At 45.1% G+C, this 125616-nt stretch overlaps 2 protein-coding genes across 4 annotated transcripts; one reads left to right on the top strand and one right to left on the bottom strand.

Annotated features, from left to right (window-relative positions):
- Positions 1–22848: 22848 nt before the first annotated feature.
- MGLL (monoglyceride lipase) lies at positions 22849–85842 on the top strand. 2 transcript variants are annotated; one of them, XM_086619046.1, is made up of 8 exons: positions 22849–22924; positions 23500–23638; positions 44059–44165; positions 70540–70676; positions 72219–72329; positions 78543–78632; positions 84496–84711; positions 85687–85842. In XM_086619046.1, the coding sequence occupies exons 1-8, from the start codon at positions 22915–22917 to the stop codon at positions 85810–85812; spliced, it is 936 nt and encodes a 311-aa protein (XP_086475172.1). In that variant the 5' UTR covers positions 22849–22914; the 3' UTR covers positions 85813–85842. The 2 variants fall into 2 exon arrangements, with proteins under 2 accessions (XP_086475172.1, XP_086475174.1); XM_086619048.1 differs by lacking the exon at positions 78543–78632.
- An 11820-nt stretch (positions 85843–97662) lies between these two features.
- On the bottom strand, positions 97663–123700 carry ABTB1 (ankyrin repeat and BTB domain containing 1). Of its 2 annotated transcripts, none has more exons than XM_086618858.1 (12): positions 123570–123700; positions 121603–121665; positions 120428–120483; positions 119275–119419; positions 117179–117338; positions 116200–116245; positions 115076–115192; positions 110639–110802; positions 105127–105225; positions 104371–104538; positions 100980–101180; positions 97663–99182 (listed from the first exon to the last, which is right to left on the bottom strand). In XM_086618858.1, the coding sequence occupies exons 1-12, from the start codon at positions 123623–123625 to the stop codon at positions 98976–98978; spliced, it is 1482 nt and encodes a 493-aa protein (XP_086474984.1). In that variant the 5' UTR covers positions 123626–123700; the 3' UTR covers positions 97663–98975. The 2 variants fall into 2 exon arrangements, with proteins under 2 accessions (XP_086474984.1, XP_086474985.1); XM_086618859.1 differs by having other exon boundaries at positions 110687–110802.
- Between the last annotated feature and the right edge of the window lie 1916 nt (positions 123701–125616).

Below are 125616 nucleotides of genomic sequence, written 5' to 3'. Positions count from 1 at the left end.
AGTCTTAGCTTCATAGAAATAGGTATCAGCATAAAAAACGAGCATATGAAATTCTTTGAAATTCACCTAAAGATATTTTCACAAACAGTTCAGATTTCTCAGTTCTGGATAGACGGATTTTTAAAAAATATCACAGTATTTCCCAGGTGAAAAAGAAATCTACAGCTGTATCATCGATCTCAGACCTACTCTTTTAGCCTCTCAGTTGTTTTTGAAAGTAGTCATCATTCCATTTTAGCAAATTGTATTGATTCCTCAGTTTAAGCGCTAAATTAAAAGCCAGGCATGCTTGAAGACTAGCATTTCCTTGATTTTATCATTTTTTCCCATATTCCAAATCTGATACTAGAAGCAACACATCTGAGAAATGAATCTGGGTTATTACCAGCTTTTAAAAATTGATTTGGAAGACAAAACATTAATATCACAGTCTGAATGTGGGCCAAGCTCTGAGCTCTTATTATGGTACTTTTTAAAATCAATCAAAGGCAGTAAGTTTAGTACAAAAAATAAAGCGATGGTATTTCCAAAATCCAGAACTTTTTTTGCTGGCTACATTGAAATGACATAATGCATTTGAGAAAACATAGGTCTTAATCTTGCATCATCTGCCTCCGGAGCAGTCTTTAAAGCCAGTAGAAGCCTTTTATGAGATAGAATATTTTCTTTTTTTTTTAATCCTACATGATAATTAAATGGTCAGTATATTGTTTTCCCCTCATGGTATTTTATCACCTTGTAACATTTGAGCTTTGCTGCGTTTTGGTAAAGGAACCACACCCTATCTCAAATATCCTGCATTATAGGCACACATATCTCAAGTAGATGAGCTGTAGTGTATTTAACCAGGCTGTTCACTCTCTACCTGGATGAAAGTGTTAATAACTACCCGTAAGACCCTGATCCTGCTCAGCAATCTGACTAAGCAGGGTTTTTCCTCCAAAATGATCATCTTCTCTCCTTTCTCTTTTGTGATGTCAGAGCTTCACACATCCTCTGGCTTCTCCATAATGGACAAAATGTGCATTTCTAATGTGAAGAACAAGTGAGATGATTAATCATCATCATCCTTCGCAGACTTTTGTACAGATCAGGAAGAAGCAGCATGCAGAACTGAGTTATGATTTCACTTCCTTTGCTGGTCACCTTTAAGTTTTCTTTCACTGTTAATTTAGCTTTCTTAAGAGCAACACTTTGTCTTTGATTACACTGTTCAGCAGATATGCGAATTTTATGTGTTCAGTTAGCAGTGATTAGGATATCTGGCGCAACATGCTCACAGCCATTTTCTCCTCTCTTTCATCATTAAGACATTAGCAATACGAATCTTAAAGCACAGTGCAGCTCATGCTGTTTATGTACTATTTTAGGTACAAATTACCTGATGGATAAATCCTATACCCACCACCCAGATGATGAAGGGCACTGCCCATCTGCACCCACTGCGGGGTGGTCTCCTCTGCCGCCCACCGCGCTGGTGGGTGGCTCTGGGCATCCTCCCCAGGAGCAGCATCGCATCTACACACAGCCTGGGAGCGATAGATGGGGTGGCCTCATCCTTGGCCAACCGTCACCTCATCCTTGGGCTGAATTGTGCAAGCAGTCTCCACCTTGTGCTCAGGATCACCTGCAATCCTCCAGCCTCCTCTTCGCCCATCTCGTTGAGCTCTGCAGAGCAACGCTGCTTCCCCAGCCAGAGCTATAGGCAGAGCTTTGTTACCTTATGCTTTCAAGAAGACAGTATTTGCCTTTCCTCTTAAGAACACGCCTTCTTCATCTCCTTGCTTTGACAGCACACCAAGCTCCTGACTGAGCTGTACTCAATAAAATGGTGCTATTGAGTTGTATGTAAGTCTACTTTCTCCATCCTACATCCTGAGGAAACTGAAGCTAAAAGGTTAAAAAGAAAATGGGATTAAAACCCAGGGGTGAAATCCTTTCATTAATTTCAGAAATTCATCTTTGTGCATTAGCTACAAACTTGTCACTCCCCTCCTGGCTTTTAGCAGTGTTTAGGTGAGGTATTAATATTCTGCTTTATATCACCGGAAAGACTATTAAAGGGTAATAATGAAACGATGCTGCTTTGCTTTTCCCTCTGGGTTACAGAAGAAAAAAGATGGTACATTGATATTGAAAGAAAGGATAAATGTGATACAAATATAATTTGCAGTGAGACACTATACTGAGACTGTGCCAGAGGCTGGGCTGTCATTAGAAAACCTCCAGTGCAAGGCTCGAATCCTTTGTAATGTCACCAGGAGCTGAAATCAGAGTTATTGCCTTATTCAGAATTTTTGGATATTTTTTTCTTCTATTGTGGAAAAACTAATTCAGGTGCAAATCTTCATTTGATGTTACTTTGTTTCAGAGCTGGGCTGTTAATTTTCCTCCAGTTCTGACTGCTACTTTTATTTTTACATCAGCTGTTTTGTTAGTCTAATTTGTCTTTTTTTTTTTTTTTTCCTTTTTCTCATGAACCTTATGAAGAGTCATACATAATTTTATGCAGGAGCTACAGCATACGTTCTGCAAGGCAGTGGGGTGCTGCATGAGCAGTTCAAAACATAAATAAGCGCACTGCTGTGAGCTCAGCTCTACAGCTTTTATGAGGCTATCAAACTATAAATAAATGCTGTCCTCGATTCTCAGTCACACTGTAGCCTCTTTGAACTGCCCCAGCGCAAAGGAACTGTAAACCAGATGGAAGTATCTCATCAGGAATTTCACTTAACCTCTGGGGGGAAAAAAAGCCACCTTGTAATTCGAGGCATTATTTTGTCTGTAATTTTGTCTGGGACATAGATTTTTCTTATCTTTTCCCCCTGTCCCAAGGAATCTCCCCCTTTCCTGCGCCATGGCAGGAGGGTGGGAGCTGCAGGACCTGGCCCAGAAGAGGTCACAGGACCCAGCACGAGGGCACCTCCTGCACCCTCCTCTTCCTCCTCTGCTTTTTTTCTTCTTTGCCTTAATGAGGCTGCTCTGTCCTCAGCCTGCCTCCCTTCAGGTGCTGAAAGGATCAGAGTTCAGTCACATCAAAGGACCAGTGCCTTTGCCTATGAATTATTGGTGCTTCCTTTGTTACCAGTAAGCTGGGAAGCGAATCTGTTAATTGTATGCATCATGACATTTGGCTGACAGCCACGGTGAGGCAGAAGTCAGTACCCAGATGATAATAATGTTATAATCTCAGGGTTTAATTATGAAGGCTGTGCTGGTATTTAAGATCAAGATTTTAAATCGTGCAAAAGAATCCTCAGTGCTTGAGAAGGGCAAATAATAATGCTAATCTTGATATAAGGGAAAGATATAGTAAGAACAAGATATAGAAAGGAAGCTTCCAGGGAATTATAGATGTTCCTGTGTCTATAGGCTAATAGGAACTATTCTCTTAATTCTGATACCTGGAAAGATGCCGGAAGAAATTATTACGTGATTCAATTATAAGAATGTAGAGAGTAATAAGGTGATAAAAGCAGCTCTAGCACCTATTTATCAAGAACAAATTGTGTCAATCCAATCTAATTTTCTTCATTTTTTTCAAGGATAATAAGGGATAAATTAGATACTTTGTCTTGAGTGAGGTTACTGATATGGTCCTACATGATATTATTAGAAACAAATTGTGATGAAATTAACTTACTAAATCAACGTAAGTTAGATGCCCAACTGGCTGAAAAAGCAGATTCAAAGAATAGTTATTGGTGGTCAGACTGGGAAGCATTTCTAGTTCGTGGCTAGAGTTCTGTGCTGGAAAGGTCACCTACAACTTCAGGGAACACTTACTTTCTTGCTTCGACTTAGATATTATTTCTTGAATTAATTTCATCTATTCTGTCCAGACAAAATGTACAAATTTGTGGCAGAGCATTAAGTGGGAGAACATCCAATTCTTTTCAGGAAATTTATGCCTATACGGTTTGAGAGGGCACACAGGTAAGTGTCTCTAATAAATGGTTCTGTGACAATTAGACATTTAGCATTTGGATGTGTCTCGAGTATCACCATACCTACTAGCAGCCAGGGTACCTTTTCTGAGGCTTTCTGTATTCGGTCAGTTGCTAGCTACTTAGAGATTCAGGATTTTCAGGTTTTCAAAGGCATCTAATTGATGTAAAACTCCAAGTCCTACTTAAGCTCACTGTGCAATTCAGGAACTGAAGGGTCAGCATCACTTTTGAAAGTAAAACTTCAGCCTTAAATTGCTTAGCCAGTTAAAAGATTTGCCAGATGATGTGACTTCCTTCCCATTAAAGTCAGAGAAAGAATCCTTCTTGCTCAGCCCTATGGACCTCGCAGGATCAGCCCCACAGCAGGTACGTTTCCAGTGATCTGAGTTGATTTATTGCTGCAGGGAGGGAGGACTTTTAAGGTTTTGAAACTGTGAACACTACGAATCAAATTATGTCATTGGCCTATATAAGATAAAGTATGACAATCCTTCTGAGAGAGATTTTAACTATTTTTTATTTTTCTGCCTTAGACCCTGTGGCACCTTGTTTTTTTTCACATGCTATCTGATACTGAGGGACCTGAGTCAAGGCAGTCTGAGGTCTCACGGTATCCAAGCATGGGCCAGCTCCTGCTGGGACATATGCTGCTAGGCATGGTCGTGGGAGCTTTCTTAACATGTTACAGTCTGCAAGTGGTGTTGAAGGAGGCTCTCAGGCAGGCTGCTGACCTACAAGCTGCCACTGTAGATGTAGACAGTTGTGACAGTCTTGTGTTCCCCTGTGTGCATCCCTGCATCCCTGCTGCTGTACGCATCCCACTGCCAGAAGAGACTGCACTCAGCTGCGCTCAAACTGCTACAGACACGGCCTGTCCTTTCTGCAGTAGCTTATTTAATCTCTTTCTCATTTCGTTGCTCTTAATTAAAAATAAAGTGAGACTTAACAAGGGTCTTTGGGCTAGGAGAAGCTTGACACCTAACTGTGGGATTATAAGCAGCCTGATAAACTTCAGAAACTGTGTTTGGGAGCACATTTGACCATCGGAGACCTGAAGATGCTTTGATCAGTTTTCAAAGCCTTTGGGTAGTTTATGATTCTGGAAAGATTTAACAGTTTGAGGTCCGTTTACTGCCAAGACAGAGGCCTAGATGTGGGATTGGATTAATATTGATCTTATCTCAGCAAATACCAGGCCTATTTTTTTTCTTTAAACTGTTATAGATTCATGAAAAAAATCAAAGTAGCTGAAAATGAAAGACCCTGTGGGCCATCTTTTCAAATATTCCTTCACCTGACCTTAATCTCACTCTGATTCAAAGCTCAATGAAGTCAGTGAAAAGAATCCCATGATTTGAGTGGAAAATGGTTGTGGCTCAGTTCACAAACAAATGCCTATAAACAAATCCCAGTCCGAGTCGATTACGTGCCTTAATTGCACAAGAAGAATAGAAGCTAAATTTATACATACAGAGTCCATTTCTTTTACAGTTCATATGTGCAGATCATTTTTCTTACTTATCAAAACTAATTGAAATGGCAAAGTGCTCACTCACAGAAGGAGGATGCACAAGTTTTTTACATATCCCATGACAGATGCCAGCAGAAGGAAAATGTATTTCTAAAATGTATCAGTAGCTCTTTAAGCAGCCTGGCAAAGGTCTTAGAGATTTCTCCTTTTGCATTTATCTGAACATACTGGTGAGTATAGGAAAGGCTTACTTTCTGGAACAGTTATATCATGCAGTGTAAACTGGACTGTATCACAAATAAAAGAAATGTAATTTAATAATTCGGTGCAAACTAGGCTCTATTTGCATTGTTACAACAGAAAAAATTGTGAACTCTAATTGCTAATACTTGCATAAAACTCTGAAGTACGCACCCATTTGGTGAGCAAATGCTAATATGTAAAAGCTTTAATATCCCTGTCACTCAGTAGTGAAATTAAAATAAATTGCAAGTTGTAAACCCTTATAACTTGATGTCAGCATTCCATTAGTTACTGTTCAAATCCAGCCTTCCCCATAAATTTCTCTAGTTTCAATTTCAATCACTACCAATATGTCTGGGTATGTCCATACCCACAGCAAACAAAATTCATAGCAGCCCATGGCAACAACACAGCACCACCTCCAGAATGGCCCCTGCACTGGCACACATGTTCGATACCTACTGAATCTGCAATCCCCGCTGAACCCTCAGATTAAAAATGTTCAGCCTCTTGATGGTAAGGATCAGTCCCAGGCACACATTGACACCTCGACAGGAGAAGCAAGAGTTTCTCTGAGCTTCCTCACTGGAAGCAGGTCCGTTTGCAGGTTTGTGGAGTATGCAAAGCCACCCTCATGAACACATCTCAGACGCTGAAATTTCTGCACCCGCAGGCTGACCCTATTTCCACACTGCTGGCAAACCCCATACAGCTGCAAACAGACCCCAAGTGTGATACTGTTTGGGAGTTCCCATCCTAACTTTGTAATTAATCTCTTACATTTCCTTTATGACCTGGACAGCAGGCACTGTAAAAACTGAGAGGGCTTCAATTTTGGCACTGACAGATATTAAGCAAGGGTCCTACAGCCTCCCCGCCGTGCAGCTGCCTTGCAGCAGGCCCTGCATCACTATCTATAGGCCCCCTCTGCAGCGTCTTTAAAGATTCCCCAGGATATACATTCAAGTACCCCTGCCCACAAATTTCCCACGCACCCAGCAGCCCAAAGCAGCCTGGCCCTGGCCTTTCCATGTTGCCCATCCATCTCAGCAACCAACTCCCTTCTCTGTCCTGCACCGAGTGGGGAAAGGATTTCATAGGTACCTTTCTGACGCCAGGAGCGGCAGGTGCCTGTGAGAATGCGTGGGAGAGGGAAACAGAGCTCTCGTACAGCAGCACAGAGCTGCTGCTGAGCAGCGAGGTGCCAGGGCTATAAATAGCCCACGCTGGGCTCCTGGCTGGGACGAGGAGCAGCTTTAATGTCATGTACCGGGGCACATTAGGACTCAGCCGACTGGCAACAGACTGCTGTCCTTCCCCCTGCCCGTATGCTGCCTGGCTCACAGCTGCCAGACTCGGTGCAAAAAAGCAGTGGGCTCCTCCGTGGGATGGCACAGCCACCGCTTGCATCGGTGTCCCCTGCCCAAGACCTTGCCATGGGCACATCACCCGTGTTTCTGGGCGGGTGGAGTGGTTCCAGCATAGGCGATGACCAGACTGGCTCCCACCTGGCACTGAGGTCCAGATACCACACCAGAGGAGATGCTGTCACTCATTGACCTACTCAAGTCACGCTCAAAACTGAGGCCACAGCCTCTACAGCTGAAAGGAATTGCCTCAAACTGTTTCGCCTGCCCTTGCTAGATCACCGAGGGCTGAAGTTGTGCATAAAACAAGGATTCCTGACTCAACCGGAGTGTTACCTGTGTATTTTAATCAGACAGAAGGCTGGACTATTTTCTTGTTCATGCTGATGAAAATCAGAAACAGATCCACTAAATTGGTCCAGAGTAGCGGGGCCGCACTGATTTACATCAGCTGCAGGTCTTGCACTCTGTAAATTAAAGGGGAATAGAGAGGGCCATAATACACTATTTATATCTCCATACGCTTAAGCGAAGATGGAAAAAAGATTAAGCAAAAATTAGGGTTCTAAAATTGATTAATGTCGAGCCTGTACTTCTAGTTGAGAAAGACATTAAGGGGTTTTCAGAATGTTCTTCTTTAAATGGCATTAATTTATTTATTCCCTGTACTAATTGGTCGATTGATCATAACAGCTTCTGAGAAAATTGAAAATAAAATGTATTTCCTTATCTAGATTTTTAGTCTGATGGTTTTATTACAGAGTTTTTCCAAAAGCCATGGAGGGAGTGTTCAGGAATGTATTCAACTGTTAACAGCAGTTTGTTATTTTTAGGGGAAAAATTTTTAAAAGTATATTTCATATCATTTGTGAACGAAACTAGAAAAAAAGATCAAAGTGATTGAAGTTTACTCATGTCAGAAAATTTGATAGATAAGATTACAAAGATATATATTGTCTAAACTCCCAGATTGTTCTTACTAAAAGTTCAGCATTATCTTAGAAACAAAAATATCCAATCTGATACTACAGTTTTCACAGAAGCCAAGACGGAACAGTGAACTGATGAAATGCCGCAGATGTGATAAAAATGGACCATACCCCTAAATTGCCTTGTTCTCCTGTTACGTGGAACAATTTACAGTATCATGATGGTTAACACGGAGTGTTTATATAATACATTTTATTTATATGAAACCACTTCACTACCATGATAATAATCACGTTTCATTCATGGGTGTGTTTCTTCAGCTAATTTCTATAATGAGGCTATTTCACAAAAACACTAATGCTTTTAAGACAAATTCCTTTTTATTGCTCATGAAATTCTGAATATTTCTCTTGCACTTCCCTGAATTAACTGGGACGCCCCGTCTTGCAGCAGGGTGGCTGCTGGGCGTCTCTCAGCAGCACTTCCTAATTACACAAACGGAGTAACACCGCAGTGAATCAGGCCCCCGATATTTTTGTTAGAATTAAAAGCTTTCTGTGCTGTAAGCCAAGCCGGTTTTCACCTTCTTTGTGTAATTAAGTCGTAATCCTTTCGTTCTGATATCATTATCTGTTGTCATGGTGATCTTAATTATAAAAATGAATGGCTGAGAAGTGGGCGAAGGCAAAACTTTTCGATGAACTTCGTTCAGTTCATGGCAAAGGGAAGAATATCCGTGGTAATATAACAAATGGGTGATCTTTTAACACAGTGTATTTTAAAACAATGAAGTAGGTGTCAGAGACAGAAGAGACACGTTTGATGCAAATATATCAGAGTTTAGGAAATACGTGTTGAATTTAATGTTTTAAACCAGTTTTTGCACGGCACCGGTCACACAATACCTTCTGGCGCTGCGTGAACAAAGACATTCCCTTCTAAGTCTCAACTGCTAGTCATTCGCCTATTGGAAAAGCACCCTCTTTTCAGGAGAAAGTCTGACCAGTTTCCAAGAGTGTGTTTTTCTGAGCACAGACTTTGGGAACAGCTACGCAACATTACAGTTCACTCGAAAGGAGAAAAGCTGTTTTGACAGGTGGGTGCAATGCAAATTGTCTGTAGGTGAAGCTACACCATGGTTTGCAACAAGTGAACCCAAAGCTACAGCTGAACTTTAGAAGAGAACTACATCAGCTCAGCTAAACTCTGGGTGGTATCAGGATGTGGTTTTTCTTTGCTGCCACTGAAACATTGCAAACAATGTGCTGAACTAAACTCACCTCTGTCGCTCTTGCTGTGGTTTGGCAGTTTTGCTCTGGCTCATTCTCCGCTGACAAATACATAGTTTTACACAGACATGTCATTAAACAGTGGCCCAACATCACGGCTTGGAAGAGAACTTCTCATCTCCATGCCCATAGATGACTCCTGCATGTGGCCACTGCTTTTCACCCCCCCCCAGCTCGGAAATTTTCCAGGGCTCCTCAGCCTCCTTTCCTGGAGAGTGAGGCAGCCTCTGATTCGTGGACTGGTATCTCATATTTGCTTTCCTGCCCACATGGAGCAGTTCTGGGATGTCCCTTCATCCACTTGATGCCAGCCATGGGTGGAAGCACCTCCTGGCCAGTGGCCATGGTGATGGCACCAGCACCGCTGGCTGCCGCAGCTGTTCCCTCTTCCTGGCATGATGCAGCTTTGGCATCCTCCTGCTTGGGTAGAGAGCTGGAGAGCATTCAGGTCCTGGTGGTGGGTTTGGACCACAGTATGCTAGGTGCTCTACAAACAGCGATTATTCTATTTGTATTATGTTAGGTCCAGTAATGATACTTCTATTATCATAACCGTGTGTACGGGGCCAGTTTGGATACATACAGGGAGAAAAAACAGAAACAGAGATTTCCAGTTTAATCCTATTATCTATTCTTTTAGTCCAAATACAACATTGACTAATTTTTTTTCCTTAGGGTAAATGTCAACCTTTAGAGCAGACCAAGGGCAATCTTGAGCTCGCCTGTGCCCACCGGTCCAGGGGGCAGCACCCCTGCAGTCCCTCTGAATTGAAATCTCTTTCTGGCTCTGTCAACCTGATTCCCAGGTTGCCTGACAGATAATGTGGCATGCCAGCCACCCGCTGCTTTTTCATTTAAATAAATGAGAAAGTTGTGGCTAAATTAACACTCCAGCAGAGGTAATAAGGACCAACTCAGCAGCTGCCATGATGTATGCAAATTGCAGTTTCACACATTAGGAGCTAGATGTTGCTTAATTTGTAGGTCTTTCTGCCTTTTAAATGAAAGAGCCTCCCTCAAATTCAGGCAATCTTAAAAAAAAAAAAGGTAAAAGAAAACCCCCCAACTCAACTGCTCACCAGTGTTCTAACTGCACCTACAGTCTTTCTTCTGGGGTTTCCCTCCTGATCCCCTGATGAGCAGTTATTACTGTGTTATACTGCACCACCGGATGCTTTTACACAAAATATCTGCTGATTTCCAATGAACAGACAGAGTGATTAAGGAGGTACTGCTGGCCCTTTGGTATAAACAGAAACCTGATTTCTTTTGCCATGGTGCCACAATCCAGGAGCTCAACATCCATCATTTTTTTTTTCTCTGGAAATGAAACTGTAATAGCAAGAAGGAAGACCCATGATAGCTGCCAGTTAATCAGACAGAAGGAATGGGCTGATAGGAGAGCATTCTTTTTTCCTTTTAGATCAGTAGAGATGGGAATGGAGATGCAAAGAAGCATGTAACTGGATGGGGCTTGTGGAAAGGCTGTCCTGTACATTAGTTTTAGTGGTTTTTAATCTCTCTAAGGAAATTACGGATATAACTGTGTTAGGGTGAAAAAGATTTCTAAATGGACACCAAAACTGAAACTCAGGAAGGGAAGTGCATACTCAGAATTAGCAGAACTTGGGGCCATTACGGCTACAGAAAGTAGAAATAACTCTCATGTTTCTCAGGTTTTGTGAGAAGTAGTGAAATATTAAAAACATTCTAAATCAGATTTTAGGTGGCTCAGAAATGCTGCAGCCACAGGATATAGGGCCAAAAAAATGCACAAAACTCACTCGATCTTTTCCAGGTTTTATTCAGAAAGGCAGAGGTTTCATTCTAAAATAAATCTTATTCAAATGATTTGGTCTCCTGAGTTACATGGTCAGTCCTCAAGAGCTATTGCCACAGGCCTTTGAATGCCTTTGAGGGGAGATGCTCTTTCCTCCGCTCTGGTCACCAATTCCTCCATGCTCGATTCCAGTTCCTGGATGTAACTTCTTAGCCTTCACTTATCCCTTTCAGAATCTAGAGATACCCTAGTGACCCCTGGCATACCATTAGCAAAGAAAGAACAGGAACTTGCCCTGTTTAGTCATTGTTTGGCTGCATGCATCAAAACAAACTGTCACATGAAAACACAAGATAAAAAGCTGCAATGAATTTGTGGGCAAGAAACACTCAGGCTATAACCAAAACGCAGACTCTGAGAGTGCTTCCCAATTCCCAGAAGTGAATGCATACCTGGGCTGCTTTCCAGCTCCCTGCTGAAGGCAGAGCTGACATACTTCTCCTCATCGGTCTCACTCCTTCTCAAGGAAAGGAAACCTGAGCACTTGGGAGGGACGAGAGCTGCAGCCTGCCCAGAGCTGAGTTATTTGGAACAGCGATTGAGGGAAAAGCCCCAAAATGCCTCCATCCTCCTGTTCAGATGGAGTCTTGGCAAACTTGGGTGATTTACTATTCAGGACACCAAAACCAACTGTAATTCTGTGTTGCTCACCAGCCTGGGCTGCAGCTCCAAGGATGCCATTGCATTTTGCACAGCCAGGAAGAAATGGCCCACCTTTTGTAGGCAGGGTCTAAACCTTAGTTAATTACTCAATTCAAGCCAGCTGGGTAATGATAATTGGATGCCATAATTCCCCCTTTTGTTTTACAATTTTTTGTTTTCAAAGGTGTTTTCAAGCAGGCTTTGCAGTGAGCAGAGACCCAGTCCATTCATTCCAACTCCAGCACACTTTCCTCCTGCAAATATGACATCAGGGCTTGCAGCTTTACCTTCTTCACCAAAGGACTCTCGCTCCAGCTCTCGGTCCTCAGGGTCTCTTGGATGTATCACGTCAGGATCACCAGGTGTTGCTCACCAGCCTGGGCTGCAGCTCCAAAGATGCCATTGCATCTTCCACAGCCAGGAGGAAATGGCCCACCTTTTGTAGGCCGGGTCTAAACCTTAGTTAATTAGTTAATTACTCAATTCAAGACAGCTGGGTAATAATAATTGGATGCCACAATTCTGGCTGCTGTGACTTTATCTGTCACTCAGTACAAGTCCCTGCATCTCTGTCTTTGGTTGTTATCCCTCGTTGCTAAACCAGGATGATGATGCGTTCCTGCCAGTCGGAGAGATTAATTAGTATTCACTAAGCTTCAGGGCCCATGTGCCAATTGTGCAAATTAAGAAGGATATCCAGGTTTGTGTATTCCAATAAATTCTGCATTTGCTGCAGCCCCTCAATCTGGTGCACAACTGTGCCATGAAAAATGTATTGAAATACCCATTCTTATGCAGTAGTTATGATGAATGAATTATCAAATATGAAGCAAACTATGCATTGCTTTTCTGACAATAACTGAGAGGCATGGACTTCCCCCATCATGGGCAAGAGGCATCTGTCCTTAAAGTAGTGTGAAGACGATGCTGGTTCGTACATGTCCAGTCCTGAGCATTGAGCTGGAGGTGGCTCCTCTCTCCCATACCATGCTGCCCCAAACATGGCTGGCATTTGTAACATAGTGCTGGAGCTCCAACCCACATGATGAAATTATGTCCCAGAGGCATACAAACAACCTGAACTGTCTGTCCATCCATGGGTGTCAAGATGATGGCGAGACAGATGGTCATGGGAAGCAAGGATGGACCACCTACCAGAGCCTTATCCTCAAAGAACCTGGTAAATGGCACACATCCTGGCTCAGACCAGGCACCAAATATCCTCTTTCATCCCATGATCTGAGTCACCAGATTGTAGCTTTGTGAATTCACCTGCAAGAGATCTCATGAATTAGGTGGTAAAAACTTGGAAAGATCTGCAATACTGTCACCCTTTTAATTACCCATCTACAGTTGCCCATAAACATGCACTGATTTTGCTCAAACCTTGCAACTGAGCATAATGGTTTATTCTAGAGCAGCAGTACATCATAGAAAAGGAAATGGGAATTAGGATCCTTCAAAAAAGTAAAATTTCTTCTACTTCTGTCCACAAAAAAAGGATGAAGAAATGTAGCATCTTCCAAGTTACACCCCATGTGGCAATCTTCCAAACCTCTTTCCATATGTTCCTAAGTGTCGAAAGCCCAAATGTTCCGTATCTTGCTGCCAAATTCTCTGGCTCAATCCCAACAGCTCTTACAAGACAGTTGGGTATTGTCTAGCAAAAAGAAAAAAAAAAAACCACACCTCAGATTGATAATTAAAAATATATTTGATCATCAGACATATATGAATGGCCAAGGGGTGCTGTGCTGAATGAAACATTCACTCTTACATACTTCCCAGCCTTACTGAAGTTGTCCCAGAAATCCTTCTTTGTTGGAGAACGTATTGCTGAAGAAATTTGAAAATGAGGACAGAGATGGAGAGAGATGAGCCATGGCAGAGACCTATACTGCTGGGGTGCAGCCTGGGGTACGTGTCTGAACTGGACCACAGAGGGAAGTTTTGGACTCAGGCAGACATTGCTGGATTGGTTTCACCCCTTCCTCATTTCAGACTGAGCCTCACAACATCAACGGCTAGGAGTTTGTCCTTGTTTTAAACCAAATCACACCCCTGCAGATGTTGAGGCGCTGGGCACGGAGCTCGGGATGGGGCTGAGGACACGTGTCAGTATGTCTCACACACATTTCACAGCACAGGAGAGGAAGAGATGCTTCGTGCTCTCTGGCTCAGTTGCTGAACGTTGCTGCCTTCCCTCTGCTGTCCTCTTCCTCAAAACCTCCCAAGGTTTGGGAATGATGGAGTTTCATGAACCTACCTATATCCAGGAGCTGAGTGTTTCCTCTTGTAGCATCTCCAAACCTTAGATTTTCAGTTAAAAAGTTACTGTAACTTCAGAGAAGATTCAGTAATGTACTAGGAAAAGTCAAAGAGTAAAAATAATAAGCGCACGCTGGTATGAAAGCAGAGTACTGTGAACTGGAAGGTTCCTATGTGCAGTTGTCCAGGAAGCCCTACCAGCAGGTCTGTAACAGGAATCTGAACTGACATCACCAGCCCACAGCAACCGCAGATGCTCGTGGCTCCAGAGCACAAACAAAACCACTAATACCTTTGCTACTTGACAATCAGGGACTGTAGCCAAGATATAATAGATATCTTGTGTTGGAGGAAATAGGATGAGGGTTGGGGAGCTGAATTCTTAGATACCGTAACTTTTGATGTTATTAACAGCACATGCTGCTAATTTACAATAAGAACAAATACAAAGGGTGTTAAAGGCCTTGAGGACTGAAGAAGTCCATCTCTAGAGCATATGAGGCTCTGGTAACAATCCTTTGTTGTCCTGAGATACAGCATTGTCACCTTACATGGGAAATACTTTGCCTATGGATGTTCTGTCCCCTTTTTCACTGCAATGCTTCTCTAAGTGTACTTCTGGCTTAATTATTACATGCATTAATCCAGCCTAGGAGGAAAACCAGTAAGTGTGTTTTCCTGCACTACAAGATATAAAGTAAATTGTAGCAGATCCTGTAAAAATTAAATAACTGGGAACAATTACAAATTAGATGCAAACAGTAACGCATGTGGAGCTTAGTACAGAGTAAGTCTCATCTGAATTCATGGTATTAGGATGCAACACTGAGCACAAAAGGGCCTTAATTTCGTTGGCCACTTGGTGCTACCACAGTATATACACAGGAGAACACTCCCAGGGGTGCAGTGTGTTTGCTACAAGGTTTCTGTAAGACACAAAGATACTGCCTAACACCTATACCGGGATGGCAGAGTATCTGCTAAAATTCTCTTGCTGTTCCATACTATAATGGTTACTTTTTCTCCAATATGCATTTTGCACTAGGGATATTCTTTATTTTCTCTAGTACTACTCCCGATTTACATCAGCGTGAGCAAGAGCAGAATCAGGCCTCCAGTTAAATAACTAATGCAGCTGTTTTGCTGAACCAGCTTCCTGGCTGGGAATGAATCCAGTCAGCTGTGGATAACAAGCTCCAGTAATAGAGATTTCAAAGATTTCATTCATTAATTTTTTTCTTAATATTTGCAGAGTTACTTTTCTACAAAATCTGTGAGGCAGATGTTAGGAAGTAATTACTGTACATGAATCAGAAAGAAAATGCACGTCTTACATGAACATGTGTGAGTGGACTGAGTAAAGAAACCAGAGATAAATGAGAAAAAAAGATAAAATATATCTGAGCAGAATATGCCAGAATTTGCCATGGAGTTACAAGGAAGAAACAGCAAGCTCTTCTCATGAGCTGTACGTTCATTGTATATCCAAAACAACAAGCCTGCTACCTTTTCTAGCAACAGCAGAATTATACTCACCGTTCATGGACAGAAGATGAAGTCAGCCCTGGCTGGGCAAGTACAGTTTCCATTAACATCTAAGAGCTTTTCAGGTTAATTACGTCAGTAACCATTACGGTGGACAGTGCTAAAACACTGCTACATACATTTTCATGATCAAACATCCCAAGGTATCCTTAGATCATGGCACATATGGATATTAACAGGCTTGATCATATTAAGCAAAACTCTTGCCTCCGTGTACAGTATTACTGTAATTTTTATGCCTGAAATATAAGCAAGCTTCAAATGATGGTGGCAACAGTAATAACATCCAGGAGATTAGCACAGAAAGCAAAACTGTAGGGAAATTTTTGCCCTGGAGGATGTAGTTACCCAGGCTGTGGGTTTGTCCAGGACACAATATTCCATACACCTGCAAATCTGGGTAATCTTTAATGACTGCAAAAGTTACTGCTTCAGTTGTTCACAGTGCTCTGATGGATGGATTTTGAGATGAGACGGGAGTTTGTAACAGTATAACTAGGTAAATAAAATCAGGAGCATTAAGCACAGATTCTTCCCTCAGCTTGCCTCCAGTATTGAGCCCTACTTTTCTCTGCCCTGATTTCTCTCCTGTAAAACAAAAATTTTATCCTTCCTTTCCAAAGTACTTTGAAATCTCAGGTTCAAAGTACTAAATTAGAGTTAAATAAAATATCTGAATACATAATAATAAAGATACTGCGTGTCTTGTATGGCATTTTCCATCACTAGCAGTTAATGCACTTCATAGTTCGGGTTGGTATAATTACCTTTATGTTGCAGTGTGGCTGAACCAACTGAGGCCAAGTAAGGAAATGATTCACCTGTACCATGAGAGCTCCCTTAAGATGCCTTTTAGGGCCATAAAGTAGACCTCCAGATTGTGCTGATTTTCACACACAAAATCAATTTAGTTCAAAAAATAAATTGCACATCAGTAACTATGGCCTTCTAAAATTCCATCTCAGTGTTTATGAACCTATAAACACTATAAAAAGAAATGTTACAGAAGAAGCCTTTAAAATTACAAACCAGCCAGGATGTTTAATATTTCAAATCTAAATTACAATATAAAACCTCATTCTGAGAAATGCTATGAAAGCATCGGGGTTGGGTGCATTTTAGAACAGCACTTGTCATAAAAAAGAGCTTGAACATTTGGGTTGCCAAGGCAGAAACAAGCACCACAGACACATTTTACCCTTATGGGGATTCATCAAGGTTGTGCAGTGCAGCTGTTGTCTTAGTAAAAGAAAGTATCGGCCCCTGGCTGGAAGAAACAGAAACATAATTATGTTATGATGAGCTGGAAAACATGCAAAGAAAAATTGGAAGGCAAAGCATGATAAATGATGCTTTGTCAATTGCAAAGCAGCAAGAAAACCAGGCGGCGCAATAATAACTCTGCTCCAGTCAACGCTTCCAGTTTGGCTACCGAAATAAAGCATCACGAACCACGACAGAATAGCTGTATCTTTTGGCTCTGTGATTTAGTCCTGATTCAATGATGCTGGGTTTCCAAAGTGGATTATGCAGTCATCCTTAGTAACAGAAATGAGAAAAGAAATGATCAGGTACTTGTCAAAATTGAGGCCATAATTCCAGCTGGAGAAAATTTATAATGTTGTCTTATTCTGATTTTTATGCATATTAAAATTCAAAGCTTAGAACGTTTTCCTCTAAGATGACTTTTAATTACACTTTCTGCCATAAAGTCCCTGTTTCTACTGAGGTGACCAACATTTTCCCAGTAGTAACATGGCCACATGCAGTCATATCGCAGTAAAATAGGAAATGCCGTCCCGTAACAGACTCATTAATCTGTCTGTCCTCACAGTGACAAGGACAGGATTTCCCTTCAAGTGCTGCAGCAATGTGCTTGTCCAGAGTATAAACCACTGAAGTGGTTTATAGAAATGGGCTAATTATATACCCCACAGGAAACTTTTATTTAGAAACCAATACTGGGCCACAGAGATAAAAAGGGACAAATGTTTAAAGAAAACCTTCTTTTGATAAAGGGGAAAATGGTTTAAACAAAAATAAATAAACCAGGAGGAAGGGGTATTTTGTAGGGCTAACACATCCCCAGGGCACAGGAAAGTTGTGGCTGCGCCTCTACTGTCCGAGACCTGCAATACTCACTGCAGACTCTCAGATCCAGGGGCTCGGGCACTCAAGAAAATCCACCAGTGAGCTGTTTTCTGCAGCATCCAGTGCGGATCAGCTCCCTTGCTGGGACACTGCGAAGGTTACGCAGTTCCAGACTTTTATAAAAGCAATATTTATTCCCAAGGCAGAGTTATTCTCAAGTGAGAGAGTTGCTAGAATAACTCTATAAACTTCCCCTCTATAGACAAAACTTTATGGCAGAATTTCCACCTTTCATTTTGAATTTCCTACCTTTGGAAGATGCCTTTTATATATTTCATACTAAGAACACCTCAGAATCTGGTATTAATATTCTTGTGGTGTTTTGAATTAAAAACCCAAATGAACTGCCAAACAAAATGTGTATTGCTTCTGTAATTAAAAACAACCAGCTCTCAAATTAGCATCTATGTAGGATAGGTCATCTTCCATACATCAGTTTAAAGGACTGAAACCTATATTCAAAGAGTGCATTTTCAAGTGTGTATTTTTGGTCCTGTCAAATAAGAAGCACAGGCAAGATACCAATCACTTCACTCACACAGCTACTGTTTGCAGCCACAGCTTTGTAAGCGACTTCTAATGATAGCATGATTTGCAAAAAAAATAGGACTATTTTTACCACTAATTATTTTCATTTGCATGGTAAAAATACTTTATTGACTGTAGTTTGCATCTAAGGGTAGTAAACCACTTGTAGCTTAATCTAATCATTCTATTCTCACTGATTAGGGAAAGTGAAATCAGTGATGGGCAACAAATCAGTGGAAGCCTGCAAACAATTTCTGTGATACTCAGATATCTCTGCACCAACCTTCAACCTTTCTCCATTTCACTTGGCACTAATTTGTGAAGAGGTACACGACACTGCAGAACTGCAGGCCAACACAAAGCTGGTTATCATTGTCAAGCTTCACCTGATCAACCAAATATTATCCTTTAACATTTTCTTCCTCAATCCGGTTTGCCTGACACCAAGTTTTATTTTTTGGCAACAAGGCATTAACACAGTTATGTTACAGGAAAACTAAGGCAGTTTATCCCAGCCTCCACTTCTGTCTCATCCCGATACACGTCTTATTCAGGAATACCAACAGGCAAGCAAGGGTAGATTACAAAAACCGGTAAAGCTGAATGCCTGGACTCTGGCTAGTGATAAATAAATTAAAAAAAAAAAAAACGGCCAAAGAGAAGGGCAAATCCAAAACAATGACTCTCAACTGACAGCTTTAGTGGCATTGGCTTCTTTGCTTTTCACTGGATTTTAATTTTTCCTCTTCATGCTTCATCTCCCGTTGTTTCCCAAGTGCTCTCTTGCTTGTGCTGTCTGTTGCTCTCTCCAGCTACTCCCTGACTACTGTAACTTCCAGCATTTTTCTGTAACCACATAGTTCTGAGTGGTTCTTCCATAACCACATACTTCTGAGATATTTTATTATTGTGTCCTCCTCCTCTATTGGTTTTTTTCCTCCTTCTTGTCAGCAAAAGTTCTCTTTGTGGTCCTGGTGAGCAGAATCCCAAATGGCTTAGCACCCACATCCCATCAAATCTGCTTCTCAAACAAAAATGTTCCTTTGCAATTTAAGAGTGGTATTGTCAACCAGAGCAGAAGGATCTCATATAGTCTATTGATCTCTACACGCTAATAGGATATGATCCTATAAAAATTCATTTTATGAATGAAAGCCTAACAACAAAGAAAATCCTATATCATTCCCTTACTCCACCATCAGAACTACACGCCAGCCCGCCATGCTGTCTCTCATCCCTCCTACTCCCTTGTCTTCTCTCTAGCCTGTTCTCTCTCTCCTCTTGTTCTCTCTCTCCTCTTGCTGTGATAACAAGTTTTCATTATATGTGTTCTCTCTGTCATTCCAGCAATTGATTCTCTTCCTAAAATTTGCCTTATTTGAGGGCATAATCCTTTTCTCTCTGCTCCTGTGGGTACCTCGTGAGTCAATGGAGATGCTTACACCAAGCACGGCTCAGCCTTTAATAAACCAAACACCTTTCCCTACAAGGCTTAAGCAATTACTGAGTTAGTGTGAAGATTCACCAAGTGTATTTCTATTTTTTAATAAGAAGTTGATTTAGCTTAAACTGTATTTCCAAATCGTATTTCACTCCACTGAGACAAGAGAAGACGTTACAGTCTCATAAACACTGTGTGCTCAGACATCCCTTAGATTTCTCACAGGGAGCTAGTACGCAACAGTTGCTCTGCTAAAGCCCTGTGTATTGTCTGGATATCAGCTAGGTGAATTCTTCAGACCCAATCCAGTTTTCTCAGCTGGCCTTTCATTCATGGTTTAAACTCCATAAAATAATAAGGTAACTAGTCAGCAGTTGCTTCTCGTTCATTTTTGTGCTGTTACCATGAGATGGAGGAGGGTGTGCTACCTATGAGAAGGAATGTCCTCAAATTCCTGGGGGCTCAGGGAAGTTGGGGAGAAGGGAAGGAGGGCTTGGCTGATCCTCCACTCCTGTGCAATGGTGAGAATCTGGGCCTGGCAGAGAGCACAGGTTGGACCACAGTCCTGCTGCCTGGAACATTAGCTACACAGAGGTTAACGGGGTATCAAGGGAATTGCGGATCTGGACTGATGAGGGCAAGCTCTCAAAGACAGGATCTCGTCCTTGTGTCCCAACCAAGGTCATACTCTTTGAGATGTTATTTTTATCCTGAATCTCAGAAGATTCTTCCTTGTCTCCTCCCACCTCTCTGTGGCCCTGGGAACTCGGATATTCCCAGCAGCACAGTGGGAGAGGAGCCTGCTCCTGGCATCAGGTTTCAAGGATGGCTGTAGGGAAGCAGTAAAGTGTTCCTGGCAGATGAACTGTGAGAGCAGGGGAAGAGGCTTCTTTCCTTCTTTCTATTCTTCTTAATCTGATTATTATCTGATCTATATCCTTTAAACAAATATATTTGCCCTTGCTTCTTCCAGCTCTGGAGCTGGCTTGTGATAGCTCTTTAATCCCACACATCCATGCTTGGACAGTAGCTGGCCCAGCAAATTGTACACCTCCAAGTTCAGCTCCCAGGGCTCCCCATCTGACCTAAATCTTACTCATTATAAACAATCATAAATGTTGTGTTGTTGTTGTTGTTGTTTTTCCCAAACAATAGCAGTTACAGGAATATGTAATTCTGCTTTTGCAGTTTATAACTAAAACCCCCTCTAGGGCATTTAATATAAATGATACTGAAAGAGGAAAGAGTCTGCTTTTGATTTCCTTTTTGTTTTTACATGGGTCATCTCTGAGGTTTTGCCTTTATTGTTATTATTGTTAGTATACATTTCTTTCCTTTCCTCAGCCTTTGTTCCCAGGTTTGGGTTCAGTGAGCACATTGCCTAGCTTTAAAAAATATTGTAATAACTGTCTCTTCTTAAAAAGGCCTGAGATGTCTAAGTATATGTAGGCATATAAAAATTAAAGTTTATAATATTATCCTGATGAAATGTAAAAGGCCTGAATCTGTGCCTTTAATATAAAAAATTTAAAAGGGTTCAATGAATGCTAAGTACTTACCAGTATTAGATGACAAAACTCAGTAAGGGGATGCCTTAAGGCTGGGAAGCTATTTTAACTTTGGGGAACCTTGCTGTGACAGTTTTAATAAGCAAGTGTCATATACCATCAAACAGATCTCAAATTACGCCGTTGCAACTATGTATTGCACATAATCTATGGTGCTTGGCTGCATGATTAGCTCACGTGTGCATAAATTACATCCTGTATTTATAAACTGCCTTTACCACGAACGAGGGTGCAAAGCAAGGGGCTTGGGTGTTCCTCTGAACCAGTACCTGAAGGACTCAGTCTTCCCGACGCGGCTTCAAAGTCTGAAGAGCCGCGTACAGTTCGGATTCGGGACTACAAAGAGCGGTTCAAACGGGGGAAGCCCTGAAGGCACCACGGCTTCCTAGTCTCCCCCTCTGAATTCAGCGGATAAAAGCCGTCCACGCTGCCCGGGGGGGTCCCTGGTGGCCCCGCCAGCCCGGCGGCAGGCAGCTGAGCGCCACTCCTATGGCAAGAGCCCGGGATTTTGGGGTTGCCAGCCGGCACGGGCTGCGGGCAGCTCTGCGGCTGCCTGCCCGCCCCCCGCCCCGCCACCGGCAGCCATGTGAAGCCAGCGGGGAGGCAGACGGCGGCTGAGCCGGTGAGGACCCACCCGCGGGCCGGGCAGCCCCGCGGGCCGCTCCCCGCCCCTCCCCAGCCCCGCACCGCGGCGGTCCGCCGTTCTCCCCGCTCCCCGCTCCCGCCGGGCACCGCTGCTCGGTCGGCGCCCAGCTCAGCCCAGCCGAGGCGGCAGCAGCGACCGCGTCCCGGGCGCGGCACCGCCCGCCCGCCGCCGCCTGCGGGAGCAGCCGGTGCACAGCGGGCGGTGCAGCCGCCCGGCTCCGGCTCCGGCTCCGCCGGGGGAAGCGGGGAGGCTGACGGTCTCGCCGCGGCGGGAGGATGCGTGTGCGGGGCTTGCGACCTGGGATCGCGTCGGTGCTCGGATTCCTCCTCCTCCTCCGCCTCCTCCTCCTCCTCCTCCTCCTCCTCGTCCCCTCCCTCCCGCTCCCCGCCTGGCAGCGCGGGGCCGGGGAAGTTGCGCTTACACGCGAGATGGCTTCGCAGCGGGGATCGCTTTGAGAACAAGGTCTCCCCCTCCCTCGCCTCCCCCCGTCGCCGTGGCCTCCGAACAGTAAGTGGCAGGAAGGAAGTAAAGTTGCAAACAACCTGCAGCGGCAGGAACTTTCTGAGCTGCTCCAGCTGCATGTGTTCAAGGTGCCTTTGATGTGCGTGCAGCAGCTTCTGGAAAGTGGACTGCAGTTTTCCCACTCGTCAAGCCCTCCCTCTCTCCCACCCCTCCCAACCTCCCCTCCCACCACCGCCACTTGAGCCCACACACGCAATTTGTTTGAGAAGAGAAAAAAAAAAAAAAAAAGGAAAGAAAAAAAGAAAAAAAAAAGTGATGAAATGAACAAGAAGTGGTGAATTACCCAAGCGACTTTCTTCAAAGAGCGAGCCAGCCGGGAAGAGGAGCTGCGCCGAACCCCGCGCAGCCCGCCCGGCGCACCGGAGCTGCCCGGGAGGGACCCGCCGGGGACCGCGGGGGCTGCGCGGCTGGCGGAGTGTGAACGCGTCTCCGCAGCGAGATGCGAAAAGCCTCATCTGCTTGCGTTTGACTTGCGATGCCGGCTCCTCACTAGAATGCAAACCCTTGCACAGGATGAAAACAGGTTTGTTGCGAATTCTCCTGGAAATGATTTGTTCCTCGCCGCCGCCACGTTCCTGGTGGAGATGTCAAGAGGAGATCTTCATGATGACACGGTGGCAGATACCTCTGCTGCGTACCCTCCGCTGTTCTTTGGAAATGTTAAGGCAGAGATAAATCTTTTATGCAGCTGTCTTTTCCTATCTGGAGCGGTTGCTGCACAGTCTGCACTTGATTGCAGCTAAAATACTCTTTTTAGGATCCGTTTCACAAAACGATGCAAAATAAACACAGATGGAGAAGTGGGGGAGAGGAAGCTGTAATGAAGTAGTGATGGTGGATTGATCTTCCCTCCTTTCCCTCTCTCCAATGCCCTCCCCTGAGATATGAGCTTTTTTTGTACACAAAATGCTACATTTCTGGTTTAAAGCAGTAAAGATTTTGGGGGGTCTTTGGCTGGGGTTTTGGAGGGAGACTCCCATCAGTGGTGCTTGCCTTACTGACTGACTTTCTTGAATGTCTGTGGCTGCCAAGCCTATCAGCATCTGTCTTGTCTTCACCTGTTCTAAAGTATGTCTTGTTTCTTCCAACACCTTGCAGTTCAGTCCTCCAGAATGCCAGAGGAAAGTTCGCCAAAGCGGAGTCCTCAAAACATCCCATACAAGGACCTGCCCCATATCATCAATGCTGATGGGCAGTATCTCTTCTGCAGGTATTGGAAGCCAGCAGCAACTCCCAGGTGAGCACTTTCAAGCAAATGTCCTTTTTTGCTATCAGTAAATACGACTCTGTTCATGTAATTACTATTTATAGCTTGACTGGCATTACAGGGCTGTGTGTGTGGAGCTCTACAGAGCCACTAAGAGAGATTTCTCTCATCTGAGAGAGCCCTGCTGTAAAGACTATATGCTCCAAACCTTTACTCACTCAAGTCAGCCTTACAGATGTAAAACACAGAGTTACTTGCATTTCAGGCACAGCTGGCTTGGTTGGCAGTTCCGTGGCACATGCAGGTGGCTGATGCCTATCAACAATAAACAACTATCTTCAAACTAGTAGCACAGGCAATCAGGGAGGGATGGGATACAGGCTTAGGGATGTCTACTTTTGCTAATTTTCTTAGCGTCAACAGATTAAATGCCAGCATCTGACTTCAGTTTGAACAGTAGTAGCTGAAATCTCAGGGCAACAGGCAGAATATGGTTTGACTGCATTGCTTTTTGACTGTTGTTTGGGTTTTTAAATTATTTATAGTTAGTAAATGATTCAGGGAGCGCTTTCATTGTAAACTGCGATTTCAAACCTGACCTGAGTAGTAAAGATGGAGAAGGAATCAGATAGACAAATGTAAATAATGCTTGTTTTCATAATTTAAATAATCCCTTTACGGTAATGGCTTTCTATGCTGATTGTGTGCTGATTATGATCTGCTATAGAAAGCTATCTCTGTTCCTCCCATAGTTATGATCTTTCTTCTTCCTCCCAGTATCTGCTGGCTTGGCATGTATTCATGCTACCACTGGTAATATCTAGTAATATAGGTAGCAACTTCATAAAAATCTGGATATTGTTTTCTTTTGTCTGCAAGCCAACAGAAAAAGCTGTGTTGATTTTATACGGCTAGAAACAGTCACAGGAAAAAGTTGTTCAAGCTCTAGTAAGGAGTTAAACTTTTTCCTCGACCACCCAACAGGTTACACATCATCCCATGTCCCAGTCAGCCTGCAGCTATACTGAGAGATGAGTACGGGTTCAAGTTATCTGGCCTTGGGTTTTATGCCTGCCAATCTAAGTGGCGATGGGAATAACATAGAGCTGGGAGGTGGGCAAGCACCTACGCTGTTCCCAGAGAGGGGAACTCTGCAGCCACCCCACTGTAGCTCCATCGCACTGCTTGGGCTGTAGAACATGAGTCTTGACGTAAGATCACCTGGTCCACAGAGCATTTCGTAGTTACTTCTACCCGCTGCCTTTCAGAAATACGGAGGAAAGTTTTTGGCACTGATGCTTTACATAGTCTTTGCTCCAACCTGAAGATTTCCTCTACAGAACAAGAAATGCTATTGAAACAAGCTACTACTGTGAAACCAGCCTGTCTTGTATTATAATACTAATTAATCATTAACTGCCAACAACGTTCTTCACCCAGTTGTGGAAATTGCTTTCTTTTTTCATGTTTAATTTCTTAGCAAATTAGTAGTGAGTGGATGGGTCTTTGATCTAGAAATGGAAGGATGATAAAGAGCTGAGAGTTAAAACTTGGTGTCTAAGTCCTCTGGGTAGTAATTTTTTTTTAGAGCTCTGTGCACCAGTGGTTAATTGAGAGCGAGCTTGCCCTAGTTTTGTGACAGCAAAAGTAGATGGGATCAGTGTTGCTCATTTAAAAGTGGTTCCTAAGTGCGTGTGTGTGTGCGTGTGCGTGTGTGTTTGCATTTGCGTTATTTGTGTATAAGGAGGGGGCGTGCTGTTTATTATTAGCTCTTTTTGCATTGTTACGTATGAGAGAGATGGGTAAGTGACTGAAAAACAAGTTAGTGCCTGGATCTACAGTCAAGAATGCTCTTGAAGTGCTTGATAGGCAAACCAAAAATACATATTTTTTTTCACCTCACTTTTCATAAGTAGCTCAGCTTTTTCAGCTTCATATGTAGAAGACTCAGCAACTTTCATCTAATTTAAATGTTCAGCAAAGTGATCCATATATATATGTATAGGGAGAGAAAGAGAGACACCTCAGGGGACTTTTACAGACCTGTTACAATTTATTCTATTCCAAATACTGAAGGTGACTCTTTCAGTCTTCTAACTCAATTGTTGATTCAGCTTGAAATCTTAACGCTAATGAATGACGCTATAACCATCAAATGGTGGGATCTTTTCATTGATCCATTATGCATCTAGCCCTAGCTAGGGCAGTAGAAATACCTTTTCACTGCACATGCCCAAAGGTTATCATTGACTTGGCTCCTATTAGAATAGAACTTACCATCCTTGATCCGCCCCCAGGGAGGGGAAAAAACTGGGATATCTGCCAAAGGAAAAATTGAAAAGTAGCCCTAGCCCGGGGTTGAAGAGCCAACAATAGCTAAGTGGTGTCTGAGAGTGAGGCCGACTGACAGACATTGCCCCTCAGAGCTGGTGCTTCCCTTTTATCTCCTCGAACAGACCACAAAGGTGGATAATAGGCTGTGGCAGGCTAATGTGCTGTAGCATATTTTTTAAAAAAACCCAAACAACTATTTGTCAGGAAGATGGGGATATTTTGTAAGGCTCTTTTGCTTCGTACTCACAAATATCCAGGCTTTGATCCCGTGTGGTGTTGATCTGACTGATCAGCCCATACTGGTGCACATATGGAAGCTTTGTTGTAAGTGCCGCCGAGGCCAAGGTTGTCGTGTGAGTGAAAGGCACCTATTGTGAGTTTCCTCAGCAGGGTCTGCTTTGTCTGGAAGGGGGATTTAGGTGCTTACTTCACAGGAAGCTGACACACAAAGGCACTCAGATGTCATAATGATTAGATGGGGTAGATAGAGTAGGTAGTAATGGGACTGAGGAAGGACGTGCGCAGTGTTTTCCACGTGTTTTTCCGGTGGGAAGTCACTCTTAAGAGGAGGGCTGGGGGACTGGGTGTCGTCTTCTATTGCTGTCTGCTGGCAGCAATGCAGGTGCGACTTCCCCAGCCAGCAGCCCTGCAAGCTGCCCAACTTGTTGAGCCAGTTCATCTTAAGATGTAATTAAGTGGTCTTGTGGAATGCAGCAGGGAGGAAAAAGCGGTATGTTCTGGTGTCGTTTTTCATGTATCGTGCCAACAGCAGGATTTGTGGAGCATGAAGACAGGTAACTCTTTGGCACTGAGTGCAAAGCTTAAGATCTGAGCAAGGCAGAGTGTTTTCAGGACCATGTAATGTTCTTGGAGAAAGTAAATCGTAGGTACCAACCGGATTGATCGCGTGCCTATGGGGTGTCCTAATAGCTGAAGAAATCCTACTTAATGGGAAAGCAGTCTTTGTGTAAATAAAATCAACAGCTCCATGCAAGGTTAAAACCTCTGCCACCACCCTGAGTGGTCTGAGTCAAAATATGAGGTAACAGGAGGTGAGGAATTCAGAAACCATGCTCTGTTCCCAGCTCTCAGACAAAGCTTCTAAGAATAGAGGTGGGATGAGGAAGGGGAAGGAAAGTTGGGAGGAGAAGTCAAGACGTTTCCTTTGAGGCCCCTAAACGGCCTGGAGAAGTTCAAAGATGACCTTCTTTTCCTCTCCATTCTGGATGCTTCAGCTGTTCCTGTCACTGCCTAGATAAGCACAAACAATTTGTTCTAGGGCACTTTTTCCCCTCTGCTTGACCTCAAATAAACCTTATGAGATTATTGACCCAGCGTAGTTTTTCAAAGGTGCTGATAGCCTGCAGCCACCATTGACTTCAGGTAGAGAAAGTGGTACTCAATTCTCCCCTCTCTAGGTCACCCACGTTAAGCTGGACACCTGAAGCTTGAGACACTTCTAGTTGAGGATACTTTTGAAAATGTGAGTTCCAGACATTCTTGTATCTGAGCTTCCTCATCTATCAAACATAAATCATTGTCTGGTTAATTAGTGTGATGCTTGTGTGTCTGTCCACGTAGTGGTCTCTAGGTGCACTTAGATGATTGCCAGCAACTGAAGTGGTCTGCCGGAGGAGGCTGCCTGAAGCTGAGACACGTGTGGGTCACAGATGTGTTCCCAGTCAATCGTTAATGTACACTAAAATGGGTTGGCTCAACTTTAGACATTCTGACCATGGTTTAAGTGAACAGAGTGGCAATTGTCTGAGTAAACAGTGTCTTTGTAGGAGTTCTTTCAGTTCTACACCTGACAAGTGTGATTAAAAATATGAAATTAAACAAACAAAAAGCACCTACTTTTCTATTTACTTTTAAAATTTATTTTACTCTTTGAAAAATACCTGTCATTCATTCTGACTTGCTAGCAATGAAAGGCTGAGCCAATAAGGAGAAAATAGATTTCTCTCTTCCCCAAGGATTTTGCAGCAGTGCCTGTGGTGCAGAAATACAAACTGCCTTTATATTTGAACTGGCCCTTAAATGGTGGATATGCTTGCTGATTTTGGCACCTCATTACCAGCATTACCATGGCATTTCCAGAAGAACAGCACAGCTCCCAGCATGAGCAGATGACAAAGCTGAATTTGACTTTCAGACCCTTCCAAAACGAATAAATAAATAAATAAACCAAAGTGAAGTCGAAGCAAGGGAATCAAGTCACTTATTATAATGTCGTTAATTATAGTGTGGTGTTAGTCTCTAGAAATACTCAAAGGAATTTCTAATTCAGTGTCACTCTTGAAGAACACTTTTGTTTGTACTAATGAGGTCAACTTCAAACTAACGCACAAGGGCCAAATTTGTACGGTGCGAAGTGACTTATGTCAGCACAGTTTGTCGTAGGATGAATTCAGCTCCCTCTGTGTCTGATCACATCGTACACAGTGCACGGGGGAAAAAACAATTATCATCGTCGAATCAACATTCCAGACTTTGCCTGCTGTATTGCTATTGCCCGGGTTTCTAAAGGCTCCCTTCTATTCATCAGCCGTGTCTGTGTTCCTTTAATGCCTATGTTCTCTTTGCTCCATGTGACTGTCTTATTCACTGTGAATGGGGGCACCCTTTTATGATTTCTTACCCATTTCCAGAGGATGGGCAAATTAGCAAACCAGCTTCATGTAAGAGGGACTCTGACAGACAGGAGAGCAGCTTTGATTCTTGCTGTAGATATTTCCAACAGGCTTTTTTAGTAGGATAATTTTTTTCAATCCCCACAGGAATGTTCAACAGAAGCAAATCCACCTTTTATTCCACAGAACCCAAGGAAAAAGGCAAATAACAAAGGGAAAAAACATTGTAATTAAACTGTCCCTTTTGCTCATCGCACTGTTAGGATCGGCTTCTGAGCACAAGTGTGCAAATTTGTGACATCGGTATGTGGGAACAAGGTGGCTTTAGGAGTTCCCTGTTATGCATCTCAAAGCAATAAAATTTCATCCTGGTCCTGAGACGGCCGCAAAGAAAGCAAAAATCAATGTTGGTTCTTAGCACGCCACCTGATGAAACTCTTGGAAACAGTGCTGTCCAACCCAGTGAATATCAGAGGTAGAAATAGGAGGAAAAGAAGAAAAACAGTCTTGAGATTGTGTTGTAAAACTCAATTTCTGCTCATGATTCTGCAAGAGCCTGACAGCTAAGCAAACCTGGCTTCTCTCATGCAGATAGTTCATTTCCTTTTAATGGGATTACAAGTGTGATGATCAGTACTGGCTTTGTACCATGACCCTGATCGATCCCTGAGCTGGTCACTCAGCAGTTAGAGCCTTGTCCCTCCAGGTCTCTTTATCCTGAGCAGACCCTGCACTGGCTCTCCTCTCAGATTCTGGTGCATAACTTTTCTTGAGCTTATCAAACTGGGAGCACTCTAAACCAGTGTTTGTTGACAGCAACACAATAGTTTGAAGCAGACAAACTCATCCACTTTATCAGGGTTCCAGATGCAAGAGCACTTCACTAGCGCAAGAAATGTGTGGGTTTAGACAAAATAATAAAACCAGCTGCATGCAGTTCCTTGCCTCAATTTCTTCAGCACTCTTGAACATCCCTTGGGAACACACAGCAGCTCTTTAAGATCACCATGAATACATCTACAAGAAGAGCTGGCTGGTATAGTTGTACTGGCTAGAAGAGGGTATTTTTTCTAGATGCCTGTTGCAGAGGAGTTGGTTGGCCTGTGTGTCCTTGCAAGTTCCCTTCGAGCTGCTGTGGCTTTGTGCTTTTCAGAGCCAGGGCGAACATCTCATCTCTTTGTTCTTCTAGGGAAATTGCTTTGTTCTAAGAGCTGTCCCTGCAGACCATTTGGCTGAGCTGCCTTCCCTAGGTTCAGGCGTGCCACTTGAATGGAAGCCATCAGTGTTTAACAACCTTCTATTGTCCCTTATCCAAGAGATGTGACACAGCCTTGATAGCAAATGACTGATTCTCCTAAGTGTCCAAGGAGATAGAGTTGCATCCTACCCGTGAGATTCCTTATGATATGCTTAGACAGGTCTCTTACCTCATCACACCCCAGTTATACCTTAACTATACCCAGACATCCCTGCCCTGACTTCGCCAGTACAGACATTCTGACACCGTATCGGTATGGCTTATTATGCTATCAGAAGGAAATTATCAGCGCCAGAGTAAAGTCTTTCACCATCATTAAAACTATATCTCTCCTAGGGTTTCTTCTTGAAGACCAATCAATCTCACTGATGTTAACTGTAAGAGAAATACTGGTACAGCAGTCCTAAATACCAACCGTGGGCAAGTCCTGACCACAAACACCTTCTAAAGCAACCAGACCTGGAGCAATTACTGAATGGTGGTGTCAGGAAAGTGTCTCAAAGCTTACCAGCCTCACTGTCCAGACAGTGTCCCAAAGTGTGGCCTTGGGGACAGGCAGGGAGCGGCCAGCAGAAGGAGTCCCGGTGGCCAGAGCACTCCAGCCAGATTTGTCTGCCTCCAAGGACCCTCCTACCGGCTGTCCTCAAACAGCTAGGAACAGGAGAGGTGATGGGCCTTGGAGCATGCTCTACTTGGAGATGTGTTTCTCCTAGACAGATGCAGTATGTTTGTGACCAAACGGATTAATTATTTTGCAGTAGCAGCCATGTAGCCATTTTCAATGTCCCAAGATCTTCAGTAACACCAAACTTCATGAGTACTTCCACTGGCAGGAAAGAGAGTTCCCTTCTGCATGACAGACACTTGCTCTGCAGCCAGGAGCTGTCTTCATCTCTTCTTGGCAGGCACTTACTTGACGATGAGAGCCTCTGAATCCTCCCGTACTAAGCGATGTCAAAGGCAGCTTGCTAGACCTAGAAAATTTAGTGTCAGAAAACAAAATAAAGAAGTCAATGAAGAGCAGAGAACAGGCCAAACACATGGTCAAGACAGTCATTAGGCAGTGACACAATGACCAGTGATTTACAGAATCAGACCCTTAATTGCTCTGTGCTTTTATTTCCTCATCTAGAATTGGGTGTAATCGTCCAGGCAAGTGATATAAATTGGGTCCTAGATGAAAGTTGCCAGAGAAAGTAAGTTATTCCTTGAGGTTTGGTGGTTGAATAGTGCTTGATGTTTGAAGAGAGATTTTTTAAAATCTACTAAGTGATGCATTGGTTGTTCTCTGCTGTTCAGCTACCAGTAAATTGTCCTCAGCAGTGATCTGTTAGAAGAAAGAAAAGAGAGAGAGAAAAAAAGGAAGCAAAATATTGACAACTGGGCTAAAGCCAAACACTCAGTGGTAATAGCGCAGTAATCGTTTGGTCCAGTGTTGTGTATAGATGGGTAAGGAGAAAATGTACAAACTACTATAGATTTGGTAGGCAAGAAGGATTACTGATCTTTTTTCAGCCATCTATCTGACCTATGATAAAAAGGGCTTGCTCTCTGTGTTTTCTTTCTTCCTTGATCAAGACCGAAGCTTGCAGAGCGAGGGAATAAAACTTCAGTCTTTGGCCTTTTTTTAGAACAGAAAGTTGTTTAATTTGCAGTAGATGTCAGCACATTAGCTGGTTCACCAGCTGGCAAGATTAGCTTATTTTTATAATTTTTTCAACATATTTTTACTTTATTTTTCAAAACTATCTCAGTGAGGTTTCAAATTCAACTGTCAAATTCCAGAAATCTGCAGTGGCTTAATTTGCTGGGCTAACGGCATGAGGAGTGATGAGGAAGCAGTAAGTAATTAAATTGCTGTAGAGATAACATCTAGCTGACTTAATGGTTAAGCTTTTTCTTCATGTTTTCAGTTTTGTGTGAGAGGTAGTCTAAAATATTTGGAGTATTAAAAACTGTATTCTGAGCAGCATTCGTAATCTCATTTTATTAAAAGGATGTTCAGGTGATCGGTGTTCAGTCATCCTCTGCCCCTCTGCAAATGATTTTAGCACAGAGCACCAAGCATCTCAACCCAAGTTGTCCTGAAAATGCACAAATCACCTCTCTGACATTATTAGCTGCCCACAAGTTCATTTGGACAGAAAGCTTTTTAAAAATTGACTTTTTCTTTCCAGGTTCGCTGTGGCCCCATGCGTGTAGCACAGGGCTGGAGCTCAGGGAACCCACAGTGACATTTTGACTCTGCTGTTAGACTCTTGCAGATTGCTGTAGGGTCAGGTTTTGCACCACGCTGCGTGTCCATCCTTGCCCCTGGCGTGCTGTGTTGCCATGGACAAGGCTTTTACCTCTTGTGCTTCAGTTTACATGGCAGTGGGAGGAAGGGTTGGTCCTTGCTTGGGACAGGGTAATGGATCAGAGGACCTCTTGAGGTCCTACTCATCTCTGCATTATGTGACTCTACAACAAGCCTAGTTATGCCCTTTGTAAAGTGTTTTGGTTTTTGTGAATGAAGAGTGTTGTACAAAAGCCAGCTGTTGTTATTATTTATGCTGTTTATTTACTGGTCACATTTCTCGAGCTGGGGAATGGAAAAAAGCAAAACAATCAGCAGATTCGCTTTGTTTGTATTTAATTTCACTTTCAGTCTTTGGGAAATATTGATTTGTTAAACACTACTCCTTCCTCTAAAACCCCTGTACACAGTCGGTGGAAACATTCTCTCATTCTTACACATAGGTGTACATTTCTCTTTTGAAGCATCATTTAAGGGTTCTGACCCTCAAAGGTTTACTTTCTGCTGTGCGTGTTCTCCTACAGCTTTAGGAGAGATGGTCAGATCCCTCAGCACAGCTAAATGTACCATCAAGGCTTGTTTACATTTTGCTAAGCCCAGGACATCTTCAGGCATGTCCGTGCTCAAACCGCCCCGCAGCTCTGCGGGCAGTGAGCAAACCTCTGCTGCCCTGCACACCCCGGCCAGCACTCGGGCACCCCACAAGGCACGGCCATGGGGCTCCAGCCCTCCTGAGCCCCATCCCTATTCACAACCACAGCACTGAGGTTTCTCTTCCTCCCCATGTCCCACACGCCACATGGAATGTTTCAACCCTCATCTAGGAGCTCTGCGTCTCCAATGCGTGAGCGGCCCCGGTGTTGGGTGTAGGGATGGTGTAGGGATGCAGCTGATGAAACTCTTCCCATTGCTGGCGGTGACAGATGCACCCCTCGCATGTGATCCAACAAACAGTGTCTTTTAATGTGGTGGAAGAGAAACTCAGGAGGGAAGGCAAAGCATCTTCCCTGCTGCTAGCTCACACAGCAGCTCTGACTCTTTCTTTGACGGCAATTGGAGAAGTCAGAGCCGGCCTGGCAGTGGCAGGGTTAATAACTGTGGTATTGAAAGTATTTGCTCTTGATATTGCTGAGATTTTTTTAAAATGGTCAGAATCTGTGGTACTTCTCAGTTGCTGGGGAAGCGCTCCACATAAAACACAGCGTTCCTGCAGCAGAATACAGCTTGTGGTTTAAATAAATGTTGTTATTTCTGCTCTGCTGTAGGTGTACATGTATGTTTTGGTTCAGTGACTGCCAGATACTGTAAATGAGTATTGATTTCCTTTTCTATTTTAAGCTTTTCTGCAGAAAAGGCATCCCACATGCCCTAGCTTTCTTTGCCTGTACTTAAAGTGATTGCAGCCAAGGATTTATCTAACTAAATACTCTTTTATTTTATTGTTACCACTCATCCTTATTTTAGTAGTTGCACCCCAAGTCGGTCAGGTCCCCGTCCACCTTTTGGAGTTTAAAGCTGGTACATCCAGCTCTTTTTGAGAGCAATTCAACAAGACAGTGTTTAAAAACTCATGGCAAGTAGCTCCTGATTTACATTAGCGTGGCAGTTCTCTCTGCCATAGGTGAAGCTGCCTTGGTGCTAAAAATGAAAGAACATTTCGGGAAGCAAGCCTGCCGTAGCTAAAGTCTCGGACAGCCAGATTAGCTCAGTGTGGCCAAGAAATAACACAGACCTGGATTTGGCAACCGTAGGCAGAAGTCTTTATCCATTTGCTAAGTATTAAATCATCTGTAGGTAAACCAGTGCGCCTCAGCTATGGTTCAAGTTTACTTCGGTCCAAAAGGCAAATGAACATTTCAGCCTTTAAAGCACATGTTGCAGTGACCACTTTCTTAGCAGGATTTCCGTGTCTCACGTTTAATTGCTTATGTTCAACTTTCTCTCCTACCTCAGGTCTACAGCAAATGTGAATAGTGAATTAATTGGAACATGCTCAAAGCCTTGGCAAACGCTTTGCCTGTGACATTACTGATTTCCCAGAGGAATAGCTGCTGATATTGATTTGACAGAGCCTGTAAAGCCTCTCTCTGCAAAGGTTCCTCTCATAGCTGGGGAGGGCTGAAGTGCAGCTCTGGGATGTGTCGAGATAGGATTATCATTGGAAATTAACATGCTTAATCTCAAAGTATGTTAAAATATACATAAATGCTTATGATTAAGAAATCAATCCTTGAGTTCTGTCTCTAAGTTTTATGGGGTAATTCCACCCCGGCTTTTGGAAAATCACACAGAAGAAGATTGGCTGTTTGGGGACTCATGTTATCTATGACATCTGAACTTTTGATGAGTTCGTCAGTGTGTTACGTATAACCAATTAAGATCTCTGCCAATATAGAGGGCCACAGACAAAATTGATGAGAAAGGTAAAAGTTAGGACGGGTAATTGACTCGGTGCAGGCAGTAATCAAGAGTTCCACGTTATGGGTGGAATTGTCTGGTTACAAACCATACTATCAGGTCTAAGTATTTCAGGGAATTGAAGTTTTATGTTTTGCTTTAAACCACTGCCATACAATTGGGAATTGCACAGTCAGTGCTTTATTAAAAAGTAATAATATCATACTATCTCGAGTTCATGGAACAGGTTAAAATGTCATCCCCTTTCTTGCTCCTTACTTATTCACAGCTCTCTTTCAAGCTAGTGGAGATTTGCCCATGTAAGCCCAAAATGCCTGATCAAGTGCTTCAGTTGTGCAGTTTTTATTACAAGAAACAGCTTGGAAATGCTCTGAACCCCTTGTGCCAAGTGTGTACTTTTCAGCTTCTTTCTCGCACAGGTGCTAGGGTGGTGAGCTGAGTTCTTCCTTTAATAACTTTTTTGATATTGCTTGTCATAAGTTGTCTGTACCATCACTCCCAGCTTGAGACTGGAGGTGATGAGAGCCGTGGCTAGAGTCTAAAATGTGGACAATCCCACTTTTAAGAACCTTTCATTTTGTGGGGAGACTGACCATGAAGAACCCCTGGTGATCCTAGGCTTGGACCACTAGTGATGTCTGACTCCTGCATTAAAAATACCTTGTGAAAAAAGGGAGGTCAGAAAAAGTCTGTGGGCTTGTCTTAGAGGACTTTAGGAAACACTGCTTAACATTTAGATGTAGTGTCCTCTGCACCACTTTATGATTTGTCTCAAACTATAAGCACTTCTCAGCAAACATTTGAAAATAACTGAACAAGCAAGCATGTTACTAAGTACTTAAAAGTCACCAAGTACTTGTGTGGACCTAACCAGAGGGATGGCTTTACTAAGTAAAGTAATTTCCATCATTTGAAACCTACAGAGGCTCAACTAGAACTCCTCACCTCGATACAGGGATACTGCTGTCCAATTCCAACTTCTGTGCTATGCAGAAAGGTAAGATTAAATGGTCAAAATGGGGCTAGGATGCTATGTAGGGAGCATTCTTGCATAGCTGGAGATGATCCCTTAATCAATCTTGCCTTGTTCCTTTCTAGGAAGCCTGCTTGGTCTTTTAGGGTTGAGTTGGGTTTGTCAAGCTATGAACTTAGTGCAGCAGCAAGCAGTGACTTATCACTGGAACAGGTACCAGTGCTCTGGATATGCTGAGTCTGCGAGTGAACTTAGTAAGGAGGAACCGTTTTTGCACAGCTACTTTGAAACAGAGACGTACTTTTCTATAAAAAACCCTTCTTTGTTCAGAGAATGAGGTTTAGTCCTGGACTAGTGAGTAGTGCTGAGTTTTAGTGGCTGTGCAGAAGAAAGCTTCTGGCCCTTTAACTGCAGCTTTCTCGTGCTTCGAAAGGACAGTCCGTCTGATTACACAAGCCTTGCTTTTTCCGAGGCTTGGGCTCACCAGGCAGTGCCTGCATTTTGATTTAAGAAGAAACTGCTACACGACTGGTTAAATGGTAATTTTTGTCCCTTTGGAAATCATTAGAGGTTCAGTGCCAGTCCGTGAAAGAGGAGGGGGAGGTCTGTGAAAACTCTTCTTGCTCTTACTCTGTTTGTTCTCCATTGAGAATCGTGGTCCTGCAGCCATCTTCCATCTGCAGTGGCTTTGCTTCCAAGTGAAAATTAATTTTTAATAAAATTAACAACAAGTATGTTATTTTTGCTGATTTCCAAGGTGATCTATGCCAGAAACTCTTTTGCTTCTTTGAATATTCTTCCTCCACACCTTAAAACTAACCTAAATATTTTGGTGTGATTTCAGATCAACTTGAATTTTGCAGCTGATGTCTTCTATTTAAATAATGCTTTGCACAGTTTCTTAGAAAGACACTGACTGTTTTGTGCATTCATCCTTGTAGCTCCCTTTGGGAGATAATGGCCTCCATTTTCTCTCTCTTGTAGCCCTTGTACCGACAAAGGGCTGAAGCAGAGCAAAGTATGGAACTGGGATGTCTGATCCCAGCCCTACTTGAGCCAGGTCCAGGGGCAGTTCTGCCCGAGCTCCCCCGAGTCATCCCTTCCTCAGTCCTCTGTGTGTGCCTATACGTGCCTTTTGGAAATAGAAGTCATAATTCTTCTTTCAAGGGTTCCTGTGCTCTGTAGAGGGACAGCAGCACAGCTCCGAACCCTGAGCTGCCCGTGTCCCCAGAGCACTTGTCTGCCTTGCAGATCCAGAGTGGCAGGTCTGGCAGTCAGTTCTGCTGAGGAAAATCCCATCTCTGGTATCAAAGTGGAGAAGTGTCTCCCTGAGGCAGTCCGTGTAACCCTAGAATCCCTTCTCTTCAGTTTTATCCAAGAGAGGGGTGGGAAGATCCGGCCAGTGAATTTTAAGCTACACACTGCACATTTCACCTCTGATCTCAGCCTTGTATCCCCTAAAATACTGCTTCAAAGCTTCCTGGAAACAAAATGCAGCTGGTCTCAAATGTTAACTTTGCAGAGATTTGTCCAGAGCTCTGCAGTTGCCAGGTTCCAGTAATTCCTTCTCTCCCACCCCCACCTGAATTTTCCTTCCTTTCTTTTCCCTGTATGAAACCACTCATGAGTTATTCTTGGTAAGGGCTTGCTTCTTAAAGAGCTACAATAAATCAGCGTAAGCTGTTTCTCTGCATTGTTTTGTGCTAGGCTCTAGCTAGATCCTGTTGAACCTTTGTTTATGAAATATGTCTGTACTATCCAAGTCTGTCTCCACCCCATTGATTTATGATGTCTACACTTTCTGGTGTTGTTGAATAACCCACCCATGTTACTCATCCTGGAGGCCATGGCAGTTCTCAGATGTTCTCCTAACTCTATGCTGATGAGGGATTGGCTGTGATTTTGAGCTGTACGATGAGACCAGGCTTGTGGACATGTTGCAAGAGAGTTGCGCATGGAAGCAAGCACAGATTTTAAGACTGAGCCCTAAGTCTCTGTCATGTTAGGCAGTAGGATGCTGCCAAACTAACAGCAGCCCCTTTGGACAGGCTTGAATGGGAGCTTCCCAGCCTGAGTAAATGGTGGAAGAAAGTACAAAGCAGAGTTAGCTGGAGGTGTTTATTTTTTAATTGCCAGTTTAGGATCTGGACGGGAATGAAGCTACTGATTCTAGTAGACTAGACCAAACCACCTCAAACACGAATGTGCAGAATCCTAAATCCCCAACAAGCCCTATAAAATTGAGCAGAAATTTGTAGTGTCAGCATAGTGCACTGTCCTTTGCCATATGTGGTGCTCAAAGGTTTTTCACAGGCTAAACTGCTACAGTCTTGAACTACTACTTACGTCAGTCTATCTGGAAGAGGTGAATTCCTCCAGATTTGGAGCTCTATGAGATATCCATGCTGACGTTACACAGTCTGTGATATTGAGAGAAGATTGACAGAGACTTGACTACAGGCTATTGCTACTCTGATTGCTTTTTCTCCTGAGTTGGGAAAAGTAGCCGTAGAACTGCTAGTTTAGCATAACATTGTTCAATTTCAATGATAGCTGAAAAAAGAGGTGGCTACCCAGATTATGGACTTACATGGCAAAGCTGAGCATATACGAGCCGGTTAGAGCAAAGACTAAGAATGCATTTCTCAAAAAAACTGAGCAAGAAAGCAAGCAAAAATCCTTGAAACATGGCTTGGAATTGGGAGAAAAGCCATTGCCTCTTGTGCCTTCAGAGACATAACTCTGCATGTTCCTAGAGACAGAATGATGGCATGAAGGGACACACCTGACTCCACCATAAATTTTCCTGTCCAACTAGTGTAACCAGGCTGAACTCTTGGCCAACTGCATAGGTCATGAGCACGCACAAAGTGAGAGAAATTGCCATAACTATTTGTAACCCCTGCCCACGGCCTGAGTTTTGTCAGGATAGCTTTGAGACACAAATCACCTCAGGAAGAGAAAAAAAAAGTCGAAAAGCTGACTCGAAAAGCAGATGCAGAGACATCCCTCTTCCAAACTTCAGGACTTACATCCAAAGCAAGAGGCTGAAGAGTCCTCCAGAGAAATGGTCACCAATGGCTGTTACAGTGAACAAAACAATTCATTTTTCATTACATGTTCTTAGAAATGATTAGCTGGATTTTTTTGGGTTTTTTTGAAAAGATGATCTTTAACCAAATACCAAGGGTAGAAAATTGGAATGACAGTTAAAGCTTGACAAAGTTACAAGCTGCTTAATGCATAATCTTATTACAGGAAAGATAACTAATCTTCATAATCAACAAGGACCACTATCCCAGTTAACACAAGAATGCACAGCTTTAATTGATTTTCCATTATAATATGCTGTGGAAGCAAAATATACATACATGACATTACATTCTTAACAAGTTTAAAAGGTTTGTGACCAACTATCCAGTTGCTTGTCCAAAAATGCCACCAGTGAAATGGTTTTGATAATTAAAGGTTAATTGTTCATTGTGGTTCTAAGACTCAGGCTGATGCCAGCTACAAAGGAACTGATAAATCAGCTCAAACAACACAACAAAACGTAATACTTATTTCAGCAAGCAGTCATTTCTTCTAGCAGCCTGACTAACTCAGAGCTTTCCTGTCAGTTAGTTTTAGAATTACTTTAGGAATTTAGTGTCAAGTATTCAAAACTGATCAAGTCAGATGTTCTTTGTTAGAGTTGATCTGGTTCTGGTAACAACATACGTAATACCAAATGAAAAGCATAGTTGCCTTATGTAGAATAATGTGATATGAGCTTAAGTTGCAAGGGCTGATTCAGGAAATCACTTCTGCTTGTGATTAAATCAGTCCTTATTCAGGACAGCACTTATAAATCCTTTTTTAACTTCTATACTGTACTTTGTAAGTCCAACTGACTTTCATGTGTTAAGCAAAGTTTCCTGAGGTTAAGCAAGTACTTAAATACTGTTCTGAAGAGGAATGCTTTTGAATGGTGTGGAAAAGATTGCATTTTTCATATATGCAGTCATAGGAAGCTTGTCTTCAGTTCTTTGGTCTAGTCTCAGTGTTTTGGGTTATTTTCTGGCAATAACGGAGCATGCACAAGGTCCCACAGAAGTGCCTCTGTCACCAGAGGACACAAGATGTTAAAATCATACCATCCCCATCACAGCCTTCCTCGTCTAGTTCAGTATCAACATGATTTTGTTCAAAGTAAAGCAGGAACACGGGTCTTATGCCCAGCAGGACTCAAGTCCTGAGTTGTTTCTGGCCTGCCAGCTGTCATAGCACAGCAGCTTGCCGAGTGCTGTATCAAGGTATGTTTCTTCTAATGACAGAGCCCTGGTTTAAGAGGTCTCTTGCTCATTTGTGTAAGCCCAGTGCTGCAATTTATGTTCCCTGCAATTCTTCTCTTGCAATTGATTGTGAAATTGCATCTCTAAACAATTGTATTGTCACAGCAGAGGAGACGTGCCCAGCGATGAAGAAGGTGGGAACCTCTAAAACTGGTTCTGCCCTTGCACCTAAAGCATAATTCCTGCCCTGCAAAGCTGCTCCCCACGCAAGAAGTGAACTATTAGAGAATGTGAAGTTACAGTGAGAAATATGGAAGGGTTGCAAACACCTAAAGCTTAGATCAGCTGGTGACCTTGCCGAGAGGCAAGACAGAAAGATGATGTGTTCTTATGGGTTTGTGCACACCGGCTTTGCCTTGCAGCCTGGCCCCTACCACTCCCATCCTCCCCAATTCAGGAAAGGATGTTTGCACGTGCCTTGTACCAACTGCCATGTGGCACAGCTCTGTATTGCTTACTTAGCAAGGCGTAGCTGCAAAGCGGGAAGGACCGATATCGGTCATGGGTGACCAGCACAGATGAGATGTGGGAGCAGGAACTGATCACTGATAGATACCATCATCTCCTAATAGGAGATAAATAAACAGAGCCAGTAGTTAATTTGAACAGTAGAGACAAACATTGTCCTGCCCTCTTGTAATAAGTAACTGCACCTGTTTGCCAAGCTATGCAGTACCAGGAGGCAGAAACCTGCAGTGGGAAGGGAGGAGGAGGAGGTGAAGGCTATGGGAAGGGCAGGGATCTGTGAAAACTGTCTGTTGGTTTGCAAACAGCAGTCAATAAAACTGGTTTTCCTTAGTAGCTATAATTGCTGTTGCACTAGTTAGGTGAGAGCAAGCATGTGGATGCTTACTCATGGTACAGCTCACACCTTGGCTTTGTGTGGAGACACACCTGCCAAGCGTGGGGAAATCGTGCTCTTGTGTCATTAGGTGCTTTCTTGAGCAGATACCTATAGCAATCCTATTTTGAGATGTTCAGCAATTACAGTTCTACTAGCCAAAGCCAGCTGAAGCATCCAAAGATACATCAGGTTTCCCTGCCTGTGGTTAGAGAGACCAGAGTTAGCATGGGTTCAGGTCCAGGTCAGTATCCACCAGAAAGCTTTGCAGGCTGTGCACGATGTTTTCTACCTGAGATGTGCGAGTTTCCAAGGATTTCCCTAGTGCAATTGCAAGAGCTGGAGGTGAAGAAATTTCTCCCCAGGATCCATTTGATACATGGCCAATACACAAACCTTATTTAAACAAAACTTCCATGGAGGTCATGCACGGAGGCACTGTGGTCCTGCAAAATCTTAAAGCCTTCAGGGGTTTCTGTGTTAATTTTAAACCACTCTGTTGAAAACAGTCTCTGAAACTCTGTTATTCCAGCCATTGCAGTAGGAAAGGGCAGGCTGCGATTTGAGAGCAGGGGTGTCTGCAAAAATGTTTACATACAGTGAAGAACTGCTGTCAGTCAATCTAATCACTCATATTTCATGCCAGCTTGCTAGTGAAAATATGTTGAACCATGTATTTGTAATACTGCCTTCAGGTATTATTTGCCAAATCTAAACTTGTTTTGTAATGGAAAATGGGAGATTAAGTTAAAGAGCCAAATCTTTCCATCCTTGCTCAGATGATACTCATACTAATTCAAATTTTCATGCTGTTGTGTTTAATGTGTGGCCCCTGTGCTTAGATCTGGAAGCTGAAGACCTGTGTAGAAGTGACCTAGTTTTCAGTCAGCAAAGCCACTCTCACTTTTATTGAACAACGAAACGAGCTACTTCTGTTTCAACGTAACAATTTGGAAATGTTACTCCTTGTGTATGACTATTGATAGGTCAAAACTTTCAAAAGTACCTAAGTCTTCTCCACAGCTACTGCCATCAGGGCTCTTAAGGCACAACAGTCCCAGGAATTTTATACAGTATTTTGTAGACAAATAATAAGCCAGGTCTCTTCCCTGTGGAGTCCAAGGCTCAGTTCTGTGACGCCTGGTAATTGGGCTAGATGAGAGGAGAGGCTGCAGGAACACCTTGCCTCTCCGAAGCGTTGAGTTTTTGTCTTTTCTCCCTGGTTTCATAGAAGATGAGGGGGCTGAGCATCTAAGCAGGATGCTGTCAGGCAGAGTCGTGGTGCTGCCATCCGTGTGAATGAAAGCAAAATTAGGGCTTTGCTGTCAGGGAGGATGAAATAACAGCAAGAATTTCCTGCCAGAGATCTCTTTGCCAGCTTCCCATTAGGCTTCATTCACTTGATGCATTTCAGTGCATACATTCAATTAATATTTCTTTGAGAAATAAGGGCTGTATTCCATCAGCCAAGTTGCACCTTAATCTCTGTGCCTAGTCAGCAGAAAATATAGGTCCTCTGAAGAGTAACCGAGGGCGTAAACAAGACACTGAGCAGGGAAGCTGTTGAGACCCAGGTAACAGGAGGTAAACGGCAGAGAGACTTACAGCTGAGTCTGTTGGATATCAAGGTGATGGGTACTCAGGAATTTTCTCTCCAGTCTCCTTAGTTTCTGCATCGGTGTCCTGTGCATGCAGTGCCAGTGCTTGCCGTACCGCAGAGTCCAGAGCGTGCGTGTTAACAGCCTGGCTTTGCTTCACCCCCTGCCCCAGTGCTGCGTTCCTGAATGTTTGGCAGATCTGCCAGCCCCAGGCTCGGGGACTGTGATGTGCACTCTCTTTAGGTGACTCAGGGCCAGGGCTGAGGTACCAGACCATTATGCATAGGTGGAGGCAGAAGTATTTGGATGGTGCCTCCAATTTCAGGGACATGCATAGAATAACGATTCACTGTTCCAGCACTGGCCACAGGGTCTTTACTGGGCTGCCTGTTTCTGGGAGAGGTGGGACACATAGAGCCATGATTCCTCTGCTGCAGACAGTTAATATTCTCCGCTGTGGAATGAGCAGCCTTTCTATTTCTTCAGTATTTGGAGCTATAATAATAGACCCTGCACTCTGAAAATCAGACTGTCTGGCAAGTGCATTGGTAACTTGACAAATCTATTGACTGGGAAAGATGGCAAAGGAAGAAATGATTGCTCCACACTGATCATTTTGAAACCTTCAGTGATGCTAAAGAATGTCTGTAAGGCACAGCAAGTTAAATATGCTACGTGACCTAACCGCACCCTTGCTAATTAGTATTAGATACCAGAGCATCTTTGCATTGCTGCTTTTGAGTTTGCTGTATGCTCTGTAAAATCCTTCTGGTTTCAATGGATGCTCTTTCAAGTTGTCTGGCACGAGCAATTACTTTGAAGCAGGTGCTAATCAATGAGCTAGAGCAAGAGTTTCTACATCATCCAACATCTTTTTTAAGTTTAAATGTATTAAGATCAAAGCCGTTTATTGCAGTGAATACACTGTCTAAAAATGCAAACTTTGCCCAGTAAAACCACTGGGAAGGTTCATTCAACTTCAGCCACTCTCATGTGATGCCATTCCAGTAAAAGTAAAGCATCATTGAATCTTTGAAGATAAGTATTTTCATGTCTTTCAAAAAAAAGCGTCTATTAGACTGATGTTTTTTATGATCTCTGCCTGTAGTCGTACGGGAGCTATGTAGGAGCCGCTTTAATCACCAATGTGAAGCAACTGGTTGGAGGCAGAAACTAGAATGGTAAAATTACCAGCATTGGGGACAAAAGATAAAATTCCAAACTCCAACCAAAGTTCTGGACTCTGAGACCCATTCTTTAGCTGAAATTTCGTCTCTAGGAGTGCTCTGTAGAGTCAGACAATGTTGCAAGGTATAAATTTAAGGACAATATTTGTATTAGAAACCACGGAGAAACATCAACCCCAAATGAAATCAATGACAACACATCCACTGTGGGAGCAGTGTAGATGTCTCAAGCCCAAGACGGTGTTATCCAGCTCAAGGATTGATGCTGATGCCCATCTGCATCTTCAACTTGCAGCAGACTGTGTGGCAGAAAAACGTGAAAGAGCAGTGTCTGTCCCATGAGCAGCTAGCTTCCGTGTGGTCTGTCCTACTACCACCTGGTGAAGACCAGGTCGATGGTAGGTCAGGATGGCAATCGGTTCTCTGTTAGAGCGCACCTCAGCCGTTATATACTTGCATTGTATAGCTGATGTCTGAAATGCTGTTGCTAAATTGAATATGCTGTTTTTACTTGCAGCTCTGAAGCCTTTGTGGGTTGATTGCCGAGTTAATGATTTATACCTTAATGCTCCATTTAGGGCCCTCGTGTTTATCGCTCATGGCGCTGGGGAACACTGCGGCCGCTATGATGACTTGGCCCAGAGGCTGACAGGACTTAACTTGTTTGTTTTTGCCCATGACCATGGTGAGTAGCCTAAAACAGTACTTGATTTACAGCAGCTCAGGACTTTACTGAAGCAAATGCCATTAAAGCTACTCAGCAGTGAGAGAAGAGATCATAAAATATTTACACCTTGGCATAAATGAGAAAGGGATCATCTGTTGCTTATTGCATGTTGAATCTGTAAAAAAGCTGTCCCTGTTCCTTGAGTTTTCCTCAGCCTTGTCATTGATATTACTGCTGGTGCTAGTTTAATTTCTAAGGGCTTATGTCCCTTTCATCTATCTCTTGTGGGGTGAAGAGGTATTCCACTGTGGAAGTGGGACCAGCATCCATTTCTGCTGGATTCATGGTTGTCCTAAATGATGTCAGAGGTGAGGCTGAAATGGCAGCATGGCTTTTATACTGATACAACTAGACAGTTGCACCCCTGGGACATGGAGAGGCATGGAGACATCACAGACCATTCTTTGGACAAATATCTACAGTCTAGCAGAGACACACAAGCTGGCTGTACACACCTCAGCTCTGATGAGAAAGCAGCTTGAGTGCGTGCAAGGCTGTGATAACACAGCAACACCACTTCAGCCCTCAGGCAGTAGGTCTGGGCAATGCTGTGCCACGTAGACTTACTGTCCCAACCTCTTCTGGCTTGAAGATCTCTGCTCTCTGATCCATTCGGTGACATAGATATGCTGGGTATCACCACATCTGCTGCAGCACATGAACTGGGACATCTCAATAACATATTTGAACCATCTATCCTGGTTCTTTGGTAGCCTCATGTCACACCCGACTCTTGCAACTTTGTGACTTCCTTGTGCTTGGAAGTCTTTGCTTTGCTTTTATCATTGCAGATCACTGCCTCGCTGCAAGAGTCACTCCAGATATTAGCAAAATGAATCAATGGAATTAATGATGGCAGTGGACAAAAGGCAAGGCCAAATTCTGAGCTGACAGGTTGAAATGAGATGAATCTCAGGTAGTGTAAATCTGATCTCCTTCTGTCAGATACTCCAATGACATTGGAAAGTATACTGCAATATGTTGGAAAGTATACTGCAATTTACTTGGCTGAAGCTAGATCTCCTCAAAGATAGGACTGCTTAACTTGGGCTTGAAGATATTGACTGCAGTAAAAGTTAGAGCATGTGAGGCATTGCACCGTTTAGCCTGCAAGAGGAAAAGCAAAACCGCACTGAATCCAGGTGATCAAGGCTTCCCCTCGCATTTGCTCTCATGACTTTCAATCACAGCACTGCAGTTGATGTGCAAAAATGCAACCTATATTTTCCTGGAAAAAGAGAATACCTAATCCTCAGGACAGCTTGCAAGGAAAATAAATAAAACCCATGTGATATTTCCAAACAACTGGTCACATGCCTTATCTAGGGGTGGCTTTACAAAAACAGAAGTGCAGAAGTATCATTGCTGACCACACGAATCTCTTTCTCCCTTTATAGGCACAGTGTTTCTAAGTGTTGATTCATTCATTTCGATATACTTCCTTCTGAGTTGGACGTAGGCTAGCAGGTGTCTGCTAGAAAGTGGTAGAAAGTGTTTCCATTCCTTTTTGTTTATCTGTGTGACATAAAGTTCATGAGAAAGGCGATGGAACAGGCCACATGCTGTCCACTCTGCAGCTGCTGTTAGTAGATCACAGACAATATATACAAAAAGTTACTGAACTTGGGACACACCAGCAATTTGGTGGGCCTACGAGAGACTGCAGTTGCTCGCTGTGCATGCTTAACATTGTGCCTTATAGTTCCTCATCCCCTTAAAACTTGATAAAGGTTTTAAGAAGTAGCATTAAAGTAACAATATTTGAAGCAACAAACTTAGAAGAAATGATAAAACATTGTATTTATCACATGGATTTCAGACGGAAAATGCCTCTTCTGTTGATGGAGAAGGGCCTTTGGCGAGAAGGTTCCTGTCAGGCATGTTTTGATTCTGTATAAAGAGACAGTTATCTGCTCTCTTTTTCCTTGAATATTTTTTGACTGGAGAAGCATAAATATTTCTTTTTATTTTTTTTAATAGACTGATGTTGCTGGATTAATTAGTTCACTTCAATTAGTACAAATCTGATTGCTCTTCATTCACCCTGTCAAACCTACAGTTTTCTTTGTAAAGTCAGTTTGGTTTTCTTCATCAGCAGTGGGGAGAGGGTAAAAGAGGAACCCAAAAGCAGAACAATGGAAACACAGTTGTGTTACATAAAGAGCCAATTTAACTGAGCCTAGATTCGCTGTAAGTCAGAGAGACAATTAACATATTTTAGGCTCTGTAAAATAATCTTTACACCCAAAGAGGTAAAATGTGGGGATAAACTTTGGTGGAATACAGCCTGAGCTGGATGTCAGCGAGAGCTGAAGGACATAAACAGCTCCATTGCCAAATTTGCTCAGATCAGACTGGGAAGTTTCCTCCACCATTTTATTCATTGAAATCACTTCACCAGTGTGTTCTCCCTTTGCGTCCTGTCCTTCGGATATCTTTGGGTAATATTAAGTATTCAACTGTGGTAGCAAAATAATTGCTTCTGTTGCCCATCTCTTACAGTGACTCGTAGTCTTGTGAGCTTGGTGTAAATTTCCTGACCTGGACATTTGTTCTGATTCTGGTATTCTCATGGATAAAGTTCCCAATATCGACACATTATCCGTGAGATTATTAATGCAGTTCCTCAGTGTGGCTAGCATGATTTCCCAAATGAGTTGGGAAGTTACTAGGGCTGTAGTATGCGTGACTTGACTGATTTATATTGTGTCTATCCTTCAGTCAAAAGAGGAAAAATAATTTCCATTTATATTGCTGAGTCTGTAGGAGCTTACGCACTGGCTCTAAATCTTGCTGAAGGCTCCTCTGCACCACTGTTTCCAGTTATGCGATGCTTCGGCAGAAAGGTTGGCACTTCGTGGAGTAACAGCTTTCACTCAAATTTGTTTCTTGGTATTGCCCTGTATAAGGTATCACTGGCTCAGTTCTTTTAGGATGTCAGGATTTGTGCACTTACTCTTTAGGGTATTTCTTAGCAATCCCAAGACCGCTGCACTTCAAAGATATATATTAGAAATTTTCCATGGTGGTGATGTAAATTTAATTTCAGAAGACCTCTTAACCCTACCTTACATCTAATATTGTTAAATTGCTTTGTTTTATATTAATCCCATGAAAGAGGAAAATGCTATTTCTTTGTAATACAACATTTTTTTTCTGTGGTCTCTTACATGGTGTTTTTAATAGGCAGGTAATGCATTCTGGGTTTACTTGGCATGCAGCTTCATGAAGGCAGAGTTAAGGTTGCTGGGATGACCTTGCTATACATTTCTGCAAGCTTTAGATGTTTTGAAATGACATCTCACTTTTTCAATTTCCTTTCTATATTACTATTATTTTATTACAGCAACATTCTGAAGACAGGAAAAAGAGACAGACGTACATATTAGGTTATTGGCAATCAGTTTAGGAAAGCCCTCTCAGAAGAGGAATACCCATAGGAGATTCATCAAACTGGAGTGATATTGTAATTCATCAGTCAGTCACAGGCAAATTGCAGCTCCTTTAGTTATAATGCAGTATTTTTAGGGATCTGTAAAGCTGAGAGCCAAGGAAAATGAGAATAGAGGATAGAGAATGTGGCTTTGTTTTCTCATACCAAGTGTTGTCAGTTGGTAAAGCACATGATGTTCCAGCTATCCTCATCTCTCTTCCTATAACATCTCATTTGCTGAGATCTTATTCTCTATGGTTGCATTACATGTCCAGAGCCCAGAACAACCACAATTTTACCTTCAAAAGTACATGTCAACTAATAGCACTTACAAAAGCATTTCCAAGATGCAAGGACCACAGAAATGTATTTCCTTCTCTCTCATACTTTTTAACAGTGCTGGCACTGGCCCTCTTTTTCACTTGGACTTGCAAGCACTTCTTGCGGGTAACATGGCTGTCTTAGGTGAAAATGAGGAAGGTGAAAACTTAGCCCTAACCCGATAGCAGTTCCTAGCCCTTAGAATGCTTGAGGACAGCCCCTCCAAACCCCCTCTCTCTCTAGGCGAAATAAACCCTCTACCTGTCTTGGTCCATGGAGACCTCCGACTTTGACCCTCTTTGAAGCTGTTGAATTTCCCACTCTTGAGTTACGTGTAACGTCAGATCAAAGCAAAGGGAAAGGTTGCAGCTCTAACAGCTTATTCATATTCCTTAGATGTTTCTAAGTGAAGTTCAGCTTTCTTTTTCAGCCCTGCTGCTACTTTGTGTGTGGTAAGCATGTCTGATGGGTTAGCAGGTCCCTCTCAGACACCTACTGCTGCTTCTGCTCCCCATTAATTTTCTTGCTGTTTTCTCTATTTTAAGAAGCACCTATTTCTAAAAAGTAGAAAATAGCTGCAGCAGGGATTTTTAAATGCATCAAATATTAGCTGGTTTTGTTTTTTTTCTAAGCGATTGCTATGTTGTTCTTGCAACTGTTAAAAGACCATTTTGTTGATGAGAACAGAAGGCTTTTATTTATTCATAGCACTGGGAAGGACTGATCTACACAGAAAGGTTAAAAAGGACTAAACATGGTCAAACTGGCAGGGAGGAAAATGACTAAGAAAGATGTCAGCATTAATAAGAGCAAGAATTAGGGTAGCACCGCGAGTGAGAAGTAACAGCTCACGCACACCAGCATGGGGGAATGTTCCTGGAGAGCAGCACTCCCTGATGATGTGATCAGGCAGGCTTTGGGGTGATCTCCAGAGATTGAATCAGGAAAGCCTTGGCAAGCGCTATTCAAAGCTGGTTTGCTCACAGAACAGCACAACTGTCCCTTGGTGAGTGCTGGCAAGGCTGGGCGTAGGACCATTTACCCACAGCAATCTGTTCTCTTGCTGCTTCCTCTGACTGAGTCTACCTCACCACAGCAGGAAAAGTCTAAACTGCTTTTCTGCAGAGACACAGGGAAGAATGGCACTCTTTACATTGCCTTTCACAGGAGGCTTACAATGGGTTGTAGGCCTTTTAATTTATTTTTTTTTTCCTAGAGAAGGGCACCTGGCTTTCAGCATAATACTTGAACGTTGCTGGAAAGAAAAATCTTCTTTATGCCGTATTGGAAATAACCAGAGGTCTGGACACATTAGCCTTTGCAGGAGTGCAAAATGACTGTTCTCCCTGTTCTCATTCATGCCCCTTGCAGCAGGAAGAACCTCACACAGAACTGGGATTAGCTTGCACACAAAGTTGCACTACTTGAGCCATCCCAGCAGCCATGCTCCGAGCAGTTGGGCTGCTACTGATGCGCTCATCCTTGGATGCTCTCTTTGGCTAGGAAGGAGAATCTCACACTAGCTGTGTACCTGTACTAGTGCATCCTCTTTCGAGCTTTTTCTGCAGTGATGAAAGTTATTTTCCCAGGAGAAATTCATGGTGCTGCCCAGCCCCATGAATAAATACTGGTCCCAAGCCTGTGGCATGCTGTAGGCAGAGCTGCCGTAGTAGGGTGGCATGGCTGGCAGGCAGGGAGAGCTTCAGTCATGTAAAAGAGTGTTCGCACACACACGTGTCATGGGGGGGTGGAAAATGCTGTTTCAGTTCACAGGCTGGAGTGGTGGCTGCAAGGGCAGGAGGAGAGTCAGAGCCCGGCTGTCAGGTTGAGTTCCTCTCTGCCTGTGTATTTCCTCTGCATAAACCCCACTCCTCAGGAGTCAGGAAAGCACTTCCTTTAAGTATTTTTATTAATGGTTCCAGTCTGAAGACTCCAAGCCTGTTGGTGTTTGTCAGATGAGGATGGCTGCGGGGCCATTTGCCACTGATAGTTCATTGGGGTTGTCAAGCAAAGAAGGAAGTTCTTCAGAGCTTCAGGTTAAACTTTACAATTACATTCCCAATGGGGAAATTAGCCCTTTTGTTCTTCAAATTATCTCAACTTGTCTGTCTTTCAGTCTTTCATGATAAATCATTTGGAGTGCAGAGGGAGCTGCTAAGGGGTGATTAATCTGTCCCACCCTGATACAAGTGTGTGGACATAAATCTTTGTGTGTATAGCTCTGAAAACTGCTAGATTGGAAGCTCATGACAGAGCAAAAACAATGGGAATATAAGAGACTTAAATGATTCTTTGACCCTTGATCCATGTTAAGTGTCATATGGACCCATGAGCCCTGTCTGGAATTCATCCGTTCTTCCCTTTTAACCTGGGGGAAGATTAAGTTGTAAACATGGCTGCAACATCAAGAGCAGGCGGTGATGTCTGCTGTGTGGTGTGTGGGCAGAGATGGAAACTGAGGGGATGTACCAGAGAAGAGTCATGCTGGTCTGCCCCACCTCCCATGCTCTCTCTTTTAAGCATCCTCTATAGGTTCCTCTTAGCAGGAGGATCCCAGAGGAGATGGCTCTTTGGCCTGGCTTGCAGAGCACTGCCAGTCCCATTTTATCCCTGTTTTGACTCCGTCTTCAGTACAATCCCAAGCCAGCCTAGCTCTCCCTAGCCTTGCCTTCTCTAGATGTTGAACAAAGGTAGCAGTCAGGGTTATTTGCCTTCCAGGGCAGCGGTGAGGAATGCTTAGCATGTGCGGGGCACGCAGGAGGTGAAACCTCAAAGCACAATTACAGGGTGAGAGTTCAGATACTGCAGAACACGATGTAATTCCTTAGGCAGTGACAAAACTGTAAGAACCTGGAGCAAAGTCTTCCTGTGAAACAAAGAGCTCATGAGTAAAGTTACTTCTGCCACCCATTTCTAACTCTGTTTCGGTTGTGGGGGATTCTGGTGTAAAGTGGGACTACAGTGAATGCTTCTCCCAACACAGACGTGAATTATGAAGTTGAAGACCAAAAAGCAAGATGAACTTGAGATGAACGCAGAGACCAGTCTGCCCGCCACTGATGGGCTCCAGCCAAAGTGAAACCAGTCACTTCTCACCTCCAGCTCTTTTGAAGTGGTGACCAGTCTTGTAGCACTGGATCTCAGAGGAGCAGTGACAGTTTGCCAAGGAATATAGGTTATTCAGTTTGACCCTCTTTGAAATTATAGGTAAATGATTCATCTTGCTGAAAGATGCAACTTTTGGCATGCATTGGACAAGCTCTTGAACACACTCTTACAACTGGATAGTGTATTTTCTTTTGCCTTCTCCCAGGCTGCTGCATGGAGTTGGGCTCCATTGGTGGTCATGAGATAGTACCTCCCAGAGGGGCCATAGCTCGCTTAGGCAAAAGTGGTCTGGATACACCTCCTACAAGGCAATGATGCTGAAATGTGCCTATAGTTGTATCAGACCACAGCATAGCCCAAGGGCACTATCCTGTGGCACAACAGGCAGTTTTAGGTACTTTGAGACTGGTTTTATTAAACAGAGGTGTGCATGCTGTTATTGTTATTTCTGAGAAGCTCATAATAGACTTCTGCAGTCCAGTCTTGCACTGGTGAAGTCATCTCAGCAGTGATTCTGTCATTTCAGTGCTCGCCCTTCACTCCCACTGGGATCATACAGTCCCGAATCTCTGCCCGCACCACATGGCATCTCTCAGGGTAGTACGTGGTGCTGCCGTTTGAGGAGAGCCACTGCCCTACAGCAAGGAAACACTAAGTGAATCATGAAAGCAAATACCTACAGTGTCTCATGCTCTAGAGGAAGCCACAAGCTGGGACTCGGAAATGCAAAGGCGGCTTTTATTTCTTCTGTCTTGTGAAGGCAGATGAAATGATGCTGTCGAGGCAGGAAGCACCTAGACCACAGCAAACTAAAAATAAAGAAACAGTAAGGCTGCACGCAGCTGATGTATCTGACAGTGCACACATGAGCTGCAGTGGAGTATTTTGCTTAAAATATTTGGGTTAGGAGAGGGGCAGGGGATACTCAGAGGTGTTTCCCCTCTGCTTCACTCAGAGGATGAGACTTTCTTCATTTCATGAACTTCCCAAGAGTAATACTGGAGCCGTGCTGATGTAAAAGTGGGGAAATCATGGTCCTGCACCTGTCTTTTAGGCAAGGGAGTTTGGAAATTGTGAGGACTGGATACACCTTTAGCACAGACACATAGAAGCAAGAGCACCTGTAATCAGACACGTAGTGTCATCTAATGTGTGCTATGAAAACATGCCAAACCCAACCTGAGCTGCTCAAAGCAATCTATTTATTTATCTGACCAATTATTATTTTTTTTTTAAGTCAGATTTAATTGTGGTATACTCAGTGATATAAGACAGGCAGATAAATTCTGTGCTATAGCCCAGAGCTGGATGCAGGCATTGCTTGGATGGGACATAACTAGATGATCATGTTGGACTGCAGTAAAGATTGCAAAAGAATGGTTATGGTTTCTCAGTTCTCCCAATTACTCTGCTCCTTCCAACCGCTCAACCATTTCCTCACTGCTGTAGATCCACCCTATAACAATAGATTATTGAATAAACAACAACATATCATCCAATCGAACAGGATCTTTGGCTCAGGTCCAGGCTGAGCTGAGCTTGCTCTTCATGCAGCAGAGGTGAGCAGGGGGTAGACATGGATTTGAGCTCTAAGTGAAGCAGAGCTGGGACATCCTCTACTCCAGTCTTGCCCCATCCACCTTCTGTCACAAGCTGTTCTCTTTCCTTGCTCTGTCAGGTGATGAGAAGAAGGTGCTACAGAGCCAGCTCCCATGGCTTTGCTGCAAGCCCACTTTATGAGGGGATCCCTTTTGGGGCACACTGGGGTCTGAGGAGCTGGTGGTTTACTCTGAAAGAAGCGGGCTGTGCAATCTGCCCTAGTTCTCCTAATTATTCCCTGCTTACTAATGAGCAGAGGGAGAAATGTCAGTGGGTCATTCCATGAGATAGTACATCTTCTCAGCAGCTGCTTCTTGAACAAAGCCTCGCTGTTGGCCTTCACACAAGGAGGCGTGAGGCTGTAACAACGGGCTCCAGTGAGAGGGGACACAGCGACAGAAGGAACAGAGTGCTCCCTTTTGAACACAACGACTTTGAGCGCGAAGCTGTCGGCACTGGCCATCTTCCAGACCGTGCTCCCCAACCTGTCGCTGTTAACTGTTGACAGACTGCATGACAGAGAAAAGACATGTCTTTCATTCAGAAAACTTAAAAGGCTTCCTTCTTCCAATGAGGATTGAGTCCTTCTGGCTTCCCTTCCGTGATTCTGCCTCTCAGATAAGAGACACCCTCCATGATAAAGAGGAGTGGGCCGCTAAATTTGTCTGGAGTGCCGATAATGTTAGGACTAAGCAATAGAAAGTTTGAACGAGTGGTCCTGGTAATCAGGAAAAAAACATCACTTATTTGGACAAAGGGTTCACTTTGGTGAATAAGAGAAACTAAAGAGGAAATAGCCTTGTCTGAACTAAGCTCGTTTTGTTTTACAACCTGTTGTTTTGCATCTATTGTCTCAAACATCTATGCAATCATAATTTGTACTCAGTCTCTACATGTATAAATTAATCCCAACTTCAAGGGTCAAATTCTGCTTTCACAGCTGCTTAGGTAAATCCAGGATAACTCTGTCACCATGTCAGAAAGTGGGTTCAGGCACATAACTTGTGACTGCATTTCCTGCTGGTGAGGGAGGGTTGGCAACCTCATGTAGTGTTTTCAGCAGCTTGCTTGCTCTCCCATAACCAGCTGTAGGCGTATGTCTGCATGCAGGATGGTCAAGGGTGGAAGGACAAGGACCAGATGGTTGTTAAAGAGCTAAGGCTGAGAGAACAGATAATTTCAAGTTGCTAGCTATGTCTGTCATCTGGGGCTACTGGACAGACATCAAACTTGCTTCAGACTTTGTTCCAGGGGTCATTTCCTTTACTGACTTCCAGTGCAGGACATTAGTTCATATCAGCAAGGACTTAGGCCTCAAGAAGTGTCAGAGGAATCTGTATTCTTCAAGGGAAAAAATAATAAATAGATGTTGCATGCACTTTCAGTGGACCTTTTTCATTAATGGTCTGGATGATGGGATGAAGAGCCTTTTCAGCAAGTTTACAGGGGTACCAAATTGCGGAAAGTGAGCATACGCTGGAAGGCTGCTATTCACAGGGACCTTGACAGGCTGTAGAAATGGTCTGGCAGGGACCTTATGAAGTTTTAACAAAGGGGCTTGTGAAGCTCTGCGTCTGGGGTGGAGTAACCCCATTCAGCATTAAAGGTTGGTCACTGAATGAACAGAAAGCAGCTTTGTAGAAAAGGACCTGGGGATCCTTGCAAACAAGTTGAACATGGGTCAACAGTGTGACCTTGTGGTGAAGAAGGCCACCACATACTGAGCTGTACTGGAAAGATTATAGCTAGCAACTCAAGAGAAGTGATTATTCTATTCCTTTCAGCATTTGTGAGACCACATCTGAAGCACCAGGTCCAATTTGCTCCCAAGTGAAAGGAAAACATTGATGTACTGGAGCACGGCCAGCGGAGGGCTGTCAAAACAATTAGGGTACTGGAGAACAAGATGTATGAGGAGAGGCTGATAAAACTGGGTTTATGTAGCCTTAGAAGAGAAGGCTAAGAGGGGACCTTTTTGCTGTCTATGAGTCCTCAGTGAGAGGGTGTGGAGAAAGCAGAGCCAGACTCTTCTTGGAGGTGCACGATGATGGGATGAGAGGGAACTGACACAAGTCACAGCATGAAAAATCCCAATTACGTACAAGGAAAAATGTTTTCACCATGAGGGCAGTCAAATACTGGAGCAGGACCCAGGGAGGAGGGGAAATCTCTAGCCTTGGAGATATTTAAAGCTTAACTCAACAAGGCCATGAACAACCTGATTGAATGGGAAACACTTTGAGTAGGGGCTTGAACTAGATAATCTCTCTTTCTTCCAACCTCAATTATTCTTTGTGAACTAAAGAGCATCCTAGCTGCTAGCATCTGGGATGTTGCTTGAGATGTTAAAGCACAGGAGGTTTTGAAACGGATGAAGAAATGGCCCTCTTAAAAGCACACTTTAATGGTATGTACAATTAGGAACAACTTAATCTTTAGGAAGATGCTTTTTCATGTGTTTGCACAATGAGAAAAAGGAAGTGTGTTTATTTTCACCTTTACAGGGACAATTTTTCCATAGCAACGGCATCTCATTAATGTGACTAGCTTTCCTATTGTTTATTTGTCAGATGTGTCTAATTTGGAGGAGGTTGTTTCAGAAGCTAATTGTGGATGATTCCTCACCTATAAATGTATCTTCATACAGATGCCGAGTTTGTCATCCTATTGAGTTACAAATGACTGTTCCAAGTCACTGAACACCATTTTGAAAAGTACAGAGGAAAATATATTTTGCATATATAACTCCTGTTAGATTAAAACATAATCTGGTTTCCTTCAGTACCTTTCTAGATAGATAACAGGAGTCAAAGAAGAACCGCCCATCTCAGGTTAGTGTCTAGTTCAGCACTAACCTGGAGGAACAGGCTTGTTAAAGAGTGTGATATTCAAAGAAAGCTCTTATTTGCACCAAACAAAGGCAAAGGACAGGCAGCTTTATAGAGACAAGTAGAATGTATAATGTATAACCAACCAATAACTGGCCTAAAACTGCCATTTCATCTTCATTTCTCATGTACTTTATACCCTACCTGCATTGAAAACTATTGAATAAAATCGCTGTTGCTGAACCGAACAGCTACCGTATCACGGGAAAATACCCACTAAAGCAAACAAAACTTTCAAAACTTCAAATGAGAGAACTGATTTCCCTTATAACATAAGTAGTGGTCTGAAGTCAGAGGAGGGCTCACTTAAGCTGCCCGCGTTTGTGTGCTTTGATCAAAACTGTGGCAGCCTCATTCTGTTTTCCACTGAACGTTGCTGTTAGCAGATTCCCTGGGCCTGCCCCGGGCAGACTGACTGTGCTGTGTTAGTGTGTTGTAAAATGCCATGAGCTGTTGCAGGATCCAAACCAACAACAGGTTCCTTGCAAGTGAGGCATCAGCCCTGAACAGCTTCACAGTCTTCTGTGGATGTCCCTTCATGGCCCATGGTCCTAGGGCAGGTTGAGGGTTGGAGCGGGAGTTACGCTTGCCAAACTAAAGACACAGAAGCAGCCCAGATTCTGCTTTTTATACTTTGCAGTTCTAATGTTCGTTGTTTGATTGTTTGTTTGCTCATTCACAAAGCGTTGTTACGGAGCTCATACGCCTGATTCAAATGGGTGGATTTCCTCCATAAATAACTAGCCATGTTGATTTTCCTGGGAGTAGCTCTATTTGTTGCAGACCACGAGCTCTTTTAAGGGACTGTCTCACAAGTCCTAAAACTAATGGGCATCTTTCTTATTAAAAAAGATGCAGAGACTTTTTTTAAAAACCAAAACATTCTCTAGCAGTGACTGCAAACATGACATTTAATATTGCTGCAACAAGCCCCAGAAGCAAAACAGACTACGAATGAAGGGAAAATTCATCCTTTTTTGATTCACATATTCAGATTCTTCCCTTTTTAATCAGTCTGAGTGTTGCAGAGAAACATATTTGGTTACAGTGTGTGTTTTTTTCAGTTGATCATGTTCCTCCTATTGCACATTCATTTCAAATGTGAAACAGGACATTTCTTTGTTTATTAAAACATGCTTTTATTAGGAGCGCAGACAGGAAGACACTCCCTGGGTTATCTAGTCTTTTGTTCCTGCAAATAACATTCTTGAGTCTTTTTCACAAATGGTCAAAGCTCAGTTTTTAACCAAGTTTGGTTGCTAGCAAACACTGTTCCAGCTGAGCAGGCTGTTCCAGGCTTTTGCTCCTCTGACTCTTAGAAACTTCTCACTTTTTGTCCTGGTGTATTTCTGCCCACTTTAGGGTTATATATTTCAGTGCCAATATTTTTCTTTCCTCCATCCAGTAGTTATTCACAACATGTTAGTTAAGAGCAGTTCTCTTTTGGTCTCACACCTTGTCCACAGAGCCTGGCAGAGCATTAACATTAACTGATGTCTCTCACTTGTGTACCAAGCAAGCCTGGGACCTTTCTTGGTTTTGCTTCTCCTTCCCTTTGAGGCATCAGGCAGATCTCGTATGTGCCAGGCACCCTTAGCTTCGCCTCTTGCTCCTTCAGGGATAGTGCGGATGTGTGCACTCCCAGCTCAGCACTGCAGCTTCTCTTCAATTTCAGAATGCCTTTAATTTAAAACCACGTTTATAATGTGATTCTTATGTGGTTTGGGGGTTTATTTCTTAATTGCTTGAGCTTTATGTCTTCACACACAGAGTACATGCTTGCACCCTCTGAAGGCTAAATGTGGGGCTAACTTCAGTGAGGCCAGGATTTGATTCATGGGTTTTAAGGTTGTTTTCCCTATTTTAGTAAAAACCAAATGTCGTGGACTATTATTTTATAAAACAAAAGATCGTTTTAGCTGATAATGGTATGTTCAGGAAACGATGAAAATCATGATTGGTGATTTGGGAAAATTATTTCAGAATTTAAAAAAAAAAATAATCTTCTTAATGGAAAACCTCTGGCAGTGTAATCCTTTTTGTTTCCAAGCCTGTTAGTGAAGTAAAGCAGAATGTCTGGTCAGCCTCTGGTTCACTCTCCAACCCAGATGAGATTTTCCCGCATCACAGTAACATTCCTTCCAGCCTTGAGCATCTTCCTTCTTTATAAAAACAAAATGAAGATTGCAAAAGATCTCATAAAACCCTTGACTGGCTGGAAGAAGTCTTATCTGAAGGTGTGTGGAGCCCACTATGAAGCCTTCTGTGCATTCTGGCAGTCAGAGAGCCAGTTGCAGTGAAGCTGTGTCAGTTTTGTAATGCACTAAGACATCAAATGACAACTTATCAACCCATTTCTGTAAGCAACAGCCACTTCTCAGATGGCAGCGTATCTTGGACTGTGCCAGCTGTGGCCAAATTTAGTGACCTGAACTTTAAAAGCTCTTTTGCTTGCTATTCTGAAGGCTTCCTGGATTTCACATAGCTTTAGGGCTGGCCTGTGGAATGTTACGTTTCAGTAGAGCAGCAGTTTCAGTAGCCATGAATATCTCTTGCAGGTACTCCTTCCCATTAATCGTATGATTGATCAGGATGTGGCTCATTACGTGCTGCATTAGGAGACTATGCAAGAAGGTGTCTGGAAATCCCCACTTGGCTCTGCCACAGATTCATTGTGGATCTCAGGAAAAACACTTCACCTCACTGTATCTCAGGTTACTCCTGGCAAGATCCGAACATGATGCCAACCTGCTTCCAGAGAGCTTGCAGACTGAAAGCTGTGAGCTTCAAGAATGCAAAACTGTTACTGTGAATGGCTCTTCACAAGCTGAGAGGGAGATTCAACCAGTGAAGAGAGCAGCTTAGAATAAAATATCTCACCAATATTTGAAGGGATGAGGCAGAAAATAAGAAGGGTTAAATTGCAACTGTATAGTGTTTTCTTATGTCCAAATGCTAAGCGTTTACTTTTGGAACTGCTAAGGAAGGGGGTTGTGAATGGAAGACAATCATATGCCAGAAAATTATATATGTAGGTTAACTAGTTTGGTAGTGACATGTCCTTTGACTGAATTTGTAATCAGGATTGCACCTGGAAACTTGACCACTCCACAAACAAAGCAAAAAAGTTATTCTGTACCAAGTAAGCCTGTACTTTACTCCACCCTCCATCAGTATTGTCCCAAGAGTGGGAGTAACCTGTTTTAACCCCAAGGTGAGATTTCCTCGGGCATTAACACTGGTGCCACAGAGCTCTCCTGTGGTACTCGGGGGTTAATTTCTCTGAAGATAGAGTCTGCAGATTTAGTTAATGGGGAAAGCTGTTATACCCACAGCATCTCTAATGCTGGGATTTATTCATGGCTTGGCAATACTCTCCAATTTGAGAATCCTTGTTTAGCTTCAAAAATAATTTTAAAAAAAAGTTCTGAATTGTAGACTGAACAAAGACTTAATGCTCTCAACCCCGATCCCTTAAAATTGACGTTCTCCACACTGCATTTATTTTCTGGTTCTGAATTTATCAAAGACAAAGCGTGCTGGGAGACCCTGGCAGTTTGTCTAAGGCGAAGGAGTACACAGCCTGATCTGCAGCAGTGCCAAGTTCATGCTTGGTTTGGTGGAGGGCTGGGGGAAGGGAGAGAAACCTGGGGGCTGTTCTGAACTGAGACTGCCTGATGCAACCAGTTATTTTGATTGCAATCCAGTGCCTTTTCAGGAACCTTGCACCTATCCTGCCCAGATTTTGAAGAGAGCGTTCTCTGAGCTGCGAATACACCCTCGCTGGCTGATTGCTAAGTAGCTTGCACAGCCCGAGAGCAACATATAGGTCTGTAACCTTCAACAGCTCAGTGCTTGTACAGGTACATTGTTTGTTTACTGAAGTGCAGACCTGCCAGCTAGTATTCATCGTGTACTGTCAACCAGCCAGGGTTTGAAATGAGTAATAGAGCACAGAAAGCAGTAACCTGCCTGTTTGATCCTGACTTGTTTGGTAAATATGTATGTAGTGAGGATTTCAGAGATGCAGGGAGAAGAGTTACAGAGAAAAGGGTATCAAGTGCTAAAAGCAACTGAAACGATAACATTGATATCAATCTCTGCCAAGAAAGGACAACCGTCTTTGCTGCAAGACGAATTTAGTAGAGCTATTTTCTGCTATGCTACTCTCCCCGTGCACCGTCTAAATACCACCCACTAGGCACACTGGGCAGGCTTCTCCCACCCAGGAATGCTCCCTGCCAGACCTGCTTAATCAGAAGGTTTTTCCTTAATTATGTAGCTCCCAGTCAGGTCTGGAAGGGTTTGAATGAGCTATAGCTCTGTGCAGATGTAACCTCTTAAAAAAACAAACAAAAAAAAGCCTACCCTTATTTCAAATAATCCACTGGCTGCTCACCCATTGAGATTGTGCAGAGTGGGTATAAAAAGCTGGCAGCTCTGGAAGAGCAGTATTTCCTTCATGCCTTGTCAGGAACGGGGACAAATCCAGTCTAATGAGGGTGGCACTGCCGTGTGGCAATGCAAAGGAGCGAAGCAAAAAAGCAAAAAATCTCTTTAACTCTGTGGGAAAGCTGCCTTCGAACAGGTTGATTGAGAACTAGAAGTGCAACCCATGGGTAGAACTGACCCTGAATGCAGGAGTTTGGGAGCTCTGGTTTGCTAAAGACCTTTTGGCAGATTAATTGGCAAAACACCTTGCCAGTGTCTTAAAACATGATTCTCACTTTTTAGAAACATTATTATTATTTGCCAGTTGCTGAAAAAATTATATAACCAAAAAATCTGTGCCAAGGTTGGGTTGAAATAGAGAAATGCTCTACTCTGGTGCCAAGAATCTCACAGACTAAACAGAACCCACCGGGAGCCCGTGATCTATATGGGAACTCATGTTTATTTTAACATGTAAATAAACTAGGTGAAAAATGGCTCTTTTAAATTATTTTCTTTGTTATTGATGTGGGTTCCCAATGGGTGGTCTGCATGGAGGGAACCTTTTGAAGACAGCTTGAAAGGAAGCAGTGCCTGTCCCCCAAGACATTCGTCAACAGCATGGAGGGAGTTGCTACATGATCCAGCTTTCATCTTCTTTTCTTCTTGATGCCTAATCTACTGTTAGCAGGGAAGAATTAGGACTGTCTTTCCTGAGATGAATTGATTCGATTGTTTTCCTCGAGCATAAAAATATTCAAGGCGTACGTATGGATTTTGCGATGTAAGTAGCTCGCTTGATGATGCAGCAGTGTGCTGGGCAAGGCTCCCTGCGCAGAGATCAAGAGGTGGGTCATTAACTTGCAGCGCTATTGGGAGGGGAACAATCAGGCGGGTTGTGCAAACTCTCCGGCAGGGCAAATGAAACCGTCTTTAAGCAAATAGAAGAGCGAGAAATGAATAGCCTTTGTTAAGGAAAAAAAAATGGAAATGTTTTCTAGTTAAACAAGCTGTCATTTAGGACTTAATAGCATGTGCGTGTTGGAGAGCCAACCCACATGCCAGGCATGCTTTGGAATAAATGGGCAGGGAAGGGGAAGGAGAGTATGCAGTTCCACTCCAGCGCTCGCTTTTTCATTGAAAACCCTGACATTTTGAATTGGTGCCCCAGCTGTTTTAAAGCTGGAACTTGGATCAGAAAGTTAATGCAAGTGGACTTTCATCCTTGTTTCCCTCAGGGGAAAAAATAAAGTTTGCACCCTTTTTTTTTTATTTTATGGTACTAAAACCAGAGAAGAAAATTATATATATGTTTTTAAAGCTAAATTAAAATACTGGGGAGATTGTCCTTGGCTGCTCTCCTCTTCCAATGAGTGTGAAACTCTAGCTACCATTAGTGGTTTCTTAAGTCATATGTGGAGAGCAGAAAAGAGGCCCTTTACTATTCTTAAAAGCAGCAGCGTATAGGTCAAGTGAACCAGTGAGACCCTGGCTTAACTCCAGCAAAGTCCGTGCAATTTTTTCTGCAGTATTTGAGCACTGATACTGGTTCTATATCACGCCAGAATAAGTTGTTGTAGACCAATTCTTATGCTAAATAAAGTTGCCTCAATGATACTTCAGGAAGTTATCTTCTCCTCATGAAAGAGGGCAAAATCTCGGTGCAACACTGCAATAATAACAGTTAAAAAATTATTACAAGGCCTTAAATAAAATCACTTAGTGCCAGGTTATAAGACTCCTTAGAGGCACCATAAGTTGTGCCTCACTGATAATATATCTTACATTTATATTGTGATTTTCATCCCATGGGAAAAGAGATTAGCTAGGAATCGTTTCACCCATCACCAAAAGAAACTCTTTTGCAGAGGAACTCAACCATCTATGGAGGAAATCGACCATGCTCAACCATCTATGTTGGTTTTGTGCAGAATTTTCAAATCATCCATCCCAGTAGCCCGATAGAGAAGGGCATTCTCTTCAGTTCTCTTTTGCTTTAATATTCTTGAGGACTGGCTTGAGAAGTGGCATTCCAGAAAGGGCTGAGGAAGGAAGGGGAACACTGTCATGTATGAGCTTTGTGGAGGAGGAACCAGGCTCCATATTCCTCTTTCATGGGCCGTAGCTTCCACCAGCCACTCAGCAGCATCATCCTGATTTTGTGATAGGAACGACAGAGCTACCCTAATCCTGTTGGCATGGGAAGTGACTACAGTATGTGCAGGTTTTCATACTGTCTTGCCAACTTTCGTTACATGACGTCCCAGGAGACACATTTCTAGTCTGGCCACCGTGACTGCTGTTTGTAAATGCAGCCTATGAAGAGCTCATTATTTTGCAACACAAACACTCAGATGGGTTTTTTCAGCGTGTTTTCATGAGCAACATGATGTTCCAGGAAGACTTTTAAGGAACTGCGATTCAGAGCCAGATTCAGCAACAGCAGAAGAAATGGGCAAGTCTTCTAAAGCCAAAAGAACCGTGCTTGTATCCATTAGGGATGAATTGGCTCTTAACATTGACAGAAACAGTTTTCCTTGTTGGACAGGATTAATGACTGCTCTGATATGTACCAGGTCATTTTGTTTGTCATCTCTGGAATACAGAAAATATTTGAAATGGCTTCAGCAAGACGACTAGTTCTCTGCTCCCCAGCAAGAAGGCACAGATAATTTTAGTATAGAAAACTGCCTGTTTCTTTTTTTTTCCCTAACTAAGACAACAAACAATATAACTCTGTGTGTGCACTATTCTAAAAATATCTCAGCTCTGCAAATGAATATCTGATGTGGGAGGAGACGGCTTTCAGTTTGCTGTGCTCTTTGTGTGAGGCAAGTGAATAAAAACTATCTAGCAAATGCTGAAAGAAAAATTATTTTCTTAATCTTGAGAAGGAATAGGGAAGCTGATGGACTTGCGTGTTCAGGACAAGGCTCTCCCTTTTGGTAAGAGACAGGCAGAATCCATCTGTAATTCTTAGATAGATGCTCCATACATAAAACGCTACGGGTGGAGAGATACTTCTGTTGGATAACGTATCTAATGGTTTTATAATGTGCCTATTGTCATGGGGAACCCAGTGTTCTTGCTGTATCTATACAGTCGGTGTGAAAGAAGGGATGCTGAGGACTACCTAAACAGAGAAGAGTGGGCAAACATTACTAAGGATAAGCATGTGTTGTGCTATATTTCAGATCCTTGAGGAACATGAAGATGAAAGCAGTGGTGAGGGGGAACCCTCTCCTTTTAGTTCCTAATGCTTCCCATCTGACGTGGAAGTAGTCCTCCTGGAAAAGCCTTAGGCGGTAGGCTTGTATCAAGCATTCAGAATGCAAAGCTTGTCAATACTGCAGCGCAGGTTTGCTCTGCGCTATGCCCCATGGTCCTGTCTCCTGGTGGTCCAGATCACAGGCTTAGCTCCCTTCCAGCCTAAGCACTGCTTTCTCTTCTTGTGGAAAGCAGAGCTGTGGGAGAGGATGAGAGAGAGTGCACAGCTAAGGCTTGGTCAGATGGACATTGCAAAGTTCACCTCCAGGGAGTAGCTACAAAATACATGGCAACACAGCAGCTTACCTAGGTGGCAAGCTGACCAGAGCCAGGGTAGCATGGCAAATCCTAGGACAGCTGACCCTGCTTCTCAGATAGCTCAGGTGTCTCTGTCCTGCCAGTGCTCTCCAACTGCATGCAAAAGGAAGAGTACGTATGTATGGAGGGCAGGCACTACTGAATGCCTTGCATGTATCAGACTTTATTTGGTTGGGGAACGGAAAAAATTAGGGGAAATAAAACCAGAACAGGCTCCCTTGTTGTGACACGTGTGTTCTCAGGGCAAGGAAGCTGCTCTGTTGGGTATGAATATGCAGGATGAACTCGGAGGTGCTTCCTGTGTGTATTTGTTCTTCGAGAGGAACATTTGCTTTACATGTTAGTGACAATGCAGGCACAGTCTGTTGACTTTTCCAGATGTTGATTGTTCTGCTTTGAAGCTTCTTCGTGTTGTTTTAGTTGTTTGTGTGTCTGAATGGTGGATTAGCCGTACTGCTTGTTAAACAAGTAATTAAACATTGGGAGCTTTGAAATCCAATATGTTTAATTAATGAGCTTTGCTCACTTGATGAAAAGGATGTGTACTTGATTCATTACAAAACAAGTATAGTTTTTTCAGGAGCGAACTGTTATGACAATTTGAAGTGTTTACTGATTCATTAATACTTTTTTTCATTAAACCTTAAAAAAAACACCCAAGCAGAAAATCAAGGCTTCACACAACATTTGCTATGTAAACCCATTATTAGTGTCGTATTGTGTATTGCCTCACCCACATTCCCCATCTATGTGCTTTCTCCCATCTCCTCCTCTGCAAAGCTGTGCTGCCTTGCAGTCTGGGATTAGAGTTAATTATTACTTTTAGATCTTGCAGTACCTTGGACCAAGGTCTGTGGTGATGCCCTGCGGTGCTGGGTGCTGTACGAGCGCAAAAAAGAGCAGCCCTTGCTCAGACAAGTTTCAATAAATCTCATAGATACAGGCATCTACTGTAATGCTGTGTGACATCACTTAATTAACTGCTGATCTGACTTGCAAAAGTAAAACACTCCTAAAAACTGTATCTGCTTCATCTTGTGCTTTAAGTAAAAGTTTTACCTCCAAGTCTGAATGCATTTTGCATAGGACAGAGAGGAAAGCAGAGGCGGACAAGAGTTACTATCTCCCAGTCTGTGGGGTTTGGATTTTAAAATAAGCTACTGAAATGGTCCCTTCCCATAGCAGCGGGATTGCAGAGTAGGTTGTGGACCACCACAGCGAGATCCCCACCTGAGCAAGCTGCCACAAGCTCAAGAAGATCACGGGAGAGGGATTAGGTTGGCACATTCGCACCTTGCGCACCAGAAGAGCCATCCAAACTTCTGTCACCGGCATCTCCCTCTGGCGGGCTCAAGACCCAGCATTGCTCCTCCATGCGGGCCACCTGCAGAGTGAGAGCATCTATGAGATCTTTTCATTATGGATTTTTTTCCTAACCCAGACAGCACAGCGGCAGGAAGAATGTACTGTTTTCATGGCTCTCTCCAGCAGCATCACCTGCAGAGGGACAAAAGCAGAAAAGGGTGAGGGGTAGGTGGGCTCACCTTCCCGCGTGCTGCAGTGTCCAGCACCAGCGAGGAACCCATCCTGTCTCCAATTCAGGGCAGAAAACAGAGGCAGAGGCCTTTGAAAATGAAACAAATCTTTCAGAAAGTTAATAAACAAATAACACCCATCTAAATACCTCCTTTCCCAAAAGGCATTTAGGCATTTGCTTCAAACAGACCTGTCAGGCTCCAGTAAGCTTATTGATGAAGGAGGCAGTGAAAGAAGAGTGGCTTCAGCCTGAGCTTGGGGTAGGCTTTGCAGAAATCCTTCCTTTGCACACCTCTGCCTGCGCCGTGATGTGCCACTGCATGCTGCTGCTGCAGAGGCAGGGCTGAAGCAGTAAAATCACCTTTCCTGGCCTCCGTCAGCTCCTTTGGGAATTGAATGGTACCCATGGTCCAGCTTATTACATCAGACACTACAGGTGGCCCCCTCTGACATAATTAAGAAGTGTCCTTTCAACTCTGGGGTGCAGAAGTGGCTCCTCAGCTGTAGCTGGTTAATCGTTGACTTTGCAGTGGTGGCAGTTCTCACCTTTAACTACTCCTGCAAACTGCCAGTGCTCTTGTGTTAGTGCCATTGCAATTCAAAATGAATTTATGCTCAGGGAGTGGTAAGCCTGGAGTGCCTGGCTGTCTCCTAACCCTCCCTGTTCCTGGTACTCCCACTTCAAAATCTTGGGGTTCAGTATCTAGCGAGGAAAACGCACACACAGTGTGATGGATCCCGAGGCAGGAGTCAAGCTCTGTGTTCTCCTGATTGTTTCTACCACCAGTTGGTTAGAGAGAGCGTGTCACCCCACAGATGCCTGTGGTGGTGTCCGCACTGCAATAAAAAAGTATCCAAACCATCCCCTTTCTCCCAAAGTTGGAAACCTCAAAATATGTGAAAAGTCAAGATCCGGATTCTGTCCGGAGAATTACTGCTCCCCAGGCAGATTTCTCATGTCCCCTCTCTCTCTATTTTATGCTTTTTCCATAATAAATAGAGAGCAAAGGCTGAAAAAACAATATAGGCCATAATTTCTGCTCTCCCATGACTGTAAGCTTTAAGGAATGCCACTGAAATCAGTAAATTTACAGCAGCGTAGCTGAAGTCAACATCTGACCCAGCATTTCCCCTGCCACCTTATCTTCCGTAGTGAAATGTTCCTGCTGAAGCTCTGAGGAGCGATTCAGTCCACACCTGAGCGTGCAGGGTCGGGCTGTGCCTTTGTCAAGGGTGTTTGGCACTAGGAAGGAGAAAGCAAGATGTATAGCATGTGGCTTATATAAAAGTTGGTGTTTAGAACAAAAGTTGTGCGAATATCTGAGTGTGGACAAGGTGTGCTGCCTTGCTCTCTTCTTCGCCTAATGCTCTGTTCATCTTATTTTAGTGTATTTAAAGACAGATTTCTTCAGCTACGATGTGGTCCCACAGCCCAGCAAGAAAGCATTGTGCTGATGGAGACCCAGCACAGCTCCCCTTGTCTGAGTGAATCTGCCCAGCTAAACCAGAGCTGGGATGCTCATTTCTTCAGGCAGTTCCCATTTGGCCTTTACTGAAGGGAAGGAAGTGTTGAGTTGCGTTGTGCTTTTTGTTTACATTTTCTTTAGCATATCTCCAATCTGACCAGAATGTGACATTTTTTGAAGCATGTGAGCTGATGTCAGATAAAGAATCTGGCTGCTTTGGAGTGGCTTTCAAAAGCAAGCCCCACAGCACAAGAGGATACGGGACTTGAGGAATGTGGGGTCTTGTAGAAGTATGCTTTTGCAGGGCCACAGGATGCATTATGCAGCAGAGTGATACCTACACGATGGTAACGCACTCCCCAGAGCCCTCACAGCCTCAAATATTTCATCGCTGAACCCTCAGCTTTGTCTTCCTGCGCAGCCACTCAGTATTATTCCATCCAGAGAGGTGTGCAGCTTTGGAGGATCTATATTCATGGGTGAAATAGTGTTCTCAAGTCATGCTTTCTGACAGAATTGACTGATCACGAGTTGCTGTTCTTGTCTCTACAGTGGCAGAGCTGCAGTCTGAGCAAGTTCATGCAGAAAACACAGAGTGCAGAACTTAATAGCTATTACACATTGGGCCAAATCATTGCAGCCTTTATTCAGACTTTGCTTGAGCAAAGTGCGTTATTCTGCAGTGGTGTGTTGGGTTTGAAATGGAGGCTTAGACCTCCTAATTCTAGATTTGCAATTTTTTAAAAAGTGGTTTGGATTCTTGTCTTCAGAGGCTCACATCTAGGAAAGGGTGACCACAATTATCTCCGTACACGCAACCTGAAATGGTTGATCACTGAGCCACTGCAGATATGTGATACTAGCAGTGAACCACGCAAGCTGGATATGAAGACAGCCAGATAAGAAACGTATTTGACAGGTTTTGAAAACGCAAGTGTGTCATGGGGATGTGCACTTGCAATCACAGCTCTTTACAGATGAGCCTCTCCTGGTTATACCCTCATATTGCCCTGTTGAAAAGAGGCCCCAGGAGGACTGTTCTGATGAGGAACTCGTGGAGCTGTGATTCTCGTGACACTTCTGTGTTGCTTCCCTTGATCATTGTGTCACTTGGGTGTGGAGCAGCCTCTGGTTAGTTTCAGTTCCTGGGTACAGGCAGTTGCCCTCCTCTTGACCCGCTGTCTTGCCACTGGCACTGTGGAACCACTACGTCAGATTCATTCCCAGCAAACCCCAAAGTAAATAGCTTTACATCAAGGATGAACCTGACCTTTCGTTCTTAATAGCTCCAAAGGCAAAAGATCAGAGAAAAACATGTCAATATTCTTGACTGTATTGATGTTTGGTTGAGCATGTCTTTCATCTAATAGAAGAGGTCTTAGTTCCTCACCCTTTCCTGAAGCTTTCTCAGCTGGGAGATTCGAACTGGCAATAAACTCATTCTCTGGTGGAGTAAATGTGGTTTCTTGGAAGGGAAGAGAGAAAAACAGTAAAATAAAAGAATACAACCTCGCGATGCCATCCGGCTAACCTTGCGTAAGGGGCAGGGAGAGGATCAAAGCAAAGACTTGCATGGCCTTCCTTTACCATACATGCAGACAAACTGCTCCTCAAGCATTGCTCTGGGCCATCTGAGTGGGGAACAGTAGTTTAGTAGTTATAAGCAGGGACAAAAGGTGGGTTCATTACGTTATTAATAAAAAAAACCCCCAAAACTCTGCATAAATTCAGTGAGATGCTTGTCATAGCTATTGCACAGGTATTTCTTGGCTTCCACAATCATAACTCGGATGTTATGAGCCGTATCATTGTTATGTGGTAGGATTTTCTCCACGCTGAGGACCAAGGAGGCTTTCCAGACCTGCTGCTGTCTCATCCAAAAATAGAGCAAAGCCTCACTGCCCCACAGCAGGGGGTCATGGCCCATATACAGAGCAGGGCCATGGGGGTTTGCTGTTTCTGCTTGGTCAGCTGTCTTCCATGGACACTGCAGAGAAAGAGATACGAGAAGCAAGCGCAAGCAACACAGGAAGATAAAGAAGTGGAAGTGCAGAGCTCTGCTAAGAGAAAATGTTCCTCTCTCTGGACTATTCAACTCATTAATCTGCTAAATTTGAATTTTAAGTAATGGGCAGATAATGCAATTGAGGTCCACAAAGTGAGTGGACTGGCCATGTATAAAAGCTGGGGAAAAGCTCTCTTTCCATCTGTAATAAAAATCAGTTTCAAGTGAGTAAATCCACTAGCCACACACATGGCTTCACTTCTGTAGATTATCGCAACTTTAACTGGCTCTTTGATTTCTTTCTGGCCACTGATCCACGCAGGATGCTTGCTGTATCGTATTTTGGCAGGAATTGGAGTGTGTGCACTGCAAAGCAGAGCCGGTAATATGTTATTTATAATTGACCAGCATGGCATCTGTGGGTTTATCTGGCAGACAGTGTGGCTCGTGGCTCTGTTCACTGCCAAGAGGCCCAGCTCTGGAAAGCACCTGGCAGGACAAAAGAAAAGCAAGTTTGGGGTTCAGTTTTTCTTAGATGGAGTGTGTTTAGTCCAGCTTTTTATTAGAAGTTCTGCCTAATTTGGAAGGTGATTTTTTTTTTGATGCCTTGCAAGAAAATTAAGTTTAGACATACTGATTTCTTCTGGTATGACTATTGCGGGCAGATCTGACTGAAAGCCTTTACCTTTCGGGCTGGGTAGGCAATGCTTTTCTTTGCTGCTTACTAGAGGGAGTACCATCCAGCATGTAAACAACTATCGGGCACTTCACATCCTTTGACAAGTTATTGCCCATTTGTGCCTTTAAGTATGCCTGAGTGCCTGCTGGAGAAGGCAGAGGGAGACACACAGCAGGAGGGAGATGTTGTTTAAGACTCCCTATACCCTGTCCCATATGGATGGCATGTGTTTTCCCCTTCTCAGTTTTCCTTAAGAACCTGCATGGAACAGAAACAAGCAAGGAGACTCTTTTTAATGAAGAATCCTATTTGTGATAGATAATAACTTGTATGTGTGGTCAGATAAACATGCAAAGTGCTTCCCCAAGGTGATATTAATTTCAAGCCTTTGCAAGCTCAAAATTGCCTGGGACTGTGTTTGTGGCGATGCTGGCTCCACCTCTGCCAGAGATGCCACTGTTCCCATAGCAACTCTCCATCTCCCGTTTTAGTCTTTCCCTTCCCTTTGATCAGACGAGATAATTCCCAGATAGCGAATGAGACAACAGCATCCAGGTGCAGTACAGTTTGCGTTAACACTTGTTCAGGAGGAGCATACGGCTCGATACTTTCCCACTGCGGGGCTGTTGCAACCACCATCGCTTGGCCTCCTCTGCTGAGAACGCTTCACCTGGTAGCAGGGAATGTTTCCAGCCCACCCAGTATTCCAGGGTAGCAGTGAGAAAAGGCAGGACTCTGCAAAGCTCATAAACACCCAGGCACTGCAAAAGTCTGTGTCCATGGCCCATTAAGTTTATAGCGAGCGTATCTAGTCTTCAGAATGTTTCTGTTTCTTGCCAAGGCTCTACGCAGCAGTTGGCTCAGCACAGTGAGCCATCAGACCCCAGCAGCTATGATCCCTGGGACAAAAAAAACCCTGATTTTCCAGGATGCAGTGACCTGCCATCCTTACAGCTAGGCAAAACAGCCCTTCTGCCCTCCTTACCCTGATGTTGAAGGCCACAAGAGATTACATCGGTACTCTCAGTTTTGAAGAGCAGGTAGAAACACAAGGAAATATAGAATTTTTTTTAACCAGATCATGGCCAGCATGGCACTTTTTAAATTGTTCTGTGCAGGTTCCTTTGTATTTCTGCAGCACTCTTTCTGTTGAGAGAGGACTGCAGGAGAAGGTCAGGTTAGGACAGTAACTGTCTAACAGGCATGTTTCTGCTAAAGCCCTTCTCGATCGCAACCACTGCTTTGAGTGACTGAGATGCATGCTCTCCTTTTCCCCTACAGTTGGCCATGGGCAAAGTGAGGGCGATCGTATGGTTGTCTCCGATTTCCACGTCTTCATCAGGGACAGCTTGCAGCACATTGATCTCATGAAGAAAGAGCACCCTGAGCTGCCTGTTCTCATTCTGGGGCACTCCATGGTAAGCACCATCCCCTACCCCCCCCAGCAGCACCCAGGACACGTGCCACACGCAGCACGGTGGTGCTCGTGTGAATGGCAAGAAATAACTCAGCCCACAGGAAGTGTGAGGAAGAACAAAACTACAAGCAACCTTCCCTTCTGCTTTATTCACCGACGGATTTGCCAGCATGCCTTACCCCACGAGATCTGTCTTGAGTATAGTCAGTCCTTGACTTTTCTACCCGGATCATGGCCCTGATTAGTGCCATTTGCAACAATGGGCCTATTTTTCACTAGGACCATTCATTCACACCGGGTACATGGTAAGTTCCGCCACCTTCCTGCAGCATTGGGCTGCTCCTTTCATTTTGACCAGTATCCGGGAGGCTAAGCCCTCCAGAGCTTTGTGAGCTGCTAGGGGATGAAGCATGAATATACCCTGTAGCCTCATTCTGTTAAACAACCTAACAGAAAAATGTACCAGGGATTAGGGCTGCAAAAACAAAGGCACTGATTTGGTGAACAGATCTGAAGTCTGATTCTGACAGCATGGGCCAAATCCCTTTATTCAAGCTAGCAATATTCCCACTGATGTCATTGATCTGCTCTCCCTGTGTTCCCGGAGGAGACGAAAATGTGTAAGTACTTTGGGATTCAGGCCATGCTCAGATAAACAAGTGTTCTTGCATAAGAAGGCATGGCATGCTCTGAAGTGCTCCCCGCGCTCCAAAGCAGCCGTAACAAGGAGCTAATTTCCCAGTGAGGTCTTTGAGATGCTTCTCGCTGCTGCCCCATTTAACAAGCCCCTGGTTCTCCAGCAGCATGGAAGTTCACGAAACGTTTCCCTTGGCAACTAATCCTCTGCAAACTTTCCAGAGCAAGCCAGCCAGGTCCCTTCTGTCCCCCACTCCTCACGCCATCAGCCACTGTCCTCATGCAGGACGGCCCAGCCTGGCTGGCATTCAGCTCAAAACCGGGAGCTGGGTGTTGGCTGTCAGACCCTGGACACAGCACTGCAGGGCTGAAGGAGATGGGCACACTGGAGAGGAGAATTTTTAACTTCCAGTAACTAGTGAAGGTTTTTGCGTGCTGGCTGGCAGCATTGTGTTGCCCAGGTTACCAGTGCCACCAGCACGGAACGATCCCGGCTTCACAGCATCTTCCCAATGCAGCACCAGTCTGTCACACTGGTAGAGCCTCAACTTATTTTTCAAGTCCCACCTGAACTACCACTTCAGACATGTTCTTCTTAGTCCTTTTAACTGAGGAGGACAGAAGGCATCCTAGGGAGTTGACAGACATCGCATGGAGAGTTGAGTTCAGTGGGATTTGAGGGTTTACACCATGAGAGCAGAAACCAGATCTCTTCTTACCCAACAGAAACCAGTCACTTCTAGTGACTCTGCTCCTCCAGCCTTTCTCGCTGGCCACACTGCACTCTCACTGGGGCAGAAATAATTTGCTTGTCTGTCTGGACTAAAACCCTTCCAGTAAGAGGATTGCAATATAAATGAGATGTTGACACCTGTATTAAGCTGTGGGCTGTTATTTTGCGTTGCAGGGAGGAGCCATCTCCATTCTGACAGCTAGCGAGAGACCCAGCGAGTTTTCGGGCATGCTGTTAATCTCGCCTTTAGTGGTAGCCAGCCCAGAAGTCGCCACTCCCATCAAGGTAAGAGCAAACCCGCACTGCATCTAGTCACCTCGCTCCTCCACTGAAGGAAACCTCCAGCCTTAAAATGCAAAACCCTGGGGAGATCTGTGCCATCTGGATTCCAGTCAATACTTTTCTTCTAAGTGCCCCTCCCGCAGTCCCAGCTACTTTTCAGAGGGGAAGTGAATCTTGAGCTCATCCAGAAAAATTTATTTAAAAGGGAGTCGGAGAACGATGCTACCTCAGGAGGTGGTAGCAGTCTGTGCTTTCTTCACCGCACCCTGTGACAGCCCACACAGTGCCGCCCTTCTCCTTCCTCTCCTACAGTTTCATCCTGACTCATATAGAGTCTGGTAGAGATGCAGCACGGGCTGCTGGCTAAGCCAGGCCAGGGTTATTACTGGTGTTTGGGGGAAGACCAGTTTCTAAACAATACTAGAGCTCTTGAGTCCCAGGAATCCTTCAGGAGCCTCAAAGAAGGCTTCCGGCTAAAGCATCATTGCCCCAGCAGCGTCCCGTTTGGCTTGGTACTGAGGCTGGTTCTTGTCCAGACTATCACCTTCTGTTTGCATTTAGGCTTTACCCCTAACCCATCCACATGTCCCTTCCAAAGCTATTTCTGACCCGAATTTGCACTGCCCGCTCTGCCCTTCTTCAGTGAAGCTCTGCAAGGCAAATGACCCTCAGCTCTCCCCTCCTCTCTGAATTTTTAAAAGAATAAACAACAATCCTAAAAGAAGCTGGAAGCAAAGGGAAGGACCACCAAAGCCATCAGGAACAACAGAAAATCTCATTTCCACAGGACTCATTCCTTTATTCTTTCTCCCTAGACTCTTTTCCTAGGGCTAGCTTCTTGTTTTAATCTATTTCCAAGGTATTTCTCCTGGCTTTTTTTCTTCTAAGAGAAAGGAAACAGATTGTCTCAGCTTTGAGGATAATCTTGTCACACCTTCTGCTGTAGCCAAAGCCATCTACTGAGCTCATAAATCATTACAAGCACCAAAGGGTGCTTTTTAATCACCTCACTCTTCCACTGAAGGAAACTCATTAAGACCTCTAGCCTTAAAATGCAAAACCCTGCTGAAATATGCACCACCTGGATGCCAGGCAATATCTTCTTTCTGAGTGCCTCCCCCACAGTCCACCTACTTTCCAGAGGCGAATTGAATCCTGAAGTCTTCCAGTCTGGGAAAACTGATTTAAATAGGAGTCAGTGCACCGAAGAGTGCTTTCAGGAGGCTGGTAGCTGATTCTTCACAGGTGAGGCTGTACCTGACTCAGTGTAAGGGTCCCATGAGCACCAGTGCCTCTGTTTTTTTCTTGCTTTGGAAAAGGAAAAAGAACAAATATTAAGGAAAAAAATAATATAGGGTCTGAATCTGAGAGACACTGTTAGCCTTCTGTTTCTACTCGAGTCAAGGAAAGCAGGGAAATTTTTTCCTCCTTCTAGAACTATACTTTTTGCTAGATGCAAAACCCTTTCTGAAATAAGGACTCATCAATTCTGTGGGAACTAGTATTACTGTAGTCTGGTTTCTTGCAGGTCTGTACCAAATTGTTGCTTATTTCAGTGTAGGAAATCCTAATCTCTAACTGGAGAGTATTTTAGAGGTGTTTATACGGCCTCCTTCCGAGAGAGTGTCTCACATGCAGTAATACAAGTGCACGGTGAGTTTCTTTCTCTTTCAGATCTATTGTTGCATCTCGAAACTGATAAAAAATTAATTATTCCTGAAATATCTCTGCTCTGTCAAATTTAGTTGAAATCAGTTCTGGAGCTGAAAAGGTATTTGCAAGAGGAAGGAGTGAAAACAGGCACAGTATTTCTGTGTAAGCCACGTTTTCCCATAAAGCTGAGCTGAAAACACTTGTGTTCTTTTTTTAACTCCGAAAGCCAAAAAACATTTCACTGGTGTTTGTGTCTCTGAAGCACAAAGGCTTTGGTTTTCCCTTGGAACTGGTTCGACTTCTCGGCCCTGGGCCATTTCCCAAGGACCATTGTATTCATCCATTTGCTGGGGAAGTTTCCAGCTGAGCAAGAATTTACCTTGGCCTAAACAAACGAGGGCTCAAGGCAACAATAACAGCAGGCTGGATTGCACACTGGGTCCTTCAGCCTGCGTGAGAAATACCTTCCCTTGCTGCCCAGCCGGCCCTGGCAGCAGCAGAAACGCAGTGCGTTTGCAGAATGCGTGCAGGAAAATCAAATTCTGCTCATTGCAGAAACACAATTTCATCAATGCCCTATAAATCCTGTGTCCTGATAGAAGCATCGACCTACTTGTTGCAAATCCAGTGAAGAAGGAGGGATCTTGCTGCCTTCCCCCTTTTCTTCTCAACTAATCTGGGCAAAATTCAGCTCTGAATCTTCAAAATTTCAAAGAATAGAAAGTCTCATCTTCTGGCAAAGAGCAGAACAAGGGTAAAGTAGTATCTCACACTAAATTTTTGCTATTGAATGCTTTGAAATTGAGTGGGCAGGACAAACCCTTAGGAAATATTCCCTAATGATTAATCCTGTGCTAACCCTCAGCCTATGCCTTAAAAACTAAGTACACAATGTTCTCTCTTTGCTTTTTGGGTTTACCATTTGGCCTCTTGCTGATCTATTGCTTTCCAACCCAACTGGACGTCACGTTGTTCCAGTACTTGAGGGTCTCCCAGTCATTCAGGCTGAATCTGCACCCAGTAACAGTGCAGAGGACTGTTTTTAAAGATACAGTCAAACCAGAAGAAAGTATTGTATTAAAAACTCTTATTTTGGCTTTGCTCTCGTCTGTCCAGTTTAGCAGAGATGTTAATCATCAGGTTCAGCTCTATATAAGGTGGCTTGGTATCCAGGTATGGAAACACCATATCTGATATCTCCTTGATCATATCGTATCATATCATATCATATCATATCATATCATATCATATCATATCATATCACATCATATCATATCTCATATCATATCATATCCCTGATTAAATATTTCCCTGATAAAACTGTTCGGTTGCTCTCAGCCTGGTCTCTGTAGGTCATCACAGTGTGATGAGTTTCCAGAGACTTTTCAGCTCAGTGAAGAGTCTGGCTAGCTTCGTCAATTCAAACACCATGTTTTTGTTAAACCAGCTCATTTGTAGCTGAGACAAACTAAAGGGCATTCACACAAGCAGTTTGGCAAGCAGAGATCGTGAGGGAGAGAAATAAGCACGTTGAGGTGTGCAGGGAGCAGGGATTGCTCCATTCCAAAGAAAACAGTCTACACTGCAAAGCACCCATATAGTTGAACTAATGTGAAAAAACATGAAATCAGCTTTAAGTTACACTTCCAGTCAAGAGGCAGTGTTCAGCCATCTATTTCAATCTTACTCTGGGGTCTTTCTCACAGAGAGGGAAGGGCTGGATTTGAACACCATTAGTATTTCACACGGCTGCAGTGGCCCTGAGCAGCTCTGATAACCACTGCTCTGTAGTGTCATCCTCAGCCCAACCAGTAATAGCTCCATCATTCCATTGCCTGTTCTTGATCATCTGGGAGCTGTTCTCTCAAGAACCAACATTGCCACTTTGAAACAGCAGGGAGATAAACTTTCATGTATCAAATATAGCCAGCACTTCAACAACACAGCTTCTAATTAAAGTCAGGCAAGTCACAAACTGTATCACAGTGCTCACAAAACCATTGTAGGCCCAGGGGAATCTTCTGAATTTTTGATTATAACATAAAACTGGATTTTTCTGACTACGACCTTGCCTCCAAGAATCATCAAAATTACATCTGAGTGTTGAGGGTGTACTACATGTTGGAGGGAATGGAGCGTTTCCTGCAGATCTGAAGACCCTTTGAAGGATGGTGGCAGTTCTTTCACAATCACTCCTATAGACCAAGGTTAGTTCTTTCTGTGCACAAATAAGAGTTTTTGTGCACACGGGGAGTATATATATGCATGTGTAAGTACATCTGACATGTCTATGTACAGGCTCTAGTGCTTCTCTTGTACAGCTGAACACCAGAAACAACTCCTCTGATATCACCAACCCAGGACAGTACGTGCTGCTTTGTACGTGCTGCTGTGCTTGTGGTCAGAAGCCAGCCCTATCTCTGTGGCAGTTCAGCAGTCAGCTTGTCACTCGGTTTGCAAAACTCCAGACAGGCGCAAAAACTTGAAGAACATTTCCAAAACATGTCATGGAGGCGAGGTCGTCAGTAGGCTGTGGGGCTGGGATGATAAACATGCATTAGAACAAAAAAATGGCTGTACTGAATCTGACAAAAGCCTGTCTAGCCTGTCTCCAACGAGAAGGAGCCTGAGAAAGAGCATATATGTAGTTCTCCTTTCCTTCTCACACCTTCCCTGCCATCAGCATATCCCTAGGCAAGTGTATTGTTGCTCATGTGAGAGGAAGATTCAAATTTATGCTCCTTCTGCAAAATGCCTCTTGCAGATCTTTGGGAATATACATATTTACATGCATACCAAGCAGACACGAAACAGAATCTCTATCAAACTCATAGCTTCTTCTGAAATTTGAGAGTGTGTCAACTAACTTCCTTCTTTGGCCAAATTTGAAAGTAAGCAAAGCTCCCATCTTCCAAAAAACATGCCATCTTTTACTCTTGTATACGTCACCTCAGACCTAAATATCTGCGACCTTAACGCCAACATATCGATCTTGTGGCCAATACCTTAAGCAGATCTTGAGAGAGCATCAGCTAACCTCTCATGCCAAGGTATGTCCTCTTGAATATAGGCAATCATTAGGCATAGGAACTTGCACTAGCTCTTAACTCAGGCTCTAATTTTAGGGCAGCTTAATTGCCTTAGGTTTTCAGAGGATTGTTAAAGGTGTTCTGGGGGGTGTTTCACTCATACTCTGTAAAGAAAGTCTAGGACAATTACACTTCTAGGTTAAATACCTCAGCTAGGAGTCTAAAGTTACTTGGCATACACCTGGGTCATTGTAAGTGGTTTCAGAGAAGTAGAACTGTTACAGCATTGTCAGTGCACGAGAGTCCATCACCTTGCCTAGAATGTGTAAAGATGCATTCCCCAAATCATGGCTGTCTGGAGCTAACACAAAACAAAGAAAAGCCCATTCCTGCTTGTTTGCATCATAAGCTTGTACTTGCATCGGTGTGGATATGTTATTTTACTGGTCTAATTCCAGAGCCTTCAGTAGAAATTAATTTTGCTGACATCATGTCATAGCCGGTGAGGGGTCCAGTATAGTGGTAGGCAGTGACACAAGTTCCTGCTCCTATCCACCCCAGGGTACATGAATGTTCTCAAATCTGCTGTGAGTCTTTATTGCTTTTCACTCCTGGATGACTTTGACTTCAACCTTGTGCTTTTCCTCTAATTTCATAATTACTCTGTCATGTATCATCTGTGTTCTGAAATGTCAGGAAGTGCTTCAGAAGTGATTCTGTATCAGCAGAAACAGAGAACACAGGTGACAGCCTACCTACAAGTGTTTGAACATGAAAGGGCCATAAAACAGACCAACAAACTCTAATTGCATATTTTCTGACTTAAGTGGTGATCATTTAATTAAAGACAGTTATCAGAGATCAGAGCAGAACCCTGGTATCAACGTGCTTGCAGTGCTATTGAAGTGAAAGACGTTACCCTTTCTTCTGCCAGCGGTTTGGAGCCTGGGCTGCTGAGCGCTTTTGTGTTTTGTTCCCAGGAGACAAGTGAGCAATGGATTTCCATAGCCAATGCATGCGCATTTTGCTGTTGTTTATTTACAGGTTCCCCTGAGAATATGCTTATTAAAAAGAGTGCAGCCTAGGCAAATCGCACCAAACATCATCACTCGTGTGCCACAGCCTGAAATCAGAGCTGTGGCAGCAAGGAAGGGGCAGTAACACAGCAAAGCCCAGCCCTTCCGAGGGCCGGAAATGGCTTTTTCCTATCAAAGTGCTTAACTGAGCCCTTTTTTAGAAATTAACTTGAGAATGAGAAGAAGGCAAAGTACAATGAAGTTGTGATGTTGGATGTGGACAGACAGCTGACAGCATTTCAGATGAGCACACCCACTCCCTGATCCCAGGAGCAGTTTGAACACTTTTCTCATTAAGAGAAACGCTTTAAATACAGGACAGATCTTTCTCGAGTGTCAGTTGGCATTTCTCAACTATTTAACTTCAGTGCTGCTTCCCATCAGCTCAGGATTTGGCCCTCTATGTTACCTCTCCTGCTCTAACTAGCTCTTTAACTGTTTGCTTTCCTCTCCCACAGGTTTTTGCAGCAAAAGTGCTCAACCTGGTTCTCCCAAACCTGTCACTGGGCTCGATAGATCCAAGTGCAATTTCCCGGAACAAGAAGGAGGTGAGAACCTTAATGCCATGTAAAGTCACTGCATAGTCGGTATCTCGTCTCAGTCCTGCCGTTTCTCTTTTTAAAAAAAAAGAAAAAAAGTGTTTTGCTAAATCATGAGGGCAAGATCTATGCTGGTGTAAACAGGTGAAACATCTCTAAAGTCAGTGGAACCAGCTTTACACATAGCAGAAAACTTGGTTCACCGTGGGAAATCAGAAATTCTTCCCTTCGGTGCACTGTGCACCCGCAGCTGCTCTGGGTACGTAACAGAGACCTACCTGTGCTATGGTTGCGATGGAAAGCACATGGGAATGGTGTTTGTCTCTGCTGCACCACCACCACCCTCATCACAGCGGCAAAAATCAACTCATACAGTTGCAAACACACTGCTCAAGTCAACTTTTCCAACCTCGCTCTTTTCAGTGAAACAATGTAAAACGCTACTATCTGGGAGATTTGGATCGCGTTGTGCTGAAAGCATGCAAACAGAGGAAAAGAGCGTGCGTGCCCCAAAGACCTTGCTACGAGGTCTCCTGGATCACATGCTGGCTCTGCTACAGCCTTTCTAAACAAATGATGCATTCTGGCTGCGCTTGAGATAAACGAGTTGCAACTGAAGCAGCCGCTGTAACAACCCAATTCCAGCTCCATCACTGTGACTGTGCATGGAGCTATCCCGGGGTGATAGTCTTACAGTGTCACTGTAGCTTGGGACTCTTCTCCCATTTGTACCCACTCTTGGTAACAGCTGTTCCAGCCTGTTGGTGCTGTCACTGGCAAAACCAGATGTTGTTGCAACTGATGCAACAACATGTAATGAGGGTTTTTTCCTCCTCGCTCTTGTGGGACAAGTGAAAGGAAGGAGAGATGAACTGTAAGTGAATTAAGTTGCCTTCTCTGGAGAGGGGAGTGATCCAGAACTTGGTGCATTTTAGAAATCAACTGGAATGACAGAAAATGGCACCCAAGGGCGTGTCAAAAGCAGGAGAGCTGCACTAGTGTAGTGGTCAGTTGTCCTTGTGCTCCCGTGTCAGCTCACATCTCACTGACAGATGCTGGCATTTTTCCTGCTGCTCGTGCAATGGTTCATGTCTTGAGTAGCAGTTAATAAATGGCCTTCCTCTGGGGAGGCAGCTCAAGCGGCATTAGAAGCGAAGCAGAAGGGATCAGGAGCAAAGACAACGTCAGCGGCTGTGTGAGTGCAATGTATTCAGCCTCTGCACATCCCACCTCTTTGACTCACCCGTTCGGTAAACTGGAAAGCAAAGAGTCTCCCAGAATAACCTCAGGGCCTTCAGGGCTGTTTCTGCTCTCTGCCAAAGAGGTTTTTGGTCAGATGACTTTCAGTTCGCTTACCTGTAAACAGAGCATAACATTTCACTGGGCTGACGGTGGAAAGATTCAAGGAGCTGAGAAATGGAAGACAAAGTAGTTCCTAGGAAACTGTCAGGACTAGCATGGAGTGAGTTCATCTGCATCCACTGGTGCACCATATGACATATGTTCTTAAGTACCATATGAGGCTGCACAAAATACATACTTGGGAAGAAGGCTGGTTCCAGTCAAGCTATAGAAACCTGCTCTTAATTACATTCAGCTGCCATAACTTGTTGCATATAATTCAGAGAAAAGGTTTAAATTAGAGAACTAATTCACTAAAATCACATGGAGGAAGGTTTTTACTTCTGCGTTTGTATTTAGAGGATAAAAACAATCAGTGCTCTAGAGGAGGGGAGGAACTTGAGAGCGTTACCCCCTGCCTGAAGAGTGAGCATGGCTGGGACAGGTGGGTCTTTGCTGGCTTCTGCACTGATGTGTTGTGTGGCACTTGAACTCTGTGCCGCAGCTGGTCCTTAAGGGGATCAGGTTTAAATACACCTCTGGCAGCTGGATCCTCTGCTGGAAGATGCTAGTGCTGCACTAAATAGCTTTGCAGGAGAAAAGTGCTGATGTGGGGACATCTCAAATAATAATGCATTTAGAAAAGTGTCAGTGAGCTCCCTTAACTTGGTGCACGATATTTAATAAGCACTTCCATGCAGGCTGTTGGGGTGATGTTAGGAATCACCACAGCAACCGCTGGACATAGTTTATAATAAATGCTATTCTGTTGTCTTTCTACACAAATATTTGCTGCTGCTCCCTCTGCTCTGTGATGCTCTAAGTCTCAAGAGCTTCCTTTGAGCATTGTCGGTTTTCCTCTGCCCTTTCCCTTTCCGTGGAGCAAGGGAAGGCCTCTTGCAGTGGATAAAAATGTAGATCTGCTTCATTAGAGTCTGCTTATATTGGAGTAGTCTTCAAAACGAGACAAGCAGCCCCCCCTCGCTGTGCTGCCTGCACACCTGCGAGTGAACACGCAGCTGACATGGCAGCTGTGGCTTGCGATGTAAAGCGCTTTCCTGACCATCTTCAAACACGAGGATTTGAGGCTTCAGGCACTTACTGGAGACAACAGAGCATCTCGGTCCGCTGGCTGCCTCTATTGCACACTCCACCCTCCTTTTGGACTCAAGACGCACAGCTTCAAAGCACACAATGTGCTGGAAACATCCATTATTTATATGTTAAACATATTCTCCTGCCAGACTAACTTTCTGTTCTCTAGAAATATTTTTAGGACATCATCCAAGAATTTCCTGATGAGTTTGTGTTCCCAGCAGGCTGTCCTCTGGGCGTAGGGACTAAAACACGGGATGGTAGGGAGATGTCTGTTTGATCTTCTTGCTATGTCAAATGCAAGAGACATAAAAAGGGAGAAAGAAGCAACCTTAAAAACTCAGTCCTGTTATTCCGGAGAGGAATAACATCACAGGGGCAGGCATCCCTTTAGTCCATTAATCTTCGTTAGCTGCCATTGAATTCAGTGGAATAGTCCCCGACTTTAGTCTTGTTCCCGCAGACTCTACATAAGATGAGGCTGTAATTGTCTCGTAATGAATTTATTGCTCCACAAAACGCAAAGGGAAGATACCGATCTCTAAGCAGAGAAGTGTAATGCAGCAGGAGCCCTGATGGTTGCTTCTGTCTTAGCACTACATAGAGAGGAAAGAGCTGTTGCGATGGACTCTGCAGAGCCTTCGCTGGACCGCAGCTGGAAGCAGTCACAAGCTCTCCCAGGATCACCCAGAGCTTGGTGTGCCAATGGGAGCTCTGGGCCTGCAGGGTTTACAGCTTATACCTTGCAGAATACACAGCCCATTCCCCATCTTTCTGCTACTTTACACTCACCCCATGCACTGCACATTAACTCTGACAAGAATCCCTGCAGTCCTGATCGATCTGGGTTAAGATTGGGTTATTATTTTTTTTCCCCTCCCATTATCTACACAAAAATAGTTGTTGGCTGCTCAGTAGCTAAAAAAAGCCCTGTTCTTTCAGAAAAGAACAAGAGAAAGAAAGAAACCCATTAGGTCATTGTCTTAGCATTTATGGGCTGAGGAGGGGGCCAGCTCACATTAATTCATCAACATTGTTTTAGTCCATGGGAAGGGGACTTCTGTCAATCCATCCACCCACCTCTCCTGATTCCCCGCCCCTGCAGAGTCCCTCATTTCTTGCCTTCAATTAAAAAAGAAAACCCTAAAAAATAAAAAGAAACCCATCTCAAAGCTGTGTTGCTTTAGCGCAGCGCTGTGACATGATCCAGACAAGTAACTCCCAGATTAGGCTGAAGCCAGTTGCTAAGTAGCCAGTGCAACACGGTGGCTTTGCTCAAAATGCTGGTGAAAAGTCAACACGTTTGGCTGAAAATACCAGGGTACGCCCAGCTGTCAGCAGGAGAGCTAGCAAAATGAGAGGCAGTTGGTGTTCTGGAAGTCAAAGCTGAACTCTTTCCATGAGCACGTTCACGAGAGGATGCTTCTTTCTAAACACAGGCTGCTTCTTGCCCTCTGGAAGCACTTTGCAGAGCAGGGAAGGTATGGCAGGCAGACAGGCTGAGCTGCGTAGGGGACAGAGGACACGGGTGGATGTTTCTGCACTAACAAGCTGGTCAGGCACAAGGAGAGTCTGTGCAGAGCCAGGAGAACCACATGCTATTCAGCCTCTCTGCTTTCTAGGGCCTTTAGCAGGAGCAGAGGATGCTCAGCATGTCTTAAATGTGATCCTTCTACCTTAACTGCAATCTCATCTTTGCAGTGGCCTCTTACAAACAGTTTTTTCCAAACCCTCAGCGTGTGTGGGCACTTGCTCCTTTGAAAGGGAGATTCTAGAGGTAAGACCCTGCAGTGAGAGACTGCTACATTTGTCTCCCTACCAAAAATTACCCTTCCCTTCAGAGTAGCCATGATCTTGCACAGAGGCCAAAACACAACCATGGCCTGAATCGAACACTGGAAACATCTGCTGAATCCAAGGGTCTCTAAAGGAGTGGTACAACTTGAATTTCTTTGGTCCAACTCCAGCACAAGTTAGAGTGGCTCTACAGCTCTCACCTCCTCGACCATCGCCTGCACTGTGGGCTGGGACTGAAGTGTACCAGACGCTAAGAGTCCCAAATTCCCACCCACTCCTCCCCTTGCTGCATTCGGGGATGAGAACTAGGAGTTCAAGCAGCAGGAGATAGTGGGGACTGGAAGTAAGAAGGTGATGGGGAAAGATTTGTGAGCACCAGCTTGCCTCGCTGCCAGCTCCATTCCAGTGCTTTGTGCCCCAACACATTTGAGACAATGAGGAGGGAAACTGGCTTTATATCCTCTGGCAAATTAATTGCCCCAGCTGGGAGAGCCCCACCATGTAGTGTCCTTCTGCTGCTCCAATAATCTCATCTCACGGGGAGATGAATGCAGAATCCACCCCAAAGCCTTTCTGGCGTCTTGGTGAGGACCAGGCAGGCCACGCCGTCCTGTCACAGTGCTTGTCTGTGCCTATGCCTGTGCATACCTACGTGTCCCTGGGGTGGCCTCGTGGGTCACCTCCCGCCTGTGGTCCCCTCAGGGCAGACGTGCAGCAGCAAGAGGGCCTCACGTTTCTGCAAAGCGAGGGAGAATGTGAACAGGCCCTACTGCCTGCAACAAGAGAAGGCGGCTGTTTTCGGCTAACCTATAAATAACCATAATTTCTATAAACATCTGCCAGGGTTGGGAGAAACTGGAGGCTGTGCCAGAGACCAACCCATAATCAAAGCATTCTGGCAAATATTGAGATGGCGGTGGCTGTGTGGGCCGTCTCCATGTACAGTATACAAATATTTACTGTAGATTTGCCTGCTGCGGTAACTACTCGTTCCTAGCAACTTTCTGCACCAGCTCTTGCACATTTTTATCCTCTCACAGTCTGGCTGAGCAAGTCGTTGACTTTTTTTTTTGCCTACCACCTAATACTATGATTTGCTGCCTTGTGCACCCAGAGAGGACCCCTCAGCGTAAGGGTGCTTTGCAGTTCAATGTGTCAGTTGTGTGTAGCTCATGGTCTTCATCCCCAGAGAGGAAAGGTGAAAAAGCAGAACATCTGAGCCCTCAGCAGAGAGGATAAGGACATCAGCCTACAAGTAATGCAGTCTGAAGAACCCTCTGCAGAAGAGTCTGTCCCGTCTGAGTGACAGAAGGACATAGCAGAGCAGAAAAATGCAGGCAGGTGCCCCCGTGGGAACAGTCTTTGTCCAGCACTGGTCGCCTGCAGAAAGAGTTTCAGCTTGAATATTTTCTCGTGATGTAAGAGAGAAACACACAGCATGGGGTATGCCGGCTCGTGTAAACCGTTCTGGGTAGCCACAGTAAAGACCTTGACCTTGACTCTAATGGCAGGATGTCCTGACAGAGTAGAAAATGACTATGTAACCCAAAGGAAGAGACTCCTCACCGTTGGGCTGATCTGCTTTGTCTTTTCCACATGAAATATCACTGACCTGAAATTGCCTCTTTCTCCCTGCCAGATGGAGTCTTATACATCCGATCCCTTGGTCTACCATGGTGGCGTGAAGGTCTCCTTCGTCATCCAGCTGATGAACGCCATTGCCAGAATTGAACGAGCTCTGCCCAAGCTGACTTTGCCCATCCTGGTGCTACACGGCTCTTCCGACAAGCTCTGCGATATCAAAGGGTCCTACTTACTGATGGACACAGTGCAGAGTCAGGACAAAACTCTCAAGGTCATCTTGCTTTCTTGATTTTTAGGGTATTATTCTGTCGGTGTTGGTCTGAGCATGAGTGACTGAGAGGGGTAGAGAGCCTGCTGAGCTCTGGCGAGCTGGAGGCAAAGAAGGGCTGATGCACTGGTGAGACCAAGCAGGTTACAGTCCCTCTCACCAGGAGGTAGCCCCTCCAGAGGCACAGTGTGGTGACCTTTCACCAGCTACAGCTGGGCTGTGGGTAAGGGTGGTGAGTGATCTCAAGACCTGGGCCAGGGGTGGCTGTGTACTTAGAGGGTCTCTTGGATGTAAAGCAACTTGGCGTAGAAGTAGAGCGAGGCTCATAAGCAGTTAGAGCGCTGACCCCAAAAGCTCTTCTGAACCACACCAACTCTGTGAGCACCAACCTTACCTCATGCCCCAGCACCGAAAGGTACGGAGGGGCCTTTCCAAAGCACTGCACAACAAAAGCCACTTCACATCTGTTCATTTCAAGAGAGCCACAGCTGATTAACCAATTGTTAGCACATGAACGAGCCTGAAAGAGGGACAGGGAGACCAAGGGAAAGCTTTTGTCACTGGAAAAATAACTGGATGGTCTGGGCATAAAAGGAGTAAAATTGCACAAGGCATGATGGGAACATCCCCCGTTGTCCTTTAACCTCCAAGGGCATAAGCATTTCCTCCTTGTTAATGGGGTAGGAAGCAAGAAATGCATGGGGTTGGGACATGCGTTGTCTTCCTAAAGGGCAGGAGGGTGGTACCCCAGGAGGTAACACGCAGATATTGAGCTGCAACACCAACGCCTTCCTGCTCGTGGAGGGCTGGCACCATCTCTTCAACTGCATACCCTACCTCAACCAGGAAAAAAAAACTGACAAGGTGTGGGCAGGGCGCGTTGGACATGTGGGTGTTGACGAGAGGGGGCCGAAGACGGGTTTGTTCACGTGGATTTTTTTTTCCCTCTGCTAATCTCCGCTCTATCCCTGGTTGCAGGTGTATGAGGAAGCCTATCACGCCCTGCACAAAGAGCTGCCTGAGGTCTCTACCTCTGTCTTCACAGAAATACTAACATGGATTGGCCAGAAGGTCTCAGCGGCTGGGGAAACCAGCCATACTTAAGAGCAATTGTTTTTGCAGCTCCTACTGGGGTTTTCTGGGAATAGATGCTTTTCTTAATAGAAGTCTCTCTGAAAAAGATCTGACACGGAGGGACCTTTGGGATATTTTATCATGCAGAGTGTAAGGGAGGGTAGGGGGAGAAGCACAGGGTGGGGCATTATTTGCTGATGTAAACGTCCTTGCCCTAATCCAGGGAAGAGTTGATAGCTGTGGGAGCAGCCGTTAAAGCTTTCCAGGGCGGGTGATTTTACTGAAATGCCCCTCACCTACCATAACTCCTCCTGCCACTTCCCCTTCTCTGCTTTCGCTGGGGTGACAGGGGTCTATTTATACTGCAATAATTTTTGGTATGTTAAAGAAGTCAGTATCTTCCACTTCATGGGTTTGATTCCAGGTGCGTGCAGTCCCTTCCCCAATGCCACCACCCAGCACGTTAAAAGCCCTGGTCCTTGGGAGGAGAGCAGTAACAAAGGTGCTGGGTAACGAGGAGAGGCTAAAAACGGAGCTGACAGCTCCCTGAAGGTGGAAGGCTGGTTTTCAAGGTCAGACCCTTTGGATATTGCCTTTATAAGCAGGATAGGCCAGGGGAGAGCACAGAGAGCCTCCCCCACCGCCCTGCACGTCCTCTGCGAGTTTGCACCTGGGGAGAGTGTGTTGAACAGCTCTTTAATTTTCATCATCAGAGCAGGATCCCAGAGGGGAGAGGAGGAATGTGGAATCAAACCCACTTAGCACATTCAAAACCTTGCTTTTCCCAATGCCAAACTCCATCTCCTCTGCAAGATGAACTATTCTGTAAATATGCCTACAGGCTGCTTTTTTTCCTTCCTTTTTTTTTTCCTTTTGGAATTAATCACTGAAAAAGAAAAGTCAAAGTTATAAGAGAATATAGTAATATAATATATGATGTATATAGAGGTGGCTGGGAGCTGGGGAAGAGACAGGAGGAGAGTCTAGAAAAGGGGTTAATTGTTACTTCTCTTGGCAAGGAATAATGTTGTCCTACCAGGATCCAGTCCTCTCACCGTAACTTTACAGACATAATCTGTTGTTTTTCTTCATCAGTTGGAAAACGTCCTGAAAATAATGCTGGAGAGAAGCGCAGAGCATGTGGTGGGTGGGGATTAGCAATGGGTATCCTCATGGTCCACTGGTTTAGCAGGAGACCCACGGCATGAGCAGATATCCCGTCCAAGCTCATTCCAATCTCCTCCTCGTCAGCACAGCCACCTCTGGGGCAGATCACAGAGCGCGGGTGCTGAGCTCACCCCTTTTAAGCAACACGGGGAGCTGAAGGCAGAGTATCGGGTGCAATCATCCATCCAACAGCTACCTTGCTGCACGAGGGGCATCCAAGGGGAATGATGTACCAGCTGCCGTGGAGGAGCTTGTGAACTGGCCCAGTGGTGCAGACAAGCCAAATGCTAGAGCTGCCTGGGTCTCTGGTAGCAGCGGGGCTCAAGGAAAGACTCATGACCCAGCTACAGAGCAGAGGCATTGTATCGATAAGCAAAAGGTGCGCAGAGATTACGGCGTGGCTTTGCGGCTCCGTTTGTCCAGGGTGATGGCCCTAATAACCAGTACACTTCTTGGCGCTTGCCAAAGGGAAGGAGTTTAACCTGTGCCTCTCCCTCCAATTCTGCAAGAAGAAAATGCCTGTAAATGTTGCACTATGAGAGAGTGGGGCGTCTCTCCCAGTGACAAACCAGCCCTTGTTGCCTTCTCGGGCAGCAGTGGGAACCATCGCGAGTCTTGTGCTGCTGCCCCAGGGCTGGATCCCACCTGCAACAGCTGTGGGGTAGAGGGGGAAGGATCACCCACCTCTCCTGCCCTCGAAGCCAGTTCTGGCAAGATTCAGGAAAGAGACCTTTGTGCAATAACGGTCAGAATCAGGGCTTGTCCCAGCAGCATGGATGGAGGAAGGGTGTGTGGATGCAGGTTACGTCCTTGTAACGGCCTTAAGGGGCCCAAGTCAGGAAAGTTCTTTTATACAGGTTGATCCAGGCACTTTCATACTTTTATCTTCTCACCTCTAACGAGAGGAATGAGCTGTGGTTCTCCCAGCAACACCAGCTTTTGGTTCGTTATTCCAGTGCAATCAGCTGTTCCCATAAGCCCCTGCTAAACCTCTGGTGACGCTTGTTTTGGGAAGGAGGCGATGGACAGGTCGCCTGCTCTGCATCTTCCAGCAGCCTGGCTTGTTGCAACTTCTTTTTCCCGGAGCAAGATCCCTCCTTGCCAGATGCTGCTGGGGAAAGACAGCAAGAAGAGAAACACTACAGCGGTGATAAACCTCACCTGCTTCTTCAGCTGGAAGGGGAATCAAGTAGGCGTGATCCAGTGGTGACAGACGTTGTGGGGGTAGCAGCAAGATGAAGACTTAAGGATGGGATTTTTTGAAAGCACTTTTCCCAAGGAAGTCAGGAGGAGTAAATCGATGCCCACATTCTTTACATCCTTTCCCAAATTGACAAGCACTTTGCGGGGGTGGTGGATGGTGGAAGTGACCCTCCAGCAGGAAGGTCAGAGCCTGTCTGCTCCCTCCTGGCTTCAGGCAGAGGAAGGTCTGTGGTCAGTGCCTTTGATAAAATGTGTCCTTTCACCCAAGAAACATCTGCAGCTCAGAAGAAATAAAACAGTTGTGTTGATCTGGGGAAGGCTTGTTCCCCTATCTAGCTAAGCTCAGCAGTGGCACGTGGGAAGCTGCGTTCGAAAATCAGGTTAACAAACAGAAAGTTGAAAGAACAACAAAAAAGCCAAACAAGCCCCAAGCCCGTGGCACAGCAGGGGTTACTGCCACCCTCAGCAGCTTTTTCTGAAGAATTATCTTCTGAGGAGAAGACCACAAGGAAACCTACCCAAAACGCCAGCAGGTTGCTGAGCGGGGAGGGGGCAGCTGTCAGCAGGTGGGGAGTGAGCGAAGAGGGAAGGAGCCAGGAGCAGGTCAGCCCTGGCCGTTGGGATGCTGATTGGCACCAGCTGCAGCTCCAGCTGCTCTGCTGATCCTTTGCCCTGCCTGGAAGCTACTTTATATTGACCCAGTTAGGTTTCACCATGCCCCGGAGGAATTCTTCCTTCGCTGACCAGATTAGTAACAAGCAGAGCTGCTGCCAGGGGAAATGTAATTAAACTCCATTTTCCAAGGGCAGGTACTGTTCGCAGGGAGCACAGCCGGCCTTGCCAACGCTGTGGTGCAGAGCCGCACCAGAGGCTGGTCTGCCTTTGAGAACAGGGGACACCCATGACTGAGCAATGGCAACGTGTAACTACTGTATGCATCACCACCCGCAGCACTGAGAGGCCGTTCCCCACTGCCTGACCCCCATCACGTTTTCTATTTCGCCTGTTCTTTTATACCACTCACCTTAGCACACTGCCAGCACGAACCCATGGAGATCGCACTTACTTTTCCAAGTAATTTCTGAGCTTCTCTCTCTTGTTCTGTTGTGATCCAGTTCAATAAAATACATTTATATATATATACACACATATAGAAAAACATATACATACACATGTATTTTCAGTGGGAAAGACCATATACAAGTTTAGCCTTCTTAAAGGAATACAGTGTATATTGCAACTAATAATAAAGTTATGTTTTCTGAACAGAGCGTGTTTAAGGATATCATTGGTGACTGCCATCCCTCCGCAGGGTGAGAAGGGAAAGGCAGAGAGATAGTAAATTGCCATTCAGCTTGTGGAGGAAGGGGCTGCAGCCCCCGGCACCTGCTCCTCAGCCGCTGTGGACCGGGGGCCTGGGGGACAGCCGTGTCTCATGGAGACCTGAGGTTCCCTTTCTGCTTCAAGGTCAGCTTTTTTCAGAGCCCTGAAATCCGCAGCCTCACACCACTATTTGCTGCAATCCAGAGCAGCACAATCAAAAATTAGCTAGTGGCACTGCGGGTGTAAGATGTCTTTACATCTAGCTTTGACTTAGCAGTGCTGGCTGGCTGGGTAATCTCAGGGAAAACTAGCTCTGCCCTTCCCAGACTCTTTTTTGTTTTGTTTTGTTTTTTCTTTCCAATTGTAGCTGAGGTGCTAACTTATAAAAGTAATTGAAAAAAAAAAAAATCCCCTGGCCCAAGTACTTCCCCACCCCAGCAGTCCAGGGCTAGTGGAGGAGCCTGGAGCAACAGGCAAGCTCAGCCTGCTGAGACCAGGTTCCCACGCTTTTACAAGCCTGTTAAAACACTACGTTGGTCCTGAACCATAGCCAGTTCAGACAAGAAGCATCTGCACCATGATCAGGAACAGCAGCCGCTTAAATCCCACCTTTTCCCCATAGCTGTGACCCCACGAGAGCTGGGGAGTGGAGCTTGCTGCTCTTTCAGCTCCCCGGCACCACTCAGGTGCTGCAAGAGCCCCAGTTCGTCCAGACCTGGGGTTGGTGCTGTGGAAATGCCCCTCCTGGCCGGAGCACGGGGCTGGGGCACAGCCCATCCGCAGGGTCTCCTCCTGCCTCCGTCCTCACACAGACTTCAGCACAAGCCCCTGTGTCTGTGAGGGCTCCCCGGCCGCCCGCACGCACCCCAAAAGGGGTGACAACCGCCACCGCTGCGGCTGGAGGCATCGGCAGTGCCAGACCCGACCCGCCACCTCCGGCAACTCATTCCATCCTCCTCACGCCTCTACCTGCTACATCAAGAGAATAATATTCTCTTTCTGCGGCCCCACATGGGGTTGTGTTTCTGATCACTCGCCAGGTCGGAAGCTCTGGCCGATGGCTTTGATGCACGTCAGTGCAGCGAGCGGAGCCGGGGCTTTTTGCCAAGCCAACGGGCACACCGCAGTAGTAAGGAACGTCATGAGTAACAAGACTTGCTTTAATACCCGCAAGTCCCCAGCCCTTTTGCCTGGTATTCTCACAGTCATTAAGCTCCTTGCAGCTTTGAGGGCTGTGGGAGGGAGCACACCATGGTGCTGGGACAGGGACTGAGCCCAGGAGGGAAGGGACAGTCCGGCGTGAAGCCGAGAGCAGCACCGGCATGAAGGAGCCTTTTTGGCAACACAGTCCTTCCTGGTGTCACCACCTGTCACGGCTGCAGGTGGCCTTTCTGTTTTTTAGCATGTGCTTCCAGTCCGATCCTGCCAGTCTGTGGGAACCCTGAAGTTTTTTGCCTGTTTCTCATCTCACAGCCCGTGCTTGGCCTTGTGTTATCCAGAGCTGACGGTTTCTCCGGGGCTTGGTGCAAGGTGGGGATCGGCTGATGGTGAAGTAGGAGCCAGCACAGAGCCATGGTGTGCAGGGGAGAGAGCTCCTAAGGAGTCTTCTCCAGCTAGCTGACAGGACTGGCAGGGACGGGCAGCCTGCCCTGCCACGGGGGCTCAGGACGAGAGGTGTCACGCTTGGTCACATTGCTGCAGGGACCATGTCTCCGTCAGATGTCTGGGACCACACAGCCCATCACCCGAGCCAGGCTGAGGCACCGAAGAAGAGCCAAATGCTGCAGTGTCAGTGAGTGATGAGGAATTTTAATTCAGAAGATCTGCTCAGCACATAAACCGGCAGCACTTCGGTCACATTTTCTGCTGGCAAATAGTTAAGTACGGGATTTACAGACCGTCAGAGCAGGAGGGAGAAGTGGGGCTGTAGTTCACGCCAGCACTGCTGGTGGGGGTAAGCCGGGACTCGCACCTCTCTGGCTGCCACTGTCCCAGCCTGGCCTTGGAGAGATCCCCTTCACAGGGGAAGTGGGATGGAGCTGCTGGGGCCACGCAGGTGCCACCATACCATCAGAGACCATCACTACTGCACACTGTGCCGACAGCCTGACTCCTGCCGCTGCTCCTGCTCACTCCAGGCTCTCAAAAGTGTTTTTTTTCAGGCAGCTGTTTGCTGTTCTCTCCATGCATGAACACAAAAAGTTCCCTTCGCACATAGAAACAGGGCAATGCTCTCCCAGTTTATCAGTCTGGGATGCTCTCTTTCTAAATCTGATTGGGAAGCTGCCGATGCGGAGCTACTGCTCACCTGCCTGCTGCTCTCTCAACAACCACTGCATTAAAACAAACACCCACGTCCATGGGCAAACACTGCAGAGCTCACATCTCCCAAGAGGAGCAAGCCAACCTCCCATGGCCACTGCTCCTCAGGAAGGAGGGACACAGGATTAATTTCCCTTCCCTACAGAGGAAGCTGTTCAGAGCCTGGAAACATTCCAAGAACGAAGATGAAAAACAATTCCTAAGAGATCAATTAAGAGTTTGGATGGATCGCATGGTATGCACTGATGTCTAAACAGAGGAAACTTGGCAAAGAAAGCTGCTTGGGCTGGGGGGAACCGAGGGGAGGGCATCATGTCCAGCATGGAAAACACTTGTCTTGTAAGAAAACATGCAGCAATGAGAACAGCAGAGGAGAAGCAAAGGCAGCTCTGGCGTGAAGGATGAGCAGTACCTTCCGTGCATCAGTTTAGGAGAGGTCTGTGACCAAAGGTAAGCAAGCCCCTGCCAGACCACAGTAAACCCTGCTGCGAGCCATGGCCCCAAGAAACGCAGGGCTTTCCAGCCTTCCCAAGGTCAGCAGCCTTCGTATCAGAGTCATGCCTTCATTTAGGTGAAAAACCATGAAACAGCAAGACCAGCAAAGCTCTCCTCAGGCCAACACAGTGAACCCTGGAGCAGGAGGGATCTACATACTAGAAACAAACAACTCTGTTTTCTATTCAGAGGAAAAAAAAAAAAAATGATTTTTCCCCTCACCCTGTCCAGCAGGGCCAGCTTCGTGCTGCAATGACAGCAACAAGCCGCCTGCCCGCAGCACAGGACGGCCCTTGTGTTGTCCGTACCAAAACCCCCACGGCACTGAGATTCCAGAGCTCGCCCCACGCACTTTTAACACCAAGCCCTTTCTTCCCGTGCCAAGCGTGCGTACATCCCACACTGTGGCCACTCTGCACCAAAACCCAGCCCAGGGGCACTTGTGTGACTGGCAAGTCCTGGATGCCCAGCAAACACCGGACTTGGCACGCAAAACTGATCTGCCCCATTACCACAGCCAGTGCTGCACTGGGCAGAGCAAGTGGGCACATGCCCTCACGTGCTTTCAGACCTGGAAGACTGTTGTTTAATTGCATGCATGATTGGAAAAGGTCACATATAATCAGGAAACAAGAAATACCATCTCCCCTGCCCTGGGAAGGGAAAGAGCAGTGACCTCAGGAGTGGCCAGAGCCAGTACCTTGAACGGCTTTAGAGACGCTGTGCCCAACAGGCACTCAGACCACGAAGGCGGTGGAAGAGGCTTTCTGGACCACTCGCCTGAAGCGTTTTCAGCTTCTCAACGACAGCCTTTGGGAAAAGGAAAGAGATTGAACTTGCCACCAACAAATTTGTTTTAAAACTCCTGGATAGAAGCTCAGTTTTAGATCCAGGGAGGAGGGGGGTGGAAGGAGTTCTAGAGAGCAGATTGCTGGCTCCCGTTATGGAAGCAAGCTTAATAAAATTCATAGAAATATTGGTGGTTCTGCTATGCTGTGCCAAGAATGTGTTAGAATAAAACCTTCTGAGCAGAAGGAAGAGATATAATGTCATCTTAGCCTTGATATGAAAGATCAGCCTTCACCTCCTAAAGCATATCTCAAGGAACAGTAACTGCCACATTTGCTTGCCTTCCCTCCAGAGCAAGTCTCTGCACAGCCTTGCTCACGCAGTTCATCCCTGTTGCAGCCTTGTACGAAGGGTACGGGGATGACCCTGGCTCACAAAGAAGCGATATGATAAAAGAATAAAGAGGGAGGCATTTTTTCTTACTGGGGTTTTAATGACATCCCAGTGCAACACAAACCAGCTCAGTTTCCTCCATGGGGAAGGTATAACAAGTTATTTTGGATTTCTTTAGACCAACCCCACTGTACCCTGAGCCCAGGAACCAATGCATCCGTCCACGCCACAGCACTCCCCCCACCTCCCTCTTTCCTAACACACCGTGCCAAAGCTTTGCCATACCGGCTGACAGAGCAGGGCACAAAGCAGACGCATGGCAGAGAGCTGCAGTCAGGAGGGAGCAGACCTCTCTTTCCAGTTCTGCTCTCTTTCCCCTCAAGCTTGCTCTGACGCTAACAGGAGGAGGGAGAGGAAAGTGCTCACACTCATTTCTCAGAGCTTATTTTGGGAACCGAGCAGCCAGACCCTCGGGACCAGAGCTAGCTCTTTGCATGGTTCTGATCCTCTTCCATGGCTTTCTTAAGTCTCCCGAAATGCCCTTCAGGTCTTGTCCTGAACTTGTGGGCTTACAAAGCTAACCACAACTAGGAAAACTGAAAGGCGTGTGTGTGCCTGCCCCCTTCCCCAGATGCTGACTGCACCTGGCTTGAAGCTTGGCTTTGGCCTTAAGGGTCTGCATGTCCATAGCTGCACCCAGCCATGCCTGCTGTCCCCCAACAGATACCATCTCTGCAGACCTTTCCTTGGTTATTGCCAATAACCCACCTCTGATTGCAACCTAACACCCTAGAAACCATTTACAACCCTAGGAAAGGGTTTCTCCTTCTCCCTCAGCACTTCTTCGAGGCAGGCAGCAATCCCAGCAGATCCAGCACCTTTATTGAAAACAGGCCCTGACTGACAAACAGTTCGGCAGTGCGGCCTCTTTTAATAAACTTGTTATGTCAAACCTATTCTGGCTTAAAAGGTAAAACAAAAACCTGCTCTGCCAGCACTGCCATCCCCTGTGAGCAGAGAACAGAGCCAAGCCTTTGTTTCCCCATCACCAGCCCTAGCTAAGTTCGTTCATCTCTGGGAGCCGAGCATAGACGGATGCAATCCATCTCCCCAGGCTGTGCCAGGCTGCCCACAGCGAGAGAGAGAAATACTCAGTGTCACCCTGAGCAGACAAGTCTGTCAACACACACCAACTGCGAGCTGTTCCGTGGGAAGGTGCCATCTTCGCAGTTTGACCATGACTACCACCATGAACAGCTCAAAACTCTTAAAGAGGCTCATCATTTACTCCAGGCTTCCACAGCACAATGATACTCCTTGTAAGCACTGTACTGACTCCCAAAAGCCCGATTAGTGCTTGAACTCTTCCAAGCCCAGTCCCTCCCTTCAACAGCATTAGTCATTCAGATGCTATTAGTATCCCCCCTCCAAAAATTGCACGTTCCTACATGGAGCTACAGGGGTGAGCTTGGATCCCCATTCCCTGAATGCCAGTCACACTCTGAAGTTAACAGGGGCTGCACACAGACAGCTCAATTACTGTCACCAACACCATTGCAGCCACCCAGACACACAAGCAGGCAAAAGAGAAAATAAGCATCTGCCCCCTCAAAGAGGAAGGACTGCCCGGGCACTTCAGCAGACCTGAGGTTCTGGAGAAAACACGTGCTTCAGGGGCAATGTGCGGGCATTGAAGAAGTCAGCGTAATCAAGCACAGAGGCTGAGAAATCTCCATCCTTGGATTTAATGGACAGTCAGCAATGACAGAGGCACAGGGTGACGAGAAGACAGGGAGAGACAACTTACCTGTCAGGGGCTGCCCAGAGCCACTTTCTGAGATAAACATCACCTCCCTGACACACCACCACCACAGTGACCGAGCCTGTGCCACAGTGCTGCTAATGAAACAGAATAACCCGGGCAGAAAGGAGCCAGCAAATCATGCCCATGCTTTACATCCATGCTCTGGCAGGAGCGTACAACCCAGCCACCAAGGGAGGGGAGCAGAGTCACACTTTCCTCACTGCTTGGAAGCCAGGCGGTGCAGAGCCTGCCTGTGGCTGGGTGCAGGGGAAAAGCACTGAAGGAGCCCACCAAGTTCTTTCAGAAATAAAGCCACACTGATGTTGTCAATTGGTCACAAAGAGGCCACAGCAGGAAGAGATATAGTGAAATATACTATTTTATTGCTGCACACATGCTTACACATTTCTTCTTAAATATAATGTTGCTCTGATAAATTTTACAATCTTCTTAATTCAACAAGTGGCTAGTAGTAAATAAAAAGGACAGAGGCAACAGAACACAAAAAGGACACTGGCAACAGAAGAAAAATCAAAAGGTTTTTATTTTGTGATAAAATTATTTGCAGTAAGAATAAAGTGAATTCAAATCTAAGTTTTGACCTGGCTCATCTTAATTTTAGAGAGCTTGCCAGCATGCTGACCATCTGCTTACACATGGTTTTTGATAGCCCTATTTTGCCAAAAGGGATGGGGGGTGGTCAAAGGACCCCCAGTAATTGGGCAATCTGACAGGGCTCACAGATGCGACCACTAAGTGCACGCAGGCAGATGAGGCGTTTGCTTGGCAGCCCACGTGGAACTGCGCTGCTGGGGGGACAGATCAAAAGGCCACACTGACCTTTCCTCCCACGTGTACAACTGCAGCCTCACTTGCTCCGCACTTAAGGACGCGGAGATGGAATTATTCAAGAGCAGCCATACGGAAAATGGTTTCCAGCACCACTGCCCCTCCTCTGCTTTCCTTCTGCTTTGCCCACTACCAGCATCCCTTTTGCTTTAGCAGCTGAGGCATCTGCAGAGAAAAGCATTAGCACATTCCTCAGTAATCCTGTTTCTGCATCTCGTTCAGTACAAGCAGAAGGCAAAGGCCACGTTCTGCTCTCTGGTGGCTCCGTGCAAGCCTTGTGCAGGGCTGTCACAAGCACTGCAGTGGAAAGCCAACTGCTAAGATGTCAGAGGCGGAATTTATGCAGGAGGAGCAGAGGGGATGTGATAAACTAAACATCCTGCTTATGTTCAGTGTCATCTTCAGCCATAAAGGAAGGAGAAACGCAGGTGAACTGAACCAGCTGGGTGAAGCTGTCGGTTTCTGTAGTAGGCTTTCATGAACCTGACACTCCACTGAGCAAGAAAACAGGCAGTTCTGTTTCCACTCTTCTTTCTCTAAAATATATGGGAATTCATATTAAAGCTTTCTCAATAGCCCTTCCCCTCAAGTTTACTGAGATGCCTTTATCAGCTCAAGTTGTGCTGGGCTCTTTGGTGGTCCTGTCAAAGCCACATCAAGCCTAGAGAAGGACATGGAGGTGTACCTCCACAAATCACACAACAAACACACAGCTCCTCTCCGTGTCACCACCCCAAACAGAAGAACACTTCTGCTGCTCCCTGCTTCCACACAGCAACACACCCCTGCAGGAACACATCCTCCTCCCTCACCCTAATATGGCTGCAGAAAAACCACAAGAACTCCTTGCACTTCCTCACAAGCATTTTGAAACAGAAGAATTGAAGCATGCCCTGCTTGAATAGCCCTGCAGCCACCATCATTTGCCCCAAAGAGACTTGTTCTGCAAGAGAAACCAGTTAAACAGAGATGACAAAGTGCACAAGCATGCGGGGTCGTTAAGTCAACACACCTCATTCCTGCCCCACCAGCTCTGTCCCCAGCTTCTGTTGAGTGCAACTCAATCCTGACACAGGATTTTGCCCAAGTCCAGCTTCTCTTGAGTACAGTGGCCAAACTCCAGTGCCCTCTCTTCAGTGCAACTGAACCCAGCCTGCCTAGTGCAAGTGGTGCCCAAAGCCTGTCCCATGTACATGGAAACAGCTTCAGTGCACACCAGATACAGGAAGGTGCTCTGAGCAGGGATGGTAAGGCTGCAGTTCTCGCATGGTGTGGGAGCATCAGTCTCTTACCTGGTGAGATCAGCAAAGAAGAGAAACCCATCCTCCCTCCCAGTACCTCCACATCTGAAGCAAGTCTCTGCTAAATGCTGGATCTCCAAACCTTTTCCTTATCCCTGTGAAGCACCACTACCAATACAGAAAAAACCACCCTGAAGATGCAGAGCATCCATGCCCAGTTCCCACCTCAAACGCTAAAAGCACACCTGACATGGATTATTTCAAGCTCTTGCCTCACAAAGTGACCAAAACGGCAGCCCATTGCCTGTGCAAGATTCTCTGTGTGCTTCACACACCACCTCTTCTATCTCCCAGCATGGCAAAGCATGCCCAGCCTGTGCCTTGGAGACCCGAGACTCTCATAACATGCCATTCTGGAGATGAACAGCTCCGAGGGCACCCTATTTGGCAAGGCAAGCCTTATGCAGGGGTATCGCCTGCTGATTAGTGCCAAGGAGAAAGAACACCATCACCCTCATTAGGAGTCTAGGGAGACAACACGAGATAACTCGACCTACTGCAGAACACAGATTGAAAAACATTCATTAGTACAAACAGTGAATTTCCTGGAGAACAATGAAGCTACAAGGCTCAAGGCTGAGCAAAGCCAGAAGGTTGACAAGTGGGACAGCTGCCCTGTGAGAGACCCAAAAGGCCCCTTTTCCTTTTAAAAAAGATTTCTGGTGACCCCTCTTCCCTGACCCACCAGCAAGTCAGTTTTACTCTACCACAGTGGACAAAAAGCAAGGGAAAAGTACTGTTTCCAAGAAGGTGTTTCCTTCCCCTCTTAGGAAGAAAAGGGGTGCTCTCCCTTTTTTATGCATTGAAAGCTACTGCTTTCTAAGAATGGAAGGACTCTGGTCTCTACTGTATTCCCAGAGACGTTTGTTCAGAAAGCAAAGCTCTTAAATTCTGAGCACTTCAAAGCAATGAAAAGCTAGGGAAGACCTGGAAATCACTTTGGGTTTTTTAATCTAAGAACTAGACTAAAAAGTGAAGATAGTGCCTTCCACACAGTCAAGTAATCCTGTGTCCCTCTTAGGGAAGCACTGCCCACCTTTGCCAATCTTATAATGCTGACAGTGTAAAAAAGGCCACCTCCCTTCTACTACACTTAGAGAGTTTAATCCAGTTTTCTTCCCCTGCTGGTGGCAATTCAGCAAATATCCTGGCACGAACCAGTTTCAGAAGTGTGTTGCTGGGCAATAGAACAGGATGGGTTCTAACGCCAGGCAGTAGCAAGTCCCCCAGGACAGCTCCCGTATCACTGCCAACAGCCTGCAGTCTCCTATCCGCATCGTATTGTACAAAGGAGCAGCTACTGATTTGGGCTGAGCTTTGGGAGCTACTTCTGAAAGGAGAAGCAAAAAACAAAATAAAACCAAACACAAACCAGACATGTGTATGTCCAGACACAAATAAATTAAAAAGAAACCATGCCTGTAAGTGGATGGAAAGGAGGACAAAGAAGGGGAAGACACACATTCAGAGGCTCGGATGTTCTTGCACTCCAAGTCAACCCAGCGGGGGGGATCCAGACTGCATATGACAGGCAGGGTTTGCACACATCAGCACTCAAGCCCTATACTGGCCAGGAGGTTTTCCAGAGCTTCAAGTTTCTGGTTGGCTTCCTCGATGGCGCTGTAAGTCTGCACATTGCTGGTGATGTGGAAGCGGATGTCATCAACCAGAGGAATGGAGTCAGTCTCCTGCCGTTCCTCCACAGCCTCTGCATTCTCCTTCACAGCAGCCACAAACTCCTCCAACTCCACCAGCTGGACAGGGTGGACAGAAGAACCATTAGGAAGACAAGACAACAAGTAAAGGGATGTAAAGAGTTGGGATAACAAGCTCAGCCACTGTTGAGGGATCTCACAGAAGTAAAGGGAATGCTAAGAGTACATGGAGACCCAAATCTTCCTATGTCTCCTACAGACACCACTTGCAGATGTGTCTTGGAATTCATCTTAAGGAGACAGTAACACTCCAACACTAAATGGTCACAACCATAAGCAATCTGCACCTCAAACAGCACACTGTAATACCCTCTAACTAAGCATCCATAGTTCTGGTGTTGGGACACATGAATATATACAACAATCCCTCCAGAAAGGCTCCCCCAGCACAAACCAGGAGATGGTGCCAGACAATTTTGGGAAATGCCTCGCAACAGGCAAGACAGCAGGTGCTTGTGCCCAGTTCAGAACCAGGAGCCGCAGATGACTATGCCCACCATGGCTCTCAGCCCCACCACCAACAGCCAACCAGCAGATCACAGCAAGGCAGCTGCTCTGTTCTGCACCCAGCCTGACAGAATCAGGTCACTCGTGAGTGATTTCCTATCAAGTTCCCCAGGAACATGTGGTGCGCTGAAGGGTGAGAAGCATCTTCCGTCTGTCTATGCTACCAAACTGTGCCTGGGCATGGCAGGTTGCTGAGCCCCGCTCCGTGCTACACACACTGCCAAAATCTCTCCCTGTTGCCATCATCAGTGCACCTCCACAAGATGCTGGCAGCTGCTGATGTTTGAGCAGCTGGGGTGGCTCCATTTGTGCCAATGACCTTCGGAAGGCACATTGCCAATGCTGGGTCTGAGGACTCTTACTCAGGCTAAAGAAGGGGAACGCAAAGAGAACACAGAAGCAAAGCCCTACCTTGCCTGATTACTATTTGGCGTATTCATCAGCTTTCAAACCAAATCCCTTTTTCAGAAGCCACAATCTAGGTGCATGCTGATGTGTCTATCATCCCCAAATATAAACTGAACAAAATAACAGCCCCAGAATGATTTCCTTTGCTGCTTTCACATGCCAAAAAAATTTCACACCTTTCAAGCTGCAGGTGAAAATGTTACATTCCCATGTGAACTGCACAAGCCATTTATAAAAATCTGTCTCAGGATAAAACATAGATTCCGAGTCCTGAAACTTCAAGCTATAATCCCTCAAGATTACACTTAATGGAGCCCCATAAAGAAAACTTCAGTGTTAGATTCATTACTTCTGGCTGTTCAACAGATAAATTTTCTCTGTGGAAACCCCTACTGTTAGATTTGTCATCCTGGAGAAGAGGAGAGATCACACTGATTACTTTTTTTCTATAGCATTATGCCAGAACAAACTCCCTCCAGCAAACACTGAAAGACATTTCCTGCACAGAGCTCCCCTACACACCCCACTGCATTCTCCAGACTACACCATGTATCCAGGTAACACCGTTGTTACTCCAGGCACAGCGGCTGAAAGCTCATTGAAAGTCACCTGCCCATGGCACTTGCAGAACTTTGGGGGCAGGTTTTTCACCTCGCAGTCCACAAGGATGAGCGAGACAGCCACTAGCATCCTGCTTACTGCAGTAACCTCAGATACAGCCACACTCCCTGTCCTCTGTCCTAACTGACCATGTGCTTTGCTACTTAACCACTGATCAGCTTCAGGAAGCACATTGAACCAGAGAGGCCAACTATTTATTACAGACCAAAGTACAACCATTAAATCTGTTGTATCTATGGCTCACTTTGCAGTTAGATTTACAGGCCTATGTAGCAACTACAGTGGGAGTGTTTCTGTTACCTTCTCGATGATCTTTGCCATGTACTCCGTGCACTGGTCCTCCAGCCGGGTCAGCTGGAACAGCTTTGCAATCCTCCAGATGCTGACAACGTTGTCCTCATCGAGGATCTGAGCCAAGGTCCTGCCACAAAGGCGCTTGAGCCCAGGCAGCAGGTACATGTCTGCCACGCACAGCACATCATAGGCGTTTTCCGGGGACAGCTGGCAATGGAAAGAGAGAAATTACTGTCCAGTCCTACCCACTTCACTTGTCTCTAGCAAACTGCCGACTTCTCTTGGAGCAGGTTGCACAGAGAAGTTGTGGATGCCTCATTCCTGGAAGTATTCAAGGCCAGGTTGGATGAGGCTTTGAGCAGTCTGATCTAGTGGAAGGTGTCCCTGTCCGTGGCAGGGGGAATGGAACTAGATGATCTTTAAGGTCCCTTCCAACCCAAATCATTCTGTGATTCCACAGCTCCTGTGTTTTAGCAGAGATTCCCTGAAGTGCTGGTGAAGTGCCGTTTGGTCCATTACCGGCCAGGTGTTAACAGTACTATGCAGAGACAGGAGCTCAGCCTTTCAGGGCCTCCTGCTCAGTTACCACAGAGGAGTCTAAAATGCTGCAGCAGCAGCTTGCTCAGCACAAAGCAAGAAGTTTGCCATGCTGCAGCTAACTCCTCCAGCTAAGCATGAAGCAACGCTGAAACACCAAAGTGCAGCCAAAAGCCGGCTGCTAAGAAATGTTCAACGTGGCAGTGGAAGGAGGAGGTAGCTTTTACCAGAGGTACTGAAAGCCCTTCAAAGAGACAAATGGAACAGGTTGGCAGGATAGAGCACTTCGTTCCCCACTAGACTTCTCCTCCCATTTTGTGCTGCTGGACTTGCATTTTGTGAAAAACATGCAAAATTCTCTTAAGTTTCTTCCCCAAACTGTCTCTGCTAACTCAGCCAGCATAACCTCCCTGGCACAGGGATACATCCAAGGACAGAGAATCACACCCCAAATAAACTGTAGGTGAGGTCCAACTCAGTAAGGAACAGACTCTGCACATCAAACACTACTGCAGCTTTAACAGGCGTTCAAACTGAACTAAATTCATGCACCAGATGCTCAAGCTGACACCGTTGTGAACGATCTTTAACATTTCCAGGCTCTTGAGCTAGAGAACCACCCTCCCATTTCCTTCTTGGGAACTTTTGTTCCTTGCAAGTGACCTGAGAATAAAAAAATGCTGTAGATAATGTTGGAGACACCACCTCCAGCTTCACTCAGTCTCTTCCCCCTGGCTGGGCAAATCCTATTTTAGTCAGCCATCTGCGTCACTAACCTGGAACTAGAGCCTCTCTCTGCAGAGTTCTGTTCCTGCTCATCGGAAGTGCAAAGAGCACAGTTACCCACATCTATTTTAACAGCGAACCTGCAGGATGCAGCATACCCTGGCTGTGCAGGAGGTGAGATCACTTCCATCTAAAGACCAAGCCACACTGGTCTAGATTGCTGCAGCAAAAACACTGCTGTCTACATCTACACATGTGGTTGCTCACTCTGACAACTGCAAAAGGCTGGTTATTTCTTTCCCTACAGCTGTCCACACCAGTGTTTGGAAAGACTACTCACAGCAACTCTCAGCTGTATAACACCCTGCAACAGCTGTGCAGAAGGATGCGAGACGTACAAGAGACATGCCATGAATGCTGTAGTGTCACAGTGGAGTAACAAAGCTCTTGGGGTTATTGATCAAGTGCTGCTTTGTCCTTTCATAAGCTCCAAGAACTTCACAAGTTGGAGGCATTTGAGTCAGTACTATTGGTGGCAGTTCCCAAATGCTTGATCAAGTATAAACCTGGCAAACATTCCTCCAAAAGCTCCCCTTGAGCCCCCACAAAACTCCAGTCAGTAACTCCTCTTTCTGCCTGGAACTGTTCCTGTCCTCTGCACACATTCTTCCTTCCAACTGCAAGCACTGCCACTACTACATGGCAGAGACATAAATCCTTTGGAAAAAGAGAAGTGGAATTAGAAGTGCTGACACTCAGCTGGAGAAATCCAGGGCAAGGAGAACAATTCACATGCAAGTGTGGAACTTAGCTATAATCCTGTTTTCCTGACCACTTTTCCTGATAGTTTTTCATGACAGACGAACTCTCTGCAGAACCAAGATATGAACTCTCATATCTTGGCTGCTCAGTTTGAAATCCAAGCTAGTTTCTGCAATGGTACCATTTGCATAGAAAACACATGAACAAGACCCTTTCAACTCCTACATATGGTTGTGGGTCTGTCCTCCCACTCCAAGTCCAGACAGGGCAGCTGGGGCCCCCCTTGGAGAGGGATGGCTGCTTCGGAAACATCCTTCCTGTGAATCATCACGAGGAGAGCAGGCAGGCTGGAGAGATGCAAGGAACAGGGTCGCGCTGCAATGCAGTCACAAGGTCAGGAAGATCTTCACAACCCCAACATGCTTCTTTCCCTCTCTGCCTGCCCTTCCAGCACATGGCTGAGGGAAGAGTGCAGACAAGTGAAGCATCTGCTCTCTGGCATCCCAATGGCAATCCTACCCTTGCTGCCTGCTAAATACATCTCTCCCTACTGCACATTCCCTGCTGCTAGCTGAAGGTAAACAGATCAGCAGGAACAAGGTCACAGCTGCTTGGACTCTCTGTATGTGGCACCTAACCCAGAGCACAAATACCGCTGGGGAGAAGTGACACTGGCAGGTGCAGCGGCATCTCTGATCACTGCTCTAATGCCAGAATGTGTTCTGGCACCTCATAGCTAGACCTGCTGAAAGCATTTGCCACAAAACCGAAGCAGGAAGGTGCTTAAACGCTGGGATTTTCTGCACCTTCCATTAGGCTGAAAACTAGGAGGGTTAAGGCCATTTTGTTACTGCTTGCAATACTGAGCACAGCAAGGTGTTGGTCTCCCAGTGGAACCTTTGCCCACCCCAGCAATAAACAACAGTAGAAATAACGACCCGCTACAAATGGAAAATTGGGCTATGATGCCAAGAGTAAGTAAGCCGAATCTTTGGACTTCGCCAAATGTGTTCAATCTGCCATCTACTGGGAGCTGCTTGCCTTATCCCTCCACAGAGTCCAAGAGGGAAGTCAGCAAAGCCCTGCATTTATCACGCCAACACACAACGTGCAACCTAACTTCCAAATTTTTCGTTATGGGATGAAAAACTAGGGATTTGCTTCCCAAACACCATGCATATAAACTAGATCCCTGCCTGGCTAACAGCAAGTCCCAGTATGTGGGTTCCTGAGACAGAAATGAGGTAGCAGAGTAGGGCAGTGGGATTTAAGAAGTCACACACAGTCCCCTCCATATGCTGTAAGAAAACACTGCCGTGAACACCTCCAGAGTTAAGCAGCACAGCAGGAAAGGCGCCATGGCTGACCTCACCTCTGTATCATCACTGTAGATGTAGTAGAGGACCCGGATGAAGATGTCTTCTGAGATGTTGTGGAGAGTCACCACAGGGATGCTGGGCTGTGTCTGCAGCTCCTCGCTCTCACTGAAATGGTCTTCAAGAAGGGCTTTGAAATAATCACTGCGACCACAGAAAAATGCCTGGAGAGGGAAGAAAGACCAAAACACTAGCATCTTTCTTACTGCACCAAACCAAACAGCACTACCAACCAACTGTCAGAGCAGCTCAAATATATTTTCGAAGTTTGGACTCTCTAACTCTGATTCTCCCTATATGTTGAAGCTGCAGCTCCAACATTTTTCCACACCTTATTTCTATTCATGTCTACCCTCAGAACAAGAAAAAAAAAAATAATTAGCATGGCATTAAGGCAGGAGAATAAGTTGAGGTTGGATCTCAAAATCCATTCTTACTGCTGTTTACCTGCAGATCAAACATTCCCCTCTCCAGACACTGAACTCACAAGCCAGCAGTAGGAGATTTTGCAGCTGTGAATGCTGTAGCTGAATCCATAAATTTATCTCCTCACCTCTGCAAGAAAGGCTGGGTTTGCTGTTTTGTTAAATGCTTTAAATATAGTTTCCAGCTGCAGTAAGACTTTTGATTTGCCAGCCGATGAGGCAGTGCTGCTTCTGCAGAGTGTATCCAGCACTGGATGAGTAGGGGAGGCAGGTAGACTAGACTCGTGGCAAAAAGCGAGGAGAATGAAGTACAGCACAAACACATACCTTATGGCACAAAAAGTTGTAATCTGCCACCCGGAAACACACATCAGGACAACTGTTAAAGTTGTCAGTGCTGTCAAATGGTAACTCCCCAAAACCAACCTAGGAAGAGAAAACAGGAAACCCTACCTTTAACATTCGTGCTTTAAACATGCTCGAGGTCTCAAGTTTGGAGTTCTTGGTCTTCCCAGAAGCAATCATCCATCTGTTCCCTCAGCACAGTGTAGAGCACCAGAGATGCTCTGAACAAAGGTTTCAGGGTGAGGAACTGGAGTCCTTGCACTCCTGATAGAGATATTCCTGGTACAAGTTACAGCTGCCTGCCTTATCCATGGAAACTCCCTGACTGTCCATACACCTCTGGAAAGCATTTCTGTGCCACCTAACATGGCAGATAACCAAGTGGAAGTGAAGTTTACTTCATGCAGTGGGTATCATAAGCATACTAGAGCTTAGGACTAGCCCTTTACTGTGTAGATGTACAGGTCGATGTAGCAACGTATAGATTACACAGATGTATACACCAGTTTCAAATGGTTTGGCTACGATTACTGCCTCACTTGAATAATCCAACATTTCTAAAGCACGTATTAAATTTCTCATTTGATCTGCAGCCAAAGATAGCGTTGCAGTATTAATTCTCTGGTGAATTATTTTAACACCAACACACCTCCTCCCAGTCCCGCACGCCAACAAAGACAGCACACAGACATACACAAAAAAAACCCAACCACAAAATCTGTTGGCTTTATGTTATTTTAAAGTGATACCTCCAAATATTTTCACTTTCACATAATCCTATATACAGGGTAATTTAATTGTAAAAAAAAAAGTTTATATTCACAATCACGTAACCAAGACAATTCATCTCTGGAATCAAAAGCTTCCTTTGGTTTGTGCTTTCCAAACACACACCCCTGTGCTGCCCCAGCTGAGGCGTTTATTATCACTGTCTCTCATCCAGCAAGACTACATCCCAAATTTGCACCGGGCAAAACCCTGGGCTGATCACAAAGATCAGTCTCCCAATCGTAGCCTACCTCAGCCCCATTTCCAACACACCTGCCTCCATCCTAACTGAAAGCAACTAACTTTCAGCTTTTCCGAGGAGCCAGGTGTCTCCTCCCTCCCAAACTAAGCCAAGACACAGCCTGCAGCACGCTGGGTCGGTGCTCTCAGCCAAGCTCAGCTCGCGTGCAGTGCGGTTTCTCTCACAAAGCAGGTCCCAGGATGTGGCAAGGCACCAAGCTGGCAAAGCTCACACCACCACTGAACACAGCAATCTGGCCCTGTTTGCCAGGCTCTTTGTCTGTCCACAGCAACATCTGGCAGCTTCTGCTTCCTAATCACTGGAGAGTAAGCCCAGTGACATTCAAACGGTGCACGTGGCTGTCACAGTAGTACTGCTGCCTTCCCTCTCCCCTGTGAGTCCTTCCCCATTGGGGAACTCCTCTCCCAGAAGAGATGCAGCAATTCAGGGAATACTCCCCACTTGATCTATTACCTGCTTTCCATACAGCTGTGACACAGGGCACCTCCAGCATGGAAGATGAGGTCAGATTGTCCCTGCTGGAGATTCCTCAGGCTGTTATTCTGCTGTTATCTGTGTCTCTGTTTCATGGCCACAAACCAACCTTGGTCTGGGATCTGCAGCCACTCTCTGTGGCATCCCACTACAAACACTAGTAGTCACGATCCACTGCCTACTCTGCTTGCCTTGCTGCTAACCTCACCCTATGCCCATGACTTCCACATTGTCTCCTAGAAATTCTGACATGACTTTCAAGGGTACAACTTTGCAGGCACATTACAGGTAAAATAAACCTAGAAACAGGCTTTGATGAGGTGACACTCTGTGTAGCACAAGAATTTTAATTGAGACAAACTCTGCATCTCCTACATGCGTCCCTTCTTTGCTCTCTTTTCATTGTCCAAATGTAAATCTTTAAAAGGAATCCATCCCTCTGGAATGGACATGGGAGTTATTTGTCTCACAGTTTGTCCCCTGAATTGAAAACTCCTCTGGGCTCAATTTCCTGCTTCTAGCCTTGCCTGGTCCCCACTCTGATACTCAGGTTTACAAGGTCATTTCCCATTCCTACTACAAAAGCAGGTTCATGTCTTTGTCCTTCCTATTCAGCATGAAGTGGCTTTGCAGAATTTTCCCTTTTACATTTCCACCACTTCTACTCTACTCCCTTGTCATGCTTGAGGAATTTCATCTCCTTTTCAGGGTCTCCTTACAGAAAACTGGCTTATTCCTCCCACACCTCCATTCAAGGAACCTCCTTAGCACACCCCTGTCCAGGCAAAGCACAGCTGCCAAAGTTAAGTATGTTGCTCAGGACGCACAAAACAGTCTAGCCTACGAGGTGCAAACACATTCACAATAACTCGTTCACCATACAGAAATATTCTCAACACCTCTATAGCTTAAGACTGCTTGAACATTCACAGCATCTTCCAGCCATCACATGCAGAGGACCAAGTCTTTGCTGCTATGAATTTGCTAGTAGCGCTTAAAGAGAAACGTTGCTGGAGGCAAAAACACACAAAACACATCAGTGGCAGCAATTTGTACCTTGGCCAGATTATTGCAGCAAGAAAATTGTAAATAAATTACAACACAAAACACAGGCGTTAGTAATCCAAGGGATCCAGCCCATAACCAGATGCAAGTGGACTGGATTAAAAAAAAAAAATAAATTGAAAGCATGTTATAAAGATTTCAGTTAATCTGCCTCTGCCAAATGGGCAAAACAAAGCACAGGAATAAATGCCATGGACAACCACGCTACACAGGTGCCAAGACAGACAAGATGGAAACCCATCGACTTCTTTCCAGCTGTTCTTTCTACGCATAACAAGACATAGCTTTACCCCAAAAGTGACAAACGGTCACATTTTTTTGCAGCCATACCAATGTTAACACAGATGGAGAGAAGAGTATTTATTTCACAGCAAATTCTGATCCTTTTAAGTATGACTTCATCTTGATTTCGAAAAAAAAATATTTCAGTCAAAAGGTAATTAAAAACCAGCTACAAGGAAACAATGTGCCTACAGTCTCATATACTGGAAGCTTTGGAGTGTTTAACTCAGAGGTCACCTGGCAGACACAAGATGAAAAGCTATGCAAACAGTGAAAAGCCCCATGTTTTTTGACAGTTGCCTGGCTTTTGATGGTATTTTACTTAAATCTATCACTGCTAAATTTTATTGCAACAAACCAAAGCAGCAGCTGTTGTGGTCAGAAAAATTCTGGCCATTACTAGTTTGAAACAAAATAGAGACAACAACCACACTTTTAAAAACAAACACTGAAAGAGAAGAGGCTTTCAAGTATAAACAGGAATAAGAAACAAGATAACAAGATTATAAACGTGTAAGAGTTCAAAGAACACATAATTCTCACTCAAAACTAATAATGAACTGTGATTGGATATCAAATGTTAATTATCATTTTAGTCATATAGCATATTACTGAACCATGAAAACAGGATGCATAGAGTTTTCTGCATCATTCAAATATCAAAGACATTACATGCAAATTATTTGTTTGTAGAGAAACAGAAAGTTGTATACATCCCAACTTCATGTAATATGGCATTACAAGACACGCAGCAGCTCAGAATGTCTCTTGCCAAATTCAGATCACCACCTGAAATGCCATCAAGAAATGCTGGCTTTTATCCAGAAGCTGAATACCTATTTTGTTGTGCATAAGCTGGAAAAAATGTGTATTTCTATCAAGAACACAGATGTAAACGTAAGTGACTATTCAGTCATTTATTCAGACACTTTAGGTTACATAGTTTGTACACTATTCCTTGTACAGCATCAAAGCCAGTAAGAATGAGGATGTGAGATTCCTCTGTCCCAGAACAAAGATGCCTAATTATAGAATTTAACAATTTGCACACATTAGGATGAGATATAAATGGCAATAGGATGAAGAGATTTGTTCATACATACTTTGTAAGTTACAAAAAAAACCCAACAAACTAGATAGACAGAGAAAAATGGGAATCTTTTAGAATTTATCAGGCTTAAACAAAGCACCCACGTCTGTGTATGGCACACAAATCCTCTAGTGAACAGGCGTAACTCTAATGCTGCTAGAACTGCCTTTGTTCTGGTCTACGAACACAGCAAGAATACCACAGCTCACAGAGGCATTCACAGTGCTTTCAGATGATTGCATTATTCCAAGTTTCATATTTTCCTTCCAGATCCTATTCTGCATGAAAGAATTAAAAGGAAAGTGTTTCTAACCCTTGAGAAGAAAAGCTTAACCCGACAGGAACATGTCATGAAGGTCTGGGAACAAGCAAACAGAAAGCATTCTTTTTATTTGTGAAGTGACTTAAAATTTATATAAATCTCAATGTGTTGAGGCCTACAATCCTTTTTTTAATTCTTGGGGAGATAAATCTGAGGCTTACTTATGGTATCACCTTCCTTTAAAGCCTGCAAACATACAGAAAAGTATACTGAAAGCCATAAATAAATACACAGTTATTTGAGGGAGGCAGGTTATGTAGGAAAGATTTCTGCATTGGTAGATGGAAGCTTGATGGAGAAAAACTCCCTCTAGAAAGTGCTCAGTACTCAGAGAAACACGCCTGCCAAAAGCCAGCACAAAACATGCTGACTTATTACAGGTAACAAACCTTATCCAGCAGGTCAGTCACACACTCAGGCTCTCTGCACCAGGCAGGTTATTTGGCAGGGGACAAAAAAAAAAGGCAATAAACTTTGCTACATCACTCAATCATACAATCTCTGGGCACAGCAGCCACCTAAAATGAGTTCCTGTTATTAAATTCAGAGCTTGGTATGACAGAGAAGAAAAGAAGGACTGACATAAGAGCAAAGTGAATCTGCTGGTAGTACAGAAAACAACAGATGGAAGGAGCATGAAGACCACCAGTATTTATCCTGTTCGCCTGCAATTGGGAGTGAAGACCCACATATCTCAGCCTAAGAATACTGGTGGTATTTTAACAGTGATCATCAAGCTGTGGTCTGCAGGCTATTTCTAAGGGTCAATAAGATGTAGTTATGAAAAGCAAATCTACGGCAGGTCAAATTAAATTCACTTCAGAGGGACTCATATTTCTGCTGGAAATATTTTCAGGATTTGAAAGCACCTCTTCACTGCTGTCAGTCCCTAGTAAGCAAGCCCAGCAAGCCATCTTCCATCTATATGTCCCTTTGGTTACCAATGCCTGCTGATAAAACATTTCTGATGCTTAGGAAGGATGGCAGAGAGAAGGAAAAAGAGTTGGGGGCCAACTCTTGTCCCATTGTAGTCAACAGGGAAATCCCCACCAACCACATGGCAAGGGTTTTGTCTACCCAGATCCCTGCTGGGGGAAAATTCCAAGGGTAAGGACCAGCACTGACAGTCTCATTAAAAAATGTTATAGCATTTCCAAGCAACAAAAGGCTTTCAGTGTTTGGAATATCAGCAAACAAACAAACAATTAAAATGGAGAGAATGCGACTGAACACATATCACAGCGCCACAGAGAGCAGAAGTAGTATAAACGCTCCCTACCCGCAGTTCGGCTGGCAGGGCGCAGTCTGCTAGGAGAGCCAGATCTTCCTGCAGCTGGCAGTTACCTGCGGGTTCAATCGTCAGCACTTTCACACAGGTCCCTGGCTTGGAAGAGACTGAAAAAAGCAAAAAAACAAAAGAGCAGAGATGCCTAAATTCCTCTACAAACATTCTCTCCCATTTAGAGAAAAGAAAGGCTCCAGGAACAATCAGTATTATTACTGGTTAGCTTTTACTGCAAAACACACGCGATTCCTCTATGTACACAGCATCCAGCACCCCTCAGTACAGCCGGTGAGCAGGGCTGGAAGGGGATGCAGGTATTGCTGTCTCTCCTCAAACCTCCACTTAATTCCTTGTGCTGGAATAACAACTGTGGCAAACACAAGGTTGCTGCAGGCATATTTCAAGCCCAACTTGCTCTCTGCAATCCTTGTCATCATTTATAGTTGAAGATCGTTGATCAGTCTGCCCCTGATCCCGACAGGAGCCACTCATACAGTGCCTTCCCCAGGCAACCACCCCTACCCTGAGAGTGTCATCTAAGGTGAAGCCCGTGCCAGGGAGTATTCAGTTAAAACAAAGCTGCTTTCATGCCTCTCTGCTTGGCCACGTGCTCTCAAGGGTCCCCTTTCAGCTCTGCCATCCTAACTTCACTCTAGGGAACAAAGGGATTTATTCTCCTTTAGGTTATAAGTTCCATGCATCCAAGTCTGCCCTCTACTCTCTACCTGTAGATCCTCAAAGCACAAAGACCCCCGAAACACCTGGACTCCTGAGTGTGCCTGTGTTCTCTACAAACATTAAATAAGCATCACTACCACCAAACATATCAAACAAACCATACAGAGATGGCAACTTCATTTGCCTTTTTCAGACCTAGTGCGTTTTCCTGTCTTGCCCTACCAGCCCACACAATTAACATGCTGATAAAGGGGAAGCAAAATACACGATCATACTTTTGTGATCTTGCTACGACCAAAGTTGCTGTGGAGCTCACTAGAGCCAACCCCCCTAACTTCAAACGAGCGGCAGCCCAAAGCACACCCAGCTACTGTGTTACAGCACTGCTGCCAGCGCAGCCTTTCCTCTTTCTGTCACCTCTCTCCCGCAGTTCACTACCCCAGGTTTGTTTTCAGCTCAGCACGCTTTGGGGTGAGGACTGGAGCATGTAAGGCATTCAAGAGTCCCTGGCATATAGGGAAGCATGTGAAAAAAGCATGGAGCACCACTGGAAAACGCAAAGTTGTGGTGACGAAGGCTCAAGATGCTGTTGGGAGTCAGAGAGACGCAGGGTTAACTCTCAAGGACAAAACAGTTCAGCAGCTCCACACGGAAGCGTTCAGAAGTATTTCTAACAGGCATGATTCACCGCATTAAAACCCCTCACAGGTGAATCACACCACCTTGAGATCTCATTTTTCCTGACATTTTGCACAGCATTACATGAGCTCCATCAGATGACTCCACTGGGCTGTGGGTGAAACAAGACCACGACGTGCTACAGAACAAGTTCTCCCCCCCTCCTCCACGTTACTGCTGCACTCTTCAGATATGCCACCACTGTACCTCAAATAGGCTGAATATCCCAGAAAGATACTAGGAAGGATAATTCACCAATACGAGACAGTCAGGTACCATCACTGCTACACACGGAGCTACACCAGCAAGGAGACAGGCTGCTCTGTCAGCACTAAATGCTGCCGTCAAACAGATGACTTCCAGGGTAGATTAGCAAAGAGGAGACCTGGCAACAACACAAATCAGACTGAGCACGTTTTCCTGAAGAAGCCTGTCCACTTACAGACCAGCGTGAGAGAAGGAAATTTCTCAATGTGTAATTAGAAATTTTTACGGCAGAGAGAATCATTTATATTTGTGTAGTGCCTATTACAAACACTTGCCAAATCAATCAGGGTCTGTAAGCGCTAATGGACTCAGCAAGTTTTAAGCAGTAGTCAAGGGAGAGAGTTCTTCTCTTGGGATCTACAAAGCATCTGTGGACTTTCATAGCGACATGAAAGAAGAGTGATTTGTCTGAGAAGCATATCTATCACGAGACATTTCAGACACTGCATCTCTCGAATCCAAGAGAACAGTATTCCGTATCACAAGCAACTTCCTCCTAACAGAAACAATTAAAATCTAAGTGAGAGAACAGGAATAAGTTGTTGGCTGCAAGCAAGCAGCAGGGACCATCACCTTCTTGCAAGAAGTAGAAATGAAGGGTATTTTGAAGAGAGCAACATAAACAATGCAAGGAGCTGGAGGGAATAACGCAGCTATGGTGGAGAATGAAGGATTTTATCTTTCTTCCCAGTCTAGCCCAGCTGCACAGCACTGAACGTCACCTAGCAATTCATCGGCTGCCTTTGTTTCCACTGCTCAATACTTCTTTGTAGTCTTTTGTTTCAATTCAGCCAACGCACCACAAAAAATAAAAGCCACAAAAAACTCCACCAAACTCCCAAACCTTTCCAAAATGATGTCATGTTCAGATACCTGCCTCATACATCCTCTTCCCAATGTCATGATTAGCTATAACCACAGATTCCATATATCCAGTGCCTCTGCTATGAAGGCAAGCCTCACAAACCTTGCTCCCAAGCTTTTTGATCTAAAACTTGTAGAAATAACTGCAGAACATTTCTTTTCAAATAGCTCCTCTTCCACAGGAAGGATTATGGCTTCACCTAGACAAATTCTGTCTGACAAGCTCTTCCAAACACTGCAACAGTTTTTTCTTGTTATAGCCACCATATATATGCGGGGCAAAATATGCAAGCATTCACACTGAAGTCTATCTCAGGTGCCACAGAAGGCACTGGGTCATCCTCTTCAGGGTTTTCCTAAACTACTGTCTGTGCACATCCAGATCCTAAGCGCTTTTGAAATGCTGATAAACTCTAGATAATGAGATTGCAGAGACTGCAATTATCCACTGGAGCTGCACAGGCTTGTGTTCACGTTTTATTACGCATGTTTCATCTTTATAATACAGATGCAAGGCATGAGCCTGCTCTGCAGACCTGAATCAGATATCTATTCCACAGAAAACACTTTGAACAAGTAGAGATTCCTAACGCACTAGAAGGAACAGCAATGCTTTGTCAAGTGCCAGTCATGATGCAATCTAAATCTTGCCCATTTTTTAACATCTATAATTCTTCTATGTACTATTTCTGGAGAATCAGGTTTTCCTGGCTTCCACAAGATCTGATATGAGAAACAAACATTTAACAGGCCTACCAGCAGCTCTCCATCTATTCACTAGAATCCAACTGGTCATACAAAAAAAAAAAAATATCAAGCCTAGTACTCCCATCAGCACCTCACCACCAACAAAATATTGCACATGCCTAAGGGGAGACATACATATGGTAACATCTTCCATGTGATTTGCAGATGAGGAATTTCTTGAGCCAGAAGTATTGCCTCTATCTGTTAAGCCCCACAACTTCAGGAAGCTGAATAATTAGATCTCCTAACTCAAAAAGGAAAAGTGGAATAGCTACACCCTTACCTTTTAGATCAAGGAAAAGATGCTATTGACTTAAAAGCTACAGACTAGATTCTCTTCTCAAACCAAAATTAACTTCACTGAAGAAAAGGAGCTAACTCAGAGCATGAAATGAGAATCAGATGTTTTCAGCCTGAAGGTTTTGTTACCAGATTCTTTTTCTTTTACTTAATGACTAACACCGCTTTGCCCTACTTGTGCTGTTCTGATTCTTCTTCGTGTGTCCTTTAGCTTGAACTAAGGAGACGAACGAAAAACTCCAACTGTCGGTTTTTATGCAGTAAGTTGATGTCATGATTAGATCGCAAGCTCTTTGGATAACAAAAAGCTCTTAAACAGAGGATCGCGTCATTTAAGGTTTGGCATATACCTGTGTTATAAATACACACATGCTTTCAGAAATACTTCTCTGCCTGTAAAAAAGTGTCATATCTCTCTCTGCATCCATTTCAAGCCAATTATCAAACATTTTACTTAGATTAGGGGTCAAAAAAATGCAGAAGAGAACTTTTAATTCTACATATTTTATCCGTCCAGGGTCTTAAACAAGCTCTCTGCTGAAAGGCACTTCCCAATATATCCCACAGTGCTCCACTGAATGTCTGGCAACCACAGCAAAGTCCTGCTGCCATGGCTGCTCTACTGTAACGAAAACATTCAATGTAAGTGATACACACGCATGTGTCAGAAACCACTGCAGCTGCCCTACAGAGAGCCCATGGCTGAAGACTATCATGCAAACATGGGAATCTCACAATGGAATCATGTTCTGGAAGCCCCAAGGGCACCACGAAACATCCACCATCCCGCTTTCTTCTTCCCCCCTGAAAGGACACAGGCACAGCACAGACAACAAGTAAAACACTTACCAAATTCATAGACTTTTTTACATTTGGTCTCCAAATCATCTATGAGGTCCTGCAGCCGACACTGCTTGGCTAACCTCTTGCAATCATTCACATATTCTACGTCGATATCGAGACGACCTGCCAAGAAGAAATGCAGCCAGCTCTTTTAATCCATACCGCTTAGGTGTAAAAGTGGCAAAAATTAAAGATTGAAGACTTGATGGCACAGAAATTCAGTAATTAGACACACTGCCTCACTTTTCAGCATCTAGTTACAACTCAGTCCAAGAAGCTAAGACCTGGTACCCCACCATTCCGATGAATCTCAGTTGGCATCTAATTCACATTCCCGACTTCCAGTGTCTATCCTAACAGCTTCATTCAAGAGGCCAAAGACTGAACAGGCTTATACAAAAGATGTCTAATTCCCTCAGAAAATAAAAAGGAGCAGCACAACAGCAGCATGCATGACTGCCACCATTGGCTGTCTGGCTTCGGATGAGAGAAGTCTTTAGGCTCACGACCTGTCACCCCAGAATCTTTTACCATCACTGAAAACGTGGAACATTTCTGAAAACACTAGGCTGGAGGAGAGCCTTGAAGACAAAGTTATTTTCTGGCACCACCTCCTGGCCTGAAATAGTTCAGCACTTAGCATGCCTACAGTAAAACATTTGGCATCTTCACAGAAGGTTTAGGACCAACTTCTGTTCAGAAAAAAATATTAGAAAGTAGTCTAAGCATTCAGCACACACTGCTCAGGTCTGTCGGACTGAAAACGTCCTATGTGGGAACCTGGCTTTTCACCAGCTTAGGAGATTGTTATCCCAGATGACAGATTTACCCTCCTTAAGTTAAAAATACATTATCCACATCTATCCAACCAATCAATCTAAGCTGATTTCTTTTTTTTAATTGACTTGTATAGTTACTAGCGGGACAACAACTGGCAAAAGGTACAAACAACTTGGAAGAGCTGGGCATTGCTCACATTCTCCCCTTCTACCAGCAGACAGGATGTGTTGGTGACTTATGCACCCAAACACGGCTGTCAGCATGCTGTGCCACCCAAACAGTGCTATGACAGAGGCACAGACACCTTCCCACCAGCCACGCATACGCACCCTAGCCAGTAAGTCATTTACCTGTGTATAGATACTGCAGAAGAGAGCCAAAGGCTGCCGGATTAATCTAAAATAAAACATGAGAAGTTACCTTTAGAATTTCCAGGAACTTAGTAACAAGCTTGAAACTTGCCTGAATACAAACATGATCCTGAACAAGTATAAAAAAAAAAAAAATCCACTTAAATAGCAACTCAGACACTGCACTCAATTTCCTTGCTCCTTGTGTAACTAATGCTGCCACTCCACCTGGATTACACTGTTCTTTAAATGTATCAACTGATATTAATCCATGGCCTCGGGGACAGGACCTGACTAATGAAGGTGCTCCAAAGACACAGTTATAACACAGGCTCTGTAAAATCCAGTCTTTCACTGGTTGTAAACATTTCCAACCCCTCCTCTTAATTTGAGAGGAAAGCCATGTTCTGGTACAAAGAGAAAGAAGAGACATTAAGCAATGTCCTGAGAAACTGGAAGCGTGTTTGTCATGAGAGGTTTCGCACAACCACAATCAAGCTACAGAACATATGCCAGAGTATTGGTGATTAATGGATGGAATGCACTTATGGCCTGTTTAGTTCCTGCTGCAAAGGCAACAAAAGAGACTCAATTAGTACCAATTATGGAGGTGATGTCTTCACAACAGACCACCTGTCCACCAGGAATTAGACAGATTCAACTCATCCCACAGAGGAGCCGTGATGCAGCTGGCAGATGGTAACAGCTACCTGCTACTGCAATTAATTAAGATAGGTTTGAGCTTGTGACAGAGGGAACAAAGAAGAAGTATGCAGTCTATGGCCTTTTGTCATCTAAATAAGATGCTATTTTACTGCATAAAGTGCCTCCACAAGCACTTGACTTGACTAGGGCAATTTTGAGCTCCAGGAGCAATTCACTGTGGAAGTTAACCCTCAAACCATCCTTCCTACTCCCTTTTCTCACCCACTTGAAACAGTAAAATAAAGGAAAGAACTGGAAGCATAGCCTTGCTCACCAGCGGATGCTTCAACACTATCATGTTCTTCCCCTTCCACTTGGTCTCAAACATTTCTGCAAAGTAGGCGCTGCGAGCGCTGAGAATGCAGCGGTGGGCGCAGAAGGATTTGCCATGGACGATGAAAACGATGTCGCTTTGGTAACCCTGCTCCAGCAACCTGTAAGGAACAAAGAGAGGGGAAATTCATGCAAAAATGAGAAAGAAGAGAATGGAGTAAAGTTAGTGGGGGACATAAAACTAGGTCTAAATAAAAAAGTACCTCTGGACATTGCAGTCTCTCCCTGTCCAGTCAGAAGACCAGCACAGGGGCTGGTACTTCACATAATAGATTGAGATCTCTCACTCTTTCCAGTGACTCAAGGAAATTTTGTTAGTGCAAGATCGAGGCTGGAGAATGAAACCTTCCTGCCCCAGGTGAACCACTGAACACAGGGAACAGATTTTAAACGGGAACTAGTTGCCCCCAAACACATCTCTAAAGGTTAATCCTGCTTTTAAATTGTCAGATAACAAAAAGCTCTGCAGAAGCACATACCTTTCAAAAAGAATTACTCCATTACAAAGTAAGGTGCAACCTTCCTGCTCTCCGGGCACTGTCAGCGTGCACACTTTAACCATGCAGCAAATAGGAGAGGACTTGATGTCACTCATCCTCAGAAGAAGGAAGGATGTTACAGGCATGAAATGCAGGCAATTACAACACCAGAGATGAAGCTTTGTTTACAATTGCATGCCCATACCCTCATTCTTTAAAAAGAAAAAAAAAAAAACAAACAAGATTGCTACTTCTAGAGTTTACAGCAACCATCACCGGTGTTTCCTAATGCCCATCGTCCCTTGCATTTATATTCTCACAAACATCCCCAAGAGGTCAAACCTGGCAAACATCAGGCATCATACTCCTAGAGAGCAGGACTGGTGCTCGGAAAAGTGTGGGGTCACACAAGCAGATGATGCCAGTGCAGGATCTTGAATGCTGATCTCAATCTCCTGCTACTAGAACATCCTTCCTACTAGTGTCTTGCCCAAAAGAAAACTGAAGCAGTGAGGTGTTTATTTTTTGCCCCCTACTGTTGCTTTTTGTTTCAATTTTAACACAAGGTCTGTTTGGAACAAGAAATGGAAAACAGCTCATTTTAGTTTTCACGGGCGCTCAACCCTGCATCATCTGAGCCACAAACTCAGCGGGGCAGTGATAAATCAGCCTGCAAAATTCTACTTCCCTGAAAGGCAGAATCTGATTTTACTCAGATAAATGAGTTTCCTTCCTCTTCTTTCCCCACAGCTTCAGCAATTAGGACTCTGCAGTAATGGGAAGGTTGTCAGATTTTTAAGACTTATTTGCTCTCCGATTTTGAAGATACAGATGCTGAAATCTTGTTTGTTTGGTTTTTCAAGTCAGCCCAATTTGGGGTGGGGGGCGGCACAGGGAAGTCTATGTAATAACATCAAAACTATCAGGGTAGAAAAACAGCAAGAAGAAAAGATTGACACTATTCCTCTACTCCTAGAGCAAGTTAGGCTTCTTCTCAAGCTCTAGGCTAAGACTAAAAGTAGTGACAGGTAACTTTCATAAACATCTTTAAAATTAATACATATTAATGAACAAAAAGAAAGAACTGAGCACTGTCCTTATAAGTCAGTTTGAGGCTTCTTAAGGTGCTCTATCTCAGAAACGAGACACCTACGATCACTGCTGGAAACCTCAGCTCACAGGCTATAGCACTTCAGACCTAAAACTTAATTTCATTTGACATATCCTAAATTGTTGATATGGCTTTAGTGATTTCATTTTGGTTTGACAGTCAAGGATGACAGTCTAATGTTTCTGCATTAGAAAGACCAGCTTTCTGTAGGCTCTGGAGTCTGTAACCAAGTCACTGGAGGCTATATTTTAAATGCACACATACCTGGAAGCCCTCTCTGAGGACACAAAGAAACATCCCTTAGCAAGTTCTACATGTAAGGAATGAAGGAGGGTGTTGATCAGTTGCCTTCCAAATCTGCCCTTAACAGAGAGCTTGAATATCCAGGTTAACAGCTAAGGACAGATGACAGAACGTGTCACACATGGAGCTGCCTCATTTGCTTACCGCTGTAGGAAGACATCATAGTAGTCTCTCTGCATGCACTTTGCTGTGATCTGTTTGTACTCCTTCAGCAGACGTCGGATGGCATCACTCAAAGCTCCATACAGACAACGTTCTCCATCAAAAGTGTTCGCCTCACATTTCGCTCCTGCAGAACGACCACAGGTACATGCCAGCAGGCAGAGTTACATCTTCCTCAAACGTCCCCGAATGGTCACTAAATGAGTACGGTGTTTGGCTGGTGACATGTTTCACTGTGATCCCCTATGCTAATGAGCATGTTTACAAAAACTATGCTCCCCTTATATGCACATAACCTAAAGCTCTTCTCCCACAGCAAAATCCCTTTCTGAAGAAGTCATGACTCATTTAAACTGACCCTGGTAATAATGGCTCCAACAGTGTTCCAGGAAGAAGAAACTCACTGTACAAAGAGTACGATCACTTATTGGATTTTTAATGGTTCCTCCTGAAAGGCATTTCTGTCTTGCACAAGGCAAGAGATGAATCTTCAGGGTAGACTCTGCTAGAGATTTGGAGGGCACTTGCATTTTGCTATTTTAGAATTACGTAAGTGGTTTATTAAGACGTTCTGTATGCACTGGAAGAGAGAAACCTTTCAAGATCTGACTCTGCACTCCCATTCCTCTGCCAGAACACAGAACATCATCACTACCTAAGAGAATTTGGGTGCTGGGAACCAAATGGGCAGACACTTTACCTGGATAGTTTGTCTTGCTTTGTCTGAGGTTAGTAAAAGCCCTTGCACTGCACCTTTAATCCTGTTTACAAAGCAAGGTTACCAGAAGAGTACAAGAAAGTTTTACACAGATAGCTCTTCAGATGAAGTACAAATCTTACATCATCATACTCTCAACAGCAACGCACCCTTGCAAAACATCAGCTGTGATTTCAGAAAGTCATGCTGCCCTCAGTTATAACAGAAAGCTTCCCTGTAGCGAATTCAAGCAGCAAACGGTCTACAAAAGGGACCATGAAAGCATGTCCAGAGTTCCCACTGCAGCCTGAGATCGCTGATCGGATGGTTGGTTGTAACAGAAGAAGTTTCCACAAGGAACAGCTAGAAGGATACGCAATCCCTACAGACCAATACAGAGAAAAATACTGCATCCATATCCAGGACACTTTTACTCACCATTGGCTAGAAGATAGCGTACAAGCTCCTCATGTCCGCAGAGGCAAGCATAATACCTGACAATAACAAGAGAAAGAAAATTAGAGATACAGTAGGAAGAAAAATTCAGTGTTTGGGCACACCACAGCAAGCAGACTTCAGCACAGAGCCATCCCTGATGAGCTCAGAAGACAACTCCTCACAGGAGTGTGGGACTGCTATCAAGCAGCAGAGAAGTCTGACCCCAACAATAAATAGACTAAGGAGGATCTGTTCCCAGCACTCCTAGGCGCTGCTGTCCTGCAAGGAGATCTCAAGGTCCCAATCTGTGTTCGGCATCTTCTGTTGTATCACCAGCTGCCAAATCCATCCTCATTTTAATGGAGTTCATTTCATGGGCACTCAACAACTCCACTGAATTCTCAAAAACACTCCTTGCTCCTTCTGTTGTCAGTCTGACTGCTCCACACTATAATAGTGAGGGAACAGGACCCACACCAGATGTACAGCAAATCCACCCCTCGAGGCCCTACTTACATTGAGTTTCGTTTTCTCTTTCACAATCTAAGCCTTTCATGATTCTCTCTCACAAGGACCTCAAACTGTCCTACAAACTAGATGAATCCTGTAACAAGAATTGCAGCAGGCAAATGTTAGTCTACCCTTACTTTGAGAAATTATTCCGTACTCCAAATGTATTGTAGATGTCTGAATGCACTTTGGAATTGCTATATGGGGAGGTAACAAGCTCACACCACCCTCCTCAGCACCAGCATGGGGATTCCTCACTACCTACTGCACATTCACAGCTTTGCCAGACAGACTATGATCCCACAGTCACCTTGCATTTTACCAAGCCAAGCCTTCACCTGAAAAGACATGTTAGAATGCCACAGACTTCGAGGAGGAAAAAGTCTAATCAGGTCAAGAACAGACTGCTTAATCCAGGTAACCTGGTCACAAAATTAACCACCCTTCTGAGCTACTACAGCAAGCATCAATCAGACAGGGAGACAAAGACGTATTTAGCATGGCACCCGCACAGAAGAGAAGCAGAAACATGTAGCCAAATCTCCCAAAAAGCAGAACCTGAGATGTTTTGTAACAGCGCTCCTAACTGTTGATGCAGAAAAAGCAAAGGAGCTCTGAAAGCCCTTCCCTCCCGCCGAGCCAGCGCTCTAGGCTGCAGGACTCACAGGGGTGTACTGTCCCATTTATCACGGACATTAATTTCCACGTCTCGCTGTTCAAGAAGGTATCTGGAAGAAAAGGGAGAGCAAAGTTAGCAGTTCATGCAGCTACTCACTCAGTCGCATTTCCCTCTTTCAAAAGGGGTAACTTTGAGTTTATACAGTAACTTCCAAAGGTATGACAGGATCTTGCACTTGACTTGAGGAGCTATCAGCTATGGCGGAAGGGGAATCAGTTAAATCCTCAACCCAAAGAACAGTTGCACGGCTTGGCAGCTCCCTTCAATTTTACGTGGTGCACACGGAGAAAGAAAAGAATCAAACCCACCTCCTGCTGACTCCTAACAGGGCAACAATCACAAAAGAAGCCTGAGCACTTCAGCAGTACCTTCACATTCTCCAATAATGCTCACAGCCTGGATGCTTAGAAATAAATGGTCAAGTTCACAAGGCCAAGGCTGGACTCCTATCCTGTTTGTGGTTTTTCTTGCCACAAGTAACAACATCAGTGCCACTCCAGACTGCTCTTGATTCCTGCCACTTCCTTGTCCTGCACATTTAGGCTATACCAAATGCTGCCAATGCTCCCTCTTTGTCACCTCCAGAAGCCAGCCTTTGCCTCGCACACAAGTCTCTGACACAGCCTGACTCTTGCTGTAGCCTATCCTTAACTCTGCAACAACCATCCCTCCCAACCACATGTAAAATCCCTCTCAGCCTTCAAAGATTCTCAAGTTTTGGGGTTTTTTTTTCACATCCACCACATCAGTCCCCCCTTTCACTTCCTCCATCTTTCCTGTCTCAAACTTCAGGTTCCTCTGACCACATTTGAAATCCCAGGTAACTCAGTTTCTTTCTACTCAGCCCCGCATGGTCAACTTGTCTCCTCTGCTTTGACAACATTCCCACACTGATCATTTCTCCACTATTGCTTCCATGCTGGTCACCTTAAACCTCTGCAAGGTCACATACTGGGCCCCTCCTTCTACAATAAAGCTGCAATTTACTGCTTGCTATAAACTCATCTAATGTGAAAACACAACTGATAACAACGTTCCCCAGACCTCATATATCTGCTTGTTATCCTTCGTTAGTGAGCACCTTGAAATAGAGAGGGTCTTTCTGATTATCTGGGAAGATCCACATGTTGGGAGCTTGAAGAATCAAGTAGGATCAAAAGGGAAGAGCATTCTTAGACTCAAACCGTGAGATGCAGCAGCAAAGTCTGTTCTAAATGCGGGGCCTTTGCACTACACTACAACATCCGTTCACCCTGCAGACAACAGCCCATCCGACTCCTGACCTGAAACGACGGCAGCTGAGCCATACTGCTTCAATATGAGCACGGAGGCTTGGCCTGAAGCTTAGCAGCCCGATATTTCTCAGAGACACTACTACAGCCTACAGCACAAGGTGTCTAAACATTCCCATGACGAGTTTCCAGAGATCTAGCTTCCTACGAGCGCAAATACAGTTTCCAACAGTGCAAAAAGAGCGGCTGAAGAGAACAAGTTTTTGCAAGGACATGTGCCAGAGACGGCATTTATGACAAGGAACTGCCTGACACTCGGCGGCAGCAGGCAATCCTTGCAGCAGGCCCACGCACACCAGCAAAGGCTCAGCACACACCTCATGCCTGGGGGAAAGGAAGGCGCGTTTATTTACAGAGGAACAAACTCTTCTTCTCACATCCCAGGTATTCCTGGCACCGCGGCTGCCCCGGAAGGACCGAAGCCGTGAGAAGCCGCTGGTTTAGAGGCCGGGGAAGGCCGGACGGGTGAACACGAACGCGCGGCGCGTCCCGGCGCCGGGGCAGCCAAAGACCGTACGGCGGCACGGCGAGGCCAGGCGGCCCCACGCCAGGCCCATCCCGCTTCCGCCGGGGTTAAAGCGGTGAAAGGCAGCGGCTCACGCGGGGCGACGCCGGGAGCTTCCCCGGCCCCGGCCCCAGCCCCGGTCCCGGCCCGACTCACCGCACGCGGCTCACGTCGCCCTTCTTGCAGCTGGTGAACAGGTCGCTGGTGTCCATGGCCGGGGCAGGCCGCGGAGCGGCGGCGCCGCATTGACGCGGAGAGCGGAGGGTAGCCGCAAGGCACCGGGCCGAGCCGGGAGGAGCGGTCGGAGCGGCGGCGGCGGGGCGGAAGCGGCGGCGGATGTAAACACGGCGGCGGGCGGGGCGGCGGGAGCGGAGCGGCCCCGCGGCCGACCTGACCTGGCGACGCGCAGCGCCCCCCCGCGGGCCGGAGGAGCAACTGCCGCCTGAATGCCGGAGCGGGAGAGGAGTGGGCTCCTCCGGAACGAGCGCGCTGCCGCGCCGGGGCACGCGGAAGGGGTGAAAGGGGCACCTGTTCTGGCACTGACGCGGGGGGCCTGGTCCAGACGGTGGGTGGGAGGGGGTTCTGGAACATAAGCGGCGGCTCCGGACCACGTGCACTCACATGGGGTCCCGCTCCGGAGCAGGTGTGGGATGGGGGCTCCTGCCCTGGGACACACTTGGCACAGGGGTCTGCACGTACGCAGGGGCTCTGCTCGGGAACAGGGGCTTGTGCTAAGCCACGCTAGCAGGGAACAGGGGACCTGGGCTGAGATGGGGCAAGGGACACCCCACAGGACCAGGATTATCACCCCACAGGGAGCCAGAGTCCCCCAGCCCAGTCACCTGGCACGGGTCAGGGCTTCCGCAACCTGCGATGGGAGAACTAAGGAATACTCTCCCGGGCAGGGGGGAACAAGGCTGACACCCACCCCAGCCCCGCATCCCCGCAGAGGGACCCTGGCCGACACCTCATTAGCACATGAACTCACTGCACGTGAATTCAGGCAGGTGTAACCAAGCGAAGGACTCGGCTCAGGCCAGTGTTCAGGCACCCAGGAGGTGCGTTTTATTGCAAAGAAAACAAAACCACAACCCTGTTGCTCTCAGGGCCAGACGCAAGTGTTTCAAAATGTTCTCCAGCAGCAATCCCAAGCAGTAGCCAGGGCTTGCTGACAGTTTAGGTCCAGCAGGAACAAGGGCATTGAGAAGAACGGCTGGGAGCCTGGCTGTCAGTCGAGATGATCCCACGAGGCTCTCGTGAGCCAGCACAGATGAAGGTGCTTGTTGTCTCTGACTGTTCGAGCTGCCCCAAACCGCCTGTGAAGGAGACGTGCTCCTGCATGGCTGCAAAGGTGGACGGAAACAGATGAGCTGCTGACGGCAGTAGCTGTGGTGGGATCCTGCTGCGATGCTCCAAGGTCATACTGCAATAATCCATACGATAACATACCTCCATTTCACACTGCATCCTTTGCCCGGAGGGATCCTTAAGGTGGTTTCTTGAACTGTATTCTCAACCTGCATTACATACTCCACAGCACAGTTACCAGGTCACTCCTTGTTTCTTTACACCCTACATACCACGAGGTGGTCTGCAGGATGCAAAGTCCAAACACATGTTGGACTCCACATTATAGACACTGTTCTAGACATCTGGGACTAATCTGCAGCTTGGCCGTCCCAGATCACATCTAGCCACTGCCCCATGGAGATGGAGAGCCACTCTGATCTTGGCTGGGCACTCAGACGATGCCATCGCTGGCGTTCCTCAGGACATAAAGCTCCTTGCACCAGCACCTGATGCTCTCTCTGAGAGCCACCTCCATTTCATCCACAGCCTCTGCTTTCTGGCCATGCTCCCCAGGAGAAGAGGGAGCAAGCAGAGGAGAAAGGTGGGAGATGGAGCTGAGACCCTGTATTGCTACTCAGGGCCTCTAGACCAGTGACTCCAGGGAACGTCCCATCTCATTGCTTTGCAGACAAGGATGTCCTCACACAAACCATCCCTTTTGTGCCCAGTGTGAGCCTCTCTGCTCACAGGCGAGACCAACAGCCCTCCGTGAACAAAGCAGGTGACTGTCCTAGGCAGGTCACAGGAAACAAACACCCAGAGCTCAGAGGGGGGAAAAAAGTCTTTTTTTTAATTTTTCGCCTCCAACTCCCAGCAGCCACCAGGTGTCAGTGCGATCAAGCGTTCGGCAGAT

This window comes from Tauraco erythrolophus, chromosome 12, assembly GCF_009769465.1.
Source record: "Tauraco erythrolophus isolate bTauEry1 chromosome 12, bTauEry1.pri, whole genome shotgun sequence".
NCBI classification, from domain to species: domain Eukaryota; kingdom Metazoa; phylum Chordata; class Aves; order Musophagiformes; family Musophagidae; genus Tauraco; species Tauraco erythrolophus.
This window is presented reverse-complemented; position numbering and strand designations above follow the sequence as displayed.

Bases quoted from the DNA above. Each gene is read 5' to 3' on its own strand.
- ABTB1 (XM_086618858.1), bottom strand. From the start codon at position 123,625: ATGGACACCAGCGACCTGTTCACCAGCTGCAAGAAGGGCGACGTGAGC. The intron at 119,420-120,427 runs GTGAGTAAAAGT...GTCGTTCTGCAG, and splicing joins ACGCTATCTTCTAGCCAATG to GAGCGAAATGTGAGGCGAAC. The intron at 110,803-115,075 runs GTAAGTGTTTTA...TGCTTTTTTCAG, and splicing joins TAAAAAAGTCTATGAATTTG to TCTCTTCCAAGCCAGGGACC.
- MGLL (XM_086619046.1), top strand. The intron at 70,677-72,218 runs GTAAGCACCATC...TTTGCGTTGCAG, and splicing joins TCATTCTGGGGCACTCCATG to GGAGGAGCCATCTCCATTCT. The intron at 84,712-85,686 runs GTCATCTTGCTT...CCCTGGTTGCAG, and splicing joins GTCAGGACAAAACTCTCAAG to GTGTATGAGGAAGCCTATCA.